This window comes from Sturnira hondurensis, unplaced genomic scaffold, assembly GCF_014824575.4.
Source record: "Sturnira hondurensis isolate 20B ecotype Veracruz unplaced genomic scaffold, ASM1482457v3 Scaffold0017436, whole genome shotgun sequence".
NCBI classification, from domain to species: domain Eukaryota; kingdom Metazoa; phylum Chordata; class Mammalia; order Chiroptera; family Phyllostomidae; genus Sturnira; species Sturnira hondurensis.
The window spans coordinates 538,447-682,625 of record NW_028090067.1 but is presented as its reverse complement, the minus strand read 5'-3'; the positions used below and the strand labels follow the sequence as shown (position 1 = coordinate 682,625).

At 36.9% G+C, this 144,179-nt stretch overlaps 6 protein-coding genes across 9 annotated transcripts in view; 3 read left to right on the top strand and 3 right to left on the bottom strand.

The window, feature by feature from the left end:
- Positions 1–2,908, bottom strand: part of CD69 (CD69 molecule) — an 8,132-nt gene extending 5,224 nt beyond the window's left edge. The window contains exons 1-2 of one of the 2 annotated variants that reach the window (XM_037068406.1): positions 2,759–2,845; positions 2,422–2,565 (exon numbers count right to left, since the gene is read on the bottom strand). Coding sequence is in view for 1 of the 2 variants with exons in the window: in XM_037068405.1 (XP_036924300.1) it covers positions 2,759–2,816 (58 nt within the window). In the remaining variant the exon portion in view is untranslated. Of the gene's footprint in view, positions 1–2,421; positions 2,566–2,758 lie in introns of both variants that reach the window. The other variant, XM_037068405.1, reaches the window with a different exon arrangement.
- Positions 2,909–24,753: 21,845 nt separating this feature from the next.
- Positions 24,754–43,547, top strand: KLRF1 (killer cell lectin like receptor F1). Its single transcript, XM_037068383.1, has 6 exons — positions 24,754–24,925; positions 34,297–34,395; positions 35,240–35,392; positions 39,305–39,444; positions 39,828–39,940; positions 42,967–43,547. Exons 1-6 carry the CDS (start codon positions 24,844–24,846, stop codon positions 43,073–43,075), a joined length of 696 nt encoding a protein of 231 aa, XP_036924278.1. The 5' UTR covers positions 24,754–24,843; the 3' UTR covers positions 43,076–43,547.
- Positions 43,548–50,292: 6,745 nt separating this feature from the next.
- On the bottom strand, positions 50,293–81,362 carry CLEC2B (C-type lectin domain family 2 member B). The gene is made up of 6 exons (XM_037068384.1): positions 81,152–81,362; positions 71,672–71,755; positions 71,475–71,558; positions 54,532–54,710; positions 51,421–51,524; positions 50,293–50,432 (listed from the first exon to the last, which is right to left on the bottom strand). Exons 1-6 carry the CDS (start codon positions 81,228–81,230, stop codon positions 50,324–50,326), a joined length of 639 nt encoding a protein of 212 aa, XP_036924279.1. The 5' UTR covers positions 81,231–81,362; the 3' UTR covers positions 50,293–50,323.
- Positions 81,363–88,306: 6,944 nt separating this feature from the next.
- LOC119002420 (killer cell lectin-like receptor subfamily F member 2) lies at positions 88,307–103,286 on the top strand. The gene is made up of 4 exons (XM_037068343.1): positions 88,307–88,379; positions 92,263–92,361; positions 95,422–95,539; positions 103,169–103,286. Exons 1-4 carry the CDS (start codon positions 88,310–88,312, stop codon positions 103,284–103,286), a joined length of 405 nt encoding a protein of 134 aa, XP_036924238.1. The 5' UTR covers positions 88,307–88,309.
- A 3,568-nt stretch (positions 103,287–106,854) lies between these two features.
- Positions 106,855–115,579, bottom strand: CLEC2A (C-type lectin domain family 2 member A). 2 transcript variants are annotated; one of them, XM_037068455.1, is made up of 6 exons: positions 115,491–115,579; positions 112,719–112,862; positions 112,227–112,304; positions 110,029–110,222; positions 108,588–108,691; positions 106,855–107,146 (listed from the first exon to the last, which is right to left on the bottom strand). In XM_037068455.1, exons 1-6 carry the CDS (start codon positions 115,492–115,494, stop codon positions 107,038–107,040), a joined length of 633 nt encoding a protein of 210 aa, XP_036924350.1. In that variant the 5' UTR covers positions 115,495–115,579; the 3' UTR covers positions 106,855–107,037. The 2 variants fall into 2 exon arrangements, with proteins under 2 accessions (XP_036924350.1, XP_036924351.1); XM_037068456.1 differs by having other exon boundaries at positions 110,143–110,222.
- A 27,643-nt stretch (positions 115,580–143,222) lies between these two features.
- The window catches only part of CLEC12A (C-type lectin domain family 12 member A), an 18,001-nt gene continuing 17,044 nt past the window's right edge, over positions 143,223–144,179 (top strand). The window contains exon 1 of one of the 2 annotated variants that reach the window (XM_037068389.1): positions 143,223–143,544. In XM_037068389.1, coding sequence (XP_036924284.1) covers positions 143,454–143,544 — 91 coding nt within the window. In that variant the 5' untranslated portion in view covers positions 143,223–143,453. The remainder of the gene's footprint in view (positions 143,545–144,179) is intronic. The other variant, XM_037068387.1, reaches the window with a different exon arrangement.

Sequence of the window (144,179 nt, the reverse complement as noted above, 5' to 3'; positions counted from 1 at the left end):
AAAGCACTCTAAAGACAAAATATTTGGCAGGAGTTAATTTTTTCTTTTGCCTTTTGTATAATGCTGGAACAAAGTAAAAATCTGATTTCACCAATAAAAATACTGTTGAAAGCTTTAGAGTGTAAATATAATGTGAGCGATGATTCTTAGTTACACAAACACACACACACAAACTCAGAGGAACATCTGTTCTAAAATATAAATAAATAATTGAGAAAAGAGAAAAGGGAATTTTGTGACTCAAAGTTTGAATTTGATTTTTGCTAGAAAGAGCTATCAGGTTTATTTATTTTTTTAGATTTGGCTTCACAAGTAACATATAGTTCCCTTCTATGTCCTGAGAAAATAAAACATAAAATTGTTACTTGAATAATATTAAAATCTATGATAAGAAGCCTCAAAATGTGAAAATACCTTGTTTTTTAACAAGAAGACTTTTACAATGAAGAGCACATATCTTGAAATGCATGCATTTTTGCCTTAAAATATTTATCTAAAGTTAAACTGGGCAACGAGATGTTCCTTTCTCTGACATCATGTACTACATGAATGTGTCCACATCAGCTTCTATGTTGGGGGTTGTTTTTTTCCACCACAGATCTGGATTCAGATTTTTCAAGAGATTCTTTTGGTTCTCCCCTACCTAATTCTGTTGCTTTCAGCTTCTCAAAGTAATTCTTTTTTGACCAGCATCCAGTTGTTACCAGAAGAAGCCCAGGGCAGGCAGGGTAGCAAGTTCAGAGCTCTCTGTCTAGTTTCACTTCTGATCACGCTGCCTGGACTCAGGATGGCAACAGCCCTTGTTCCTGAGCCAGTACCAACGCACCCAAACAGCTCAGGGGCTGCAAAGTCCACCTCTGTCTGTTGGCTTATCCAGCAGGTTGGCTTGTCCAGTGGGTAAACTGTACAGATGACTTTCGGGTTGTACTTTCTGTTCATTTGTGAGGATTATTGTTACTCAGTTTGATTTATCACCTAGATGACAAAACACCCCCAATACCTCCACTCTGACTATAGGCTCTTCTCCTTAATGGAGAAACTGAAAACAAACCCACCATTACATACTGAGCCACAAAAAGCGGGCGCCAGATGGGTTGGTTGTTCACACTCATAGAGCAACTCTAAGGACAGCAAAAAAAACTAAACATTCGATAGAAAATTGGGAGGATCTCAGAAAAAGTTAAGAGTTTCTGAATCAGGACCTTTTTGAACTATGACCTCTGAGTAGTTTGATTATTACACTAGTTTTTCTTTTTGGCACCTCAACTGGGCTATTGGTTATGTGGGGCCATTATGGTTATATGGTTACCAAAAAATCTGGATAGCTTGCACTTGTTATCCATGCTACATTTTGTGTTCTTAAGTGAAAGATGGTTTGTGGGAGATAATCAAAGCTTTTCTAACACAACCCAGTTTAGTAGATACATTCTCAGAAAACAATCTCTTCCTCTGGATTGTTTGAGCCCTGCTGTTCATAACACATTCCTCTGTTACTGCTTGCAAATAAACTCTACTTCTTACGTGCTAGGTTTTGGGGTACCTCAATGATTCAATAAAGAAGAGAGATAAATGAAAAAAATTGAGAAAGTCTAATAGAAACAAGTTATAAGAAAACAATGGAAAATTTTAGTAATAATAAATAGAGTGGATCTGTGGACAGAATAGACAAGTAGAAGAGGGGGAATAGTATGTAGTTATGACGATCATATTTTGATGAAAAGAAAAAGAAAGAAAAATGTCTGATTCATGCAGAATTTGAAATCAATAATTAGTAAAATTGAAGGATTGAGTGTATGGAAAGAGTCCCATAAAGAATATAGAAGCAGCTCTGGCTAGTGTGGTTCAGTGGATTGAGCACCACCCTGTGAACCAAAGGGTGGCGGGTTTGATTCCCAGACAAGGCACAGGCCTGGGTTGCAGGCCAGGTCCCCAGTTAGGGGCATGTGAGAGGCAATAACACACTGATGTTTCTCTCCCTCTCTTCTCCGCTGTCTAAAAATAAATAAATAAAATCTTAAAAAAGAATATAGAAGCAGAAGATGGCATTTTCAAGAATTCTTTCATGATGTTCTCTTCACATATTACTGTTGGACACCTTGAAGTTCAGATGCTTACATGGTTACTCTTTTGGAGATTAGAAACCCTCACTTTTGACAACTGGAAAATGCTGTCATAAGAACACAAAATGAAGCACACGGGAAGCACAGAAAGATGTAATGTGAAGGGAATCAAGAATGTAATTGTTTATGTGGGAAATAGTTTTGTAAAGAAAGTCAGCGATTCCTGGAATATGGTCAGATGCGTATGGAAAAATGATGGCGAGTGCTCCTGGCTAGTACAGAGGTTTCTCTAGTTGCCTCTAAAAACTGAGATAATATAAACTGAAATAGAGACACAGACCCTTGAAGATCTGCAATTCACCTTTGTGTCTCCTCTTGTCTCAGGAATCCTATCTTCTCATAGATAAAGACATATTTACTTCTTCCCATTTTCTCCTTCATCCTGACTGAAATAGTATGCAACCAAGTTCTTCAAAAAACAAAGCCACATTTTCTTCCTTAAGTACTGTTACAGGGTGGGGAAAAAGTAGGATTAGAGTTGTCTGTATGAAAAATAATACAATAATCAATAAATAATAATACATGAGTATACTTTGTGTTTCATGTACTCACAATTATAAACCTACTTTTGCGCCACCCAGTGTATATCATCTACATATATAGTTATTACCAGTACATAAAAATAAGATCTGACTTACTTTGTTGTCCTCTCTCCAAGATGTTGTGCTCTGTTAGGGAAGAATCTTCAGAAATCATCTTTACTCTGGTCTGCTTCTCTGGTTAATCTCAGCTCAAGCCAATCTACAGTGAGTCTTCGCTGGAGCTCTAGTTCAGTCTGAGTCTCTGAGCTGTCTTTTATAGTTGCATTTATAGTCACTTCTGTTGGCTCCACCCCCTTCCTCTTGCCTTCTAATCACTCTCCAGTTCACTTTAATTTATGCTCCAGTGGCCCAGACAGTGTATAATGTGTTGTTGTGAGCTATGGGTTTTCCCTGCTGTCTGAAGTGTGCTTTCTCACAACTGTAGGTGTGACATCAAGAGGCACTTGGGGTTTTCCCAGAATTTGTGACATCCTCTTAAATTTGTAGAAAATAAAAATAGTTTAGGAGACAGCATATCTAAGTAAAGAATTCAAAGTTAGAGATTCCTATCTCTGAGATGAAAATTATTTGGAGAGTAATATTTCTCTGGAATCCCATTCATTCATTTCTTTAACTAACATTTACTGAACACTCACTATGAACTTGACACTATTTAAAGCTAGATAATTTATAATTGAATAAGAATTTTGAACTCTCTATCCTCATGGATCTTTCTTCAGCATGGACAAATTTCCTTAGGAGGTTATAAATTGGTTTTCAGAAGCCTATCATTCACTTCTTTCTGAAAGACTAGTTTATCCTAAAGGTATCATTTAGTAAGCAGTTGCTTTAATGCAGGAAATAGAAACCTGTGGTCTGGAACTTCCTTTCTGTGCTCTAAAATTATTTATCTTGAACCATCTGTTTCATTTACCTTCTTTTAATTTTTTGGTTACATTTTACTGTCATTTAAACCACTCTTGTTTTTCCTTAGTAGTATATTGTCCTCCTATTTTCCCCTATTTGCTAGATAATTTTTTCTTATATCCTGAGTGTTAAGAGATTTGGAGTATAATTACTACAAACATGTGTTGCCATAGTATGAATATCATACATAAAACTCATTAAGATCAACATAAAATAAATGCAGAATGTCTACATATGGTGATTTAAGGAGGGGCTCAAAATACACAGTGGTTAACAATGGTGCCATAATTTTATCATTAATATCACTTCTGTAGAGTAGAGACATTCTGTTTTTACAATAAAGCCTTTGTGAAAATGTCATGCTTAGGTGGTTTGGAAATTATCGTCTACTATAGGTGAGTTAGGACATCATATTTATCTGTTTCTCTAAGATGTGAAGAGGTACACGTTGGCCCTAAATGCTCTCCTTGCTTCCATTCTATTTTTTTTTGCCAACTTCCTAGTATGTTTTCCAGATAGCAGTTGAACAGTTTGTTTTGTAAATAAATGATATCGTTTTGGTGAGATGATCAACTCTTTCCCTGCTTCCACCTTCAATGACTTCTTATCAAGCGTATGCGAAAATGAATCAGCTTTTTATTGTTTCGAGGGTCCACGTTATGAACTTGGCTACCTGTCCTCCTATTGTTCCTACCAGCCACTGTTCTCTCTGACAGTAATCTCTTTACTCTTCCACAAAACTGTCAAGACCACTTCTACTCTGTGGTCTTTGCCTTTTCTCTGGATGATTCTGCCTCTATTTACTTGAATGCCTTGCACTTTCTTTAATTCAGTTGACTCACTGTTCAATTTTCATCAGCCCAGAGAGGTCTCCTTTCACTGGCCTTTTGCATGTAAAATAAAATGTTACACTTTAAGCTTCCATAAAATCTACTCTTTCTCTGTATTATTTGAGGATATCTGATATTAAGCTATTATGTGGCCTGACTAGGGATTGAACCCACCACCTTGGCGTATCAGGACAATGCTCTAATCAACTGAACTACTTGGGCAGGGCCAAACAGCTTAGACTTTTTAAATGTATATTTGTCCTTCTAGAGCCGGGAGATCTGGCTTAATGTTCACATCTGACACTAACTATACATACTATATTGTGATGAATGTATACAAAAATATTACTGTTAGAAATCTGCAACATTATTTGATCTCTTCCCAGACTGAAGTATAAAGAAAGAGAAAGAAAATATCCTTATACACACGGCTAATCCTTGCCATGCGTCTTTTCCACATGAAAAGCAGAGCTTTTCGACAGTTGATTAGGCTAACAAAAATCGGGTCCAGTTATACCATTTACTAATGTAACTTTCTCCCCAATGATTCTTGCATAAGTATAGAAATACAATTTTCTGAGCTGGACACCAACTATTATGTCTTTGAATTTTGAATATTCCAAAACAGTTAGATACATTAACATTATGAAAATAGTGTATGCTGTACAGATAGATAAATCATTTCCCACAATTTTCCCTCAACTCCCTCTAGGTCAACTATGTTGACTCTCATTCTGTTCTTTGAAAAAGCTAAATTTATTTTTACTTTACAGGGTAAGTTCTTGCTTTTCAGATTTTAAGTTCTCTGTTCTCAGATTTTTCATGGAAAGCTCTTCTCATTCATATTTACACCACATGTACCTTCTCACCAGATGTTCCCTGAACACCTGTATAAATTACTTCCCATCAGTCACAATTTATTACCTCATTTTCTTATTTTGGTTTACAGAACATTTCTGATGATGATATATTCTCTAAACTAAGAGAATGAGGTAATAAATTGTGACTTATAGGAAGTGATACATATAGTTTTCAATATTATTTATTTCCCTAACTGGAGTGTATGGTCTTTGTGAGCAGGAATACCTCTGGCTTATTCAACTGCCAATAGGGCCCAAAACACAGAAGTTCAATAAGCCTGTTGGGTAGATATATGAAAAAACATGTGTGAATAGTGACCTAAGCATTTTTAACTGTGCACCTTTGGCTTTATCTGTGAAATGAAAATACTAACATCCCACTTATAATTTTTGTGAACAAATACCGCAAATTAGAAAAATAGTTTTCTACTATAATACATTAGCCATTTGCTGATATATAAATGAGTAACGGTTTGATACAAGTCATGAAAAAGGAAAGTTTCTTATTTGATGTAAGGCACCAAGAATTAAAACTGAGAATTTACAGTATGATTGCTGACACAGCGCTCTCGTCTGTGCAGCTCACACACCGACAGAGGAAGCTGCACGTCCCACAGCCGCCTCTGACCACTTTCATGATGCGAAGAAACTTGCGTATGTGCTCAGGGTTTCTTGATTCTTTAGCCCCAGTCAGGCAGATACATTTTTACATATATTTATATATATTTATACTTATAAACTCACACATGTATATGCTACATATATTACATATGTACTTGGGCACAGAAAAATGATAGAGATCCTATTGGGAGGAAATAAATATCATTAAACATGACCACTTTGAGCCCTGGCTCTGTTGGTTGGAGCATCCTCCCATAGATTGAAGGCTCGCAGGTTCTATTCCTAGTCAAAGCACATACCGGGTTGCAGATTCAATACCCTGTTGGGACATGTATCAGAAGGCAACTGATTGATGTTTGTCTCTCGTGGGGATGTTTCTCTCTCTCTCCTCTCCCTCTCTCTGTCTCTCTCTCTCCCTCTTCTTTCTCTAAAAGTAGTGAAAATTGTTCTGTGTACAGATAAAAAATAAGTAAACACTGTGGGGGCGACTTTGCCCCCAAGTCCCCCTGTATAGCATAGATAAAAGTAACACTCCCAAGACATGATCTCTTTGGGGAGGAGAGGTGGCCAGTTTCTCAGAGGAAAAAGGCCAAGAGCCCTTTTCTCAAAGGTTTTTATTGGGTTGTAATACACAGGAATACAGGGCAGCAAGGATCAAACAGTAGATAACATTCCAAAGAAATCTGAGGGCTTAGTTTGAGTCAGTGTCTGTCAGAAAAGGGGGTTGCAGAAACTTTGGGAGACATACTCATTTCCTGCTCGGACCCTTATCATATGAATAAAAGTACTCTTAGCAAAGCAGGTTTCACAGGACTTTTAGGAAATCTTTCTTATGTCTGATTACCCTGGATCCCGCTCTAGCCGGCAGAGGACTGCACTGCTTCCCCCATCACAGGTTTTCAGGCTTAAATGGATTAGAGCCAGGAAGCGCTTCTCCCAGAGGACCTGGCTACTCGGGCTATGGTCAGAATAGCTGGGGGACGAGGGTCCATCACTCCCTCTTTGTTGCAGCTCCCTGAGTCCTTCCATAATGGTCTCCCAAGTGCTTGTATCTGGCTTAGGTTGCCCCTCTCTGTGAGGAGTCTTATCCTCCGTCATGGACATCGACCATGCTTTGGGGACAGAGGAGTAAGCAGAGGCAGTGTTTGCTACCAGAGACAAGCTTTGTCTCCTCGTGGCTCGCATTCTGGAGGTCGCTCACTCATCCTTAGCCATGGGGGGCAGTTACAACTCCTGAAACCAGGCAGAGCAGTCCACAACAAAACATTATCACACTGATTACAATCTGTTGCCTGTGTTCGGAAACAATTTCTCTGTCTTTGGGAGCAAAGTCCCTAGTTGAAATCAGCACTTGCATAGGTGGGAATAGGTAGCCCCTGCAAACATAAAATCCAGCCGAAGTACCCAGCACAGGTCATCAGTAGGCCTCCTGAGAACCCCTTGGCCCTCATGCTGTTTGAGTCCTCTATGAGTCTACACTTCAATATAAAGTGAATAAGTTATTCATTAATTACCCCTTCCCTCCTACAGTCATTTTTTAAGTGTAAGAACTCTCCCTTAGCTTTGAGGAAGCAATCAGCTTCGATTCCTGTAAAGAAGTGAACACTGACTAGGGGCTGCCCAGCACAGCCCTTGTTGTCACCTGCTACCCTGAAGTGATTATAGAAGCACGTCATTGCACTTGCACAAGTGTCTTCCTGTGCACAACCATTTATATGCTCATATCATTAATTAGTATTTGTTAAATGAAAGAATGGTATCTAAGCATGAGAAATTATAACAAATAGGACAAAGCGAAGTTTAGGAGGTTAGGATGTAATGTGGGAGAAATTTTGAGGTTAGCAGGTTTTTCAATTGTCCCTATTCATCTAAATAGGGAAGCAAACTTCCTGTGTGGTCAGCCCTGAGGGATTCGATTCTCAAAGGCAAGAGAACATATAGTGAACACTGAAGAAAAAACTAGTACAAATAAGCTCTGTTTTTCTCAATCTCTTTATAAAACATATGACAATAATATATCACTTTCAACATTTTTTTCAGAGATATTCTATGTCTTATTTCACAGATACATAAAAAATTAAGGACATCCACAGGGCAGAGATTATCATTGACGCTTTCTAATTCAGTTGAGGAAGCTGATGCTTAGAGAAATTAGTTCTTGGACAAAGTTAGAGGAAGCCACTCAGGGCACCAGAACCCAAGGTAGCTCTTTAAGTTTGACCTTATATGAAGAATCCGGGGGAAGGTCCCAGGAAGGAAATGAAGTAATGTGAGCTAGACCCAAAGTGACGCTGAGAAGACAGGATGCACAGACCGTATCAGGCAGCAGCAGCTCAGCAGGGTGCTTTCAGCAGCACCTGTTCACAGGGACCGCAGCTTCCGACCTAACACGGTTTCCGGACACAACCTGTTCAGCAAAATTTTTTTCAATTTCCTTTCTTTTTCAGTGACTGAATTCGGTTTCCGAATGCCTTTTAATCTTCTTGGGAACCAAAACTTTAATTTATACCACTTTATCTCCTATTCATTTAAGACAAATTATGAAAATTGGTAAAATTTAGTTTCAAATCAAAATGTGTGTGTGCTTTCAGATGTTTACCATAAAGGGCCAACCAAGGTAACCGTGAGTAAGTGGGGGAATTTCCAGCTCTAAACACTTTCCTTCTCTCATGTGTAGATACCTTCTCTCCTCTATCAATTAATCTTTGAACTTTCTAATTTTCCTTTTGTGTGAAAAATCTCCTAAAAACAGAAAGTAGTTGGTTTGGAAAATATGAGCTAGTCTATTTCTCCTTCCTGATTGAGGTGGGGAGGATGAAATATATCATTCATGTATACAGAAACATGGAATCGAAAAAATCCGACAACATTTAACAGTAAAAGACACACAATAACATGGAATTTTATGCTGCAGAAAGAAAGAAGGAGCTCCTACCTTTTGCAACAACATGGATGGAACTGGAAAGCATTATGCTGAGTGAAATAAGCCAGGTGTTGAAGGACAAATACCATATGATCTCACCTCTAACAGGAAGCTAAACAACAAAGCAAACAAGCAAGCAAAATATAACCAAAGACACTGAAATAGAGAACAGGCTGACAGTGACCGGAGGGGAGAGGGGAGGGAATTTCAGGGGAAATAAGGGAGGGATTTAGAGGAACCTATATAAAGGATACATGGACAACAACTGAGAAGGGTGGAAATGGGAGGGAGGGGGGAGGATGGGGGGTGGGACGGGATGGGAGTAATAGACAGAAAACTGTACTTGAAAAATAATTAAATAAAAAAATTGGAAAAAAACCCACAAAAGACTAATTCAGAAAGACAAAAAAATAACTACATAAAAGATGAGATACAATGTTTATACCATAGAACTTTATGTAAATTAATCCCAGGCTTATTACCTGTAGAAAATATTTTGGAGGAACATTCGCAAACACTGTGGTATGGAAATGGAAAATGTAACATACAGAGATTTTAGGTAGGCCAGTCAGTGCCAGTCAATGATTTAAAGTGTATACATTTGTATTAATCTTGGCAGGTGTACAGCGAATTTGAAGAGAGTGGTTTATTCCACCTCCTGTGCATCTCTAAGTCTCTACTTACTTTAAAAAGCCTTGAAGAAGATATTCAGGGATTGTTATTACTCTTCCCAATCAGTTTAATGTTTAAATATATTAAACTACTTATGATGGATCAGATTGTCTTTTACTGAAGCAAGATACTAGGAACCCATGAAAAATAATTCTTCAGAGAGCAGGAGAAGCTGAAACCGGTGTGACAAATTATGGTTGTGTATTGTGAGTAATTTTAAGCAAGCATACTTGACAATTTAAATAAAATGAGCACATTCTAACTAAACCAAACATGTTCCAGGCAAACACCTCTTCCAAAACTGAAACAAAAATAAGTTTCAAAAGTCTTGAGTAGTTCTATACGTGTGAAATAAATGGAATCAAATACATTCTCTTGAGAAAGAAGGAAAACGTGGAAATCAAGACCAGCAAACACTCCACCCCCAGGTCACTTTATGTTCCAATCTATCAAACATTTCAGGAAGAAACAAGAAAGTATAAATTCTTCCAGAGAATATAAAAAAGTCAGGTCAGGAAAACACTGCAGTGAGACCCTACCCAGCCAATTTCACTCATGAACATAGAGGAACAACTAAAAATAAGTTTAGAAAACTGTACTCAGCAATATGTAAAAAATAATAAAACATAATATTGGGTTTGCTCTAAGAATACAATGGTGCTTTTTCTTTACTAAAAAACCCCCCAATCATTCCAATTAAAAAATGGACAGAGGACCTAAACTCACACTTCTCCACGACAAGTAACAATAAATATTGGAGAGGTTGTGGAGGAAAAGGAACCCTCATTCACCACTGGTGGGAATGTAAACTGGTACAGCCACTATGGAAAACATATGGGAAAAAACTTACATTGTTTCTTAATGTTCACCCTGTTACTTCTGAGACATTGAAATTCCTCTTCAGGATGTTTCCATACCTTTTCACTTTTCACCTTTAATGCCTTTGCATTTTTCCTTGTATTTCTATCTATAAACAGGGCAACTGTATAAGAAACTAAAAAATGTGTCAGTTGACTAAAACGATAAAGACTCATTGTCTTCTCAAACAAGAAATTTAGAGGTAAGGTTTCTGTATCAATTGTGATTGTTTGGATGTACATTGCAGACCATTTGACTCATGATGGTTTAAACATTACTAACTAGTGGTAGATTCAAAAGTGGTAATTTCAGTAGTTCAAGGTTGCAAGAACTGTCTGTCTTTCTGTTTTGCTATTTCCGATTATTAGTTGGAATAAAAATAAAAAATTTAATGAGTTAATACACGTAAAATGAAGCAGTGCATGGCTGAAAGTTGGTACTAAACAAATGTTAGCTGTCATACCTCACTGGTGTTTCATAATCCAATTGCTGGCAAAAAGTGGGACTACCATAATGATCAAGACCAATTAGGATTTATCTGCTGAGTCGAAGGGTGGTATCTCCTGCCTCCTAAACACCATGGCCACAGGGAAGAGAGTGAATGCCTGAATACACTCTAATTTCTATTAGGAAGGATGAAGGCAGGAATTGCCTCCTGGGTAGGAAATCATAACAACCCGAAACAGTTATCAGACAAGATTTGCTAGAAAGAAATCTTTGTTACTGATCTTTATATTCAAGTGCTGGGACTTTATGTCCCAAGCTAACATTTATCTTAGTCTCCTAACAGGAAATTTTAAAACCACATGAGTAACATGAAAAAAAAGTTTAAAGTGCTACCTTTCAAACACATAGGCATTTTTTATGATATAGAATTTAGAAAGTGGGTGGGAGTAGCAAGATCAGATAAAAAGGAAATGAAATACAGCTAGTCCCCATCAGTAGTAAAGTCTTGAAGTGGAATGACTATAACGTACTGTGTAAGAAAAGCTGTGGAGCCTTGGATTGGAAATCATCTGGTTCGCAGGCCCGCGCTCAATCCACTGAGCTACACCAGCCAGGGCTGGAAATCATAAATAGATGCAATTTAAAGACTGACTGCTATCATGAATTTAGAGACGTTGCTGTATATATTGAGTTTCACTCCTTCATTTATTCATTTGTTCATTTAACAAATGTTTAATAAATCTGTGGAACACAGATTAGATAACTATATAAACAGGACTGGACAAAACGACTATGTTACCTGTGCTTTTAAAGAGTGTGCGACCTAGCAAGTATTCCACACAACTATTAATTTAATCTTTCTTCTTCTTTTAGTCATTCTAGTCAAAATTTTAATATTTCATTGATTTAAAAAAACTCTTTTGTTATCACTGACTTTCTATATTGCTTTTCTATCCTTTATTTTCTCTCACATTTTATTTCCTTTCCTCTTCTTATTTAGCTTAATTTGCTCTCAGAGTCTAGTTTGTTAGAAGGTTAGCATATTGATTTAGATATCTATTGTTCTTAATCTGGTGTTTATGGCAATATGTCCTCCCTAAATACTGCTTTTACTGCACCTCAAATTTTTTTCTATGTTGTGTGTTAATTTTCATACATCTCAAAGTATTTTTTAACTCACATGATTTTTTTATGCCTATTGTCATTTAGGTGTGTATTGTTTAATTTCTATATCTTTGAGAATTTACCAAATTTCTTTTTGTCATTGTTTCTAATTTTATCCCAGTCTGATCAAGGAGCAGACTTTATGTAATACTAGTTATTTTGAATTGATTAAGACTTGTTTAACTTGACCTAATATATGGCCAATATGGAAAATGTTTCATATTCACTTGAAAAGAATTGCTATGTTGTTCAGTGTTCTATGGGTATCTGCTAAGTGTAGTTGGCTTGCTGTGTTTTGCAAGTTTTCTGTTGCTTGTTGTTCTGTTGTTATGTTTAGTTTTATTGATTATTAAAAGTAGGATACTGAAGTCTTCAACTATTATTGACAAATTGATTTTTTCTTCCTTTAATTCTGCCAGTCTTTGCTTCATGTATTTTGAGCTATATATTTTAGATGCATTTATGTTTAAAATTGTTGTGTCTTTTTGATGGGTTGATCTCACATCATTGTAAAGTGTCCGTTTTTGTCTTTAATAATGTTTTAAGTCTATTTTATCTAATATTAGTGTAGCATTGCATCTCTCTTTTGGTTACTATTTATATTGCATGCCTTTTTAAGTTTTTATATTTTAATCTAAAAAATGTCTCTTATATACACACTTACTTGCATATAACTGAGTATCTCATATTCATAATTGGTTTATATTCTGTCTATTCTTTCAATCTCTGCCTTTTGATTGGAGTGTTTAATCCATTTACATTGAATGTTATAAACTGGTTTATTAGGATTTAGGTCTTTCATTTTTTGGGTTTTCCATATGTCTATGTCTTATCATTCCTCCATAATTTTATTATTGCCTTCCTTAGTGTTAAAAACTTTCCAGTGTACAATTTAATTATCTTGTTTTACTTTACTATCTATATATCTATATTTAATCTATATCTATATCTATGTCTATATCTATATCATCTACCTATATGTGTACATATACTATATATATATACAACTATATGTATATATGTATATATCACATATAGTTATAGATATAAATGTATAATATATATATATAGTTATTTTCTTAGTGATTGTTCAGGGAAATATAATTAAGGTCTTGATTTATAACAATCCAATTCAGATGAATATAAACTTACTTTTAGTAGTATCCATAGACTCTACTCTTACATAGACCTGTTGTTTCTCCCATCCTTTGTGCTGTTGTTATTATACTTATTATACTTGTATACATTAAATATCTACAAAAATTTATGAATTACACATCTATACAAATTTGTAATTGCTTTATATAATTATGTTTTAAATATATGATAGAATAAAAATAGAATTATAAACAAAAATAAAATTATACTGTCTGTTATATATACCCATATAGTTTGCTTTTCTCTTTATTTTTTAATGTGTATTCAAGTTACTGTATAGTAGCCTTTTGTTTTGTTCTATAGAACTCTCTTTAGCATTCTCGTAAGATAGGTCTTGTAGCAACTAATTGTCTTAGCTTTTATTTATCAGGGAATGTCTTAGTTTTTCTTTTATTTTTTGAAAGATAGTTTTTATGGATATAGAATTCTTGGTTGACAGTCTTTTCAGCACTTTAGATTTTGAATATATTATTCTACTGTCTTCTGGTCTACATACTTTCTAATGAGAAATCAGCTGTTAGTTTTATTGAGTATTACTTGTCTGTTAAGAGTCAGTTTTCTCTGCCTGCATTCAAGACTGTCTTTAAGTCATTGGGTTTTTTTTTTTAGTTTGAGTAAAATTTATGTAGTAGCAGATTTCTTTGAATTTATTCATTGAGTTTATTGGATGTATAGATTAATGTTTTCATCAAGTTTGGGAATTTGTGGCCATTACTTCTTCAAATATTTTTTCTACTTTATTCCCTCTCTCTGCTCTGAGAACCCTACTATGCATTGATTGATGTGATGGTTAGTGTTCCATAGCTTTTTGAGGCTTTGTTTATTTTTCTTATTCTTTTTTTTGTTCCCAGACTTGATCATCTGAATTCATTTATATTCAAGTTCATTGATTTTGTTTTCAGACAACTCGGAGCTGTTATTGAACCCTTCTAGTAATTTTTCTTCTATTTATTGTACTTTTCAGCTCCAAAATTTATATATTTTTTATGATTACTGCATCTTTGTTGACATTTTCTACCTGATAATACATCATTCTGATACATTATTTTCTTTCTTTAAACATGTTGCTTTAGTCTTTCAGAAAAATAAAATAGCCAAATGAAAATCTTTGCCTTAATCTCTGCTTGTGCAGAGTCTTAAAATCAGTCAGAAGGGAGAATTGAGGGCCTTCTCAGGTCTTTCATGGGCACATGTGTGGGGGCCCGCCAGGCCATAATGGGACCAAGGACAGAGTTCTCCACTGTGAAAATGGTGGATGAACTTGGTTTCTGGTCCCTGGAGCCGGCGGGTACCTTGACACTTTCCTAACCTTTTAGTTCCCAGCCTTGAAGGACACAACAAGGCTCTGGCGCAGGTGTCATGTTCCCAGATGGTTATGAGAACTTCTTGCCCTTTTGATAGCTTAAGGGAGTGCACGAACTTTGAAAACCAACATTGTTTCTAGTTCCCTGCCGTCTTGCTTTAGGCATTAACAGTTTGTATTTAAGACAGCTGTTGCTTGAATAAAGACGCCATATGCCAGCAGAGCTATGGTCCTCTCCATTTTTTTAGTCCCTCGCCTCACCTCGTGACGACGCCTGCTGCAGCGGGCTGCGGCACACATGCACACCCCTCCCCATGTGCATAGGGCCCCCTATATTCCTTGCAATAGATTAGACCTTTTTAAAGCCCCTAGATGAACATATTATCACCTGTTTCCCTTTTAAGATTTTTTATCAGTTATTTCTTTATCCCAGCTTTTATTGCCACTACAGGCAGCTAAAATATTAGGCAATTGATGTTAATTGTTTTTGAAAAATGCCCTAGGGGAAAAGGCTGTTTGTACTGAGCAAGCTCTGTATGACTGTTTTGGCTCTAATGAAGATATGCCCTACAGGTGGGAATTTCCAGGTAAATGCCAGATAGTTCAAATAATGACTACTCTGAGATTCATCTTTTGAGGACTTCTAAATTCTTCCTGCCTCCTCCAGTTCCTGTTATGCTGCTGATTTCCACAGCTACTGTAGTTGCAAGAGAGTTGGCTTTCAAGGTTACTGTGAAGGTGAAAAGAAGGGGAAAAAATAAAGCAACTCAAAATTCCACAACTGTTACTGCTCTTACTGAGACTACTGTTTTGTTGAATAAACCCTTGCAGATTTTAGCAAATCTTTAGCAGGTTATGTTTCAGCATGCTAAGAAAGTTGTTTTTGACCTTTTGTCAGTATTCTTATTCATTTTATAAATAAATAGCAATTCATAGGTCATAATGCCACCATTCCTGTTGATGTATAGCCAGACAAAAATGTTAGTATAATGACATATGTTTATTATTTTAATAGGAAAATTAAAAGGAGTTAAATAATTATATTGGGGATTTTACTTTGGTGTGAGAATAGCCTTGTATAAAAAGCAACATATAATATAAGAAGTAAAAATGAACAGAATTTTTTTAGATGAATAAAGCAGAAGAGCTTTTTAGATAATGACAAACAGTATGAGTCTCAGAGATGAGAGTGGCAAGGTGAATTTTAGAAACTGCAGGAAATTTAGTAAGCTGAAATAAAGTGAGACTAGAGAGTGAAGCAGTAGATAAAGAGCAATTACAAAGTGTTGGGGGGCTCTGCGCACTGAGTTCCCCATCCCAGATGAGAATAAATCTACTAAGACATGTTCTGCTTGGGGAAGAAAGATGATCAATCTCTCAGAAAAGGGTCCTGAACACCTCCTTCCCTGAGTCTTTATTGAGTTGAGCTCACAGAGATACATAGTATGCATGCAAAGCTCATCAGACAATGTCCAAAAAGCTATAGTCATGAGAAACTAACATCATTTACAGACAATAGCTGAAGACACACAGGGATTGTCTCTCATCAGAGTTGGCTTTAGCTCAAGTGTCTGTTTCATAGCAACAGGGCAGAGCAAGCCCCAAAGGAAACAATGTATATTCTTTCTCCATCCAGATTCACCCCTGGGAGCCATCTGTTCCAGTATGAGGCTGCTGCCGCCTCCGGCATTGTTTTCAGGCTGAGTGAGGTGGGGAGAGCACAGCAGCCCAGCAATTAGGAGACTTTTACAGAAAGAATGAGGACTCAGGCTATGACAAAGCTGAGAGGTGAGGTTCCTTCTGCCCCTCCTCTGTAGACTCCTAAGTCCATCCATGATGGCCCTCAGTGACTGTGCCTGTCTTAGGTTGCCCCTTCTTGAGGAGTCTGACCTGTCATTGGATAACCAGTCATCTGCATGGGCTAAGCAGGGGGAAATGAGGGAGGCAAGGGCTGTGCTCCTGCCAGGAGGAAATGTTCTGTATCCTTAGTGGCTCATGGCCCCAAGACCTTTTCACTCAGCTCTAGCAGTGGGACTTGTGTTCATTAATGAGGCTACTGTCCCTGAAACCAGGCAGGATGGCTCCCAGTGACAAAGTACCAAGTAAATGCTGTTAAATAGTTTAGAATAATTCTAAGTACAGTGAAAAATATCCAAAGCATTAAAAATTGTGGATAATTTGGATTGGATATTCATTTTAAGAAATATCACTCAAGCTGACTAATACAAGATGGGCTGGGGTGAACTGTTAGCATACACAGTTGATTGTATTCAAGATTAGCGTGGTGGAAGTACAGATAAAGAAAAGTTGTTCAATTAGATACATGATTAGTAAACACAACTTATGGTTGATTGGATGAGGGAATTCAAGGAGGTGAGATTCTCCTTGAATCAGAGTGAGTCAGAAATGACTCACTTAAGAGTGAGTCAGAAATGGTCTTCATGCTTTGAGTCAGACAACTGTGGGCAGTCCTCCTTAAATAAAATAGAGAGTAAAGATAAGATTTAGGAGAAAATCAAGATGATGAAGTCAGTTTCTGAAAACTGTGAGGAGATTTAAGTATTTTTAATAAACATTTGGATAAATGGTTTTAGTCCATAGCAAATGAGTCTGATTATATATATTTATCTTTTGATTTAAAATGTGATTTTTCCATCTGCTGTGAAGGCAGTAGTGTGTTACACTGGACTGAAGCATTCATTCCTTCAGCTGACAGAATTGACATCTCAAGGTTTACAGCTGAATTATCTACAGAATGGCTTTCAGCCAAACGTACCACCTTCTCAAAGTCAGTCTCTCCGGACGAATTAGGTCAAATTATTATGTGATGTGAGGCTGTAAAAACCTAACTTCTTGACTTATATCAGGACAAACTTAAAGGACAACTGATGTCCAGAGCTTTCTACGGTTTCAGCTAAAGCTTTTGTCGGGATAGAATCACAGTTCCAAGTTTTCCTCTGCCCACACAGAACCTTCTCTGCCTTTCTCATCCATAGAGGCAGGTTTTGAGATACCTTCCTTATCAAACTCCTGTATGGAAACCTCTGTGTCAGAGCCTGTTCCCTGAAGAACCTGACCTGCAACAGAGCCTAGAAAAATACTGGGACATATCTTAGCCAAAAGTGAATTTTTATCCCCCATCTACATATTTTCTGGATAATCCATGTAATCTTTACCCCTGAGGAGCAATACTACAAAGGAATGAGCAAATAGAAATTTCTCTGCAGCTTGTATCTTGACAATAGCTGCTTCTCCACCTCTTTTTTGCATTTGACATTTTTGGAGGTTGATTATAATGAATGTTTAACACTCCAGTAAGGACATGAGATTTATATTTTGCACAAAACCTATTACATTTTTAGAAACCATCAAATGATTCATACAAAAGAAAAGCAAATGTGGTTCTTCTTATGATCCATATTCCATTTCATCAGCAGCTTCATGTGTCCATATTTAAAGTTGTTAAATGGTAGAGTCTGGCTGACAATCTCTCAAGACCATAGTATGTGAACAGATTATTTTTTTCCAAAGAAATAGGATGACAGATGTTGGGAAGACACATTTTATAATTATGACTATCATGGCTGACGCTGTGGTTCACTGATTACATAACTGGCTTGAATGGTGGGTGTACTGAGTTGAATGTGATGAAGTGATAAAATCTATGGATATCTAGTATCCAGAAGTATAACAGAGCATATTCAGTATTAAACTGATGAATAAAATAAGAAATGCCTTTATCCAGAGTTTCAACATGCAAAATACTACTGTCCCATTCTTTTCAATGAATGTCAGAAAGGTAAGACCCATGAAGGTGAAAAAATGAATGGCATGACCCCTACCCTGGATAACTACAGTCTAAGTCTTGATATAAGCATCATAAATAAGTCATTTTACCTACAAAAAATGTAATTATAAAATTAAGTACATAATTATACTTGATAATAAAAAGGAAAAATTTCATAATAAGCCTTAACTGTATGATAAACCAGTTGTAGAAAATATATTTCACAATATTACTTTTTTATACTGAAACAAATTTTCAAGGTGACCAGGTTCTAGGAAAACACCTTTCACTTTTTGTTAAAGTCTCAGAAATCATTTGTAACCAAATAAGCATGTAACTCCTATCCATCTGTTTCCTTTACACGTTTCCCTTGATTTGACCACAAAAGCTATGTAATTTATAGGAAGTCAATTTAACATCTTTACTTAGAAACAGGAAGTAAATTTCAAGGGTATTTTTAGGAGTACTGAAAGTTTACTATTTAAGGTTTAAGAAGAGTCACTTAATTAGGTCATGGTTTGTGACTCTGATTAGTATAAAAAAAAACCCTAATAAAAAAGAAGAAAGTTTTATCCTTTGCCACAGTGCAGATGGACCTGGAGAACATTATGCTAAGTGAAATAAGCCGCACAGAGAAAGACAAATATCATGTGATTTCACTTATATGTGGAATCTAATGAATAAACTGAACTGACGAGCAGAGACAGACTTATGCATAGAGAGCAGGCTGACAGGTATTGGGTGGGGGCAGGGTTAGTGGGTCGAGAGATGGAGCAGAAAAGAGGAGGGACTCATGGACACGGACAACAGTGCAGTGACTGCAGGGAGACAGTCGGGGGGTGGCTGATGTAAGGAGGGTTAAATGGTAATGGAAAAAATACAATAATGGGCACATCTTATGTAAAGAAAAAAGAACCAAAGATGAGATATGGGGGATTTTCAAAAAACAAAGTCAAAATTTAAAAAACAAAATACAAGTCAAACTAGCAAATGACTGGATTAATTTATTTTTTAAATATTTTTTATTGATTATACCATTACAGTTGTTCTATTCCCCCCATTCATTCCCCTCCACCTGCAAACTCCCTCCCCCACCATTCTCCCCCCCTTAGTTTTTACCACGTGTTTCAAGTTCTTTAGATTCTATATTTTCCCTACTATTCTTGCCCTCCCCCCATCTATTTTCTACCTATCGTCTATGCTATTTTCTGTACCTTCTCCCCACTTCTCCTCCTCCCACTCTCCTGTTGCTAACCCTCCATGTGTTCTTCATTTCTATGGTTCCACTCCTGATCTAGCTGTCCTCTTGGTTTGCTTTTGTTTTAGGTGTGGTTGTTAATAACTGTAAGTTTGCTGTCCTTTCACTGTTATATTTTTCATCTTCTTTTTCTTATATAAGTCCCTTTAGCATTTTATATAATAAGGGCTTGGTGATGATGAACTCCTTGAACTTGACCTTATCTGAGAAGCACTTTATCTGCCCTTCCATTCTAAATGAAAGCTTTGCTGGATAAAGCAATCTTGGCTGTAGGTCTTTGGATTTCATGACTTGAAATGACTGGATTAATGTAAAAGAAGATAAAATTAGAATTACAATGAGCATAAATGTAGAACCCAGTGCACCTTAAAATCTAGTGAAGCAAAACAAGTATTTTTCTTAAAAGGTCTGTGTCTATCTGAGCAACAGGTGGGCTGTAATTGCAAAATTCTTTCCATAACAGCAGCATCACCTTTGCATCATAATGATAGTGTCTCATCTCAGCCACCTGACTTGACTAACATAACAGGGCCATCCCTCTGCCTTTAAATCTTCTTTTCTGCCTACACCACACCAGCACCTTAATAAATTTATCTAGCAGGGGGATAACACAAAACCATGTTGAAATGTCTCATTATAAAAGTATACACAGCTCTAAATATGTATTTCCTTCCCTCCATAACTCTCTGTCATCCTTCCCCACCCCTCTCCCTCAATTTGGTTTTGCGTGAAACTGTCTCTCCTTCTGAGTCACTGGACATACCTCTGTCTCCTTGGCAGAATTCTTCTTTTTTTTTTTTGTTTTCTTCTACATACTCTCTGAGCTTCTTAGATGATCTCATCCAGTCCCATGGGATTAATGCTACCTATATTCTTATAACTTATATTTTTTCCCTGACTTCTTTCCTACATTCCATACCTGATTATCAACTCCTTACCCAAATTGTCTACTCCAATGTCAAACAGGCATCTTAACCTCAAAATATTTAAAACTAATCTAACATCAACTCTTGCCTCCCATTGTAACAGGGTTTTGTGATCTTTCTGCTTCTGTTCTTAAAGAAATTGCAAAGCAACACCACCCCCTTCTTTTTAACCTTGGCCTTGCTTTATTGTTCTTCAAGCCACTTCCTTACCAACTGAACTGTTACATACTTTTGTTTGTCCATTTTTCTCTATTTGAATGTAAGCAGTATGAAAGCAACAGTTTTGTTAAATTCACTACTATATCTCCTGTGCCCAGACCATTGGCAGACAGATAATAATTTTTGGTTGATATAATGAATAAATCAATGTGTACATAGGATAGTGAGTGACACAGTGAGGCAATCCGGGTGGGTAGTACTAGAAAAGGTGGTCAGAGAAGAATTCTATGCGTAATTCAGATTTCTTCTTGGCTTTGCATTTGTAGTTACAATTGTGCCCATGAAAGAGTAAGACACTGCAGAAGTGATGTGCAAATATGAATTTCAACAAATATGACATGGATGCTTTATAAGTTTGGGTACCATGTATCTTTCTCAACTGTATTCTGCTTTGAAAGGTACCATGAGACTGTAGCTCTCGAAAAACTTCATTACCAATAGACTCTTAGATACCCAGGTTTAGTTTGCTGAAAAATCTGTTTGTTGTTTGTTTGTTTTCTGGGGAGATGATATTAGTATTATGTTTGTAGGGAATCTAGTCTAAACAATGTAAGTTTTCTTATATAGTTTATATTGCATTGATTCTTTTCCTTGGGTCAGTTAGTCACCAAAAGTTTACCATAATTTAAGTTTATAGCCTCAAGACTTTTCGCATCTTTGCTATAGGAGAATGATTAAGACCCAAGGAGCAGTGGAACACAGAAGATATCATGATGAACTTGCTGGTTCTTACGTGGGTTTTGGGAAGATCCACCTTAGACTTCACACCTGGTGGAACTATTTAAGAACTCAAAATTGAGCTGAGACTCATTGTTTTTTAGTTTGGGAAAGTCATTAATATTATTATTGCTTTTATTTAATATCTGATAGTTGAAGGCATTGTAATATTCTTTCTTTAGTGGGAAGGAAATATTGGTTTTTCTGCGATATTCTTCTGGATAAATCTTAAAATCATTGTTTTGAATATTGTCAAGGTCATTATTGACCTATTGCTATCTTTTATATTCTATATTCAGGACTCCATTTTCTTCTTAATGGACTTATAAGAAGAATTTGACACATTTGATATTTTCCTTTCCTTTATAAACATTCCTCTTTTGGCTGCTAAAGAAATATTGCTAACAATACCATTAATATTAAAACTATCATCTTCACTACCTCTAGAGTGCTTCCACAGACTCCACTATTATTAATCTCCTCCTGCAAAATGTACATAACAATGTTCTTTGGCTCATATTAATGCTCTTGGGTGTTTCCTTTAAATTAGCCATATTTGTAACTATAATATGTAGCATCCTATGTGATCTGATTTGACAGTGGAGGATTTATGTAGAATGTTATTTTTATGAGCCTGTATTGAAATTTCATACTTACTGGTGAAATTTCATATATATATATTCATTGCAAGAATTATGTTTTCATCCACTAGGATAGTCTAATTTTTATTTTGTTTAAAACAAAGAGATCAAAATTTTAAATTCCAAGATACTGAATAGATTAGAACTAGATATAAATTAGTTTTATTTTTTCACTGTTCCTTTTATCTCAATTCAAAGCAATATAAACTGTGCAGATATTATTTGTGCTGGCTCACATTACACTTTATTTTCTCAGTGGGATATAAATAGGAAGTTGGAATCATTTAGGAGGATGATTTATCAGAAAAAAAACCCCACATTTTTATTTGTTGCATTTTTTTTACAATGCAATTTTTTTCATTTATTTATATTGTTTTTCAAGTATTGTTTTCTGCCTTTTATTCCCATCCCAGCCCACCCCACACTCAACTCCCTCCCATTTCCACCCCCCTTATTTTTTGTCCATGTTTCCTTTATACTTGTTCTTGTAAACCCTTCCCCCTTTCCCCTGAAATTCCCTCCCCTCTCCCCTCTGGTCACTGTCAACCTGTTTTCTGTTTCAGTGTCTTTAGTTATACTTTGCTTGCTTGTTTGTTTTGTTGTTTAGGTTCCTGTTAAAGGTGAGATCATGTGGTATTTATCTTTCACTGCCTGGCTTATTTCACTCAGCATAATGCTTTCCAGTTCCATCCATGCTGTTGCAAAGGGTAGGAGCCCCTTCTTCCTTTCTGCTGCATAGAATTTCATTGTATAAATGTGCCATAGTTTTTTGATCCATTCATTTACTGATGGGCACCTGGGTTGCTTCCAGCACTTGGCTATTGTAAATTGTGCTGCTATGAAAATAGGGCTGCATAGGTTCTTTTGAATCAGTTTCAGGATTCTTAGGGTATAGTCCCAGCACAGGGATCACTGGATCAAAAGGTAGGTCCATTTTTAGTTTTTTGAGGGAATTTCATATGTTTTCCACAGTGCTCAGCCTTCTTTTTCTATATTCCAGCAGGAACTCAGATGAGCAAAACCTTCAGTTCCACTTGTGAACTGGTGCTCCCTAGTGGTTGTGTGAGGCCTTAAGGGAAGAAAGAGCCAGCTTCCACGTCACTGTGAGATGGACAACCCTGTGGAGAATGAACTTCAAAACTCTCACGCTGCTCTCCCTGCAAACATCTCCATTCCCCCAAATGAGTACGTTTACCAGGTTCTACCTTCTTATTCAATCCTTAGCCAAACACTAATGAAGCCTCCTGGCTAGTCTTTGGGTTTCCATTCTAGATTTGCTACAATTGGTAGAGATTTGGGATCTAGTTGTCTAAATTTTAAACAACTTTATCTTAATGAAATAAGTTAGTTTTTCTAGAACTGTGTTACTCTGTTTAGTTTGGGCCAAAATGAATGCTTTACATTGATAGAAAAATTGTAAGCTAGATTTGGTGATGATTATGAATATTTATATGTTGGCTAAAATTCATACAATCATATACATGTAATAAATGCACATGGTTTGTAAATTAAACCTCACAAAAGGTAAGTGAAAAAAATCAAAATTTCTGCCCTGCTTCATAAATATTGGGCGTTCTTTTCAAATATTAGAAAAGATCATTGGAAAACACGTTTTTTTTACTAAATTCTCCCCAATATTTTAAATACAGGGGTGGGCAAAAGTAGGTTTACAGTTGTTCATATGGAAAATGATACAATAATTAATGAATAATAATATAAGAATAAACTCTGTATTTCACATCATTGAAGCTGTAGTCCTGCTTTTGTCAACGGCTGTATATTTTGAATGTCTTTAGGATGCCAAAAGTTGCCAGTTAATTTCTGTTCAAGTTATGTAGTTATGTCATTCTTATAATTTGCAATATTGTTTTAGGATCAGAAAATAATTTAACCATTAGGTAATTGCAAGCTAGTATGTTGGATAAATATCTGTGGATGCAAATGCTAAGCCTGACAAGCTCAGGGGAGGTCTGTGTAATGGCCTTGCAGACTCGGAGGCCTAACGTAGCCACATAGGATGGTGCGAAGTGAGAGCCTTTCTAACTAAAAGCAGGTCATAGCGGGCAGTAATGTCCTGCGCTGGAATCTTCCCTGACAAAAGTTAACCTTTACGTCAGTTGTGCCTACTTTCTTTTTTGTAGCTATGATAACATGCATTTGGAGTGTCAAATTTCCTTTTTCTGGGTCCCTCAAAGCATAGGCATTACACCAAAGAGACACTGCAAACCCCCTCATTGTTACTGTTAATTGTTGAGTGTTAACTATCATGTATCACCTGTGTGAAAGAAGTATGTGTTTATCATTTTATTTTGTATTCAATCTCTGCTTTGCTTTCTCCTGGCTCCCTAATCTATCAATGATAGATTTTATGTAACCCAATTATGCCTCCTCTTTTGATTTTTATATGTAAAATAAGGTGAGAAATGGCCATTTTCCAGAGTGATTTCTCAGTCCGTTGAGGTTTTGCTTCTCAGCAATTGTCAGTTTGGCTCAAAAAACCTCATAAAAATTCTCACTGGTTTGGATGTTTCTCATATTGACATATTAATGTATTAGATAGAGAGCATAATCTAGAATACTCACATACATATTTTCCATTCCCCTGACTTTACAGATTATCAGAAGAATTTTTTAAAAGAACAGCTATAATATTAAATTTAACTTGAGAAATTGTGGTATCTAGGTCATGAGAAAAATAAAACAAGACATTTCCTCTGAGGTTTTCACTAGAGATGAAACTGTGAACCCTTGTATGTACCCTGCACGGACAATGTGAGCACAAGTCAGTAGTTTGAGGACAATCCCCTGATTGGCATCAGGGTTATTATTTTCTTAAAACATATCATATTAAAAAACAAAACATACAGACACACACACTTATCACACTGAAGATGCAAGATGAAAGATACATGACACTGAACATGCATTTGAAAAGAAGGATTTCCACCCCGTCATCTGAACTTACATATAAAGGTACGAAATTCAGTTTTTTCCAGGTGGTGTGGATTAATATGGGTGTGAATATAACATAGGTTAATATTAACATCAATATTAATGTGGATAGGGGTTTCTAATATCTGTTCTTGAATTGTTTTATTTTTATTTTTTTGATGTTTTTCTGTGTTTGTCTCCATCTTGTCTCTTATCTGCCTCTCCGGTTTATCAATGTGGAACTAACATTTGGTTTTAAAATAATATTTGTCTCATATAATTTCTTTTACTTTTTAATTTTTATTGTTGTTCAAGTACAGCTGTCTCAATTTTCCACCACCACTCTCCTCCTCCTCACCGATATCCACCTCCCACCCTCCATTTTATACCTCTTTGACTTTTTCTGTGTGTCCTTTATACATGTTCCTTGATGATCCTTCCCCTGCCTTCCTTCATTATCCCTCCTCACCTTCCCTTTAGTTACTGTCAGTTTGTTCTTAATTTCAATGTCTCTGATAATATTTTGCTTGTTTGTCTTATTATGTTCCAGTTAAAGGTGAGATCGTATGGTATTTTTCCCTCACGGCCTGGCTTATTTCACTTAGCATAGTGCTCTCCAGTTCCATTCTTGCTGTGGCAAAGAGTAGGAGCTCCTTCTTTCTTTCCGCTGCATAGTATTTCATCATGTAAATGTACCAGAGTTTTTGATCCATTCATTTACTACTGGGCATTTAGGTTGCTTCCAGCACTTGGCTGTTGTAAATTGTGCTGCTATAAACAGTGGGGTGCATAGGTTCTTTTGAGTTGCTGTTTCAGGATTCTTGATACAATCCCAGCAGTGGAATTGCCAGGTCAAAAGGTAGCTCCAGTTTTTAGTTTTCGGAGGAAACTCCATACTGTTTTCCACAGCGGCTGCACCAGTCTGCATTCCCACCAACACTGCACTAGGGTTCCCTTTTTTCCACAACCTTGCCAGCACTTGTTGTTTGTTGATTTGTTTATGATGGTCATTCTCACCCGTGTGAAGTGGTATGTTATTGTGGTTTTAATTTTTATCTCTTTGGTGGCTGCTGATGCTGAGCATCCTTTCATATGGGAGGGTATGTCTCTGGGCCCTCTGTATGTCCTCCTTGGAGAAGTGTCTGTTCAGGTCCTTTGCCCATCGTTAAATTGAATTCTTTGTCTTTCTGTGGTGGAGTCACATGCGTTCTTTATATATTTTGGAGATTAAACTCTTGTCTGAGGTATCATCGGCAAGTATATTTTACCATAAGGTTGGTTCCCTTCCCATTTTGCCCATGTTTTCTTGAGCTATGCAGAAGCTTTTTATTTTGGCGAGGTCCCATTTGTTTATTCTTTTCTTTATGTCCCTTGACTACGGGACATAACTGAAAATATTGCTGCATGGCATAGCTGAGATTTTCTTGCTTATGTTCTCCTCTAGGACTTCTATGGTGTCATGACTTGAATTTAAGTCTTTTATCCATGTTGAATTCATTTTTGTGTGTGGTATAAGTTGGTGGTTGAATTTCACTTTTTTGCATGTATCTGTCCAGCTCTTCCAATACCATTTGTTGAAGACCCTATTTTTACTCCATGTTATGCTTCTGCTACGTTTGTTGAATATTAATTGACTGTTGAGACACAGATTTATTTCTGGGCTCTCTATTCTTAGGAGACTCTCAGAAAATATGTGCATTAAATTAAAATAAATAATTAAAATTTAATATTTGCTGTCGGTCATTCATCTCCTTATTATGCATAAAATATGGCATTTTAATACCAAATTTTAATTTAGCCTGCCAAGACTTTGAAATATGTTTTCCATCAGGTGAATAACTTTGTTTTTCAGAAATAGAGATATTGGCCTGAAAGGTCACAGAATGTAGTGGCTCCTCTGTGCAAACCTTTTCACATTCATTTTGTAGATGTCACTGGGAAACCAAATGTGTTTTATTAAAAAAAACTACAAATAATAAATTGCAACTTTTAGTTAATTAAGTAGTATAAGCTAATATTTATATATTACTAATGTACCCTTTGTTAATATTTAATAAATCTTGGTAAAATTTAGTAAAGCTTGGGTAAAACATTACATTCGAATCTAATTGACATTTTACTCCTTTTTATTATACGTAGGGTTTTACCTAACTTTGTAATTGTATATTTGTATACCTTTTTCCATATCATGGCATTAATGATAATAAAAAGTTATATTTTGTCATATATATAAACTTTCAGAATAATTATATGTAGTATTACTAATAATATAATAATTTAAAACAGATTAAAATGTACTGGAGAGTTTTCTAATCCTTAGTATATACTCCATTGTACTTGCGCAGTCAAATTATCTTTTAAAATTACTTAAATCCTGATTGGTGTGGCTCAGCTGGTTGGACATCATCCTGTAGACCAAACGGTCGCCAGTTTGGGTCCTGGTCAGGGCACATGCCTTGTTTGAGGTCCAGGTCCCTGCTTGGGGACATGAGAGAGGCAACCGATTGATGTTTCTCTTGCACATCGATGTTTATCTGTCTCTCTTTTTCCCTCCCTTTCCCTACCCCCAAATAATCTTTAAATAATTTTTTTAAAAATGAAATTACTTGAAATATTTCTACTAACTTAATGACCAGTTGGGTTCTTTATTTTGTATTCCATTTAGTTATGGATCACTTAAAATTATCTGGTTTATCTTATTTTATATTTATGTATAGGTAAACACAGTTTGAAATGACAATTATATGATACATGTCAAACAGTATAATATAATTATTTTTTAATTATGTAAAAACATGTATTTTCAAAGTCAAATCTGTTGGCAAGGTAGCTGCAGAGATTTCCAGCTCCCATCCTGTCCCTTCCATCTTATTCCACGTGTCTACTCAGCCAGCCCCCCTGCTGTGGGACATTTATGATGTTTGCATCTTTTATTATATTTCTACTATAAAGCTTTACACATATATTTTTCATATTTTTCCAATATATCACTGGAGCAGATTTCTCGAAGGAATATTATTGGGTGACTATGTAAATAGCTATAGAATTTTGCTAGTTTTTTCCTAAATATCCCTCCAAAGCATTGTACCATTTCACATTTCCATCTTTTAAATCTCTTAATTGCTTAATATCTTGGTTAGCTCACTTATTTATTCTTCCAATTAATTTTATAATAAATTTTGCAGACATTCAGCCCAAATATCTAAACCAAAACAGAAGTGTAGTTCAGTGTACTAAATTCCTTCCTACTTCATCAATTACCTTAGGGGAAATTTATCTCTTTGACACAGCTTCCAGTTCAAACATGATTGAACTTCTATTTCTTCAAGTCCACATTTATGCTATTCAGTTACATATGTGTTTGTCTAGTTCTCCTCATATTGGTTTGGGGCAATTTATTTTTATTTATTTATTTATTAATTGGTTTGGGAAAAACTTTTTATTTCTAACTTTCTTCTTGTTTGTTTTTGCTTCATTAGCTAGCCAAAGTAATGCTTTTTCTTTATTTATATTTTTAAATAATATTGTATATAAAAGGTAATTGATTTCAGTATGTTAATTGTATGACTGCAGTCCCTAATTATTTTATTCTCTGTGGCATTCTTTTAGTTTTGTGGAACCCATACTCATATTGTCTTTAAATAGTTGTACCTCTTTTTGTATTGTTTTCACCTTCATTTGAGCTCTGTTGTGTGACTGCATTGAATAAAACCTTCCAAATACGAAAGAGTAATGGAGATTTGGGATTTTCCCCAAACTTTATTGAGATACAGTTGATATATAACATCGTATAAATTTAAGGTGTATTGTGTGCTGATTTTGTACATTTATATATTGCAAAATGATTACCCAGCAGGGTTAGTAAATACTTCCATCAACTCACATAATTACAATGTTTTTGGAGCAAGAGCATTTAAGATCTATTCTCTTAACAAATTTAGAGTATATAATACAGCATTGTTAACTATAATCAGTATCTGTACTGTTGAACCCCAGAACTTATTCACCTTATAACTGGAAGTTTATACACTTGGACATCTGCCCATCACCCCTACCTGCGGTGCTTGGAAATTATTGTTCTACTCTCTGCTTCTATAATTTTAGCCTTTTTATGCTACACGTATAAGTGACATATACAGCATTTGTGTTTGTCTGTCTGTTTTTTTACTTAGTGTACTGCCCTCAAGTTCCATCCACATCGACCCAACAGCGTATACATGTGACTCATTCTCTTCATCCTTTCATTTGTAGACAGATGCATGGAATGTTTCCATGTCTTGCCTCTTGTGAATAATGCTGCACTGGCCACAAAAGTGCAAACCTCTCTCTGAGCTACTGCTTTCAATTGTTTTGGTTATACCCAGAAGCGGGATTTATGAATCATATGGTAGCTCTATTTTAAACTTTTTGAGGAACCTCCGTACTGTTTCCTGTAGTGGTGGCATCATTTCACATTCTCACCAACACTTGCAATCTTTTGTCATTTTGGTAAGAGCTGCCCCAACAACTGCGAGAAGGTTAAGTCATTGTTGTTTTGCTTGATTATTAGTGGTGTCGAACATCTTTTCAGGTGCTTGGCCATTTGTGTGTCTTCTTTGGAAAACTGCCTATTTATTCCTGACTCATATTACATCCTTAGTAAATGAAACAGGTGAAACGATTTGGGAATACTACATTTAAAGCAAATGGGGAAAGTGGAAACAGGGGAGGGAGGTTGGGAGGGTTGGGGTGGTAGGGAGGAGTGGGAGGAAAAGGCAGAAAACTGTACTCGAAAAGCAATTAACAATGTTTTAAAAAACCCTTCCTTACAGGCTAAGGCAATATGTAAATAAATATTTTTTCTTAATATCCTTTTATGAAATATAAAATAGATAAAAGCAGTTATATCAAATTTCATTTTTATTTTAACTTTTTAACACTTAGCTCTGAGAGTGGGACATTTATTTTATAGTATGTGATGGAGCAGCAGATTAACTTACTTTATAACTGTTCATTAAAATATTTTTTGATCCCTAATTTGCATAGTCCTCTTTATCACACATGAATTGTGATAATGTCACATATAAAATGTTACAGTTTACTCTTTTCTTTTGAATTATCTGTACGTTTTATATGTACAAGTCCCAAATGAATTAAAGTGTTGTATCTTTACCACATATTTCACATTCTGACTAGCCAAATCCTCATTGTGTTGTGTATCATAATGAAACCTTTTCAGAGGTCAGGAAGCTTTCATAGGTAAACATGGAATCATATAATCACCACTAAACATCCATTCAAGTCAGTCTAAATACTGTACCTCAAATTAAGGGGGAACCAAGATGGTGGTGGAATAGGTAGATGTTACACTCACTCTCCCAGGAACAAATGAGAATATCAACTAAAATGTAGAGTAAAAACTGGAATAACCAACCGAAGACTAGCTAAAGAGAAGTCTTATAACCAAGGACTTACAGAAGCCATATTGAGACTGGTAGGAAGGGCAGAGACACAAAAAGGGCTTTGAGACACAGGCAGGAGCTGAAATTCCAGATGGCTATTTCAGCTGCAAAGGTTTCCCCTGAGACGTGTCGAGTGTCATCCCTAAGCTGCCATCCCAAGCCCGGAACACCAGAGGCAGGAAGGGCCTCTCACATAACACCTGGCTGTGAAAATCAGTACTGATTCTGTCAATCAGTACTGATTCTGTCTGCCATGAAGAGAAGGGAACCTGGTAGTGAAACTGGCACCTTCTTAAAGAGTCGACACACAATATATCATTCATGGTCACTCACCCGGGGCTCCAGCAGGGTGAGGGTGGGTCAGACTAAAGTCACATAAGGGGGGACTGGGGTTTGTGGCTCTGGGGAGAAAGCTGAAGTCTCAGCCACCAAAATCCCTGTGCTGAGTCACTCTGCCACACAGCAGACACCATATATCTTGGGTGGAACGCTCGCCTACATATAGCATCAGCCTGGGAGAGACAATAGTCCCACCCTCTGAAATCCTTCTCTCTCTGCCTATGAAGCTTGTGTCCTGTTGAGGAATTACCTGCCTGGGCCTGGGTGTAAAGGTCTAGGCAGACTTAGGGGATGTCAGTGACTGAGTTGTGTGGGGTTTTGGTGGGGGCCATTCCTCCCACTTTTTGTAAACCTGACTAGCACCTCCTCCATCACAGGAGATCCACTAGGGGAATCCGCTAGCTCCATGTGCCTTGCTCCAGAGGCCCCACCTTCCTGACCCCTGGTGGCTCCACTCTGCTATGGTCCAAGCAGAACACAGGAAAATTGAGCTGGCAGAACACAGGTAGCTGGCCTGGGAAAGGGACCATTTTCCCCACCTTCAGTTCAAGCCTGACTGGCAACTGCCCTTATAGGACACTCCTAGCCTCATCTTTCCCAGGTCATCCCCCTGCTGAGTTTGGGCTCCTTGCAGAATCTGGACCAGACTGAATTGTGTAACTCTGGATGAGGGCCATTTCCCCCTTGCACTCCTAACTAGTTCAGAGCCTTCCCTTCACATGCCCAAATCTTGGTCTGTTTGGGCCTGATAAACTCTTCTAGCCTCACCCTGATGGTTCCCTGAGTCCTGATCCCACAACAGATGTGTGCACATACCCAGTGGGTAAAAACTAGACTTGGTATTATATTCTGGGACATTTCCTGAGTGGCCTCAGATCCAGCACTGCCATCAACTGGAACCTCTATCAGGCTGATGAATGCAACTCAGCCCTAAATGACGACTCACTGAGAACTTACTTCATGCAATTTGAATACTGCCAGAGGCTTATTGGTGACTGAGCCTAATAGTAGCCACAGATGATGGCAGGTGGAGGCAGATCTTTGAGTGCCTTAGACTTTTGCTGACCTGTCCCTAGTCCTGGGTTAGTAAAAACCAGCCTTGGTATGCAGCTTGGTCTCTTCCTCACATGCACACAGGACCAGCAGAGGTCACCACTAACTGTGTATTGTTTTGTAACTAAACTGTTGCCCAGGGCCAGTCACAGGCAGCATCAGATATTGCGATAGACAGGAGTACCTCCCAAGAAGCTTCAGAACCAACACACCAACACACTTCAGACAACATCTGAGCTAATCCAATAAGCTTTAAAAGAGAAATAGCCAAAGAGAGATATGTGCAAATAAATGAAATTAGACTACCACCTTATACCATACACAAGAAAAACCTCAAAATGGATTAAAGACTTAAATGTTAGACTTGAAACTATAAAAATACTGGAAGAAAACATAGGCATAAAATCTCAAACATTTCTTGTAGCAACATTTTTTCCTGATATATATCCTTGGGCAAAGAAAACAAAGAGAAAATAAACAAATGGGACCACAACAAACTAATAAGTTTTTGTACAGCAAAGGAAACCATCAACAAAATAAAAACAACCTACTAAATGGAAGAACATATTTGCCATTAATATATCTGATAAGGAATTCACATCCAAAATTTATAAAGAACTAATTAAACTCAACACCAAAAAAACAAACTATGCAATTAAAAAAATGAGTAAAGGATCTAAATAGGCACTTTAATCCTTTGAAAGGACCAAAGAGGATGCATAAATGGCCAATACTCATATGAAAAGATGATTAACGTCACTAGTAATCAGAGAAATGCATATTAAAACTACAATGATGTATCACTTCACACTTGTCAGAATGGCCATCATCAATAAGTCAACAAATAAGTGTTGGCAAAGATGTGGAGAAAAGGAATACCAGTGCAAATGCAGACTAGTATAGCTGCTCTGGAAAACAGGATGGCGGTTTCTCAAAATACTGAAAATGAGAATGCTTTATAACCCAGCAATTCCACTTCTGGGAATATATTTAAAGATACCCAAAACACTTATTTGAAAGAATATATGCACTCTCGTGTTCGCTGCAGCATTATCTACAATAGTCAGGATTTGGAAAAAACCCAAGTGCTCATGAGTATATGAGTGGGTTAAACAGCTGTGCAACATTTACACGACGAATACTATTTGGCCACAAAAAAAAGAGAGAAAATTTAAAGTATGTGACAACATTGATGGACCTGGAGAGTATTAGGCTAAGTGAAATAAGCCAGTTGGAGAAAGACAAATACCGTATGATTTTACTTACATGAACAAAATCTAATGAATAAAATAAACACAAACAAAGTAGACACAGACTCATAAATACAGAAAAAAGACTGATAGCTGTCAGAGGGGTGGGGGCATGGGAGGCTGGGAGAAGGGATTAAGCAAAAAAAGAAACCCCCACAGACATAGATAACACTACAGTGATTGGAAAAAAGGGATGTGGGGAGCGGAAGAAGCGGGTGAAAGGGCATAAATGGTGATGGAGGGAGACTTGACTTTGGATGGTGAACACACAACACATAAATGCTGTAGTATAGAGCTGTACACCCCAAACCTATATAATTTTATTAACCATGTCACCCCAACAGCTTTAATAATAATAAAAGTTGTAAAGAAGAATTAATACACAGATGCATGTATACTGTTTACCCATTTTCACCAATGTAAGCATCTTGCAGCATTATAGTACATCATAGAAAAGATATGTTGATGGAGTTAAGATACAGAATATTTCCCCCCTTCACTTTGCATTTTTATAGCCATATCCAGTTCCCTCTCAGCCTTACTCTCTCCTTAATTTCTGCAACCACCGATCTGTTTTCTATTCCTATAATATTGTCATTTCAAGGAAAACACTGTGGTGACTTTGGGGGGAGGGCAGGGTGGGTGGAAGTGGAGGGAGGTATAAGGGGAAAAATGGTGATGGGAAAAGTAATTATATAAAGAGATATTTAAAAATAATGTTGTATTAATGAAATTACATAGTATGCTGTTAACTTTGGAGACTGGCCTTTTTTGTTCTTCTTTCAGCATAATGCTATTAGGTTCATCTACATTGTTTCATGTATCAATAGTTAATTTTTCATATTGCTGAGTAATGTTTCATGGTATGTATGTAAAGCTTTCTTAAGCATTCATTGAAGGGCATCTGGATTATTTTCAGTTTATGGTTATTACAAATAAAACTGCTATGAACATCAAAGAATAAAGCAAGTGATTAATTAGAAAGTTTTCATTTGTGTGAATACATATGTGTGTCTGTAAGTACACATGCACACACACCTGGAAGGAATTATTACATATCCATATTAAAATTCTTTTTTCAATGGTAAATTATGGCAAATATTGGCATTTTAAAGATTTAATACAATGTGTCACAACTTCTAACCCCCCAGAATATTATCATTTTTAAATAAATATTTTTCCATTTATTTAGTTTTTATGCTTTTGATTGACTAACATCCTTTGAACTTCAAAATCAATATTATGAAATATATAAAATTATATTATTATAATTGCTATCACTTATTGGAAATGTACTTTTCTAAGCTAACTCATGTGATTGATTTCTCAGATTATTCCATGATGTTGCACTGGTATAAAATCTTATTGGGAATATCTGGAACAGTAAATGGTATTCTGGTTTTGACTTTTATCTCCCTGGCATTGTTGGGTAAGTTAAAATTTCTTTAATAAATAAATATATGAAAATGTGTACTTTTTATGTCTTTAACCATATTATGTCTCATTTCATATTCATTCTTTCTCATATTAACTAAGATTTAATAAGGTGCTACTATGTATAAAGCCATAGGTTATGTACTTCATAGTAATGTATTTAATATGTTCTCAAATAAGAGACATATTTGTTCTTAAGTAGCATACAATCTGATGGGAAGAAAGTGTATGTGTGTGTGTGTGTGTGTGTGTATGTTTGAGGTGAATATTTGGTAAGCTTGTTTTTTAATTTGTCAGCATTTTGGAAATAGATAAATATCTATAATTTTTCTTATGTATTTATGTAAGATTTTATTTAGTTTAGTCTTGCTTTTTTCCCACAAATATTTACTGAGAAATTACTATACTACAAACACTATTACAAATTCCCAAAGTTGAAGAAAAGAATAATCATGTCAAGGAGGCTCATATTCTACTGGAAAAAATAGATTTTATATTAATAATTACAGCAGAGTGGGCTAAACATAATATCATAACTTTTGGCAAAATGTTAAGCAAGCATTAAAAGAGCATGTGAGTGCCCCAGAGCAAGAACTTCATTTTATTTCTCAATTTTTAGAACAATGATTAGCACTGAATAGATCTTTAACACATATATGCTATATAAGTGAATTAATTGTATAATATTGAAATAATTTTTATGAGACATGAAAATAAAAACCACTTTCCAGTTATCCCTTCAGTGATTTCTCGTTCCAACCATCAGAATCATTCTAAAGAACTGGTCTCATTGCACAGAGAAGATATTTAACCAACCTTAAAATAATCCTGTTTTCAAGTTTCTCAAGGAGTGTTGCTAAGTTGTCAAAAAGGAAATAACTCAAATAACACCCAGGAAGATGTTGGAAAACTGACAATGAACGACGACGCAAGAGGAAATGTAAGCAGTGCAGACGTGGGCCGCTGTGTTTCAAGAGCTGCGGACTGTGGAGGTATCTTTCAAGTCTTTCACCTGCTCTTGTCTTAATCTTCTGGGCCTTCCAAGTGCGAAATAGCTTACTAAGCACATAAATTAAATAAACAAATAATATTTGATGTAAGTCTTCTTTTCACTCAAAACCTGATTTATATATACATATATTTTGGCAGCGGGAGGAGAGCTGTAAAACAGAATGTAAGAATTAGGTTCTTCCCTCCAAAGTATAAAAGCATGTTGAGACGTATAAGTATGAAAACGGAGAACAGGCTGACAGTGACCAGAGGGGAGAGGAAAGGGGATTACAGGGGAAAAGGGTGAAAGGTTTGCAGGAACAAGGATAAAGGACACATGGACAATAACAAGGGGGAGGGTGGAAACAGGGGAGGGAGGTTGGGAGGGTTGGGGTGGTAGGGAGGAGTGGGAGGAAAAGCAGAAAACTGTACTTGAAAAGCAATTAAAAATGTTTTAAAAAACCCTTCCGTACAGGCTAAGGCAATATGTAAATAAATATTTTTTCTTAATATCCTTTTATGAAATATAAAATAGATAAAAGCAGTTATATCAAATTTCATTTTTATTTTAACTTTTTAACACTTAGCTCTGAGAGTGGGACATTTATTTTATAGTATGTGATGGAGCAGCAGATTAACTTACTTTATAACTGTTCATTAAAATATTTTTTGATCCCTAATTTGCATAGTCCTCTTTATCACACATGAATTGTGATAATGTCACATATAAAATGTTACAGTTTACTCTTTTCTTTTGAATTATCTGTACGTTTTATATGTACAAGTCCCAAATGAATTAAAGTGTTGTATCTTTACCACATATTTCACATTCTGACTAGCCAAATCCTCATTGTGTTGTGTATCATAATGAAACCTTTTCAGAGGTCAGGAAGCTTTCATAGGTAAACATGGAATCATATAATTACCACTAAACATCCATTCAAGTCAGTCTAAATATTGTACTTCAAACTATAAGGTAGTAATTTCTTATTACTTTTTTCTCCTTGTTTAATTGAGTTAATATTCACAAACATAAAGTAAGCCACTCAAAATTAAACAATTCATTGGTGTTAGGACATTCAAATGTGCAACCAACACATTTGTCTAGTTCCAAAACATTTTCATCAGCCAAAAAGGAAATCTCACACCCAATAAGCAACTAATCCCCATTTCGTTGCCCTTTGTCCTCTGGAAATAACTAATCTCCTTTCTGTTGCTATGGATTGACCTATTATAGATTTTCATATCATGGAATCATATGATATTTGACCTTCTGTGTCTAGTTTTTTACTTATTATGATATTTTGATGTTCATCCATGTTATAGCATGTATCAGCATGTTATTCCTTGTTATCATTGCAAAAAATCTTCCAATATATTTATATACTACAACTTGTTTCAGGTGGCAATACTAACCAAAGTGAGCTACAGATCCAAAGAAATCCTGTTCAAAATTCTAATCCTTATCAAAATCCTTATAAAAAATCTTATCAATTTTTAAAAATAAATAAATGAGGTGATCTTAAAATTCATATGGAATTGCAAGGGATCTTGAATAGCAAAATCAGTCTTCAAAAATAATTAATTTGGAAGATTCAAATTTTCCAATGTCAAAACTTACTACAAGTCTGCTGCAATCAAAAGTGTGGTACTGGCTTTAACATAGACATGTAGATCAATGAAATGGAATCAAGGGTCCAGAATACACCTCTGGCCAAATGACTTTTGACTAGGGTGCCAACCATTCAATGTGGGAAGAACAATCTTTTAAGGAAATTGGGCCAGGTCACCTGGACAGCCACATACAAAGATTGAACTTGGACACCTAGCTCATACAATATAGAAAAATAAATCTGAAATAGATCAAAGACCTAAATGTAAGAGCTAAACTATAATTTTTTTATAAGAGAAAATAGATATAAATCTTGGGAACCTTTGGTTAAACAATAATTTCAAATATGACAGCAAAAGAACCAGTGACAGAACAAAAAATAGATAAAATCAATATCATCAAAAGTAAAGATCTTACTTCATCAGAAAATATCATCAAGAAATTAAAGACAGCGCGCCAAATGGGAAAAATACTTTCAAATTATATATTTAATAGGTATGTAGTATCCAAAAAACTCTTATGTATATTTACAAATATAAAAAAACTATTATAACTTCAAAACAAAAGCAACTAAATAAAAAAAGGGTAAAAAATTAAAAAAAGACACTTCTTCAGAGAAACTAAACAGAAGGACAATAAGCATGTGAGGAGTTGTTTAACATGATTAATTATTAAGAACACAAGACCTGGCTGGTGTAGCTCAGTGGATTGAGCACGGGCCTGCGAACCAGATGATCATGGTTCGATTCCCAGTCAGGACATATGCCTGGGTTGCAGGCCAGTTCCCGGCAGGGGCCAGTTCCCATCAGGGGATGCACGAGAAGCAACCATATATTGATGTTTCTCTTCCTCTCTCCTTCCCTTCCTCTCTAAAGATAAATAAATAAAAAATATTTAAAAAAATTAAAAAATTAAAAAATTAAAAAAAAAGAAAACAAGAAATCAAAACCACAATGAGAAACTACTTCACACCTTCTAGAGTAGCTATAATCAAACAAATGTAACAAGTATTGGTGACGTGGAGAAATTGCTTATACGTTGCTGGTAGGCATATAAATGGTAAATGATGCAGCACTGTGATAGATAATTGGCCAGTTCCTAAGAAAGTTAAACAGAATTATCATATAACCTAACAGCTCAAATCTTAGGTATATACCCAAAAGAAAATGTATGTTCACACAAAATTTTATGCATGAATGTTTATAGCAAGAGTATTCATAACAATCAAGCGCAGTCTAAAATGTCCATCAGTTGATAAATGGATAACAAAAGATGCTACCTCCATGTGGTGGAATACTATACAGCCATAAAAGGGGCGAAGTACTGATGCATGCTTCACTTGAACGGACCTTGAAAGTTTTATGCTGAGAAAAAAGCTAGTCATGAAAAGCTACATATTATCCATGTCTATGAATGTCCATTATAGTCAAATCTATAAAAACAGAGAATAGATTAGTGATTGCCAAGTCTGAGAATTGGAGAAGTGGGTAGTTAATTGCTACTTAATGTTTATGGGGTTTTATTTTCAGGTAATGAAAATATTTTGGAGCGATTTAGAAGTCATGTTTGAACAACGCTGTGGATGTACTAAAACACATGGCATTCACATTTTTAAGGAGTAAATGTTGAACTTTATTTTACATGAATTTTACCTCAATTAAAAGAGGGGATTATAATGGCTACATGTTTGCATAGTTATATTGGCCTGTAGTTATATTTTTATATATACTTCTCTTTCCCTCATTATTATGCCAAAAGTCTCAGAGATCTTCAATTTGAGACTTCAATTTAATTTTAATTCAAGGAAATAATAAGTCTTGATGAAGTTGAAATTGCAAAGCAGTTGAAAAACTTAATCTCAATGTTATTTAATAACAAAAAGAAGATAATAAAAGAAATTACACACACACAAATGATAGAGATTCTAAAACTTTACATGGATAAATTCTAAGCAAATGGTATAGATGATATTCTATTTAATTTCTCAAACAGTATATATAATGTAATATATATCTTAATCGGTTCATGTTATTTAGGGACAAAGGATTCAAAAACAATAATTAGGTCATGGCATGAAAAAAATTTCTTTATGTCTCAGTTTTGCTTTATCTTACTATGTTAATTTTCTTAGGTCCCAAGAATTATTATACGTATTTTTAACACTGTGAGTCTGAACACTTTGTGATGAGTAATTTTACTATAGCTACACTCTTATTTATATAACACATAAATATTTTCACTGTCAGTTTTCAGAGATACACATGTGATTTAATTTCTCTTTGTTTTCCACATTTCTCAGTAGGATCATGCCCATCAGAATGGCTCAAATATCAAGAAAAGTGTTATTGGTTCTCCAATGAGCTAAAAAGTTGGCGTGACAGTTATGGGTACTGCTTGGGAAGAAACTCTCATCTACTCATCATTCAAGACCAACTTGAAATGGTAAGTGGTTTAGTGTCATGGTTACGGCATTAGCCTCTTTATAGTTCAAAATGGCCTTCCTGAACTTGGTCCCCACTCTTCTACTAAATCGTTACTTGTCTCCATAACTGAGCTTTGGAGGCCTTCTTAAGTTTGGTGCTCAAAGCCAGTGCCTCCCTTTGCCCCACGCTAGTCCTGATCTGAATATTTATATTCAGTTTTGAAGTAGAATGTGTATATGTATCTAATGCAATGTGCATAAATAATATATAAATTAATTAATACTAAAATTTCTATCTGGAGTGCTAGCAGTCCAATATTCCAATAAATTCTAAAATCGTATTTAGTATGTATGAATTAATAAAATATGTTGTTCACTTAGTTACTCATGACTTACTTTTTAGGCTTTTATACAGAAAAACCTAAAACAATCAAACTACGTGTGGATTGGGCTGAACTTTACCGCTCAGAAGAGGACCTGGAACTGGGTGGATGGTTCTCCTGTAGCTTCAGAGATGTGAGTCTTTACTCTAAGGCAATCGGATTCATTGTCTGTTGTACAACTTACCTTCAAAAACATGTCTAAGTTCACCAAAGTCAACTCTGAAATAGTTCTTGGTACTAAAGAATTTGAATGGACAAAAGATATATTGGTTTGGTTTTCAAAGCAAAAGGATTCAAAAACAATAATGGTTGCACTATTGTTGTTTAAAAACTATTCATAACTTATATGGAAAGGTGGAGTGAGCAAATGTACTCCTGTGTTTTCAAAATTCTCAGTCTTTACTTTAGCCATCTTTAATAATTAAAAAAAAGATTTGTATACATATTTTATATTATATACTTGATTATCATAACACTGAAAGACAAATGAGAAATATAAGAGCAAACAAAATAATACAGAAATGTTTTCAACAATTCTATGAGATTATTGAGGATTAAAAAAATTGTATCAATATTTTTGTGTTCATATTTTATAATAAAATTTTAATTAAAAGTACAAGGAATAAAAGCTATAAATTCAAATGTTATCCTGATGTTGGTAGACAGAATTGTTGTCCCAAAGTTGTCCATATCCTAATCCCCAAATCCTATGAATGTATTACCTTGCATGCAAAAAAGACTTCAAAGGTATGATTAATCTAATAATCTTGAGATAGGAACATTACTCTAGGTTGTCCAGGTAGGTGAACACAAGTCCTTGCATGAGGGAGGAAAGAGCGACAGAGTCAAAGAAGGGGAAGTAAAGATAAACACGGGGGTCCAAGTGATAAAACTGTGGCCCAAGGATTACGTGCAGCCTCTCCACGCTGCAAAAGGCAGTGAACAAATTTTCCCCCTAGTGCCTGTGGAAGGCAGCTCTGTAGACATTGGATTTTACTTCCATCTAGAACTTCAAGATAACAAATTTTTGTTGTTTTAAGCCACGAAGTCTGTGGTAATTTGTTATAGCAGTGATAAGAAACTGATACACTATAAAACCAAGTAACCAATGAATAAAACTGTTGTGTTACTTTTCATTCACTCTTACTTTGTCATGAAATATTACTTATTTTCTATTTCACTACACTAAATGAATCCATCTAAGCAATTCCACTAAAGACATGATTGGAATGGAAACCAAAATTATGAGTGGGTGCCATCTGAGGGTAGAGTCGTATTGCTGAACATTACCTGTTAGATCACTTACAAAGGTGCTAGCCTAGGTGTTTTCCCAGGCCAAACCCTGTCAGGTTTAGTTTTAACTTTAGAACATGCCTTGGGATTTCTGTTCAAAACATGTTCAACACAGAAGTCAAACATGAACATGGGCAGGGTGCATTTCCAATGTGAGACTCCAGTACCTATTGGCCCTTGATTCACATGGAAGTTTTGGTGACCTTGTACATCTCTCCCAATTGTATTTCTTAAAGTTTTTCCTCAGTTTAAATGAATTCCTAACAGAATAAAGTCACTAACATTACAGCATTTTATAGATAACTTTATTATTGTATTTATCCTTCTTCTTTGTGGATAGATACAACAAATGTGTAATTTATTTAGAGTTTACATGAATCAGTTTGTGTACTGAATTCTTTATAAACATCAATTAATTTAGCCTAATAATAGTATCATGAGATAAATATTATTAAAACCATTGTATAATTTGATATGAGAAGCCAATAAATGTTAAGTAAGCTGTCCATGTGACTTAGGATTTTTTTTAAATCTAAGGGGCCACATGGAACAATGCAAAGAATATTAAAATGGGAATGTAGGCTGTCATTTATTCTTAGCTGTCATTTGCAAACAAACTCTGTGAGAACTTTCTGCTAATCAGGAACAGTAATGATAAGTTACAGAGATAACGATAAAGTTCAGTGAGTGAAGGTATTTGAAAATACCTTGAAATTTTCCCATTTTTTAATTGTTGTTGGAATACAGTTGTCTCCATTCTCCTGCCACCACATTCCCCCACCTCACACACTCCTGTCTCCCACCCTCACTCCTTCTCCCCTTTGGCTTTGTCCATGGGTCTTGTGTGCACGTTCCTTCCCCTTCTTTGCCCCATTATTGCCCTCTCCCCTTCCCTCTAGTTACTGTCAGAGTTTGTTCTTTATTTCCATATCTTTGGTTGTATTTTGTTTGCTCATTCATTTTGTAGGTTCCACCTAATTAGTTGAGATCATATGGTATTTGTTTTTCATCTTGTGGCTTATTTCTTATTATTTTTTGTAGTTTTACCCATTAAGTGAACAGCTTCAAAATTTGTACATATAAGTAAAATGATCCTGAGACTCTTAATTAATTTTTAATTGTGTGACTAATACATAATTCCAAAATCCTTTACATCTTCAAAAAGGTTAGACCTGAAACTTTAAAACTCTGATCTGCATCTCCAATGTTATCATATCCTCCCATTTCCCCAGAGTAATAATATTATTTCTTTGGTACAAATTTTAATTTTTTAACCTTTGTTAGTGGTTAGTGTGTCTGTTGTTTTATTTTATTTTTTTCCTGGCTTATTTCACTTAGCATAATGCTCTCCAGTTCCACCCATGTATCATCAGAGGTAGGAGCTCCTTCTTTCTTTCTGCTGTGTAGTATTCCATTGAGTAGATGTACAACTGGTTTTTTTTTTGATCCACTTATTTACTGATGGGCACTTAGGCTGTGTCCAGTACTAGGCTATTGTCAATTATGCTGCTATGAACATTAGGGTGCATACGTTTTTTTGAATTGGTGATTCAAAAAAATCACCAGTTATACCTTCAGGATTCTTAAGGTATAATCCCAGCAGTGGAATTGCTGGGTCAAAAGGCATTTCCTTTTTAGTTTTCTGAGGAAATTCCATACTGTTTTCCACAGTGGCTGCACCAGTCTGCATTCCCACCAACAGTGCACTAGGATTCTCTTTTCTCTACAACTGCGCCAGCACTTACTGTTTGTTAATTTGTTTACGGTGGCCATTCTGACTGGTGTGAAGGGAGTGCATTAGCTGCAAATACAAATGGATTTCTCCAGCAACAATGATTAACAATGTATTCACCCTTCCTCCTGCAGAGTCCTCATACAAGGAACAGCCATGGAGAACAGCTGCGCTGCCATCAAGGGAAGCAAAATTTACTCTGAAACCTGCAGCAGTGTTTTCAAGTGGATTTGTCAGTGTTAGAATTTTAAAATATTAACAGTGGAGTAATCAATGATCAATTTTTTCTTGCCTATTAGGTTCTAATATTAATCTCGATGAGTAAGAATTTAAAACTGCAATTAAACACCAAAGTCTTTTCTCCATTTCCCTTCATCACCTACATTGACCTAGCCTCAGAATAACCCCTGTTAACATTCTAAAATATACCTTTTCAACCTTTAATATTTAGTGTAAGCTTATGCATTTATGTTAAGGATTTTTATTCATTTTTTTCATTTATAACAAATGTTATTAAATGATGTCTGCTTTTTTTGTATTTTGCTTCTTTATTATTAACATACCCTGTGAAATTTTATGTAGATCTGAGTTGCATTATATTGTGGAATTATAGATTCTTTACTCCTTAAGTGATAAGCAGCAACTTTGTTTTAACAAGTTTGTTGATATAATCTATTCTTCAGTAAATATTCTAAATCTTGTCTTAGATAATAGCATTTTTATTTTTATGATTTGAACCTTAAAATTGGAAGTCTTGGGTAAAAATGTTAAATATGTTGCATACTTTAGATTTTATAAAAAAATTATATACACTTAGAATGTATTACAAACCTTTAAGATCATGGGTACAGAAAAAAAAAGAACTTAAACCTTTTAATGAACTTCTTGAGATTTAGTTGCCCAACTGATGCATTTTGTTATGAAATTTCAAGTATCGTTGAGTAATGTTATTAAACTTCCTATAAAGAATATTCTTCTTAATCACAATATCATGATCAAAATCAACATTAACATTGCCAGAGTACTACCAACTAATTCTCAGGTTACCTGCAGGGTTTGCCAATTGTCAAAGTAATGTTCTTTAGAGTAAAGCACCCAGTTCTATTTAATCTCCTTCTACCTAGAAGAGTTCCCTAGCCTTCCTCGAAACTTAAGATGTTGACATTTGAATACAACAAGCTGATTATTCTGTAAAATTTCCTTCAATTTGAATAAGTAAAATAAAAGTTGAATAACATTTACAAGAATCTGCCTGATTACAATGCCTGACATAATAGGTGCTCAATAAATATTAATTGATTTTGATACTTGCCATAAATAAAAGTTGCATGATATTTCTGAGAATCTGTGTGATTATCTCTCATGGTTGAACTCAATTCATATCTCCTCGACAGGAATAGCAGAGAAGTGATATAGTGAATCTGCTTCTGTAGGTGCCATAGTTAACTAGTTATTGATAAAAGAATAAGAGAAAAGGGAATCAGATATTGATCTTAATAAACTGAGGACTGTGAGCCTGTTTCTTTACAGGGAAGCCATAGCTTCACACCCCCTTGCTGGAGAGATGGGCGTTGCAGCATCTCTCCAGCAAGGGGATTAGCACTCCTCCTTTCCCCACTCTAGTACCAGATTGCTGGAAGGTGCAGGGAGAAGTGCTGGACCAAAGAGGTCTGTCGGTCTAGCTAGGGGGTAGATCCATCAAAAAGCCTGCAGAAGCTTGGAACATTCATTGGTTATTTTGAGAAAGCACCTGGTCTATCTGAAACTCAAGCTAATACATGAGGGGAGACCCCAAAATGCCAGAATGTACTTATTAAAAATTGTGTCTTTGTTCTTATATGTTTAAATTTCAATCACTTTCAAAGTTCTCTCTATTTGATGCAACGCACCCATTGAGACACTGTTTTCACTGCTCAAAAGTTTTTGAACTCATCGATTTTGATGCCTTAGTACTTCTGCCATTTTTTGTTACATTTTTTCTACTTCAGCAAAATGTTTTCCTTTGAGGACTTTTTTTTTTTTTTAGTGGAGCAACAACAACAACAAAAAGTCTCCCAGGGAGAGATTTGGTGGATTGGAAGAATAGGGCCCGGGGTCATGGCATTTTTGGTCAAACACTGACAAACAGCATGGTATGGGAAGGCAGACTGATAAATCATGAAATTAGCAAACTCATTGAAAGAGTCTACGTAAAAATTCACTGAAGCCGAACGCAGACTCTCACCGCAGTGCCAGCTGATGCACTGATATAGATGGGTTCCTAGGACACTCAACTAGATGGGGAGCCCTGTACTACAAGGGGCCCGCCCTCCAGCAGATAATTCAAGTTCTTCTTTTGGATTCCCCCATAATTCCAGGGGAATAAGGAAACACACACACTCTCTCTCCCTCTTTCTCTCTCCCACACAGTAATTCCTTTGTCCCCTGCATCCCCCTGCCCTCTCACAGACTGCCACATAACCATGTGGGTCTGGCAGCTCCTAGGGCTTGTGGCGGTCTGCATGCGCTCCAAAAGGTTAAGCTTTAACTTGAAGCAGAATCTCTGCACCTTGGCTTTCGTTTTGGCCTTGCAGAGGACGCAGTTAGACTTTTTCCATGGTAAGATGGAAAGAGATGGGACGTTGGATACCCGTGGGGCGACTTCTATTTCCACCCAAATAAACCTTGCCACAGTCTCCTGTGTGTGGGTCCTTGGAATGCTTTGCTTATAATTTCCTGTAGATCCTGATTCCCACTGACAAAAACAAAACAAAACAAAACTGGTCTCAATGCATCCTTTCAGATGCTCTTCACCTTATTTACATCATCAGTGTGCTGTTTAACACACTTCACTGTAAAGTCACTCTTTCCCTTTATAATTGCTTAGTATTTGTGGGGAGTGACTAAGGGAGCCTTAACATTCTCATCAGCTTGACTAAATTTTAGACCAGTTTCATTCTGCCTTGCACCCTCGGCTTCCTTTTTTCTTTTAAGAGCTTTTACCTTAGAAACTTGTAATTGGAAGTTCTTTCTCTGTCCCTTTGAGATGTGAAAAAAATTTTAAGCCATCGGAAGGTTTTGTAGACCAGAAATCTCTTTCTCAAGGGGCTGAAAGTTGTCCCCTTGAAGTGTAATCATCAAAAAAGACAGAACCCTGCCCTGGCAGGCATAGCTCAGTGGATTAAACGCGGGCTGTGAATCAAAGGGTCACAGGTTCAATTCCCGGTCAGGGCACATGTCTGGGTTGCAGGCTGGGTCCCCAGTGGGGGCCACGTGGGAGGCAACCACACACTGATGTCTCTCTCTCTCTCTCTTTCTCTCTCCCTTCCCCTCTCTAAAAATAAATAAATAAAAATATTTTTTTAAAAAAAGACAGAACCCTTATTTCTCTCTTCTGGAGGGGTAGGGGCCTAACTTAAGTGGGTATCTAACTCCAAGTTGTAAAACTGCCTTGTATTACGAAGATCTTAGAAAGTTCAATTTTCCTTCAAGTAAAACCAAGCAACAAACACAGAGGTGTATGTTCTCCTCCCTCACCCAGCTCTTAAAAATTCTTGCTGCCCTTTGTATCAGCAAATTCTAGTTCAGACTGAGTTCTGGCCAATCTGCTCTATTTCAATAGCTTTGAATAAGGCCACTATTCCCTTTGTAAGACTGGTCCATGCAATTTTTGCTTTGACAGGAGCTACTTCTAAATTTTGTAAATATTCCATTCATCATTAAAATTTCAATTTGTTCATTTTTGTAGTACCTTCGTGGAGTTCCATTTTCACACTTTGTTCAATGGATCATAATCTCCTATTTTTATGATAAAATTGTTCCAAATCTAATCATGAGAGTTATCCTTCAAAGTGACATCTGTATACCTACCTGATCACCATAATCCTTTGCCAGCTTGTAGTTTGGTTTTTTTAAATGGTAATAGCCTTTGACGAATACCAGTAATCATTGTTACCAATGTTGGAACTGGCCTTTATGTTCTAGCCCAGCTATTTTCAACTGGTGTACTGTAAGAATTATTAAAACATGCCATACCTGACTATTTAGTCTGGAGTATTGACCTCTTTTTTTTTCACCAGCTTTGCATGTAATCAGCTGTTCCCCCTGTCTGGGGCTGAAACAATGGTATGTTTATGCCTAACACCTCCATGGTGATAGGAATAAAAGGAGTCCACATCAAGACCTGGGACTCATGGGTGTGCACAGCTTCTCTCCTGTGGTCTGTTTGTGTTACAACACCTTCGAAAAAAGTGGACCTAGGTCTCTTTTATTCCTTGACACCTCATCTCATCTGTCCTTTCTGAAGGGGCCACCCTCCAAGCCTCCTGGGTCAGGGACACTGACCTCTTTTCCCTTAGACTTTCAAATAAAAAATGACAGCAGCCAACACAAGAATAATTCTCTGGTGTAAATGAATCAAAAATTATATCTATTATTGTCAGATAAGCAAAAAATATATTTTTGTTTGTTGCAGAATTTTAGTAGTTTATGTATGCCATGAGATGACAAAGTTTGAAAATCACCGTTTAGCCTGATTCACGCAATTAATTAAATAATTAGCCAGAGAAATATAAAAATAAAACTTTCTTTTTCCAAGTAATTTGGTTTTTTTTGTATTTTTCAAAATACTGTATTTTATTTTCTGTCTCCTTGTGTAGTGTTTAAGCTCCACGTAGGCAAGCCTTGTGTCCTTTTTGGATATCTGTTATGTCTTTATTATTTAAAGCAATGACTGGCACATAATAGATGCTCAATAACTATTAGTGGAATGGGTTTTGATAGGTACCATGAATAATAGTGTCATGATACTTTATGATAATATAAAGTAGGGGGTCTGATGTTGTCACTAGATTNGATGACAAAGTTTGAAAATCACCGTTTAGCCTGATTCACGCAATTAATTAAATAATTAGCCAGAGAAATATAAAAATAAAACTTTCTTTTTCCAAGTAATTTGGGTTTTTTTGTATTTTTCAAAATACTGTATTTTATTTTCTGTCTCCTTGTGTAGTGTTTAAGCTCCACGTAGGCAAGCGTTGTGTCCTTTTTGGATATCTGTTATGTCTTTATTATTTAAAGCAATGACTGGCACATAATAGATGCTCAATAACTATTAGTGGAATGGGTTTTGATAGGTGCCATGAATAATAGTGTCATGATACTTTATGATAATATAAAGTAGGGGGTCTGATGTTGTCACTAGATTCAGCTAACCCTTTATTAAATACGTTATTGATAAACTTGTATCTGGAGTGAGTAGAATTAAGCAGAAGGAAAACATCCACTAAGTGGCTCTAGATAAAGCACCAATGGGTTAAAAAAGAAAAAAGCCTTTGAGTCCGGTGAGTATGTTGGGCTTTTTTAAAAAAAGGCAAAGAAAGTTAGTGCTACTGGAAGCCGGAACCATGTGAGCTGGGTGTGAGACACGGGTGGGAAATGGGAGTCAACCAGGCCGAGCATTTCCACTTTCATCTGAACAGTGATTGGAAGCGAGTTAGCAGAGTCGCTTGGTCAGTTCTGAGTTTCAAAACCATTACTCTGGCTACAGTATGGAAAAGGAAATGTGAGGAAGCTCATACTTAAGAGTCTTCATTATTAGACAAGAGATGATGTACTAGTATGAGAACTTTGAAGATCAAAAGAAGGAATTGAAATATAAATATTAATATTTATTGATTGACTGAATGGTAAAGAAGAAGTCAATGTTAAGGAAAATACCAGCTTTCTGGTTTTGTGCAACGACTCAGATAGTGGTTCCATTTGGTGCACTGAGGAGGGCCTTATTGGGTGAGGGGGTTATAAATGAAATTTTAGACATTCAGGTTAAGATATAATTTAGACATGGAAGTGGAGTGTGAAGTTAGATATCAAATCTGGAACTCAGAGAGAGTTTCATGGTTAACATGGAAGTTTGGGGCCCTTCCGAGTAGATATTGAGCCTGACTATATAAATTCGATTCCCTAGGAGGGAGTGCACATGGAAAAGAAAAGAAGCCCTAAAACAATGGAGAGGCTACTATGTATGGCAGAGACAAAGAAAAGGGTCCTGAAATCAGAGAGAACAGAGAATTCAGGGAGCAAGGAGGAATCTCAGGGGAATATGGTATCACAGAAATTTTGGAAGACAGCATTTGAAGAAGGAAATAAAAGGTAAATATTCAATTCTTCTTGAGAGGACACCAGAGATATACAATGAGCATAGCTCTTGTGCACTTCTGTGGTGTGATGGGGAAAATGGGCTTGGGCTGGACTGATATGCCTGGGGGATATATTTTCCTTAATTTAAAGAAGAACCTTGGAACAAGAAAGGGACATCTAGCTCAGACATGTATCTAAGAAAGGTGGAACACAGAAATAAAATAAGCAGATCCTGAGAATACAATGTCTTAGTTTGGTAGCAATGATGTACATAACAAAGTATCACAAATCAAGTAATTAAAAATAGAAATTTATTGTTCACATTTCTGGAAACTGGAGACCCAGATGAAGTTGTCTGCTGGTCCATGTTCTTTCAGATGGCTCCAGGGGACAATTCTTCCTTGTCTTTTCTACCCAACAAAAGAGAAATAGAAAATAACTAACTTAAAATTTATGTGATCGAAAACTAGATAAAACACCCGTAGTGTTGAAATGTTAGAAAAACATTTTCCTTAAAATGTGCAACAAGTCAAGAATAGTCACTGCCCATATTTTCCTGGTGGTCTTACCTTTTTAAATTTGACAATAGGTAATAGTTATAAGACAAAGAAAAGTAAAACTTAGCAGATACTGTATTTTGCAGAATTTAATATAATCTGAAGATTATTAGAAATTACAAGAAATTTCAGCATGGATGTTGAACAGAATAATAACAAAAAGCAGTTATATTTCTATATAGAAACAACTATTTTAAAAGATAATAAGGTTACATAATGCCAATAGCAAAAATCAGGGGTGCACAGAGTGAATATTTTTCAGTCACTATTTGTAAAAATTGCAAGTTATATAAGAAGACAAAAATCAATACATGATACATATTATAAATTAATAAAAAAATGATCTTATAAATACAACACTCTCAATGTTGACCTATAGAATCTGTGAAATCATGAGATTCTTCTAAAATTGATATAGAAAAACAAAGATCCAAGCCATCTGTAAAGTAAATAAAAACTAGGTTGAAGAAATTTATTTTAACAAAAATGAAGTTATACAGAGGAAAAGAAAAATAGTTACAGATATCAAAACTATATTACCCAGGCCCTGGCTTGTGTGGCTCAGTGGATTGAGTGCTGGCCTGTGGACCACAAGGTCGCCAGTTCAATTCCCAGTCAGAGCACATGCCTGGGTTGTTGGCCAGGTCCCCAGGTGGGGGCATGTAAGAGGCAACCAATGTCTCTCTCGCACATTGATGTTTATTCTCCTCCCTTTCTCTCTCCTTTCCCTTCTTTCTAAAAATAAATAAATAAAATCTAAACATAGAAATAAAACTATATTACCCATGTTTATAAGTCCATCATTAGAAATATTTACCTAGTGTTTTTTTTTTCTGCAAATGAATTTTCTTCCTGTGTAGCATCTAGCTGTTGCTACACCATCATCACCGAGGTAAGCACATGTTTCATTTCCACTCACTTTAAATCTACAATAGAGAGAATAGACTAAACACTAGGTAGCAGGGAGTTCTGTGATCTCTACCTTGCTCAATAACACCTTTTAAAAATATCTGAGTCCAAAAAAAGTGTACCATGACAAAGTACTTTCTTGCTAGAGTTAAGATATTTGTACGAAACTGGACCATAAAAGTCTGTCTTCAAGAATTTATATTTGTTAAAATGATATTAAGTTAGTTGTATTTGTTAAAATATTAAAATGACATGTAATCAGTGGAACTAGCAGTTCATATGCACCAAAGGTTTTAAACCTGGGGCAATTTTGCCTTCACAAGGGACCCTTGGTGAGAACTGGAGACATTTTTGGTCATCACAGATGAAGGGAGTAAAGGCCAGAGATACGTTAACACCTGACAATGCACAAAAAAATGCCCTCTCCCGACGAAGGAGGGCATTTAAGAAAGGACGATTTGGACTGCTGGGTCAGTGATAAACCTAATACAAGCTAAGGGGTAAAGTGGCCGGCACTCCTCATCTGGGGTGGTGGCCATGCGGAGATCACGTGCACATGAGCTCAGGTCTTTAGGTCTAGTTTTTCTTTTTATAAAATAGAAAATACAAAGGCCAGGGTAAATTGTGTCTCAGTGCAAACAGAATCTCGTTATAATAAACATTAAACTTTTCATGAACTGTAAACAGGTAGCGTAAAGCTTGAAAAATAGATAGAGAATTGGAAAAGATAAGTTAGAATAAGAGGAATGTTAAATTTTTTTGGACTGTGCTTCTGAATAGTAGGTCTTTATTTTCCAAATAACCAAGTAGGAGATCTTTCCCTTACATCTGGACCCCCAGATTCTCTGACTCATTCAACTAACTCAATACTTGATACAACCTCCCCATTTCATCTCTGCAACATTCTCTCAAATCTTGGGCTCTAGAGAAATGTAGCTAATGCACAAGTTCTTTTGGTTGCACTGCATAAATTTAAATAACTCCAGAAAGAAAAAAAAAACTTACAATTGGTTAAATATTGCTCCATTTACCCATTTTCCCATTTGATTTTCTTTCATCTTCAACCCAATCCAGTGATCAGAAGTGTGTTTGTGTTGTCTTAAAAAATCCTTCAAAACAACATAGATTTCATAATTTTACTTCTAAGTTTTTACTAGCATTCAGGTCCTAGCTACACAAGAAAATAGCTATGGCATTTTGAAAAAAAAGTTTTACTCTCTAACCCTGCTTTCTTTTTTTGTGAAACAAAGATATGAGATACCTTTTCTTTAAGATACATTCTGATTCCAGATAGATAACTATTCGGTATGAAAATAATTTCTTCCAGGATCTTTAAATAATAAACATATGGAAAGTCAGAGTTTGTCAATTTTTATTCATTAGCCATTTACTATAATGGTTTTCCTCTTCCAAGTAAGTACTAGTATATTAAGTTCAATGCTGTATTATTTCATTTCAACTTCTCTTCCAAAATTATTGCAGATACACGCACATCCATGCACGCTCACAAGCATACATATGTGCACCCCAAATAACTAGTTCTTTCAAAATCTAATTACCAAATTGTTTCTTTTGCAAACATTTCAATTTTTAAAGCCATCATTCAGGGAAAATATAATTTTCCTGATATTTCTCCTTTTCTTTTTCTTATTCATTCAATGTTAAACTTTCTTGCTACCTTAGGGCTCATTTTATCATAGAATTATATTGTATGTAAAAAGTCACTGAGTCTGCTCTGCTGCTAAATACAGTACCTGGAAAACCATAGGTTTTACATTATATCACTCCATGTTTCAATTTTATGGTAAATATAAGGGAATCATGATATCACAACACTTATGGTTCATTTCTATCTAATAACAGTGACATTTAGTAACCTTTGGCATTTTAATCTTCTGCAGTATTTTATGAATTTATTGTTTAATAAATGAACAACACTAAACTGTGGGATTACAAAAGGAAGAGATTAATACAACATTCTCCCTGGATTTCAAATTATGTGAACATAGAGTTAGAAAATATCCTATTGCTAAGGAGAACGTGGTGAATGTAATAAAAACAAATTAAAATTTGAATTTCCAGGAAGAAGTGTCTGGTCTTTATGGGAGACTTTCACATAGGATGTGCTCCACCAAAAAGGCAGACCTGGGAGCCTAGGTACCACGCATGACCAAGACGGGGTGGGGGAGGGGGAAAAGGACATTCATGGTCTAGACTTAGCGAAGGACTTCTTTAAATGCAGAAAAAATATGTAAGAAAAAATAAATGTATTGGAAACTGACTGGTCACTGGATACTAGGGAAAATTGGATGATGTTTAGTAGCTGGGGTCTTGGTGACAGGCCACTAGGAGGCATATTTTCTAGAGCCAGTCCTATGATAAATATTAATCTTTATTTGTTCGACACAGGGGTGTCCATGTAGCCTTTTGTTAAAGAGGCAAGATAATTTTAAGTAGGTCAAAATGCACACAATAAATATTTCATGAAACAAGTTTTATCTCATTTAACTAAGAGTGACATTTTGTAATTTAAATACATACATATTATTTTTAACTGTTTAAGATAAACAGTCTTTTAAAATGGATTTCTCTTATCACTCCTTCACAGACAGGTACACCTCTCTCTGACTGTCACTTACATTTATGCCCAGTACATAACAGGCTTCTATGATCTTCGAAATACATTAGGATGTTGTATGATGTCTTTTTTTATCCAAACAACATCATCATTCTATACATTTAATGATTTCTCTTAAACTCAAAGCTAAATTTTTTGTGTACTGCTGTTCCTTGTGTTCTGTGATATTCCCTACTTTTTCAGTTATTGCCAACATGATTCTTTTAAGTGAAGAGTTTAAAAAGTTTGTCTTGCTAATTTTTGATCTCTCATACATTTATTAACACTTGGTATTTTTCCATCTTGCTGCTAATCTAGCCTCTTACCTCCCAAGAAGAACTATAAAAGGCAGCTTAAAGATTTCTCAGAATGCTCATCGCAAAAGTCTTGCAAAATTCGTGAGTGAAGCTATTGATTCTGGCAAAGAAGTTCTTCCCATGTAAAGGAGCCCGAGGATTTGATTTTTCTGGTTGTCTTATCGTATCTAGATTTTAGCATTTGATTCAGGCTTCCATACTTTTTCTTGCTTCCAAAATAATTTAGTTTCCTTGCACTGGTCTATGAATTGTCCCAGCCTGGTTCACTTCCATTTGAATTTGAACCAGTCTTTAGGTTGATTACATTAACTTTGTTCACCGCAGAAATAACACACAGATCTAACAATGTTGACTGCTGTTCTATATGCTTCACATTTTAAACACTTCTTCATTGTACATTACTCATAGAAAGATTTAAATCAAGTTACATTATTTCTTATATTGACCCTTTTAAAGAGGTTAACCAAAACAAAACAAAACAAAACAAAAACCCTTCAACACATGCTTACTGCAGAAATGATTGGGGAAATAACACATTTCACAAGTGCAGAGCTACAGAGTTTCATAATCTGTCATTAAAGTTCTTGGACATTCTCTTCACTCCTAAATTTTTTGTCATGTAAATTAACATTTCTTCAAGAGAGATCCATTAAGCTTTTATTGGTATCTGCCATGATGCCACAGCAAAAGATACCATTTCAAGAAAAACATAGTATCTGCTCACTGGAAGCTTATACTCCTGTCTAGGGCAGAACTTTTGGTTACACACCCATTGCGTGACTAGTGGTGAGCAATGCGCTGCAGGCTGCAACAAGACCTCGGAGACAGACAGCAAGGCAAGGCCGAGACTCTGGAGGAAGAGGGAATAAAGAATCCTGTCCGTCCTGAGGCAATTTTGTCATTGTGGACTATTGGCTTTTAACGTTTCCAAATATTTCAAGCTCTTCTATTTATACTTTTCAAAAGATAAAGATCACTACTAGGTTTATGACTTGATATGAGTCTTACCCTATCCACACAAAAATATCACCAGGTATGTTCCATGGCATATTTTGAACATCTTCAGTATTCTGTGTAGATAGGTAGGTATGTGTAAAAATCTTAAAAATCATAATAAAATTTTAATATTTCCAGAGTCCCTATGTAATAATATTCATAATGAATGTGTATTAGGTTACTAACCATCATATGTGTAGTGTCGATCACAGCTAGATCAGCATGTTCAGCAATACAGTGATTTCTACTTGAAGTCCAGTTCTTTTCATCATCAGAGAAATAATAGCAGTAATCTTGAAAACCAATCCATCCATCTGGGCAACAACACTGACAACAACAACACTGAATAGACTGATGTACTTTATCTGGAAATGAGACAAATACATATTTCAAAAACCAGATGAAATAATATGCTTCTGTATTTGTGATTGTTAGGGAAAGACAGGATTGTGACGTAAAGGATTACGATTATGATTAGAATTGTGTAGCGATCACTTAACAAGTGCTTAAAAAATTTCATGTTATGTTTAATGACAGCAGCTTAGGATTTGACAGACCCTCAAATTCATTGTAACTGCAATGCACTGGCATTCAGAGTAAACAGTGGAACTTGTGCTTCTTTCATTGTGTTCCGCTGCCCTTGCCATTTCTGGGTAAATGAAACATAACAAAATCCTAGCATTTTCTGCAAGTAATGAAATCACAAACTTACACTAGACTGCTAATAATCTAGGAAAGGTGTTAAACTCTAAGGAAACAATGCAAATTTTAAAAAGAGAATATATTGCCTAAGAAGATACGTTGGATTGCCTGTTGTCAAGTAGGTGTCACCCTCACCGCATGGTCCTGGGGAAACCAATGCAGATCTGCGTGAGATTTGGGAGGCGGAAGTGAAGCAGAGGCCATTGTTCTGCTTCCNTAATGAAATCACAAACTTACACTAGACTGCTAATAATCTAGGAAAGGTGTTAAACTCTAAGGAAACAATGCAAATTTAAAAAAGAGAATATATTGCCTAAGAAGATACGTTGGATTGCCTGTTGTCAAGTAGGTGTCACCCTCACCGCATGGTCCTGGGGAAACCAATGCAGATCTGCGTGATTTTGGGAGGTGGAAGTGAAGCAGAGGCCATTGTTCTGCTTCCAGAAACCTTGGGCATAGGAAGTTTACAGGCCCTCTCCCTTTTGTCGTCTTGGCAGCTAGATGTCTTAGCTTCTTTGATTTTTCTCTAATCTCTGGGTTCTCCAAACACATTAGTAAATGCGTCATGTGCCAAAAGTGTTAGTTACTATTGCTTGTCTAGGGACATAGCCTTTCAGACCATCACTCCCCAGCTCCTCCCACAAACATGTCCCTAATCCCTATACCAAAGTCTTAGTCTTCAAACATTTGCAGTGTCAACTTTTCTGAACACACACACAGGCTGAATCAATCTTTGGTACCAAATGTGGTTCTGCAGAAACAATCATAAGGACGAGATATCATCATACTGGTTTTCCCATGTCATTTGCTTTAGAGGCATTAGTCCAGCTGCCAGCTGTAAGTGGCCTGCTGGTGATTAAAGGTCAACAGATGTAAAACAATTGGTTAAATTATCATCTATAGTCACTTGATGCCAAGTACCTATAACACCTTTGTCTTAACCACGGATAAAATAATGAGCAAAAAGTATAAAACTAATGATATCAGAACAGCATGATTAACAAAGCTAAGCCGGTTGATAAACATAGAGAGCCACATGAAACAAATACAGAATGTGCATTCTTTAAAATGCACATGAAACATTTACCAAAATGAAAGGCAATAGCATGGTAGTAACCAAATTAAAAAAAATGAAGACACTTACAGTATGCCACCTGAATACAGTAAAACTGAGCCACATATTAATATCAAAAATCAAAATTAAAAATCACCAAAGTTTGTAAATTAGTTAAAGCAAGGCTAAATAGCTCATGAATCAAAGAGGAAACATGGAAAGTAAAAAATATTTTGAAGTACGAGAAAGTTACATATATTTTGGTATGTATTGTACATATTATATTAAAACTTGTGAGATAAAATTAAACTTGTAGAAAACAGAACATTACCTTAAAAGTTAGAGGAACATTTATTATTTTAAATGAATGTTTTAAAAAAGAAGAAAGACTTTTTAACTTCCAGTCAAGATGGCAGTGTAGGCAGACATGGCTTGCCTCTTGGCACAACCACATCAAAATTACAACTAAAGTATAGAACAACTATCACTCAAAACTGTCAGAAAAAAATTGAGTGGAAGCCTGGCAACTACGTGATTAAAGGGACATCTATCCAGACTGGTGGGAGGGGCACAGATGTGCAAGGGGTTGGTCCCACATCCACGTGTGGTGGATAAAAATTCGGGTGGGGAAGAAGAAAGATGGTGGCTAGGTAAGAGGGATCGGATTCCACTTCCCTTTATACATGAGAGAAAAACCCGGCCGATCTATGAAGAAACAGAGCAGACAGCCACCAGTACCACGTCATATATGAAAATAAGAGATCAAAAATTGTAGCAGATATTGAAAAACCAGACAGTAAGGGGAGTGCTTTCAGGACAATAAGGGCCCAGGGATCAGTGCTGAGACCAGGGAGGCTGCAGCCCCAGGCCTGGGGCCTGCTGGGGCCAGCCACAAGGCTCTTGGGAGAGAGCTGGGTCGGTGCTCCCTCCCTGGCCAAACAGGGTTTAAGCAGCACTGGTAGAGACCTGGTTGCTTGAAGTTGTAGAGAGGAGAGTAACGACTAAGTGGCAAACATATGGGTGCTCTGAGCACCCACTCATAGCTCTGGAAAGAGTGTGCAACCCAGTCCGTGCCACCAGAGGCAGCCTGGCCAGGTGCGTGCACCTGCAACCCCAGGAGAGAGAGTTTTGTGGAATGCCTCTGTTCCACACCCATGGACCCAGAGAGAACGCACCTCTGCAAAAGGCCCAGAGCTCACACCCGTAAACTTGGAGAGAGCGTGCATGCCTCAGGAGACTCGGAGCCCACACCCGTGAATCTGGAGTGAGCATGGGCACCTCAGGAGGCCTGGAGCCCACCCCCAGGGCCCTGCAGAGGGGCACCAGGCTAGCTCTGGGGAGAGTGTGTAACCAGCCCTGGGGAGAGTGCACGAAGCTGACTGAGTGCTGAACAGGAAGGGAGAAGAGCATACCAGTTGCCTCTTAGCCTGCTGGGACAGAAAAACTGGTTTGGCCAGTTTGAAACCAGCAAGAGGTTTTTTTGTTTTTGTTTTTGTTTGTTTGTTTGATTTTTTTAAAATAATTTTTTATTTCTTAATTTTTATTATTTTTATCTCTCAATTCCTACTGCTTCTGTTTTCTTCTTTCTTGTTTTATTACCTCTTCCTTCCTTTCCAATTTTATCTCTTCTTTCTTCCTTAGTCTGCTTTTTATTTTTTTAAATACCCACAGGTGAGAAAAAAACCCTGGAACTGTGAAAAGACCAGAGTGGAACTCAAAGAGGGGGCATCCCAACAGCTGAGACAGAGAGACAAATTTCACTTTGTTATTACAGAGAACCTGAAAGTTATTATATATTTGTATTATTATTTTCATTATTATTTTTCAATATATTTGTATTATTATTTTTCATTTAAATGAAACATTACATGTTTTATTTGAATAATATTTTTGTATTCTTCTTCTTTCTGTTTAGTCTTCTTTGCTTAGCTGGTTATATTGTATCATTTGACAGGTTTTCCCTGTACTCTCATTCATAGTGTAATTTACTGTCCTTCACTTCACCGTGTTCCATTAGCACACTACTGAAGGTCCTATATTCCCTATTCTTGTTAACTAGATCTCATAGATTCTGTCATATGATTGTTGTTCTAATATTATTGTAAACAATAGCTGTTCCATACTATTGTAAATACTCCACAACACCCCTCCCAGATCTTAGCCCACTTCACGGTTTCCTGAACTCTATTACTGTAGTGGTTAGCTCTATTGTCTCAGACACTACATCTATTTACTATCCTTTATTCTCACCTCAGAATCTGACCTCCCACAACCTCACTGCTTTCTACATCCAACTCACAATCCTTCCCTTCCCAAGAGTTTTATCTTCTTTTCATCCTTTCTAAAAGGTGGCTAGTTGGGCAGAAGATCACGGTTAACACTGTATGTAGCCAAAGGATCTCCTATCTCTTCTCTAGTGGCTGCTACTGTAAATAGCACAGAATACTCTCTTGCTGTCTTAAACCATTTTGCCTTACCCCTCCAAATGATCACAAAAAAGAGTAGGTGGAAGTGGTGAACACCAGGATACCCGAAGAAGACTGCACCACTGAATCTCACAGATATTCTACCATGGAAGTTCACACCATAAACCCAGGCAGTCAGAACAGATCAATTTAAAAAGCTGAGGCTAACAAGAAGAGTCTCATAAACAATGGGGAGACAAAGAAACAATCCCCAAATGAAAGGAAAGGAGGAAGCCTCAGAAAGAATGCTAGATGAAACAGAGGCAACTGATCTATCAGATATAGAATTCAAAGCAATGGTTATCAGGAAGCTCCATGAGCTCACAGTGGATTATCAGAAACTACAGGGAAACTACAATGAACTCGTTGCAAACTATATCAACATGAAAAAGGAAATAGAAACTATCAACAAGGGTTAAGAGGAAATGAAGAATACACTATCTAAATTGAAGAACACAGTAGAAGGAATCAAAAACAGGATAGATGAAGCAGAAGATTGGATTAGTGAGGTGGAGGACAAAGCAGAAAAAAACACCCAGAAAGAGCAAGAAAAGGAAAAGAGGCTCAGAAAGAATGAAGAGGAATTAAGAGAAATACAAGACAATACGAAATGCGATAATGTCCAAATAATAGGGATACCACAAGGAGAAGAAGAAGAGCAAGGGATAGAAAACCTACTTGAAAAAGTAATGATGGAAAACTTCCCTAATTTGATGAGAGAAAAAGTCACACAAATCCAGGAAACAGAGAGAGTCCCAATCAAGAGGAACCCAAAGAGGCCCACTTCAAGACATATCATCATTAAAATGGCAACATTTCAAGACAAAGAGAGAATCCTAAAGGTAGCAAGGGAGAAAAAGGAAAAAACATACAATGAAGCCCCAATAAGGTTAGCAACTGACTTCTCAATGGAAATGCTCCAATCAAGAAGACAATGGCAGGAAATATTCCAAGTAATGAGAACCAGAGGCCTGCAATCAAGGTTACTTTACCCAGAAAGGTTCTCAATCAAGATAGAAGGCCAAATAGGGAGCTTCCCAGACAAAAGAAGTCTAAAAGAATACACCTGCACCAAACCAGCTCTTCAAGACATGCTAAAGGGACTGCTTTAAGGAAAGGAAGGAAAAGAGAGAGACAGAGAGGAACTCTGGTACAAAAATGGCAATGAGTAAGTACCTATCAATAATAACCTTAAATATAAATGGATTAAATGCTCCAATCAAAAGACATGGAATCGCTGAATGGATAAGATAGCATGACCCACACATATGCTGCCTACAAGAGACCCACCTTAAGACAAAAGACCTACACTGACTGAAAGTAAAGGACTGAAAACAAATTTTCCAAGAAAATTGACAGAAAAAGAAAGCTGGGGTAGCAATACTCATATCAGGCAAAATAGACTTCAAAAAAAGGGCCATAAAGAGAGACCCAGAAGGTCATTTTATAATACTCAAGGGAAGAATCCACCAAGAAGACATTAACATCGTAAATATATATGCACCCAACATAGGAGCACCCAAAAACATAAAGAAAATCTTAGAGGGCTCCAAGAAAGATATTGACAACAACATAATTACAGTAGGAGATTTTACCACCACGTGGTCAAAAATGGACAGATCTTCCAAACAAAACATCAACAAAAATACTGTGGCATTGAACAATGCCCTAGATAAAATGGACTTAATTGATATATATAGAGCCCTTTATCCCAAAGAAGCTAAATACACATTCTTCTCAAATGCACATCGAGCATTTTCAAAGACAGACCATATGATAGGACACAAAACAAGCCTCAACAAATTCAAGAAAATGGAAAACATACCAAGCATTTTCTCTGACCACAAAGGATTGAAACTAGAAACCAACCCCAAGGGAAAAAACCCAAACATTCAAAGTCATGGAGATTGAATAGCGTGCTATTAAACAATGAATGGGTCAAGAATGAAATTAGAGAAGAAATCAAAAAGTTTCTGGAAACAAATGAAAATGAACTCACAACAACTCAAAATTTATAGGACACAATGAAGTCAGTCTTGAGAGGGAAGTTCACAGCAACACAGGCCTACCTAAAAAAAGTTAGAAACATTTCAAACAAACAACCTAACCCTATGCCTACAAGAACTCGAGGAACAACAACAAAGACAGCTCAGAGCAAGAAGAAGGAAGGAAATAACCAATATCAGAGCAGAATTAAATGACATAGAGATGAAAAACACAATTCGGAGGATCAATGAATCCAGGAGCTGGTTCTTTGAAAAGATAAACAAAATTGACAAGCCTTTAAGCAGGCTCATCAAGAAAAGAAGAGAGAAGACCCAAATAAACACAATCAGAAATGAAAGAGGAGAGCCCTGGCTGGTGTAGCTCAGGGGATTGAGCATGGGCCTGCAAGCCACTCGATCACGGTTCGGTTCCCAGTCAGGGCACATGCCTGGGTTGCAGGCCAGTTCCCAACAGAGGACTCTTGAGAGGCAGCCATGCATTGGTGTTTCTCTCCTTCTCTCCTTGCCTTCCTCTCTGAAGATGAATAAATAAAATCTTAAAAAAATAAATACAAAAAAGAAATGAAAGAGGAGAGATTACAACTGACACCACAGAAATACAAAGGATTATAAGAAATTACTATGAAGAACTCTATGCCAGGAAATTTGAAAACCTAGGTGAAATGGAAAAATTTCTAGAAAAATAAAATCTTCTAAAACTGAATGAAGAAGAAGCAGAAAGCCCGAACAGACCAATAACAGCAAAAGAAATTGAAGCAGTAATAAAAAAACTCTTGACACACCGAAGCCCTGGACTAGATGGTTTCACAGGAGAATTGTACAAAATATTTAAGGAAGAGGTAACCCCTATTCTGCACAGGCTATTCCAAAAAATCCAAAATCATGGAAGACTCCCAAACTGTTTTTATGAAGCCAGCATCATCCTAATCCCAAACTCAGATAAAGACACGGCAGAGAAAGAAAACTTCAGGCCAATATCGCTGATGAACATAGACGCTAAGATCCTCAACAAAATATATTGGCAAATTAGATTCAGAAATATATTAAAAAGATCATACACCATGACCAAGCGGTATTCATCCCAGGGATGCAAGGATGGTTCAACATTTGCAAATCAGTAAATGTAATACACCACATAAACAAAAGCAAAGACAAAAAAACACATGATCATATCAATAGATGTAGAAAAAGCTTTTGATAAGTACAGCACCCATTTATGATAAAAACACTCAGCAAACTGGGAATAGAGGGAGCATTCCTCAACATAATAAAGGCCATATAGGAGAGACCTATAGGCAACGTCATACTCAATAGGCAAAACCTAAAACTTTTCCACTAAGATCAGGAACAAGACAAGATTTTCTACTTTCACCATTTCTATTCAATATAGTATTGGAAGTTTTAGCCACAACAATCAGACAAGAAAAGAAAATAAAAGGCATCCAAATCAGAAAGAAGGAAACAAAACTGTCATTATTTGCAGATGACATCATAATGCACATAGAAAATTCTTTAGACTCCACCCCAAAACCACTCGACTTAATAAACGAATTCAACAAAACAGCAGGATACAAAGTCAGTATCTAGAAGTCAAAGGCATTTTTGTATACCAACAATAAAACAGCAGAAGCAGAAATCAAGAAAAAAATCCCATTTGATATAGCAAAAAGGAAAATAAAATACTTAGAAATGAACCTAACCAAGGACATAAAAGACCTGTACCCAGAAAACTACACAACACTGAAGAAAGAAATCAAGGAAGACAAAAACAAATGGAAACATATACCGTGTTCATGGATTGGAAGAATTAACATCATCAAAACGTCCATACTATCCAAGGAAATTTATAGATTCAATGCAATACCTATTAAAGTACCAATGGCATATTTCACAGACATAGAACACACACTTCAAAAATGTATATGGAACCATAAATGACCCCAAATATCAGCTGCAATTTTGAAAAAAAAAGAACAAAGTAGGAAGGATCACAATACCTGATACCAAACTGTATTACAAGGCCACTGTAATCAAAACAGCCTGGTACTGGCATAAAAATAGGCACATAGACCAATGGAATAGAACAGAGAGCCCAGAAATAAACCCAAGTCTCCATGGTCAATTAAAATTCAACAAAGGGGCAGCAACATAAAATGGAATAAAAATAGTCTCTTTAACAAATAGTGTTGGGAGAACTGGACAGCTATGTGCAAAAAAATGACACTCGACCACCAACTTACACCATACACAAAAATAAATCCAAGATGGATAAAAGACTTAAATAAAAACTATAACACCATTAAAGTCTTAGAGGAGAACATAGGCAGGAAAATCTCAGACATTTCACACAGCAACATTTTTACTGATATGTCCCCTAGAGCAAGGAACATAAAGGAAAGAATAAACAAATGGGATCTCATCAAAATAAAAGGCTTCTGCATGGCTAAATAAATCAGTATTAAAATAAAAAGAACCAACCATATGGGAAAACACATTTGCTAATGATACTTCAGACAAGGGTTTAATCTCCAAAATATATAAAGAACTTACATGACTCTACCCTAAGAAGACAAGCAACCTAATTAAAAAATGGGCAAGGGACTTGAAGAGACACTTCTCCGAGGAGGACATATAGAGGATCCAGAGACACATGAAAAGATGCTCAATATCACTAGCTATCAGAGAGATAGATGCAAATTAAAACCACAATGAGATACCACTTCACACTAGTCAGAGTGGCCATCATAAACAATGAAACAAACAACAAGTGTTGGAGAGGTTGTGAAGAAAAGGCAACCCTAGTGCACTGTTGGTGGAATTGCGGACTCGTATGGTACAACCACGATGGAAAACAGTATGGAATTTTCTAAGAAAACTAAAAATGGATCTGCCTTTCGACCCAGCAATTTCACTGCTAGATTATATCCTAAGAACCCTAAAACACCAATCCAAAAGAACCTATGCACCCCAATGTTCATAGCAGCACAATTTACAATAGCCAAGTGCTGGAAGCAGCCTAGATGCCTATCAGTAAATGAATGGATCAAAGGACTCTGGTACATTTACACAATGGAATTCTATGCAGCAGAAAGAAAGAAGGAGCTCCTACCCTTTTTGACAGCATGGATGAAACTGGAAAGCATTATGCTAAGCGAAATAAGCCAGACTGTGAAAGACAGATACCATATGATCTCACCATTAACAGTAACCTAAATAACAAAACAAACAAATAAGCAAAATATAACCAAAGACACTGAAATAGAGAACAGGCTGACAGTGTCAGGGGGGAGAGGGGAGGGAATTTCAGGGGAAAAGAAGAAAGGTTTACAGGAACAAGTGTAAAAGACACATGGACAAAAACTGGGGGTGGGAGGTGGAGATGGGAGGGAGTGGGGGAGGGCTGGGTTGGTGGGCTGGAATGGGAGTAAAAAACAGAAAACTGTACTTGAACAACAATTAAAATAAAAAAAATAAAAAAATTGAGTGGGATATCTCAGGAACAAGGAGTCCCAACCCCACACCAGGCACTTCACACAGGATTCCAGTGCCATGAAGATAAGTCCCCACAACTGGCTACAAAAACCAGTGGGGATTGAGTTGGTGGAAGAAATTGCTGGAACCCCAAATAGTTTCTCTTAAAGACCACAGACAAAGATTCGCCTACTCAGACTCACTCCCTCTGAGCTCCATCACCAGGATAGCAGCTTGAAGAGCATCAGTGGCATACAGGGAGGAACAGAAATGTTTGGCATAAAGGTGAGCAGAGGCCATTGTCCCTTTTCTAACTCCTCCCCTCCACAGAGCCACAGAGCCAGCAAGCGGTGCCATATATGAGATTACATCAGACCAGCTAACACTGGCCTGCTTTGGAGATTCCCAGAGACTCTGCCCCACCCAATTTATGGGTCTACCCAAGCAGCTTTTTTATATGAATGGCTGGTCTTGGCTCATGCTTCACAATGTCCTAAATCTTCTCAAATAAGCAATATCCAGGCTTAGCGAGCCCCAGATCTGGCACAAGAAGCAACCAGCCTAGATTCACAGCTTGGCTTCATCTGGGAATCTCTAAGCCCAGCACAGGTAGCAGCCATTTCAGATTGCTTTATAGCTCAGGCAGGGTGGCCCAGGGTAAAACACAGGTGGGGGTGGAATTTTTAGCCTATACCACCCAGGACACTCCAGGGCTAGTGCTCCTAGTGGACAGCTGCAGACCACACCAGAATCCCACCACCCTGCTCCTGGACAGCTGATCCTCCATAGAGGGCAGAAGTTGGTGGTAAGTGGTCACTGCCAAACCTTACATTTGACTTGCCTGGATAGATCTCTCCCACTGATGTGCCAACAGTAGTCAAGGCTCAACTACAAGAGGAGGGTATATTCAGCCCAAACAAAGGATGCACCTAGAGTACCCAGCTTGGGTGATAGGAGAGCTTGTACCACTGAACCTTAAAGGACATCTACTACATTAGGCCACACTATCAAGACACAGACTCAAAGCAGCTCTACCTAGTACATAGAAATAAACACAGGGAGGCTGCCAAAAGGAAAGGACAAAGAAACATGGCTCAAATAAAAGAACAGATAAAAACTTCAGAAAAAGAGCTAAACGAAATGGAGATAAACAATATATCATATGCAGAGGTCAAAACACTGGTTATAAGGATACTCAAGGAACTTAGTGAGTACTTCAGCAGCATGAAAGAGATCCTGTCAGAAACGAAGGATTCACTAATTGAAATAAGTAAAAATTTCCAGGGAAACAACAGTAGAGTGGATAAAGCTGAGAATCAGATCAATGGTTTGGAACATAAGGAAGAAAAATAAATGAACCAATCAAATTGACAAGAAAAAAGAATCCAAAAAAATGAGGATAGTATAAGCAGCCCTGGAACAACTTCAAGAGACTCGACATTCATATCATAGGAGTACCAGAAAGAGAAGAGAAAGAACAAGAAATTGGAAATCTATTTGAAAAAATAATGAAAGAAAACTTTCCTAATTTGGTGAAAGAAAATAGACATACAAGTCCAGGAAGCACACAGGGTCCCAAACAATACGGATGCAAAGAGGCTCACCTCAAGACACATCATAATTAAAATGCCAAAGGTTAATGATAAAGAGAAAATCTTAAAAGCAGCAAGAGAAAAGCAGTTAGTAACCTACAGGGGAGTTCCCATGAGACTGTCAGCTTTTTTCTCAAAAGAAACTTTGCAGGCTAGATGGGATTAGCAAGAAATATTCAAGGTCATGAAAAGTCACAACCCACGATGTGAACAGTGGTGGGGTGATTGTATGAGGGAGAGGGCAGTGCTGGGTGAAGAGGGACAAAGGGGGATAAGTCAGGACAATTGTTATAGCACCATCAATAAAATGTAATTTAAAAATAAATAAACAAATTTGAAAAATAAGAAAGAAGAAAGTCTTTTTAAAAAGATAATTATTTATCTCAAATAGTTAGTAAGAGTGGTGAATTAAAAGCAAAATAGAAAAATGCAATTAAAAAATAACAGCAGAAATTGCCCTGGTTGGTGTAGCTAAGTGAATTGAGTGCTGGTCTGTCAATCAAAGTTTCACCGGTTCTGTTCCCAGTCAGAGCACATGCCTGGGTTGTAGGCCAGGTTCCTAGTGGGGGCATGACAGAGGCAAAAACACATTGAGGTTTCTCTCCCTTTCTTTCTTCCTCCCTTCCCCTCTCTAAAATTAAATAAATAAAATCTTTTAAAAAATAAGAGCAGAAATCAATTGAAGAAAAAATTAACAGATGTAGAAAAAGTTAAAACCATAACTTGGCTTTTTCAGTAATTAAAATGGTATAGAACAGTAGAAAAAATGATTTAAAATTTAAATTTCAAAGAGGGATTAGCAATACCATAGATTTTTTAAAAAGAGGAATTTCTGAAAAACACAACTTATCACAACAGAAAAGAAATAATAGTAAATGTGAATAATACTTTTTTTTCCTGAAGATACCAAATCTTTAATTTAAAAATTATATCAAAGAAACCATTCAGGCCAGATGGCTTCAGTTGGGAATGCTTTTAATCTTCTAAGAAAGAAGTAACTACAATATTGCACAACCTCTTTCAGAAAATACAATAGAATAGGAGGAATTACCTTCCAACTCAAATTTTGAGGCCAAGGTAATCTCAATATCAGTACCTTATTATTATAAGAAAGGGAAATTATAGTTCAGTGTTTTGAAACATATGTGCATGTATTTTAAAATATTAGCCAGTTTAATTCAAGAGTGTTTTTTTATTTAAGAGTGTTAAAAAGTTAATACTTTATAGTTAAATTGAGTATATTTCAGACATGAAAAGTTAATTTAACATTAAAAAAATCTGTGATGTATCTCTCATGAACATAAATGCAAACATTCTCAACAAAATATTAGCAAATCAAATCCAACAATGTATAAAAAGAATTATACACCATGAAAAAATGGGATTTATTTCAGGTCTGTAAGAGTAGTTCAACATTTGGAAATCAATTAAAGGTGTCTATTATATCAATAGGTTAAAAAATAAAAATCATAGTATCATATCAATATAAGAATTTGCTTAAATCCGACATTGATGACAAAAACTTTCATTAAAAAAACTACACCTAATATCGTGTTTAATAGTGAAAAACTGGATGCTTTCTCAGTATGTATCAAGTTCTAGGCAAGGATATCCTTTCTTACAACTCCTTTTAAATATCATACTGGAATATCTACCTAATGCAATAAGAAAAAAGAAGAAAAAGGCATACAAATTATGAAGGAAGAAATAATCTTTGCATTACTTTGCATTACTGTTTTGTAGAAAGTCTGAAAGAATTGGATTAAAAACATGGAAACTTATAAGTGATCATAGCAAACCTGAAGGGTATAGGTAGATATACAAAAGTCAATTATTTTCTTACATACCAGTAATGAACAAGTGGTATTTGAAGTTAAAAACACAGTATCATTTATATTAGAACCCCCCAATGGTATTATGTAAAAATCTAATAAAATATAAACAGAATACATATGAGAAAAAGTACAAAACTCTAATGAAATATTAAAAACTAAATAAATGGAGAGATAATCCATGTTCAAGGATAGTAAACTTTAATATTTTCTCTCTGTTAGTTCCTGCTCAACTTGATCTATAGATCCAATGAAATCCCAATCAAAATCTCAGCAAGTCATTTTGTAGATAGCAACAAACTGATTCTAAAATTTATATGAAGAGACAACAAAGATAGAAGAGTAAACCCAATATGGAAGGAAAAAATCAAAATTGGAAGACAGACACTATTCAACTTCAAGACTTACCTTAAAACTTCTGGTCAAGATGGAGGTGTAGGTAGATACACTGTGCCCTCTTGCACAACCAAAATTAAGGACAACATAAATTTAGAAACAACAACAACAAAAAACAACAACGAGAATTGACAGAAAAGTGAACTGTATGGAAGCCCCGACAACCATTCATCCAGACCGGTATGAGGGGTAGAGTTGGTGACCAGAGGAGACAGGTCAAGGTGGGAAAAAGCAGTGGCTGGTGGACCTGGCATGCAGGCAGTGGCTGGCAGACCCTGGGTGTGGGGAGGCAATGAGCAGACCCTATGAGGCGCGCAAGGCAACTAGCTGATCAGACATACATTTGCGCGCAGATAAACCAGGTGAAAATGGGCAGTGAGACAGACCATGCAACCCAGGGTTCCAGTGCCTGGAAATAAAGCACCAATTGAAACCACTTGTGGGGGTTGAGCTGCCAGGAGAGACTCCTAGCCTCCTAGGAGAGTTCTTGGAGAGACCCACAGGGTCCTAGAATGTACACAAGCCCATCTACCTAGGAATCAGCACCAGAAGGCTCCAATTTGCTTGTGGAAAATGGCAGAAGGGACTGAAATCTGAGAGAGAGCAGAACAAATATCATTGCTCCCTCTCTGACTCCGCCCCCAGGTACAGCGTCACAACCCAGCCACTGCATTGCCCTGCCCTGGTGAACACCTAAGGCTCTGCCCCTCATATGTAATAGGCAGGACAAGACCCTCCCCCCCCCCAAAAAAAAAAGCTCAAATGGAAGAACAGATCAAAGTCCCAGAGCTAATACTTTTAAGTGACCAAGAGATAGCCAACCTATCAGATGCACAGTTGAAAGCACTGGTGATCAGTATGCTCACAGAATTGGTTGATTTTAGTCTCAATTTAGATGAAAAAATAAAGGCCCACTAAGTGAAATGAAAGAAAATGCACAGGGAACCAATAGTGATGGGAAGAAAACTGGGACTCAAATCAATGGAGTAGACCAGAGGAAGAAAGAAACAACCAAACAGAAAAGAATGAAGAAACAAGAATTCAAAAAAATGAGAGCCTTAGGAACCTCTAGGACATCTTCAAATGTTCCGACATCTGAATTACAGGGGTACCAGAAGGGGAAGAGGAAGAGCAACAAGTGGAAAACTTATTTGAACAAATAATAAAGAAAAACTTCCCCAATCTGGCAAAGGAAATAGACTTCCAGGAAATCCAGGAAGCTCAGAGAGTCCCAAAGAAGGTGGACCCAAGGAGGAACACACCAAGGCACATCATAATTACATTATCCAAGATTAAAATAAAGGAGAGAATCCTAGAAGCAGCAAGGGATAAGGGGACAGTCACCTACAAAGGAGTACCCATCGGACTGTCAGCAGATTTCTCCAAAGAGACCTTACAGGCAAGAAGGGGCTGGAAAGAAGTATTCCAAGTCATGAAATCCGAAGACCTACAGCCAAGATTTCTCTACCCAGCAAAGCTTTCATTTAGAATGGAAGGACAGATAAAGTGCTACTCAGATAAGGTAAGTTCAAGAAGTTCATCATCACCCAGCCCTTATTATATGAAATGTTAAAGAGGCGGAAATGGGAGGGAGGTGGGGAGCAGTGGGCAGGGGGACAGGACTGGGAATATAAGACAGAAAACTGTACTTGAACAAGAATTAAATAAAAAAAAAGAAAAAGAAGATAAAAAACATGTACAGTAGAAAGACAGCAAACTCACAGTTATTAACAACCACACCTAAAACAAAAGCAAACTAAGCAAACAACTAGAATAGGAACAGAACCACAGAAATGGAGATCACATGGAGGGTTAGCAACAGGGAAGTGGGAGGAAGAGAGAGGGGGAAAAGGTACAGAGAATAAGTAGCATAGATGGCAGGTAGAAAATAGACAGGGGGAGGGCAAGAATAGTATGGAAATGTAGAAGCTGAAGAACTTATGACATATGGACATGAACTAAAGGGGGGAATGTGGGTGGGAGAGGGTGTGCAGGGTGGAGGGGAATGAAGGGGAGGAAATGGGAAAACTGTAATAGCATAATTAATAAAATATATTTAGAAAAAGGAGCCATAAAAATGATTTACTTTAAAGGTATAATAATCATGAGGTGGTATTGGTTAAACAATAGACAAGATGACCAGCAGAACAAAATAGAGAACCCAGAAATAAGCAGTAATAAATACAGTCAACTGATCCTTGATAAAAAACAAACCAAACCAAACCAACCAAACAAACGAAAAACTAAGCCAATACAATGAAACAAAAGGTAGTTTTCTCAACAAATGGTACTGGGTATCTACATGCAAGAAGATAAATCTAGACACAGACTTGGCAGCCTTCATAAAAATTAACTAAAAATAGTCCAAACACCTAAGTTTAAAACACAAAACTATACAAGTCCTGAGAGCTAACTCAGTAAAAATATGGGAAAGTATGTGAATATGCCCATCACAAAATACTGTGGCTAAATAAAAAATAAATATAAAAAGAAGCTTAATATAGTATGGGTCATCAAGAAAATTCTGATTAAGATCATGAAAAGGTACCAATATATACATTCCATGTCAGAATAACAACAACAGAGAAAGCTAATAATAAAGTGTTGACAAGTATGTTCAGAAGCTCACACTCTCATACACTTTTGGTTGGATTATCTATTATCTATTCATTATCTACTAAATCTGACTTAGGTACACCCTATGGCTTAATAATTGTTTTATAACTACATTAGAAATGATACCCACTATTCACTAAAAGACTAAAAGTATGAAAACATTTAAAGCAATATAATTTTCAACAGTCAAAATGTGACATAATCCAAATGTCCATTAAAAGTAAAATTAGTAATAATATATAGCATGAAATACTCTATGGCAAGAATTTGCAATCTGCAACCTGAGGCTACATTCAGACCTAAAATTCTTTTTATATTTTAAAATGATAAAAACAATAAAAATAATTAGCCAAAATAATAAAATGAAGAATATTTTGTAATATCTGAAATTTATATAACATTGCAATTTCCATGATCAATTTTGTTTCAACACAGCCATGATCGATTATTTATGAATCTTCTGCAGCTGCCCTTGCACTGCTACAGAGAAGCTGCAATAGAGATTGTACTGCTAAGAAAGCCTAAGTTATTTACTATGTTTTTTTACAAAAAGTTTTTGTATAAAAAAATTTCCAACCCTCTTCTACAATAATGAGTCAATGAAATTTTCCTACATGATATGACATGAAAGAATAACACACTATAATGTGGAACATTTTTTAAAAATGAGATGCAAAGGATGCATGAAAATTGCATGATATTATGTTAAAATTTTTAAGTGGGAATAACTAACTTGTGAAACAGAAGTCAAAATAGTGATTATCATTATCATGGTAAACAAATGTGTCTTAATTTTTGCATCACCCAGTGCCTTACATAGGTCACGCACTTCATAATAATTCATTCATTCATGCCCATTAAATATATCATGACTAATGGGAAGGGAGTGGGAATAGTAAGAAAAGATCATGGATGAGACAGAAATAAAAATAATCATGCAATAGAAAACTCTGAACAGAGAAAAATTGAAGAAATAAAATATATAATTTACTCACTTGCAGTATATACACAAATAATAATTAATACTAAAAGTATTAATACTAAAAGTCCAATAACCAGTGTCTTATACTTGTCCCAACCTGAAAAACAAAAGACAAATACGTGTAGATTAAGAAACAGTCTGGTTGGTTGGATGGAGCGCTGTTTTGTGCACTGAAAGGTCATGAGTTCAGTTTCTGGTCTGGACACTTACTTAGGTTGCAGATTCGGTCTCTTATTGTGGTGCCTGTGGGAGGCAACTGATTGATGTTTTTCTCATGTCGATGTTTCTCTCTCTCTGAAATCAATATATACATATATATGTATACATATATTTTAAAAAGAAGCTAATAACTGAAATTTGCATTCTTAACTGCATCGAACAAACCTCTTTAGGCAGTTTTACTCTGATATTTCACGAGGATATGACACAAAACAAACCTTTCCTGTTTGTCGTAGGAAAAAAAATCTGATATTTTTTGATTGAAATTTCTCAGGACATCCTTATACCCGATCCAAGTGTTACCATGAACTTGACTGTCAGTCTGAGAATTAAATATGCACCCCCAAAGATGCTGGAATTTCCTCAGGCCTGGGGCCACCCTCCCCCCGCCCCCCCCTTCACTATCGTCATTCAGGGAGGCAGTTTTCAACCTTTTTCATTTGATGGCACACACAAACTAATTACTAAAATTCTGTGGCACACCAAAATATATATTATACTTTCTGCCGATCTGATTTAAAAAAGGCATAATTTTGATTCATTCACACTGGAGAGCTTGTGTTGTGCTGCCTGTTGTCTTTTTTCAAAAATTTGACAATCTAAGGAAAAAGAAGTCAGTGCCACTAATGAAATAGTTGGGTGTTGCATGTTTGTGCCACTGTACACGCTTGAAAAACCGCTGCTCGGTGGTGACATATCAGCACATCTTGATATTCTTTGAATGTTTCTAAGAAAATATACTTTCTAACTAATGAAAAGTCTATGTTAAATGATTGATGGCATAGCATATTTGAAAGATCATAGAATAATCAATCAAAAGATTTCGGATTAAGATCTTTGCCAGAAACAAACAATGGGAACTTGCATAAGTCATTCTTTTTTTTCTGCTCCTGTACTTCCTCATCTGCAAAGTCATAGAACAGAATTCACCTCTGACCAGCAACTGGCTTTCTTTTATTAGTGCCCATTTTGGAAAATGTGGTACTTAAGTTTTTTGAAATGAAATATTTTTATTTTATAATATTATAAAGTATTTGTTTTTATTGCAAAATTGTATAAAATTTTTTAAAATATAGAAGTTACTTTAAGTTAGGCTATACATTTATGAGAGTGTTTATCATTCCTATCTTTTTCCCCTAATAAATAACTATTCTTTTGTTGAATACTTTATTCCATAGTGTATGTATTAAAGAAATGATATTTAAAATGCATCCAAATTTACACTACTTAGAAATAACCAGAATTCCATTTGTATTAATATCCTTCCATCTTATGTGTTTCTGTAATTCTATTTTCATACACATAGCCTTTCACCCCCCCAAAACCATAATTTTAAATGAGTACAATTATCTTGTACCCATTGTTGCATAACCCAATGTTTTCAGTTGACAATATGTTCTTCCCATGGATGGCACACCATGAAAAATGGCCCTTAGTGAGTCATGCCTCCCTCTGTCCACCATCCCTTGCACACAGGATATTGCTACTCTTCCATCAAGAGGTTCACTGTATTTCCTGACACCTGAATTTGAATTGGTCTTGTGCCTTGCTTTGACCAATAAAATGTGGGAGAAGTGGCAGTCTGGGACTTTAAAGCCCAGACCTGAAGAGATATTGCAATTGCAATTTCTGCTTTCACTCATCTGGAGCTCAGCCACATCTAAAGAAGTGGAGAGAGAGAGTAATAGAGAGAGAGAGAAAGAGGCAGAGAGAAAGACAGAGAGACAGAGACAGAGACAGAGGAAATATGGAGGATAAATAGCTGAATCCAACCACCATTAAGGCTTAAACTGTGAGTGGTGATATTTGGATGCCCAGTCCCTGCCCAAATATACCAGCTGACACAATGTGGAAGAGATCAGCCATTCCCACTGATTCTTGTCTACATTCCTAACCCATAAAAGTGCCAGCAATGTCATGATTGTTGTTTTAAGCCATTAAAACTTTAGAGTGGCTGTTCATTAAGAGCAACAGATTAGTTACCTATTATATAAAAATGTAACTTTACATCACAATTAAAAAATTAATATCAGATATTTTATTTTTTCATTTTTTTATTAAATCATGTTTTATTGTTATTCTATTACAGTTGTCACGATTTTTCACCCTTTGCCCTCCTCTACCCATCCCACCACCCTGCTTCCACAGTGAATCCCTACACTGTTGTCCATATTCGGGTGCCATTCACACATGTTCTTTGTCTAGTCCCTTCTGCTTCTTTGCACCAATATTCCCCTCCCCAACCCCATGGCTGATTAATACTCTTTCATATGGCTATACCATTAACATAAACATTTGTTCTCTTCTAGTGGATTTTTAAGCTGTTTTATTTCTTTTTTAAAACCAGAACTAGAATAAATGTAGTTTAAATGTTTTTGCACACTTATCCAATTATCTTATTAGACAATTTAAAAAAACAAGCAAATTGATATATATCAGTTAAATATTTTTCTAAATGTGTGATACTAACCTAAACTATCAGGAGTAATACACGGAAATACTAGTACTGATTAGAATTCACAGTAAAGTAATTTCTAAAAAATATTGTTAGGAAGGAAAGGAAATGAAGAAAAGAATATCAACATTGTTTTGGAATTACCCAGCTTTTATTATTTCACCTATCTGAGAAATGTAATTATGGAGTTGTGTCTAATTTTGTGTAATTCTTCCAAATTTTTGAAAAGTCTTGTCCTTAGCTATGCATTTCTTCTGCTTATCTGGAATTTCAAAGCTACACAATAAGCATAATGTGTAGTAACTGCAGTGCCTCACCTTTGACACAGCACTGTGTTTATTTATTCTTTCATCCTTTACCAAATGTTTATTAATCACCTACTATGTGTTAGTTTCCATTAATATAATAGTAAACAGAAAGACACAATGCATAATCTCCTGGAACATACATTTGGACAAGACTGAGAAACTGATAAAAATGAATATAAAATTATAAATTGCAACAACAGCAAGAAAGGCAATAAACAAAGTACTCTGACTTAAGAAGAGGGAAGAGCCCAAAAACGGTAAGCAGGAGGCTCACTCTGTGGAAATTACATTAAAACCAAGACCTGAAATGTGAGTGGTAGCCATCTACACCAAATTCTGCAGGACATTTAGTCCTGCCTAAAATGTTCACGGAGACACTTTAGTCTATGCCTAAAGGTCCTCGGTAGTTGGCCTTGTCCAAAATGTCCACAAACATATTTGGTCTTCACCAAATCCACAAACGGTCCCTTATGTTGGTCTAAAATATCCACACTTAAGCAAATATGCCTGCGTTCAAATAGCCCATAACCTTTATTTCTATTTTGGGTTTATAGGATTAATACATTATTAAAAATGCTATCATGTTTTCTTGGTCTGATAATTGTGTTGCAGCTGTCCTGTCAAAATAACCCTTTGTGTCCCAGGAGCCTCAGATGGGTGGGCCTGAGTTCCAGTCTTTCAGGTGAGCAGGAGTTCTATTAACTATGGACCAAATGTTTCCATGGATAAACTGAACATTAACCATACCAAATAAACAAGAAAGAGCTTTTTAAGCAGAGAGAACAGCAAATGCAGTTGCCTTGAATCAGGAAAGAAAATAAAAGAATGTAGCGAAGTACAACGATGACTAGGTAAGCGATAGCACGGGAGATACATGATGTAAGCTTTGAAGGTGATGGAAAAGTACTTGATCTTGTAAGTATAGTGGGAAGCCACTGAATTTTTTTAGTGGTTCTTTGCTATTAGCAGATTCATGTTTTAAAAAGTTCTCAATGAGCACATCTATCTTTGCAGTCTTTTTGGGGGCTGTCCTATGGCTCAGGTGACAATTCAAGTTCAAGTTTTTAATCTCCTTTCAAATATTACCTTATTAATTTCTTTCTTTATCAATTTTCTTCAAATATTAGGTATCCATAAAACAAATACTTGTTTTTCATATCCTACACCATCAGTCAGCTTCATATGTCATCATGACACTGTCTGTCCGTGAATTGGTGTAATGGACAAAGGATTTCATTGTTATCAATATCGCAGGTTCAAAATCTTGATTAAATATTTACTACGCACAATTTTATTTTCTTACCCCATTTTAGCATATATCTCTTCATCCATTAAATAATAGTATTTCTTTTTAAAATTATATATATATATATATATATATATATGCTGTTTTCAGAAGGTCTGACTTTTAAGAGAAATCATATAAAAGAAAACTTTTCTTATTATTTTTTCTTATGTTACCTGTCCCATCTTTTCATATTTTAATGATTATATATGAGGAGGGACAAAAGATTATTTAGAGCTGTACTAAGTAGAAATTTTAAATATATTTCTATTCACTATTTTAAGTAGGGTAGTCAGCCTCTTTTGTAATATTTTCCGCCTGGGCACTAAAATCTAGTTTTCTACACTCAGTACAAATAGCTTTCATTTTATAAGGCCTTTCTTGCTATTCTTATTTAAAAAAAACAACAACAGAAAATGTTGGCCTCCTACTATAAATTTAGTATTAACAGATGGTTACTAGACTTAATGTGGTGACTACATGGTAAGATAAATAGGAGACAATGTCAAATCACTACATGGCACACTTGAAACTAATATTGTATGGTATGTCAACTGTACTTTAATGTTTAAAAAGATGAATTTCAAAGAAGTTGCTGGGCCCTTAGAATGTGTGCAACAAAGGAATGCAAAAAACAAATGGTGTCTGAGGGCAGCTCGACAAATAACCCATTTAGTTAACAACTAATAACAGAGAAAAAATGGAATAATCATGGCTAAGAGAGTGACTGAAATACAGTCTGAAGGCCATTTAGGAAAGGGGAGGCTATGCACATCTTGTGCATTAGTTCTCAGAGATTCTATTAAGTTGTTAACCTGATGCAAAATACAGCCCAAGACTGACTCATAACATCCTGGAACACCAAGTGCTGTATAGTAACATAAGTATTTAATTTCCATGTGCATTTGAAAAGAATATGTATTTTAGCTTCTTTGGGATGAAAAAATATATATAGCTGATATGTATTAGCAATATTTTCACCAATATGTCCTGTAGAGCAAGGGAAATGAAGGAAAGAATAAACACATGGAACCTCATAAAAACAAAAAGCTTCTTTCTGCACAGCTAAAAAAATATCAGCAAAATGAAAGGGAACCAACCATATGGGAAGATATATTAGCCAGTGATACCTCAGACAAGCATTTGAGCTCCAAAATATATAAAGAACTCACACAACTCCACACCAGGAGGACAAACAATCCAATTTTAAAAAGTGGGCAAATGATCTGAACAGACACTTCTCCAAGGAGGACATATAGAGGACCCAGAGACACATGAAAGGAGGCCTAGCATCACTAGGCATCAGAAAGATACAAATTAAAACCACAATGAGTGCCCTTTTTCTTTTCTCTGGAGCAAAATTTAGCTTGCTACCTGAGTCTGTGTCTCCAGAAGTATAGCTCCTTTTGATAAGATAAGTGTTCTTTGATCTTTGTTACAAAATGAAGCTCTTCTTTGGCAAACGCAATGTAACTAAAACAGTACCACATTAATTTCTATAATAATCAAAAAAGCAAAGGATTCTAATTATGTTCCCTATGGAGAAGTTTTATTGGTTTAATTAATTTTTCTCAGTTTCTGAATCTAATCTTCTCCAAAAACAGTTAACAGAAAAGAGCCAATGAATTTAAAGTCAAACAACATACCCTATTATCTAGCTCATAGCTCTAGAAAATAAATATGATAAGATGCCAATAAGTAGAATTAAGAACATATTAAAAAATAAAGTCCAAAATAAATCAATAGATGAATCACATCACACACTAAGTTACTACTATTACTATGGTGTTTATAATTTCAAATTATATATCTATACATTTTATATTTAGTGTTATACATAATAGATATGATTTGTATTGATTTAATGTAATTTTAAATCTACATATTCATGACAGTGAAGTTGCTTGCATCTACTTGTTTGTATCAAAGACAAAAAAATTTACATTAGAAACAAAAGGCTTTTGATATGAGAATGAAGCTAGCTGTTTCAGCATGTAATCCTCTCATTTATTGTCATGATATGCACCGCAGCCATCAAGAAGACACTCAGACTATACATACTAAGTGTTTGTGAGAATTATTTGAAAGTTTGGTTTGGGTGAGCCAACTCTTTGAGAAAGTTTTCATTTATATTTATTAGAAGTTATAATAATCCTAACCCTCCCCCACCCCATGGCTAAGGCTGAGTGAGCGACCTTCGGACCATAAGCCACTAAGGAGACAGAGCTTATCTCCCTGAAAGTGGTGCTGCATCTGCTCCTTTTACTTCACCCTGCCTGGCCCCCAATTCTTGATCGGTTAGCCAATGACGGGTAAGATTCCTCAGAGGGGAACGACCTAAGACAGGCATGATCATGGGGAGGCCCCAGGGAAGGACTTGGGGGACAAAGCAAAAGGGGATGATGGACCCTCACCCCTCAGCTTTGACATAGCCTGAGTCCTCATTCTGTCTGCAAGAAGTGTCCTAATCTCTTGGCTGCCTTACTTCTCCTGCCTGACTTAAGTCTGAAACAATGACAGAGGCTGGTGCAGCCCTGTGCTGGAAAGGGCGAGTTCCCCAGGTGATCAGGCCTAAGAAAGAATATATAAAATCCTGTGAAATTTGCTCCGCTAAGAATATTTTTGATTAAATGATAAGGGACTGAGCAGGAAATGAGTTTGTTTGATCCGTACTGCCTGACAATGATTAATGAACTTTACCTGTATTCCTGTGCTAAGTGAACCCAATACAAGCCTGTCCGGGCCAGGGTTGGTGTGCTCTGCCTTTGAGAGAGTAGCTGTTGCTGTCCCTTTTCCTCTGCAGGACTCAGTAGTCCATGTGAATTTGTCTCATATCTCATTCATAAGGCCTCGGACACTGCAGGCCAGTGCACACGTCAACAAATATAAGAAGATCAAAAACTATTAACAGTAAAATGGCAATAACAACTGACAACCATCAACAACTGACCCTAAAAAAACAAAAACAAAAGCTAAGCAAACTAGAACAGAAATAGAATAATAGAAATGGAGATCACATGCAGAGTTATCAGTGGGGACATGGAGTAGGAGAATAGGGAGAAAACATTTAGGGAATAAGAAGCATAATTGGTAGACACAAAATAGGGGGAGGTTAAGAATAGTATAGGAAATGTAGAAACCAAAGAACTTATATGTATGACCCATGGACATGAACTAAGGGAAGATGCTGGTGGGTGTGGGGGTACAGAAAGGAGGGAGATACAGGGGAGAAAAAAGGGACAACTATAATAGCATAATCAACAAAACATACTTTAAAAAATTAAAAAAATGTAATATTCTTTAAAAAGAAAAAAGAAGAAAAATACCTCCAGAAAGCAAACTTGAACACATGGAAATATGTGATATAAATGACAGATAATTCAAGATTGCCGTCCTGAAAATACACAATGAGATGTAAGAGAATACAGAGAGGCAATTTAATGCACTCAGAAATCAAATTTATAAACAAAATGAGCACTCTACCAAGGAGATTGAAACTTTAAAAAAGAACCAGATAGAAATTTTGGAGATGAAGCATTCAGTAAAAGAGATCAGAAATGCACGGGCAAGCACAAGAAATAGAGGCAACCGCGTAGAGAAAATAATTGGTGATATAAAAGATAGAAATCTAGAAATGATGCAGAGGAAAGAAGAGACTTAGTAAGCATAAAAAATGAAAGAGCTCTGTGAGAACTACTTGACTGCCTCAGAGAAAAACAATATAAGAATAATAAGCATATCAGAAGAAGAGAAGAAGAAGGGAAGGGAGACCCTATTCAAACAAATAGTTGATGAGAACTTATCAAACCTATGGAAAGAGGTTGATCCTCAAATCCAAGATGAAAACAGAACACTAGTTACCTCAATTCAAAGAGGCCTTCTCCAAGGCACACCGTTTTTTTAACATTAATTAATTAATTTTTTAATTTAATTATTTTTCAAGTACAGTTTTCTGTCTATTACTCCCATCCCATCCCACCCTCCGTGCTCCCCCCCTTCCCTCCCATTTCCACCCTTCTCAGTTGTTGTCCATGTATCCTTTATATATGTTCCTCTAAATCTCTCCCCTATTTTCCCTGAAATTCCCTCCCCTCTTCCCTCTGGTCACTGTCAGCCTGTAATCAAAACAGCCTGGTACTGGCATAAAAACAGGCACAGAGACCAATGGAACAGAATAGAGAACCCAGAAATAAACCCAACTCTCTATAGTGAATTAATATTTGACAAAGGGAGCAGTAACATAAAATGGGGTAAAGATAGCCTCTTCAACAAATGGTGTTGGGAGAACTGGACAGCTACCTGCAAAAAAATGAAACTTGAGCACTAACTTGCACCATATACCAAAATAAATTCAAGGTGGATAAAAGACTTAAATATAAGCCGTGACAAGGCACACTGTTTTAAAACTGTCAAAAATTGATGACAAAGAAAGAATTCTCAATGTTGATTGGTATGTGAGGTCAAACTTAACACAGATTTTATGTGTGGCTAGAAAGCATTCTTAAAATTTTGGTTCAGATATTTTCATGTTACCATAAAATATTTAATCACATTGTTTTCAATTCTCTTTGATTTAACCTTAGAAAGAATTGTTCAATTGTAAAAGAGGACTAAAGTATGTATGTGTTCTAATATGAACTGCAACAATAATTTCTGACTTGAATGTACTGGTAGGTTCAAATAAAATAAAGTGGCAAGTGTTTAAGACTTACTACAGCCCCTAAGTCATGGGTTGGTGTATTTAAATCATTTTAGTTTCATTCCCTGCCTTCTTTATAATAGTTTGACTATAAATAACCTTGTTGAAATAATTTTAAAAGATTTTCCTGTTAGATTTAGAATTGGGATCTTGTATATTCTGAGGTCGTAATTTAATACACACAATAATACCACCTTGTTTTCTAAGATTTTTGGTACATTATCTTTACTCACCCTTTTAAAGGTTGCCAGAGACATCCTCAAAAATAACAGTGTATTGGAAATTATTTAGATAAGGGAAAGGGAGAGAGACACTCTTTCTGCTATAAACTACCTCTGACATCTAGTTTATTTTTATTTCACTGTCCATAAACAATCTTTTAAGAAATTACAAATATTGGGCATTTTTTCATATCTTGAGTGTGTTCTTGGCACTGAATGACTATGTCAATTATGTCAATTATATTTAACATCTCCTCCAGTAATGCCGGTATTACTTAGCCAGTAATGCTAAGTAAAAGTGAAACTAAATCTTGAGAAGTTTTAAGTTGTGGTTTAATCCCTCTACAGTATTAATTAAGATAAGATAAAGTGAATCTGAATTAAAAGCACAAAATACTCAATTACAAATCTTAATTTTGAAGTACTAATTTTCTTTTATGGAGTTGTTATCTAAACATAAGATTTCTTCCCCGTTGAATGATAAAACTACAAAGCAGCCTTACCTTGCTTTTCTTCACCCGTCTCTTGGCTGTTAGCATTTTTTGGCACCGGAAAGTCATCTAAGGCGATGCTTTGTGTCATAGCTTCCAAAACCTCTCTTTAAAGTTTTCACTTTAAAGCAAGGATGTTAGAGTTGTTTTTACAACACGGTTTCAGACTCTAGTCACACTACTTCTGTGAAGGAAAATAAGTTTTTAAATGCTCTTTCTCAAAATGAAAGCAATCACATGACTATAACTGAGTCATTGTTCTGGTGTGGAGAAAACAGGAAATTTACTTTAAAAGAATGTAGTCGTCCTCTTCTTTCTTAGTTAAGAAAAACTCATAGATGCAAACAGTATGATGAGAACAATAGGGACAGGTAGGTAGAGAGAAGTAGGAGAGGGTAAAAGAGGGTTAAATGGGGATGGATGGAGACTTGACTAGGTGTGGTGGGACACATAATACAGTGTGATGATAATGCATTACAGAGCTGTGTACATGAAACCTATACATTTTATGAATGAATGTCACCCCAATAAGTTCAATTTAAAAATAATCTTTTGAAAATAAAAAAGAAACACGAAGGAAATAAAAGAGAAATCAAAGGGTCCTTCCATAGAGGATTGGAAGAAGAAGGTCTGACACCTGCGTACTATGGAAAAGTACTGAGCCATAAAATGAAATACTGCCATTGGCAACAGCGTGGACGGCCCTTGAGAATATTATGCTAAAGAAAATAAGTCAGCAAGAAATCTAAGAACCATATGATTTCAATCATATGTGGGATTTAAAACTGAAACTCATTGACACAGACAGCAGTATGATGGTTACCAGAGGGAATGGGTTAGGGGGTTAGTAAAGGGTAAAGGGAGCCAAATGTATAGTAACAAAATGATTTTTCTTTGGGTGGTGGGTGTCCAGAGCAATATGCAGATCATGTATCATAGAAATGCACACCTGAAATCCATGCAACCCTACTGACCAGTGTCACCCTGATACATTAAATTTAAAAAAAAACTAAAAAAGGAATAATAAGAAAATCATATATTCCTTCTTTTGCTCTTTAGGAAGCATTCCATTGTTGCTCCAAGTTTAAGAAGTTTCACTGACAGAAAATCAACACCTGCAGAAAACATCCTGCATAACCATGTTCAGCTTCTAAAACTTAGTTTTTGCTACTTTTCAACATATTTTTCTCCAGTATGGACAGTCCTAACATTTCCATAGGTAGTTGGCTGATCATTAATAAGAAAGGGAAGCAAAGGGAACTGGACATTGAACTTCATGAACTGGGGACATGAGCCTGCTAGCTTTACCAGGTGGCTATAGCATCACACCCCAGGGAATCATAGCATTGATTGGCCAAGAGGATTTAACACTCCTCTCTTCCCCCTCTTCAGTACCAGATTGTTGGCCTGTGTGAAGGTAGGTGCTTCAGCATAGATGCCTGTCAGTCTAATTACGGGTTGTGGACCTATATCAAAACCCTTAGAAAAGTTGGGAATTTCACTGAAATTTCACTGAAAAAGCACCTGGTCCGTTCCAAACCCAAGCTAGAGAAACAAAGAAGCTCTCTCTGTTTCTCTCACCCACCAGATAGTGCACTTGCCCCCTACGTCGGCAGGTTCTCTCTCACCCCGGAACTCATAACTATGTGTCTCAAACAGCTTTGGGGGCCCAGAGCAGACTGTGTGAGCTTCAGAAAGATTAAGCTTTAATGCGAGGCAAAAACTCTGGATGCTGGCTTTTGTGTTGGCTTTGCTGAGGGCATGGTTGAACTTTTTCCTTGAGGAGATGGACAGAAAGAGGACACAAGGACAGCCTTCACTCAGATGAACCTTTTTGCCACACCACAATCTCCCATGTGTGTATCCTTGGAATGCTTTCCTTGCAATCCCATGGCAGAAATTGATTTCCACCAGCAACATTTGGTGGGCCAACAGGAGTGAGAGAAGCTGTGGCTTGTGATAAGAAAACCTGCTTTTCTCCAGGTGATATTCTCTCTGTTCCAGCCTGCACAGCTCAGACTGTGTCTTAGGAATGCCCTGCCCTGCATGCAAAATGGGACTCACTCAGTGCTGTGAGTCCCTGCAGGGTAATGGGCGGATGGGTGTCAGGAGACCCCAGAATGTGGGGAGTGGACACACACCCACTGCTGCCCTGGATTATATTCCTGGTGGACCAAAACCCAAGCATGCCCAGCTGTTCCATCCCCATTCTCTGTAGCAACCCCAACCTTGCTTGTAGAATGGGTGACCTCCCTCAGCCCATGCTGAGCCCAGTCAAGCTGTGAGCACCACAGGCACACAGCTCAGCTCCACCTTTGCCTTTCAATGCCATCTCCCCGCTCCTCAGACTGCGCAGGCTCCACACCTCCTCAGCATTCCGACCCTGCCATCTCCTCAGCTCTGGAGTCCACTGCCCAGAACAAGACTTGGGAATTCCTCTCTTTTCTTGGGAATTCCTTGTTTTTTGACAGTGTCAGTCACTGGTACTCTGGTCCCACAGGCGTAGGCCAAAGCTCCGTGGGTGTCAGCCTCTATGCAACCTGGGTCTGCGCACCATGGAGGGAGAGGCAGCAAAGAAAGTTAGCTGAGACTCACGGTCCAGCAACTAGCATCCATGTGTTGCTAAGGCAGCTGGAGCCACCACTGTGTTCTGCTCATTGGTCACCACAGTCATGTAGTATCAAACCTGGTAAAGCTCAGCTTCTCCTGCAAATGTAGCTGCTTGTCTGTGTCTCTGGGGCACCAAATTCTTAGTCCTCACTTAATGTTTCTACAGATGTACAATAAGTAAAAAGCCTTGGATGCAATTACTCACAGAAAATGACTACCTCACCTTACCAGGCTTCCTACAGGACAGAAGCTGCCTACAATCAAAAGCTGGCTAGAACTTGCCCAACTGCTTAAGGTCAGTTAGGAGAGGAGATTTCTACCCAAGGCAGTGGAAGTACTAGGCACCCCTTACAGGTACTAGGGTAGGAACCTCCAAAAATGTCAGAGGCCATCAGAATCACTCATGTGGAGTTAAATAAACCCAATTAAACAATGCTGGCTCACAACTGAGGCGATACCTAGACTATTGTATTGCCACTTGGGGGAAGGTGCCTATCCCCAGTGTGGGAGGGGCAAGGCAGAGCTACGGGAGGAACCCAACAGCTGGCACAGGCGGGAGGGATCAGGCTGTGGAACAGCCATGGCCAGCAAAGAGGCCACAGCCCACCCCTAGCTTTTGTCTGACCGAGGCTAGGGAGCATGGAGAATTCTCATGTCTCCCTCAAAAAACCAATATCTCCCTCGTTTATGAGAATAAAAGTCCCTTCCCCCATGAGAATGAATGTTTTCTTACACTATTTTATGAGGATGAAAGTTTTCTTTCCCCAATGATAGTAAGCAATACAATTTCCATCTACAATGCCTCAAGAGACCCCCTTCTAGGGTGCTCTCCACCTGAAAGGGCTTATGTGCAATTGGCTTTGTGAAACCAAAGCCTGCTTTAAAATGCAAATAACTAGTCTCTAAAAACTCTTATCTGAGTCATCTTTTTATTTATTTAAAAAAATTTTAAATGTATTTAACTGTTGTTCAAGTACAGTTTTCTGTATTTTACTCCCATCCCAGCCCACCCTAGAGTCTCCCCACCTCCCACCCATTTCCACCCCCCTTAATTTTTGTCCATGTGTCTTTTATACTTGTTCCTGTAAACCTTTCCCCTTTTCCCCTGAAAGTCCCTCCCTTCTTCCCTCTAGTCATTGAGTCATCTTTTTAAAGTGCAAATTCCTGGAAGATAAATTTTATCAAGAGTGAAAAAACCTTAGCCATCTGAGAAAATCAGTTTAACTTAGTTCACCTTTAACTTTCTAAATCAGTGAACTTTGTGCTATAATACCTATCTCATGAAAATTTGTCTCTCAAAAGTATAAATGTGTTTACCAAATAGAGGAGTATATACTTCTAAAAATTATGAAATGTGTTTGCCAATCTAAAGAATGCCAATTGCCTATTTTTATCAGTCTAATACAGAGTTAGAGTTTGGTCTTTTTCACTCTGTTGAAGGGTCAAATTTTCTCCTTTTGCTTTATATATTTTTTCCTAGCCGATCTCTCCAGATTTTGCAGTTTTTAATGAGTGAGTCATGACAATAAATTTCTTGACATAAATCCAATTAGATTAGTTTCCAATTGTGGTTTTTATAATCAAGACTTTGACTGAAATGTCATGTGTTTACACATGACTTTCAATAACCAGGTGGATAAAATGATATGGACTCTTGATGTCACCAAAAAACCTTGAGGAATTGAGATTTTAACCATTAAGTAAGTATATGATGATGTCTAAATGTAGTGTTAATTTGCATATTTCTAACAATCTGTTGAACATTTTCTCATGTGCTTATGGCAATTAATATATGTATTTTTTGAACTCTATTTAAATATTTTACCAATTTCGTAGGATTATTTGTCTTCTTGAGTTATAAGATATATAGAGATACATAGTTAGATCTCTATATGTATAAGGTGAATTGTAAGATAATGTACAAATAATTTGAAAACAATCCTTTTGTCAGATATATGTATTATAAATACTTTCCATTATTTGCAGTGTGTCTTTTCATAAAATTTCATAAAACAAGAACCTATCATAAAATTTCATAAAACAAGAGCTAATCTCTTTAGGCTTGCCCAGGTATATGTCAGTTCCCTTGATTTTTGCCATATTTTACTGAGAACTAGATCATTTGACATATCTCAGAATATGATATAGTTTAGACTCTATTATGCAGAATAGATTCATTACATTGATGACATTATGCTCATTGCACCTGGTGAAGAATAAGCAGTAAACATTCTACAACTTTAATGTATTTGTTTACCAGCAAGAACCAGATCTTTGGTGACCAATTTGACCTAATGGACCCTGAGATTTGACATGAACAGCAACATTCTATCATAAAATCAAAGGGGGCATATGGTAGGCTAAGCCTGAGCAGTTCCAAAAAGGCACAGTAAACTGCACGAGCAGATGGTTCAGACTCCCAAGGTGTATTTCTTTCTCAATTTTCTCTCTTCACCTCAACCATGTATATGGCCCTGAAGCAGGAGATGGAAGTGTTGGAAAGGATTCCTTATGATCACACAGTGGAGAAAAAAAAGAGAAAAGTTTTATCACTGGATATGTGTAAAAAACCAGTTTGTTTGAAAATGGCGAATGTGACTCAGCCCTGCATCAGAAGTCAACAGGAGCGAAGTGGTAGGCCGGGTCCAGACACCTCAGACAGGCTTTCCCGTGGGAACTAGGCCCAGAAAATGCATCCAGACTGTTTTGGCTTACTCTTTCTAAAACTCCCTCACCCTGGTCTGAACCAGTAGATTTGTATTGCCCATCTTCAAGGTAATTTCCAAAGCCTGTGTGAGTTTTCCCAAGGATGGAGTGTAATCAGCTCGCCGCCTTTCCCTGTTGCATTTGTTATTTTCGTTGCCTTGATTGTACCTAAAATGTAGACAACAACATTCTGTGTAATAGATAATAAGACCCAAGAGAAACAATAAAAGCCTCTCCAGGCAAGGGTTGGGGCGCTCTCCCCTTGAGAGAGTGGCCAAGGTGCTCTCCCCTTGGGAGCAGCAGCCGTAGGACTCTCGTCTTAAGAGTACCTGTGCCATCCCTTTGTTTCTCCATAGGACTTCTGTAGTCTCTGTGCATTTGTTCTTCAGCCACAACATGCAGACTCTGCAGGTCGGAGTTTGTAACAGATACAAAATGCAAGACAGCTAGAAGTAGATGCTACATTATAGTCTCATGCAGGGGGTGGCCTTGAAAGACAGAAGTGGAGTTAAATCTTTGCATGAAACAGAAATTTGGGTGATATATCTGGCTGTCCATCTGGAAGGAAAGATGAGCACCCAGAGATATAAATCTAAAATGACTCACAGTCAGAGATTAGCAGGTTCAGTGGCTGGCCCAGAACTCCAAAAGGACAAAATTAGAAAACTAGTGACAGAAAAATTGGGGGGAGAGGTGTGTGTATAGGGATTTGTGACAAAGTTAATTCCCACATAAACACCCACAATTGTTAACCAGAGTTGAGGAGGGGGCTTTCAATAACCAGGTGGATAAAATGATATGTGCCGTGTGCATCAGGAAACCTCTTTCTCCAGACACGTTGATGTTTGGTTAATGAACCCACACAGAGCCCATTCGTGCAGCTAAAATGAATCCTATGCATGGGATCAATGACGTTGTCTTCTACTACCTCAGGCCACTCTGGAACTAAGGAGTGCTCAATCTGCCAAACGCCATGGGCAAGTCTGGGTCCCAGATGAGATACTGATTCTTGGCAGGACAGCAGGATGGCTAGGTGACAGGATTACATTGGCGGTATCAGATTGAAGAAGGCATACTAGGCTTTGATAAGGTAGACTCTTAATCAAATAATGAGTTGGACTTCCTGCCCACAGTTCTTCTTCAGCACCATCAGGCACAGGCACAAGGACCCACAGTGCGCTGGACCACCTCTCCTGTATTCAACTTATCGTGGTCTCTGCACTGACGTCCTGAGCCACCTCACACCCCCATAGCCATACCTCTCTCAGGGACAATCATTTAAATTACTGATATGACAACTGGCTTAATCCAGGTCTGATGTTACCTTTCCTTGTGCCTTCATTATATGTTCCACGCCACTGGCCTGTGACTGACTTACTGAAAAGTGACATTTTCTTATGTGTGTAACACTGAAGGGTGATAAAGATAATATCCTTTAAAATCTGTATTCTTACCTAGCCAAGCACTGGTTTTACTTGTTTGTTTGGTATTTATGTATTTTTTCTTTTGTTTCACTAGAATGTAAAAGATAGAAAATACATTTTTCCTCTTCACTCTTATGTCCCTGGTACATCGCACACAAGTGGCAGGTACATGGTAAGTACCTAATACATATTTGTTGAAACGGATAAAACAAAAGAACCACTTTCATCTTGCAGCATAGAGATTTTTAGCCAGAAATTAACATGTCCACCCATTTTCATTCAGCAATACATCCTGTGCAGTTTTTGGACTATTTTCGGACTTCCTTTTAGCCTTTGGTACATGGTACTAGGAGAAATATCCAAGGCTGACACTCTTCTCCACTCTCTTGTGCTATTTTCCGGGCAGTGTCCCAAGCGAGCGTTTGAGGAGATGGAGGCTGAAGATGGCTACGTGGTGCTGATGGGCCAAACTCATGTCACATCCCAGCAGAGACCTAAAGGTAGGAATGTGGTCGTCCCTCAACCAGGCTCCGGTTGAAAACTGCATTATGCTCTCAGGAAGAAACAATGATCTTTGAATAATTTTGAAGCGTTAAATTTAACTTTATTTTGGGATTTTAAAAAATGGTCATAAGGTAAGTTTATTTAGACCCATGGAATCATCAACAATCAGCCAAAAAAAAAAAAAAGGCAGTACTTTTGCAGCTATGGGGTCAGGGAAATGCTAATAAGATAGTGTGTAATCTCCTCGATGTGGTGTAATAAGAATATAAAGGTAATTTTCAAGTAAAGAGTCAAAGTGAGCATTCTTACAAAAAATTACTCCTCCTACAAAACACAAGATTCTTAAAAGCAACTCCGTGGCTGTGGTATCTGTTGAAGACGCCTGTGCTACTCAGAAGCAAAGATCTAGTGATGATGGAGGGAGCAGCAGTGGTCCCAGTGTTTTACAGCTTACAGAGGCATTTTTGGACCTGCAGATTGTATTTCATTAACCTTCGGAAAGGAGCCATGGGATGGTGGAATAGTCCATTGGGGATGAGAAAGGGGAAAATAAAAGAGAACATCAGTCTTTGCTGTTCAGGACTGCCGCATCTGGTCAAGGTTGTTTTGTTTCCAAGCTGTTACAGGTTTCCCAGGCAAGTTTGATATACAACATATGTTTTCTAAATCCAGTAGGTTTACAACACATTTTTTAGATCTGTTAATATAGTCAGGATCAAAACTGGGATGACGTGGGCCGGAAGTTTTAGACTTGCTGGGAAAAACCATAGCCCTGCCTTATGCGTTCTTGCTGTGCATCTTCATGTAGTATCCCAGTTTCCACCTGTCAAATTAAACAATGTTTCCGTAAACATGATGCTGTTGTCATCATCTGTGGACTCAAGGTCTTTTTCATAGTCTCAATAATAGGCAACGAACACTTCCTTTTCACTAGTAACTTATTTAGTGAAAACTAGGACCATTGGACTTGAATTGGACTCTAAACCTCACAGATGTAGGGGTTAAACTAAATTATTAACTTTTTAAAAAGTTCATAAACCACCATGTAATAGATGGGTGAGTAAAGATATAAAATTTGAAGTCAGGTATATAAAGTAGAGGTTAACAGTCCTTTAAACTATTAGTGAAAGAAGAATAGGGTGAGGAACATGAATTAGGCCTGCAATTAAGCAGAAATTACATTTCTGTAAACATGCTTTTGCCTGCCACAGATTCGTTTCTAAGCGTCTTTGTAATTGATGAGTAAAGGTAACCCGACCAGTTATTGGACACGCATTGTAAGACAGTTACACCTGTTGTTTAAGATGGCTGTAAAACCTACCATGGGAGGAATAGACTAAAAGTGTTAACCACACAAGAGTAGAAGTGAAGCAAAATTAGAAAAGCATAAGAACTAAAGTAAAAATTAACGTCTAGATCAGGGAAAATGTCAGAGAAAATTAGCAAGTCTGAGATCAGAGTTGAGGATAGAGAAAAGGGAAATAACACCTACAGCCTTGAGTAAATCAAACAAATACTGGTAGTTCCTGGACGCACAAAAGTGCTGGCTTGTGGGAGAGTTTACAAAAATACTTTTAGCATTAATGGGACATGCAAAAGGAGATGTTCATAGGAGGTCAGAGAGAGGAAGTTGAAAAGAGAGCTGAGATTTTAGAGATGAATTTGGAGATCCGATCTGTGTAAAACATGTAAAATCATGAGGCGAGATTAGCAACTTGAACATTATTAAGAGAGCAAACTACGGACTGCTACTCTCAGAGTACCTGGTATTTTTCTCACTAGCACTTACCACAATTATGTATTTCCTCAATATAATAAAATATAATTATGAAAAAAGGTAGATATAATTTATCTTGTTATTAAATCCAGAAAGAAAATTTTCCATCATAAAACAGATACAAAACAAGTAGTGTTCTGGCAGCAGTGATGATAATAAGTTTCACGGAGGAATTTTGTAGTGTTGCACCATGGACGCCAATGGCATGGAGTCTGGCAGTTCTAGAATGGGCCAGTGCAGGAACGCAAGGTCTCACCCATTGTAGCTTAGGTAAAAGAATATTAATTGCTAATTTATAGCTATAATATGATTTGGCAATGAGTTAAAACTTTTTCTTCTTGGTGCGTATAGGATCAGTTAACTTCATATAAATATGCTTGGAATAGGTATTCCCTCATAACCTGCAGAAGTACATTTTGAAGATTTTTAGCTAAATAGAGGTCTTTTCACTTTTGAGTGAAGAAATAGTCACAGGCAAGAAAAAAAAATAGAAACACACTTTGAATTTATTTTGTCATAAAGATAATTGGGTAAATTTCAAAACTTTTACAACATGCAACACATCCTATAACTATGTGTCATAAAGACATGCACCAAGTCCATACAAATCAATGAAAATCAATTGAAATAAAACATCCAGATTTGAGAAGGAGCACTCTTTCATTATGACTGAGAACAGTACTTTTCAACCCTTTTCATCTCATAGCACACATAAAATAATTACTAAAATTCTACAGAACACCAAAAATACAGTTTTTCCTCATCTGACAAAAAATAGGTATAATTTTGATTCATTCACAGCGAATGGTTACTGTTGTGTTGGCCATTGTCATTTTTGTATTTGACAATCTAAGGGAAAAGGGGCAGTGCCCCTGACTAAGTAGTCAGGTATTGCATGCTCTAAAAATTCTTGCAGCACTCCACTTGAAAATTGCTGACTTAGGACTATTTGTGAGATGTACAACCACAGTGATGAAATTAAGTGCTTGTTTATTTACAAACCAATACAAACTAGGGAATAATGATCTGAGCATCAAGTTACTTGACTTTCTCTTTGGGTACTAGCAAAACAAATTGGCTTGAATGTTTCTAGATTCAAATAATATTCCTATGATTACATTAAATATATTCCTATGTCTCTGATGCTTCTCCCATTTATTCCTCATTAAAGAGGCCATTCCTGCCAACTCTGATCCAAAGTAGTACTATGGCAAAAGTTTGGTATCAACAGCATTAATCAGAGATCTTTGCTGCTTAAGCTGGCACTGATTCTTGTCCAAATAATCAAAGCCAGGGGTACACAACATATCATATCTAAAGGTGAGATAGTATGTGAATATTTCCAGTACCATGACTGGTACATAACAGAACTTCAATAAATGTTCCTTTCCTTCTTTTATTTGTTTACAGTGGGTCATTAAAATAAATAACACAGATAACACATATACACTTGACATTGAGCAATCCAAAAGTGAGATTAAGAAAAACAATTCCATTTATAATATCATTATACAGTATTATCATGTGTTATATATAATTTCTATTATATATGCAATATATAAAATATATTATACATGCACATTTATATATTATGAATTACTATGTATCATTATGTGTGTAATATATAAAATATAAATCTTATATATTAAATTATATAATGTTATATAATATAAATGTTATATATTTACATTATATTTATATATTAGTATGTAACACATATAATACTATGCATTATAAATTATATATCTATATAGCATATATCTAATTTAATTTAATTTATTTTTAGAGAGGGGGGAAGGAAGAGAGAAAGAGAGGGAGAGAAACACAAGTGTGTGGTTGCCTTTTGTGCACCCCCTGCTGGGGACCTGGTCTGCAACCCAGGTATGTGCCCTGACTGGTAATTGAACCTTTGACCCTTTGGTTTACAGGCCAGCTCTCTGTCCACTGAGCCACACCACCCAAGAACTAATATATATTTAATTTAATAACTAATTTTAAGTAATTGAAAACATCACTAAATAACAAAGCAAGGTAGGAAAATGTTCCTAAAGTGAATAATCACAAGAGTTCTAAAATTCATGAAAAAAATCTCAACTTTTCAGATTTTGCCTTATATCCATTTTATTACTGCATTTTGCTGGTAGTTGGATGCATTGGGATCCTCATTTTTGTGGTGACAGTGATTGGCCTGAACTTTTCAAGTGAGTATGAAACTTTAATTTGTTTTTCCATCTTCCAAAGATAAATTAATTTTTAATCCCCCTAATTTAAAATTGGGCCCACACTGTAGTCCAAAGTTGGTAAATTAAACTTTCCATTCACATGTCATGTTATACAATTATTTTCAATTTAAGAAAAATTAAGGAACACTCAAATATAAAACATGCATTTATTCTGCATGCTTTAAAAAACTTCTAGTTAAAGATTGACTTATTATATTACTAAAAAATCAGTGATGTATTTTTATAGGCTATTATGTACTCATGGACATCACTTTGAAAAATAACAATTTAAATGTATGAATGTGCTAGTTTAAAAAAATGACCTGTTTGAAAACCATTTTAGGTGGACTCCTGCACCTGTTTTTCCCCCCTGAAGTTGTATTTAATGTGTGTAACCTGTGTTCATTCTTCTGAAATAACCAGACCACTGTATGGTTCTGTAGTCTTCTGTGTTTCTCTTGAAACCGTGATTCTTGAAAATGTAGGGCTAAAATGGGGATTGTAATATATAATGTCGACATGGAACATAAACTCTAAATGGGATATCTAAATGTAGATGAGCCCTAAAGCAAGTTCTCTTTGGGAGACTAAGAAGTAAAGTGTCTATTTTATATTGGGCCATTATATTTGTTTTTATGTTTTTTTCTGATACAACAACAGAAAATGTCAGATTTTTCTAAGACCAAATAAATGTTCTTCTTTAGGTAATTTTTCTCTACTTTTAACAGCATGTTGGCTGAGAAGTTGTCAACCAATCATATCCTTTAATATATTCACCCCTTGTATTGAAATCAATTACTGATAATATGAAATTGCCCACTTCTTTAACATTCAATATTAGATGACTATTCATTTTCATGAGTTTATCTAAGTAAGCATCATTTAACCAGTAATTCTAGGATATGGACTATATTGTAATATTAAAAATTTTTAAGAAGATCCAAAATTCAGTGGCAAATGTTTTCATTTGGGTGCCAAGTATGATATTTACAGGCCACCGCCACTCTACTGTGACTCAGTAAAATGTAAATAGTAAAGTGACATCGTTGGTGCCATCCTCATCCTTTCAGAGAAAGAAACTTTTTACAAGAAATGAGTAAAACTTGAAAAATTGATGAAATATAAGTAGGGACAATATTTTTCCTCGTGGTTTTTAATTCTAATAAATTAGTGACAATTTTAATATTTGTGTTTCTAGTAAATTTGTGCTTGTACTTTGACCAGTTTGAAAATACTTTTCATGGCTTTCAGTTCAAAACAAATTATTGATCATAAATGTTTACATCTGCTCTTTCCTAAAATTCTATATCAGAACAGTAAAAGATAACAACATGAAATAAACAGAAGCACAGGGGTGGAAAAGAGAAAAATTTATAACAATGAAAAGCAGATGAGATAATGCTATTGAATTAATCAGTGCACACAACCACACTTCAAAGAACATCCCCAAAGGGCAATGATGGGGATGACAGGTCTTCCTCATGGCCAAACCCAGGCAGGACCCCCTTTTCAGAGGTGGGTAGGGTAGGAAGAAAGGTGGAAAGCAATGCAGATAACTAAAAGACTTTCTAAAGAATGTTCTTTTTGATTGCTCTCTTGACAACCTCTTGCTCTACTCATGCAATGGTAGTTGGTACCATATCACGACAAAAAAGGAAACAAAACAAAAAAGTCCAACAAAATCCTTTTAAAACAATCAGCTATAAAACTAAAGCTGGGGCTTCTCTTTTATGAAGTCATGGTAGGTATCGGCCCCTTTGTTTTGGTTCTGGAGAGGACCAGGGTATACGCAACGTTGGTTTATTGCATAGTTTGGATATTTCCTGTGCCCATTCTATGTAAAAATCCATAAAATCTATCCAAATATCTCAGAGTATAGAGAAAAATGTCAGAAAATATTAGTAAGTATAAATAATTTGAGACTGTCTGAGATAAAATTCCAACATATTATCCCAGGAAGGATGGCAGCACTGACAAATTTCCAGAAGAGAAGACGGGAAAAGCACATGGAAAATAATAAAATAAATGTTTAAAAATTTTCCGGAGAAAAAACAAACAAACAAAAAACAGAGGCTTTCAATTTATAACAAAAAGCCCACCAAATGTAAAATAAAATGCAAAAATAAATATAATAAATTGATGATAAATAGATAAGATAAATGGATAGACAGACAGGTAAATCCTCATTATATTTCAGGACACAAATCAGTAAAGATACAATCTTAAATGTTTCATAGAGAATTAGTTTTTTTCCCCAAGCAAAAGGAAACAAATTGGCATCCGATTTTTAAACACATATAAAATGGCACCACTGCAGTAGTTCTGAACATGATTTAACTTAAGTTTAATATAATTTTTTATGCACTCTTTTGGAACAAATAAAGGAAGAGGGGTGCTGATATTAGAGTAAAGCTAGCCCAAGAATGTATTGAAATGTACATTGCAGGTTATCAGCTCTTCTGTGTTCCAGGAAAGTAATTAATTCAGCCTGCGTGAAAACCATCTATGAATACTGCAACCAAGAAGCTGAAGACACGTGGTATGATACAAAGGGTGTGTGCAGAACAAAAAAATAACATAAAAAATAACATATAAAGGAGCAGTAGGTATGAGGTTTAAGAATGCATACAATATTTAGAATTGTGATTAGCTCTCAAAGGAATAAAAATATTAGAAAAAGTGGCCANTGTGTTCCAGGAAAGTAATTAATTCAGCCTGCGTGAAAACCATCTATGAATACTGCAACCAAGAAGCTGAAGACACGTGGTATGATACAAAGGGTGTGTGCAGAACAAAAAAATAACATAAAAAATAACATATAAAGGAGCAGTAGGTATGAGGTTTAAGAATGCATACAATATTTAGAATTGTGATTAGCTCTCAAAAGAATAAAAATATTAGAAAAAGTGGCTAATTCCGGGGAAGGAAAGGAGTAGAAGCCTGGTAGAAGAGAAATGTATTCAGTTTTTTTATTCTCATATATGTACCTAAGTTCCTCTCCATGTTACTCATTATATTTTTTCTTTGCACTGAATACAGATAAAAAAATGGATTTCTCAAAGAATGTAAATAGCAACAGTCTAGCAGGTAATGTTTTTGTTCCATATGTGCTGAATCAAAGAAACTCAACCAACTGGTTACACAGATTAAATGTCAGGTTTTTAATACTTTAAAATGGGTATATGATAATCACATCATAGTTAATATTTAATGTAGTTTAAACTAGCTTCAGTGGTTCATTTTATTTGTCAACTTGGCCCAAACATTATGGTATCCAGATATTTAGTCAAACACTAACCTAAATGTTGCTGTGAAAGTACTTTTTAGATGAGATTAACAATTAAACCAGTAGATTTAAGGAGAGCAGATTATCTTCCATAATATGAGTGGGCCTCGTTCAATCCACTGAAAAGTTTAAGAGAAGAAAAACTGAGGTTCTACAAGGAAAGAGGGAATTCGGCCTCCACACTCCAGGCTCCAGCTGCAACATCGGCTCTTCCCTGGGTCTCTAGCCTGCCAACCTGCTCTTCATGAGAGCCAGTTCCTTGGAATAAGTCTCTCTTTCTCTCTCTCTCTCTGTGTTTGTTCTATTTCCCTGACTAATACACCAAGTAATATAATATGGAGTCACATTATATTATAAAGCAATATAATAATGCTTTAGTTGACCAGATAGCTTGTGGAGACAAACAACTAGGTTGGAATTTTAGATCTGATATTTATCTGTTGTATGACTTTGAGAAAATTATTCAATATGTGACTCAATTTCTCCTCTGTAAATTGGGGGTGATAATAACATTTATTTTAGAAAGGTTTATTTTGTTATATTCTTAGATTTTTATTATGAAAACTAGAAGTAAAACTAGGTACCTTTCAAACAGCTTCAAAAATTGTTAGTACATAGTCAGTATTATTCCATCTATATCTCTTCCATTGACACACTCCCAAACTTGATTGTATTAAAGCAATTACCAGATATCATGCCATTTAATATTTAAATATTTCAGTACATGATTCTTACAGTTAAAGGCTCCTTGTGCTTAATTCAATCACAACATTATTATAACTCCTATGTTAGTTTTCTCTTGATGTGCAACAGATTACCACACATTTACCAGTTTAAACCCCAAATTATTTAATACTCAATCTCCATGGGTTGAGAGCATGAGCATGGATTAACTAGGTCTCCTGTTCAGGGTCTCATGGTGTTTGCTAGTTCAGGTGTTTGCTAGACTACACATATTTCTGGGGCTGAGGTTCCTCCTGCAAACGTGTTGTTGGTACAATTCAGTTACTTGTGGTTGTAGGACTGACATCATTGCTTTATTGCTGACTTTCACCCAGGGCTGCTCTAAGCTCCTGCATTTTCTTGCCATCTATACTCTTGCATGGACTCTCAAGACATAGAAGGATAATTCTTCAGAGCGAATAGGACTTCTCTTTCTTTTCAAGGAAGGCCCAATCTCCTTTATAAGGTCTTATACCTGACTAAGTCATGTATAAGTCATCTTTGACTTATACATGAGTCATCTTTCCAAGTAAGAAAAACAAAAGGCCTGCAACCAAGACTACTCTATCTAGCTAGACTATCATTTAAAATAGAAGGTGAAATAAGAAGCATCTCATTAAAAAAAGGCTAAAAGAACACATTTCCACCAAAGCAGCATTCCAAGAGATGGTAAAGGCACTGCTTTAAGAAGATAAGGAAAGAGAGGGAATGAGAAAGAAATGCAAGCACAAAGGGAAAATGTCAATGAATAAGTGCCAATCAATTATAACCTTAAATGTAAATGGATTAAATGCTCTAATCAAAAGACATAGGGTGACTGATGGATAAGAACATGACCCACGTATATGATGTCTACTAGAGATCCACCTCAGAACAAAAGATATGCATAGACTGAAAGTTAAGGGATGAAAAAAAAATATTGCAAGCAAATGGACCTAAAAAAAAGCTTGAATAACAATACTTATATCAGGCAAAATATATTTCAAAACAAAGACCATAAAAAGGGGCAAAGGAGGACACTATATAATACTTAAGAGAACAATTCATCAAGAAGCGATAACCCTTGTAAATATATATATGCTTAACATATGAACACCAAAATATATAAGGAAAATCTCAGAGGACTTCAAGAAAGATGCTGACAGCCACACACTCATAGTAGGGGATCTTAACAGACCATTGTTAACAGTGGATAGATCATCCAAGCAAAGAATTAACAAGGATATTGTGTCATTGAACAACATTCTAGATCAAATTGAGTTAGTTAATGTATACAGAATCTTTCACTACAAAGATGCAAAATACACATTTTTTGCAAATGCACATGAAACATTTTCAAAGATAGACCACATATAGGTCACAAAACAAGCCTCAGCTAGCTCAAAAAATATTAAATTATATCAAGCATCTTTTTGGATCACTCAGGCTGTAAACTAGAGACCAACTTCAAGGAAAAAACTCGAAACATTCAAATTCATGGAGACTGAATAACATGCTATTAAATAACAAATGGGTTAACAATGAGATCAAGGGAGAAAACAAAAAGTTTCATTAAACAAATGAAAATTAACACACCGCAGCCCCAAACCTGTGGGACATAGCAAAGACAGTCTAGAGAGGGAAGCTCATAGCCATACAGACTTACCTCAGAAAGAAAATTTTCCAATAAACAACTTAAGTCTATATACACATGAACTGGAGGAACAATAACAACAAAAGCCCAGAGTAAGTAGAAAGAAGGAAATAATCAAGATCAGAGCAGATTTAAATGACGTAGAGACTAAAATGGCAATTCTAAAGATTATTAAGTCCTGGAGCTGGTTCTTTGAGAAAAATAAGTAAAATTGACAAGCCTTTAATCAGACTCACTGAAGAGAGGAGAGAGAGAGAGAGAGACAGAGACAGAGAGAGACAGAGAGACAGAGAGAGAAAACGAGAATAAATAAAATAAGAAAAGAAAGAGGAGAAATAACAACAAATACCATAGAAATAGAAAGGATTGTAACAACTATATGCCAAGGATGAACAACTATATGCCAAGAAATTTGACAACCTGAGAGAAATGGACAAATATCTAGAAAATATAATCTTCCAAAACTGAATTAAGATGAAGCCAAAGCCTGAATAGACTGATAAAATTATGAAACTGAAGCAGTAATCAAAAAACTCCTGGCACACAAAGAGCTCTGGACCAAATGGCTTCACAAGTGAATTCTACCAGTTAGGGAAGAGCTAAATCCCACCCTTCTCAAACAATTCCAAAAAATTCAAGAAGAGGTTCTCCCAAACTCTTTTTAAAAAGCCATTATTAACCCAATTCCAAAACCATATGAAGACACAACCAAGAAAGAAAACTACAGGCCAATGTAGCTAATGAACATAGAAGCTAAAATCCTCGACACAATACTGCCAACCCAGATCCAGCAATACTTTGAAAAGATTATATTCCTTGGTGAATTGAGAGTCATCCTAGGGATGAAAGGAAGGTCAAATTTTGCAAATCAATAAATGTAATATACCACATAAACAAAATGAATGACAAAAATCACATGATTATATCCATAGATGCTGAAAAGCATTTGATAAAGTACAACTCCCACTTCATGATAAAAATGCTCAGCAAAATGGAATAGAAGAAGCATACCTCAAATAATAAAGGCCGTATACAAGAAACCTAAGCTGACATCATACTCAATGGGCAAATATTAAAAGCTTTCTCCCTAAGATCAGGTGCAAGACAAGAAGGTCCACTTTCCCCCCTTTATTCAAAATAGTATTAGAAGTTCTATCCACAGTGATCAGAGAAGAAGAAGAACTGAAATGCATCCAAATTGGAAAGGAGGAAGTAAAACTGTCATTACTTGCAGATGACATAATAGTGTATATAGCAAACTATATAGGCTCCATCAAAAAACTACTCAGCCTAATAAGTGAACTTGTCTGAACAGCAGGATATAAAGTCAGTATACTGAAATGAATGCATTTTTGCATATCAAAAATGAAATATCAAAAACAGAAACTAGGGAAAAATCCCATTTACTATAGCAAAAAGAAAGATTAAGTAACAAGGCATAAACTTAAGCAAGGAGGTAAAGATCTGTACTTAGAAACTACAGAACACTGGAGAAAGAAAGTAAGGAGAACCAAACAAATGGAAGCACATACCATGCTCATGGATTGAAATAGTCAACATATTTTAAATGTCCATACAACCCAAAGCAACCTATAGATTTAAAGCAATGCCTATTAAAATACCAGTTACACATTTAACAGATTATGAACAAATATTTCAAATATTATATGGAACCACAAATGACCACAAATAGCTGCAGCAATACTGAGAAAGAAGAACATACTAGGAGGGATCATAATATGTGATATCAATTTATACTACAAGGCCACAGTAATCAAAACAGTCTGGTGCCAACATAAGAACAGACACATAAATTAATGTAACAGAATAGAAAGCCAAGGAATCAACTCATGTTTTTATGTTTGATTAATGTTTGAGTAGGGAGAAGAAACATAAAATCGAGTAAAATTAGCCTCTTCAAAAAATGGTGCTGTGAGATCTGAAATGGTACATGCAAAAAAAAAAAGAAAAAGAAAAAGAAAGAAACTTGACCACCAACTTACACCATACACCAAAATAAATTTAAAATGGAAAAAAGATTTAAACATAAGCCATGACACCACAAAACTTCTAGAGGAAAACATAGGCAGTAAAATTTCAGATACCTCGTGCAGCAATATTTTCACCTATACATCCTCTAGGGCCAGGGAAATGAAGGAAAGAATAAACAAATGGGATTATATCAAATTAACAGCCTCTACACATGTAAAGAGAACATCTTCAAAATGAAAAGGAAGCCAACCATATGGGAAAACATATTTGCCAACAATACCTCAGACAAGAATTTGATCCCTAAAATATATAAAGAACATATACGACTCAGTATCAGGAAGACAAACAATCCAATTAAAAAATGGGCAAAGGACCTGAACAAGCACTTTTCCAAGGAGGACATACAGAGGGCCCAGAGACATATGAAAGGATGCTCAGCATCACTAACCATGAGAGAGATGCAAATTGAAACCACAATGAGACACCACTTCACACTGGTCAGAAGAGCCAAACAACAAATAACAAAGAACAGAATAAATCAACAAGCAACAAGTGCTGGTGAGGATGTGTGGAAAGAAAACACTAGTGAATTGCTGATGGGAATGCAGACTGGTGCAGCCTCTGTGGGAAAAGGTATGGAATTTCCTCAAAAAATCAAATATGTAACTGCCTTTTGACCCAGCCATTCCACTGCTGGGATTATACCCCAAGAACCCCGAAACACCAATTCAAAAGAACCTATGCACACCTGTGTGCAAAGCAACATTATTTACAATAACAAGTGCTGGGAACAGCCTGTTTACAAACAGCCCATTAGTAAATGAGTGGATCAAAAAACTGTGGTACATTTACAGAATGGAATACTAGGTAGGCAGCAGAAAGAAGGAATGCCTGCCCTTTTTGACAGCATGGACGGAACTAGAGAGCATTATGCTAAGTGAAATAAGCCAGGCAGTGAAAGACAAATACTATATGATCTCACCTATAACAGGTACCAAATGAACAAAAGAAACAAATTAGGAAAAATAGAGCTGGAGGCATGGAAACAAGGAACAAAGTGACAGGGACCAGAGGGGAGGAGAGAGAAGGATAAAGGAAGAAAGAGCAGGAAGGGTTTAAAGAACTGGTATAAATGACCCATGGACACGGGCAACAGGGTGGGGATTGAATGTGGGAGCAAGGGTTGGGCAGAGCAGGAAAGAGGAATGAGAGAAAATTGGGACACCTCTAATAGAACAATAAAAACGTTTAATAAAAAAGGATTAAATGAATTACTATAAATTATACTTATTGAAGAAGCATTCAATAAATGCTAACTTATTTTTTAAAAAGAAGGTTTCAATTTAAAATTTTGCCCTTAAAAATTCTCTCAAGTTTGTTGATATGAGAATGAAGCTTCTCTTACAATGTTCTTGTGTGAACAACAGAAAGTAATGAGTGGAAGAGTGCTTTAAAATTCTTAAGTGTCGTGGGTACATTTACTTGTATTCCTCTGTGCTCCCATTTTCTTTTCACCTTGCACTATTAGAGTAGCTGAGACTCAGCAAAAAGCACTGGAAACCTCTCAAGTTAGAGCAAAAGCCATGGACTGATAGTTCATTTCAATCTGGATATTTATACTTCTATTATCCATCATCTTTCATGAATATAAAACTAAAGCATGAAATACTATTCAGTTTTTGGACCTATTTTGATGATAGTCTTTGAAAAACTTGGTAAGAAATGTGTAGGCTCCCTTCTTTTTATTTTTTAATTTGGAAACCAAGATATTGTTAGGGCAACACATCTCTTTTTTTAAATTTAATTTTATTTATCATGCTATTACAGTTGTCCCAATTTTTCCTCCTTTGCATCCTTATAAGCAGTGTGTTGAACTCTGCATCCAGTAGATTACTTAATCTCAATTTTGCTAAGTTCTTTTTCTGGAGTTTTGTTCTGTTCTTTTATTGGAGCTATGTTTCTTTGTCTCATCACATTGGCAGTCTCCGTGTGTTTGTTTCTATATATTAGGTAGAGATGCTAGACTCCCTGTCTTGGCAGTGTGGCCTAATGTAGTAGGTGTCCTATTGGGTCCAGTGGCACAGCCTCCCCTAGCACCTAAGGTGGGTACTAGAGGTGTTCCCTTTGTGTGAGCTGAGTACACCCTGTCTTATAGTTAAGCCTTGATTACTGTTAGCAGGTCAATGGGAGGGATTTAACCAGGCCAGTCAGCTGCAATGATTGGCTGTGACCACTTACCACCAACCTCTGCCCTAGGAGGAGGATGAGCTGTATAGGGGCAGGTTGGAAGTGCTCCAACATGTTCTGTAATTGTCCACTGGGTGTACAGTCTCTGGGGTTTCCCAAGTGGTGCAGGCAAGGTCCGCCCCCACCTGTGTTTTTCCCAGGACCACCCAGCCTAAGCCATAAAGCAATCTGAGATGGCTGCTACTTGTGCTGGGCTTGGAGATTCCCAGGAAAAGCCAAGCTTTGAAGGTAGGCTGGCTGCTGCTAGTTCAGGGCCTTGGGCCACTTAGCGAGAGGTACAGGTGCTAGAAGCTCACTGAGGCTGGCTGTTGCTTGTTTCAGAGGATTTAGGTGTTGTGAAGCATGAGCCCACATCATTCATTTACAAGGAAAAGCAGCTTGGGTGGGTCCTTAAGTTGGGTGGATTGGAATTTCTGGGGATCTCCAAGGTGGGTCAAACAGTGTTCGATAGTTTGATGGAATATCAGATATGGCACCAGCTTGCTGGCTCTGTGGCTCTGGGTGGGGAGGGTTTAGAAAAGGGACAATGACCTCTGCTTGCCTTGATGACCCACACTTCAGTTTTTCCCTGTATGCCACTGGTGACTTTCAAGCTGCTGCCCTGGTGCTGGAGCTCATAGGAAGTGAGTTTGAGAAGTCCCTGTGTGGGTTCTTTAAGAGGAACTTCTTGGGACTCCAGAAGTTTCTTACACCAACCTAATCCTCACTGTTTTTTGCAGCCAGAAGTTGTGGGGATTTATCTTCATGGCACTGGAACCCTGGGCTGGTGGGCCTGGTGTGGGGTGGGACTCCTTGCTTTTGAGATATCCCTCCCAAATTTTTATCCACCACACTTCGATGTTTAGAGAATTTAAGATAAATTCAATTTAAGATAAATTCTCTAAAGTCTGCCCTTTATCTCCTAGCTTTTCAGTTATTGGACCAACTGATAGAATGAGCTGTGCTGTCACAACAAGAAACCAAGTGATTTCTGAAGACTGTGACTCCAAATTTTACGGCATTTGCCAGAGAGACGCTGTCTGAACAATAAAAGAAAATCTGTGCATTTAAATAAAAAAGTGGAAGAAATGGGTATGTATGGATGGATGTTATAAATGGTTGTCCATTTTTTAGAGAAATGCAAATTTATGTTTTTTATTTGAATATAAAAATTTTAAATATTTTGTACAGGAATAAGACTCAAATGAAAAATATAATTTTTTAAACATCAACACATAATTTCCTATAGTTTCAATGTCTAAAAAATAAATTTAATCTTCTCCTAATCCGATCTGTTCCCCATGTGTGTTCTATTCCTTGAGTCCTAACTCTTTCTGAGCATTGGGAGAAGTAATAAATCAGGCACACACATACAGATATGCCATCTCTTCTTCACCATGAGCCTTTACCCCAAGTTGATTATTTTCAAATTTTTTTTATCAAAAACAAATCAAATTTCAAATGGTAATGTGTTTAGATGCTGTAAGTATAAGATGTCTATTTCAAGTAATGTATAATCTTGTTTTTTTATGTGCTTTCACAATTTATTCTCCTTTAATAAGATTTGTTTTAAATATTATATTGAAAACCTTCCTGCTTCCTTAGTTTTCTAACTGAAATTTTATAAAAGTAAAGTTTCTTATTTTTCCTTCCACTTATTCAAAACACATTCATATTTTAAAATAAATGCAGCAGTTTGCTAAATGTAAGCAGGGTAGTTATTTAATTTCAAGAAGTTGCATGTAGTTCATTCTAAATCATCAGGAATTTATACCGTAGTAACTGTGAAGCAAAGTTTTAAAAGAGGGTTGAGTTATTCTACATTTCTAAGCAATTAACATGAATTAGCTTGTAATAACAAACCAACAATTAAAATAAAACCTATGTTATGAATCAAAATCTAATGCATTGACCTGTAATATACAATGGTGTCTAAAAATGATCATTTTCAAGTTTTCTCAGTTACAACGTGATGCACAGATGAGAATGCCCGCACTCGATTACATGCTGACATTCGCCAGGATTACTAAGTCATTTGCAGTCACCAAAAAAATGCCAGGTAAAAGCAATGATGGATGGGGCTCATAAAATTCTCTTTTTATCATTTACCACACCTTTCACCTGCAGTTAAGGGAGTAAGCCTTCATTAAAGATATAAAAGAAGTACTTGTTTGTGTGTGTTGGCCCTGTAAAGAAGGTACACCCTTTCTCTCCAAATTCTCCAACCCTGATTAATGTCTCTTCACTTATGCTCAGATTCCTTCTTGTATTCACGATCACAGTTATTTAGGAAGGAAAGTAAACTCAAGCTAACGTAACAAATACAGTTTTGATATAATTTTTCAAATGCTGTGCAGAATTTGAATTGTATGACACACTCAGGCATGTATCATAAGCCCATCCTTCCTTGTCTTTATGTGTAAAATGAAATGTTTACAAAAACCTGTTGTTTTGCCACTTTTGATGTTATTCTAGTTTATACTCTACAGTCTAAGCTTTGTAATTTTAATGTATAATTCTAATGATGTATTAGCGATTGTTATTTGTAGAGTTAGAAGTCAAAGGCATATTCACGCATATAGAGCACTTATATTTCTCTAACTTTTAAGCCCTAGGTTTTGGCTGACCTATCAATATAGATCCATTTCAAATTAGTTTTTTACAACCATTATTGCAGGCACAGAGTATCTAGTTATTTATTGTTATTTTGTTTGGTCCTGCTTCACAGAAACTTTTTGACTTGTGCTCAGAATGGGCAATTATGTGTCTTGAATTGATGAGACTCTGCCTGTAATCATTCATTCATTTAGTCAACAATTTTTAGCTCCTTTTGCCACTAAACTGGTTCTGAGCTGATGTGGCCCTGCCTTGGCAACATCTGGGACCTCAGGGCACTCGACTCAGGCAGAAAAGAATTAAAAGACTAATTTGAGTTGGAAGAAAAGCAATTTTTATTTAAATAGAACTTAGGTTCCTGGGACAGGGTCAAAGGTTGAGCCTGGGACTGGGAACCCCCAGAGTGGGTTCCAGTGAACACATGAGATGGGGTCAGTTCTTGGGATTTTGTGTGTTTGCAAGGGTGAGTTGTTTCTGAACTTGGTGGCAACAAATTCTGACTCTCTTCTAATTGGGAGGGTCTTGTTCCTAAAATGGGCTCTGGAAGGGTTGTGCCATTCACCCACCCCCATTCCTCTCCTACTTGTGGTACGAGTTTTCATTATAATGGTGCCATTTTCTTTTATTTTTATTTTCTTAAATTGGGTAATGTTGGTTAATGAAATTTTATAGGTTTCAGGTGTACAGTTCTGCAGTACATCATCTATGTATTGCATTGTGTGTTCACCACCCCAAGTCAAGTCTCCATCACCATGTCTCTCTGCTTTACCTTCTTGCTGGTCAATGGTTCCTTCCTCTTGGATCCATCTGTCCGTAGCCAGTCCTTGTTGTGGTTGACTTCTGTGACCACCAAAGGAGTTTTTCCTGCCCTAACTGTTGCCTTTTGATCACGCCTGGAGGAGGGGGCTCTGATGAGAGCACCTAAGGGCTTATGTGCCTATGCTGTTCCACCAACTTCCTCATTCTACTTGTTAGTTTTCCCAAATTCTTTTCATCTTGCCTCACTTTCAAGAAGTAAAAAACAACTTTAGTCTTTCACTTTATCTTCCAAATCGCCATAGTCATTTTGTAAGGAGAGGGGCATCTGCCGGAAATGGCGGAGGGGTTAGGAAGTGCCGAGGACAGCACGAGTGTACGTGAGCGTATGTTGCCCTGGCAAGCAGAGCAAAGTATATATGACTACTTCCATTACCTGGGGAATTCTAGGGGCAGTCTTTAAAAGCAGAGTGTGTGGAAATACCGCACAATTTGAAGTCCTCTCCCCTGACGACCCAGTCATCCAACAGAAGCTCAGGTGTCCAGGCTGGCAGGAGAAGGAGATCATGCGGTCCAGGGACATTCTCAGCACCCCTTCACCAGCACTACAGAGCCTTCCTGGAGTGCAGTGGGCACCGGAGGGGAAGAGGCCCAGGTCAGTGGGCTCTGGGTGCTGGGCAGCTGGGCAGCAAGCCCCGCTGTGCCCGGTAGCCTCTGGCGTGCTGCCCACACGTGCTCCTCCAGCACAGACCCAGTGAGCAGCGGGGCTGCCATGTTGCTCCCCCTGCTTCAGCCTGGATGGGGCCTTGGACCCACCGCAAGACATGAGGGAAGGTGCTTAGCCAGTTGGTGCTTTGTGCCCTAGCAGGCTCTGGAAGCCATGTGGCTGGCTAGGCGGCTGGCACGGGGCCTGCAAGACAGTGCAACTTCATATTTGCTGCATTGGTCAGCAGCTGTCCCAGCAGAGTCTGGAAGCTGCCTGGCTAGGAACGCAGCTGCACTGGTGAGATGACACAAAAGAGACAGGAAGCAAGGGCTGGACCAATGGCCAGAGAAGGAGCAGCGCACACAGGCTCCAAGGGACACCTGGAGCAGACCACGACCAGAAGCACGTTTCAGCCGCCTGTATTTTCCCAAGAATGGCACTTTAAAAGGGAAAGGTGATTCTAGGTGCGGCCTAGGACCGGTCTGGCCTGGCAGCGGGTGGCAGTGTTATTTTTCCCTTGGATATATATATATATTTTTTACAAAGGAATAGGTTTTGGGGCAGAAACCTGCCTTTATTTCAAATTGTATGGTAATTAAATAAAAGTTTCCTTTTCCTTTCTATTGAACTTTGTTTCCAAAGTTTTGCCTGTATGGTGGAGAATGGTGGGACTTCCCCTGGCTGGGTTCAGTAACAGTTTCCCAGTGTTCTCCTCTATTAAAATTGAGGTTTGCTGCAAATCCACTTCATGTCATCAAATCCCCTGGAACTATTGACTCCATCAGCATTCAGAAAAGCAAAATATCCATTCCCACTAATTTCAAACCTAAAAAAGGAATAACCAAAATTAGTTTGGAAACCATTTCAACTGTCATCAAAAATAAAATTAAAATTAGAGTGATTTGAAATCTTTCATACAGAACACTAAGCTTGATACTCACCCATCACCATATGCCACATGAAAATATCTGGTACCTAAAGGGACTGTAAGACTGAATGTAGCTATTTATTATTAGTGTAATGTGTAACCTTATTCAGAACAATAGGAAGAAAGATTGATTTGGGGGGGGGCATTGATAAATCAGTGATATAATTATATCTCCACGTCTATACACATTTACCTATATCTACTTTTATCTATTTATCTATCGATGTATCTACCTATCTACCTATCTAGAGTTGTTAAATCCATAGATCTCTGGAATTTTTTTAAAAAACCCACTTTTCTCAAACTCATAGATACAGAGCATAGACTGATGGTTGACAAGCGGCAAGGGCCAGAAGTGTGGGTAAAAAGGTTAAAGGGTTAAAAATAGGAACTGCTAGTTACACAACAGTCACAGAGCTGTACATTCTAGCCCAGGGAGCATGGTTGATACTATTGTAATCACTGTGCATGGGGCCCCGTGGGTACTGGAAACACGGCGGGCCCACTCAGTAAAGCGCACGGTTGTCTATCCACTACGCTGTTCATCTAAAACTAATGTGGAATAACATTAAAAGTAAACTGACATTGAGAGCATAAATAAATAAATAAACAAATAATAAAAGCAGTTCCCTGGTCTATTTTTAGGCAGTGTTCCTTTTTGAAAGTAATAAGATTAATATTTATTTGGTGCTTTTGCAGCATATTCAGATAAAAACTAAAAAGACTCCTTATGATATTGTTTTTGTTAATTTGTGGTGTTGATGACTGAAACTTCCCTCTTTTCCAATAAACATAATTTTTTCCATGGTACATATTTCAATATTTACTTAATGTTTATCTAGCACTTAATGACATATTAAGGCAGGACTACATGTGTGCAAGGGGGAAGGAGTGCAGTTCTTGTGGGTGAATGGTATGTAAGTGAGGAAAACGCACTCACTCAAGAGACTCTTAACTAAATAAATAATATTGACTTTGATGGACATTTGGAAAGTTAAAGACAACTGTATGTTCTCTATTTAAGTAAGAGAGATCTTTTATAAATTCAGGTGGTTAGAAAAGGTATAAGAAATGTTTGTGCTTTGGCTTGAAATTGGTAAAATAGTTGAATTTGAATTAGCAATATGAGCACTGATTAGCAAAATTTTGACAATGAAAAAATAAAATAGGAAGCAAATAAAAATAAAATGGAAAATTTCACTGTGTTATTTAGCAAGATAGGAGGAAGATGGGTTGTCCTAAAGTACTTTTTAGTGTAAAAAGGCACATGTCACTGTACAAAATGGTTTAATTTTTTTCACAACCAGAATAAATCTTCCCTACCACATTTGAAACTCACCAGGAATTGAATGTTTTGCCATTTGTCCATTTCCAAGGCTCTCCTTGTTTTCTGCTTAGCCCAATCCAGTGCATAAACGTTCCTGTGTGCTTTTTCAAAAATTCCTTTAAAAAATCACAACATGTTCTATTTAATAGTCTATAGCACATTGGTAAGCAGGCTTCTCATCCCGGTCAGACTTTAGGATTTATATATTAATTTGCATGCCCCAATGCTTCTATGGCAACAAACAGCACAAGTGCTCAGCTTAGTTTTACCTGGAGGATTTTTTTCTTTGCTCTTTTATTTCTTATACTCCCTGAGCTGCCCTGATTTGAATCGTTTTTAAAGGTAGTTACAGTGTCTCCACTGGGAAATTGATGAGAACATTGGACATCTTATCCTTCTAGTTGTAACATATAAACTCAATATGTTTTAGTCACAGAGTTAAGGACAAAGACAATAAATGAACATGATATATCCATCTGGTTGGCAAAATCAGGAGCTAAGTCCTTTTTATAGGAACTAGTACAGCATGTTTTTTAAAGGTGACAGAAAACTAATGCTCATATTTTGTTTTGTGTGCAGCTTCGCTCTTAAAATCATGGAAGTGGGGTTTGTTGGCTGGAGGACTTGATTGAACGTGTAAGTGTTGAAATAGCAAAACTCAGTGATAAACTACTTTGACTAGATATCAGAATAAGAATGCCATCATTTTTGTGTTTTCTCATAGAATCGGAAATGAAGCTAACTAACTTCTGAATATGCAACAGAAGATACTGAGTGATGAGTATAGTCTCTCCTCTGTGGAATCCTTACTGCTGGACCACAGACCTGTTGGTCAGCTTCTCTTTACAAACAAACAAACTTTCTCAGTTATCTTGACGCTTAAACCCCAAGTCCCTCTTTCTTTGCCGGCTCTCACTTCTTATTCCATTCATTTTCTCATTTTCTTGAAATATGGATCTTCTATATGGATTTTGTTTGCATTCTCATTTCTAAATTCCAAGAGCCATACCTTTTGTATGTTTCAGTTTTTCCCAGAATATCCTTAAGAGAATACAACTATGAAAGTATTTAAAAATCTATTTAATAATTTAAGAATATTGAACAAAGACTTTCAGCTATATGAACAATATGCATTGTGATTAAGTACATACCATCACAAGCTAACTTCCTTGTGTTCAAATGCTTGTTCAACAAGCTATGGCTGTGTGACAATGACTAGGTTACCTAACATCTCTGTGCTTCGTTTTCCTCACCTTTAAAAGAAGGATATTTTAATACTTGCTTCATAGGCATTAGTTGAAGATTACACGAATTTTTATAGTTTTAGGGCTTAAAACATAGTCTGACTTACATTATTGAATACTAACTTTTGCCATTTTTATTCTCTTTTTGTATAAGATTAAGCTCCAAAATGATTGAAAACTTTCCTTTTTCTTACCAGAACATTTCTTACCAGATCTTGATGTGTGTCAATCTGAGCAAGTTCTGATCTTTGTGACCTGCAAAATGTTTTACTGGCTGTCCAGTTTCTGGTATCATCAGAAAAATAGAAACACTTATATCTTACTTCAATCCATTTTCCTGGACATTTTATAGTCTGGGGATTTATTACAGTTTTGGAGTTTCTTGAAGGCAATACCATGATTACTGAAAAAAAAAAGAAATGATCAAATTTTAAAAAAGTTAAAATGTGTTTCTACTCATTCTGGTGAATCAGTTTTACTTTTGACTCTCATGGTTTGAGTCCTGTAAACTTAACTTCATTCATGTGATGGTGAATGAATTCAATTCCTCTGTGTGCAAGGAAGACATTTAGTGGCCAAGTAGTCTATACTTTAGCCTCATTTCCTGGCTTCTATTTTGAGAAATGAAACCACTAGCCACTCATGGTCTCTATTGGCATCCTACCAAAAAGAATGCATAAAAGTTAGCAATCGAGGAAGAGACCTAGAGGCCTGAATATAATTTAAGCCTCAAGGATTAAGGTAAGAAATGAAGGCTTCATTTTACCTTAAAGAAATGAGACGGTCATAGACAAAGGAGGATATAAAAGCTATAGAAGTGAAACTCACCCTAAGTTATAACAAGTCATTGAAATATGAGTTAGTGAAACATTTGTACTACTTCAACAATATTCGGTGCCAAAGGAACTGGAATAATAATGAATATATGTACACTGTTTTGAGAATTTATTCTTTCAGGTTTTTAGTTAGGTGTTGAGTAATGAGAATGAGACAAAGTGTCTGCCCTCCAAATGTTTGAATAAGTTAATGTGACGAAGAAAGATGAAAGTAGCCCTGAGTGTTGTGGTTCAGCGTGTTGAGTATCATCCTGAAAACAAAAGGTCACTGGTTCAATTCCTGGTCAGGGCACATGCCTGGTTTGTGGGCCAGGCCCCTGGATAGGGGCGTGTGAGAGGCAATCAGTGGATGTTTCTCTCTCACACTGATGTTTCTCTCTTTTTACCTCCCTGCCCCCTCTCTAAAAATAAATAAATAAAAGCTTCAAAAAAGAGCCAAGTAAATGTTCAAATGTAGGGCTAACTAACTCCCAAACCTTCTTGCCTCACTCTGCAATGTTTGTTTGTTTGATTTTGTAATACTCAGAAGTGGATCCAGGCTACTACCCATGGGTTATAAAGCATATTGTTTCAACACTTTTAAAAATTAAATTCATCAATACATATAAAGACTTCTTATAGAGACCCTTCTCTACAAATGTTTACATTGCAAATGTTTAAATATTGATAACATTGAGCTCCTAGGATTCTACAGTGACAGGGGAAACTGTGAGCAAAAAGTATATCCAATACTCTTGCAAATGACAAAGGAAACAAGTATCAAGAGTAGAAAGTGTTCATTTCAGTGCTAAATTAAGCAAAGCATGCACAAGGGCTGTCAAGTATTGAAGACTATCAGGGCCTAGCTCAGGAATTAAATTCAAGCTTTGGATTCCTTCCACAAAACAAAATCCAGAACACCCAGAAGAAGATAAACATCTTCTTTTTTACAAATCTACTCCAACAGAGAAAATCTTGCAGAATATCACTTATGTTATTATTTTTTCGTCAAAAGAGGATAGAAATAAACAAATATTTCATATAACCACTATTAGTAATATTACTTACTCTTGCTCCAAAAAATGCGAGTAAAGACATACTGTAATTATAGAGGAAATGTTGCATGGTGGTGAAAATATCAGGAATTACAGAAGAATCACAATTTTGGTTCTGGAAGTTATTTGTGAGAGGCAACTTTTTTACTCTGGCCTCTGTTTCTCTGTCTGTAAATGGATTTCATAATTATACCTATTCCACAGTCTTGTAAGAATTAAAAATAAATATTAAATGTAGTGTTTTTGACATGAGGCTCTTTAACTCACACAAAGTTCTCCCAATTAAAAATAGTTATTGATGTTGCTATCTTATTATCATCTGAGAATTTATGATTATTTTACTCCAAGACCAACAACTCCTATAAAGTTGAGAAGATGACTATAAAACCTGCTGAACTGAGAGGAACCCAAGGAAAAATCTGTGCAAACCTATTTACTGCTCCATAACTGAGTCACTCCACATAGAGCTTGAGATATAAATGTTTAGGCTTGCTAACCATAACTAACCATAGAGAGTTTATGAATTAATCCACTCACCTATCATTATAAAGGCCACTGGAATAATAATACAAATGATGATTGTAAAAGTCATCCAGTTGCTTTTTGACTTGTGAGCTGCAAAATAAAACATTTATGATAAAATTGCCAGAGAAACTCTGACTGGATATTTATTGTGTATTTATTCTTCCATAATAGTCACTCAAGAAACTCTGATTAAAAACATCCATCTCTTAAAGTAATAAAAGATACAATGGCCTTACAAAGTGCAAAGAAGGTAAGTGGCAACGATTGGTATAGCTGTTCAGAAGGGTGGTGGGGGGTGGGGAGATCCCTTAGATATGATGCAGGGCTGGAGGAAAGGCAAAGTCATTTCACAAGGTGAAAACAGTATGAGTGGGGATTATTATCAAGAAAGTATAAGGGTCATCAAAAGGTCTATGATTGGCCCTGGCCAGTGTGGCTCAGTTGGTTGGAGCATCATCCTGTAACCTAAACATTGTAGGTTCCACTCCCAGTCAGGGCACATACCTGGGTCCTGGGTCCGGTCCTGGGTCCAGGCATGTCCGATCTCTGGTCCAAGTGCATCCAATCTCTGTTCCAGGAGCATAGGGGAAGCAACCAATTGATGTTTCTCCCTCACATCAGTGTTTATCTCTCTCCCTTCCTTACTCTCTACAAACAATAAAAAAAATGTCCTCGGGTGAGGATAAAAAGTTTTGTTTGAAAAAGGACTGTGATGAGACAAATGGCTATAACAGATACATCAATTTATAAAAACAAAAGATAGGGGAAAAGGGAAAGTCATAAGATCACATGGCAGAAGAATGTAAGTGTAGGGTAAATTGTTTTCTTCATACTGTAAGCAATAAGGAGAAGTTTAATGCGTTTGAGCAAGAGGATGTCAATAAAAGCAGTATTTTGTGGTGAGAAGAATGAATTAGAAAGGAGATGGAATTTGGTACTCATGGAAATATTAGGAGATTAGGAAAAAGCAGTAATAATTTTACTACTGGTTAAGATAATCTTTTCTGGTACAGTATTAGCAGATGTAGAAATAATCTAGGAAGAGTGTGTGTATATAATATGTACACACACAAACATATTTAAATATCAGAAGAAAAAGATTTGAAGAAAAAATAAAAAAGAGCAGAGCAGACCTAGTGAGTAAAAGCTGAGAAAATTTACTAGGCTTTGTAAGAGGCAAATCTTTACTTTTACCCATCTTTCTTAGATTTTCAGCTGGCCTGAACAAAAAGAAAAAAACAGATCGACAAGAGTAAAACAGTTCATAAACTGGTGTGGGACACGTTACAAGAGAAACCTAAAGGAAGAGAAATTCAAAGCAGTAGCTTAGAACTCTGGCTTTTGTAGCATTTTCAACAAAAATAAATGCATAAATCTGTAGAGAAATGACAGGACAAAGAAAAAGCAGTTTCAGGCTTCCAAAGGTGGCAACTCCAGGAATGCAAATTTCCAGGAGGGAACTAAATAAAGTATACTGTCTCTGGGCTGATAAAAGTCTGTCTCTAATAAAGGGAGAATTTATATTCTGTCTTGAGGCAGAAAAAGGGGGGGGGGAAGGGTAGGGTGAGTTTCTCCTGAACTTACTGCTTGCTAATAACCGTCAGCTCAGAATAATTTCTATGTCAAAAGCATACAGTGGGGTGACATATTTTGGTTTCCTTCCATTTTATGATCACACTAAAAGGGAAAAGGATTCTTATAGAAGAAATATATCTGCAATATTGTCAGACAATTTGATTATATAAAAGATGTAACAACAGAAGCAACTTTTACTTCCTTGACTTTTCTTGCCTCACTCCTTACAACCTTTAATGTTATGCTATGTTAAATAGTACCGGTGAGCAATTGCCCATTGTTTGCTGTTAATCTTTAAAAAATCCTCATAAAACTTCATTACTAAACAACATAAAATGCTGTGTAAATTTAACATAAGACATTACCAGTTTAAGGAAGTATTCTTTTATTCCTAGTTTCCCAAGAGGGTTTATCTTAGACACTGAATGTTACCAAATTCTTTATATGTATTTATTGAATAATCATGTGGTTTTACTTTTTAAGCCAATTAATGAGGTAGCACTAGATGGTGGGGCACCATTGGGTATGTGAGACATTTTGGACAAAGGAGAAAGGAACAGGGTATTAGATATCAGAAATGAGAATAGACGTTTACAGATAGTTGAGAAAGAGCAGAAAGCACAAGGCAGGAAAATCCTTCCTGGGAAACTCAGAAACAATGGGACACGAGTGGGGAACTAGCTAATTTGCCTGAAGCCCTCTTGTTTATTACAATGAATTAAAATTAGGCTAAAGAACACCCTAAATTCTCTTCCCTGAAGTAGTTTTCTGTGCCTGAATCTCTTCAGCAAGAAGGTAAGGAGGGTCAAAGGCTCTTTCTGAGTCTTTTGCCTCTTAATAAACAGCTTAAAATTAATATCCCCCAAAGCAGCTTCAGCACGGCAGAATCGTTTTCCTTTCAACAACATGGTGATTAGGCATTTATATATCTCAGGAAGTGATCACCTGATTTTTACGTATTTCTAATGTTTTCTCAAAGGGTGAGGGGTTGGGTGTCAAAAGGGAGGGAGATTAAGAAGTACAAACCTCCAGTTATAAAATAATAAAGTATAGCACAGGGAATAACATCAATAACATCATAGTAACTATGTATGCTGACAGATGGTTATTAGACTTATTGCGGTGATCACTTCGTAAGGCATATAAATGTTGAATCAGTATTGTATACCTGAAAGTAACATAATATGGTATGTTGTATGTCAACTATAATTTTTAAAAATGTTTAAATGATGGTTAAAAAGGGAAAATTTTGATGACAGACTCACATGCAGGCAGAAATGTCACATTGACAAGATGACGACCACCTGCAAGCCAAGGAGAGTGGCTGGACCTGACCCTTCCTTTCCTAACAGCCCTCACAAGGAGCCAGTCTTACCAACCCCTCGGTTCCAGACATCTGGCTTCCAGAACTGTGACGCAACAAACAATTGATGTTTAAGCTCCCCGGTTTGTCATGTTTTCTGGTGGCAGTTCCAGTAAACTAAAACGCCAAAGCATTTACAAACTAAGACTAAAGAAAATAGTCTTAGAAAATTTTTCAAAGGTATACAATGCCATGTATCTAATGAGAACAACGAAATAAAAGAAGTAAATATTATAGATAATGAAGTGGTGATGTCAGAGCAGGCAGTCAGATATTCACCACAGAGAAGGGAGCAGACAAGGCCTGATTATGTTGAGAAACAGCAGTTTACCACTCACCCATCGCTCCGGACTACATCCTACTTCGTCAACTTGGCAGGAAAGACAACTGTACAGCCACGCAGCGGGGAATGCAAGTGGCTGCTCTGGATTATCTGGGAGAGAGAGAAAAAGTTACCTGAGATACCTCCCGCTGAGCGCACGCACAGTAGAAGCCCAGAATGATGACTCACAACTATGAAGCAAGAGCAGTAGGAGCCAAAACGACACCTTGAAAAGGAAGTGGGCACTAACCTGGGAAAGTCTGGGAAACAGATTGGAGAGAGGGAGGGCACCAGCACAGGCCCAGGACAAGCCAAGAAGGAGATCAGATAGTTTGAAGTAGGGGTACCAGAAGGGGAAAAGAAACAGCCACGAATGGAAAACTTATTTGAACAAATAATAAAGGAGAACTTCCCCAGTCTGGCAAAGGAAATAGACTTCCAGGAAATCCAGGAAGCTCACAGAGTCCCAAAGAAGTTGGTCCCAAGAAGGAACACACCAAGGCACATCATCATTACATTAGCCAAGATGAAAATGAAGGAGAGAATCCTAGAAGCAGCAAGAGATAAGGGGACAGTTACCTACAAAGGAGTTCCCACAAGACTGTCAGAGGATTTCTCAAAAGAGACCTTACAAGCAAGAAGGAGCTGGAAAGAAGTATTCCAAGTCATGAAATCCAAAGACCTACATCCAAGACTGCTCTACCCAGCAAAGCTTTCATTTAGAATGGAAGGACAGATAAAGTGCTTCTCAGATAAGATCAAATTCAAGGAGTTCATCATCACCAAGCCCTTATAAATGAAATGCTAAAGGGACTTATCTAAGAAAAAGAAGATAAAAATATGAACAGTGAAAGGACAGCAAACTCACCGTTATTAACAACCACACCTAAAACAAAAGCCAACTAAGAGGATAGCTAGATCAGGAGCAGAACCATAGAAATGAAGAATACATGGAGGGTTAGCAACAGGGGAGTGGGAGGAGGAGAAGTAGGGAAAAGGTACAGAGAATAAGTAGCATAGACAGTAGGTAGAAAATAGATAGGGGGGAGGGCAAGAATAGTATGGGAAATATAGAATCTAAAGAACTTGAGACACATGGTCATAAACTAAAGGGGGGAATGGTGGTGGAGGGGGTGTGCAGGGTGGAGGGGAATGAAGGGGGGGATAGAACAACTGTAATGATATAATCAATAAAATATATTTAAAAAAAAGAAAAAAAAACAGAAAGAAAACCCAAGGAAAGATACGCAGTCTTGGCAAGGACCCTGTAGCCAGCCCGCGCTCTGCCTCTCTGAGAGGGTAGTATCTCTTGCCACTTTCCACTCGGATCTTGCCACTATCGCTAAATTCCTCTTTGTCCGTGTCTCTAAACTACTTTTTCCTGTGACACCACAGCATCACCACAGCCTCCGGCAACAGCTAATGCTTGTACTCTCCATCTTGCTCCCAAAATTCTGCAAGAGAGGGCATGTGCTCGATTATTTAGATGTATCTTTATTCGTGTCCGCCAGATGTTAGCTATTTCTACCCCTCCTTGGGCTGGGCAGGCTGAGACGGAGAAAACATTCTTTGTTACAGAACGGAGCAAAACTGTGGCCAGCAGCTTCTTTCTTTTCTATAAAAGTACATTAAAAACATTTATATTGGGATAGAATACACACACCATAAAATTTACACCAAAAGTCTTCATAGGCACAAGCTCTTGCCCTCCCTTTGCGGATACAATACTCCACATTTCTCCTAAATCTTTTATTACATTACAGAAATGCTTCCCCCCACCTCACTTACTTTAGCAGTTTCCCTCTGTATGTAAATAAGTCAGCATTCTTAATATGCCCTGTGGTTTTTTAAATTTCTTCTCCCTTATTCTCACTCACCCAGTGAAACTTACTGTCATGTCTGCTGTGCTGTCATGTAGCTCTGGGACGATTGTGGCAAATGTGATAAACCACAGAGAGTATGAACAAATCCATACTTGCTTTGGTAAGAGATAATACTAGACAGACTTGTTTAGGGAAAGAGAAGAAAAACTGACTCATCCATAAAAGGAGTATCATGAAATTAGCAAAATATTTTTATCCTGAGACAAGAAAAAACATGTTACATTGCATATCGAGTGCTAACATGTGGAGTGTAGAATTCATGCTACTGTAGCCCTCCAAACTGTTTCTTGGGATTCTCTCATTTCTCATTTCTACAGAAAGTGTATACACAAATCCTAAGTAATAATTATACACACACATACTCGTTTTGTACAGGTTCAGATGAATTTATTGTGTGACTTTCAGAAAGTTGCCTAAACTCTCTGTTGCTCAGTTTTTTCTGTAATATTGAGAGCAAAACTGTCCTTCCCTTGTAGGAATGTTAATGATCTAATAAGATACTACATGGAAAATGCTTAGAATGATGATGCCTGGCATTTGTGTCACGTGTATCTCCATCTGTTTGCCTGTTTGTCCATCTACCCACATAATCAGGGACACTTTAAAACCCATTTACGAATTACAGCATATATTCAAGCTAAAATAGAACTACACATCCCTCACAGATCATTTTGTGTATGAAGCTGCATTATGTTTTAAACATTTTATATTTTCAATTCAGAAATTAGTTAGGTCACTGACCTGCATTCCTGATGAGAGCCAGCATTTCTCTCTGCATATGAATATAGATAAATATGCTCACATCTGAGAACCAAAAATCTGGGCAGACTTTGTGCTTGCTGTGTGTGCAGAGTCATCCATCCATTTATTTCTGTATAATTGTAAATGGGGAATCATGAACATCCCCTAAGTTTTGCTCAATCACGGCAGAGGCCTGGATACCTTCAGTGTGGTTGGTCCATGCCATGAGGGCTGTGGGGAAGAGCCACTTTCAGAGTCGGATGACCTGATTCTAATCTTGGGCCTATAACCTGCTAGTGTTTTTGACTTCTGGAAAGTTACATGAATTCTCTTTATTGAATATTGTTCGTTGCTCTTGTAAAAATGCGTAACTATCCTATTTGGAAGGCTCTTAAATGAGATGACATAGAATGTACACTGGAAACAGAAAGAGCTTTGTAGGTCTTCAGTAAACTTTAGAAACTTTTCTTTCCAACAGGCTCCCTGATAATCTCTCATACGCATCTATTAAAGCACCTTGCATTTTGCATTGCAATTACTGTTTTTTGTTGTTGTTTGTTTTTTCCCAAGCCTGACAGAGGCAATTGAACACTAACATTGTATTCCTAGGACCTGGTGACTCGTCGGAATGCTGTGAATTGCTTGGTTACACTTTAAAAATATGGATTGTCTGGTCCACTTCGGTTTCTGAAATAACATCAAATCAGACTCCCCATTCTAACTTCACAGAAGAATGGTCATGGCATGACCAGAGACAAAGATGTTTAGGATATTTTCTATATTCCAGATTCTCAATAAACATTGATTTAATACATATATCAAAACTTCTTTATAAATACATTATTTTTTCTTCAGTAACCCATACATGTAATTTTGCTTATACTCCAATCTGTTGAATTTAAATATGGTTAGCCTACCTGTGGTTTTTCTTGGCTGACTTTGTAGGTATTTTGCTCTGCACTTTGTTATTGGTTAGTGGTAATTTGATGTAATGCTATCTGGGTTGGCCTCGTACTGGAACAGAAGACTACCAACCTTTTATCATAAAATACATCAACAAGAAAATCATATTTTATTAACTGGTAGGGTATATAAAAACTGGCAATTTGTCTTGCTTTATTTTTTGGAAAATTTTGTTTCAAAAAATTGTCCTTGAAATAAGATGTGTTTAAAATAAAAAAACAATAAAAAATAGAATGAAGACTGAAGTCATGATATTCTTCTTCGTTTTTCTAGTGATTAATAAAGTAACAATACACTTATGTTAGTTTTCATGTATTGACTGTCAAAATTACTTATTGATAACTGAAGATCAGTGGAAACACCAATCCTTCTATTTATTGAATTCCATACAATTCATATATATATACATATTTTCCAAATGGTCACCTCTCTATATTTTTTTAGATTTATTTAATTATTGTTCAAGTACAGTTTTCTGTCTTATACTCTCAACGCAGCCCACCCCCCAGTGCTCCCCACCTTCCTCCCATTTCCCTCCCCCTTAGTTTTTGTCCATGTGTCCTTTATATTTGTTCCCGTGAATCCTTTCCCTTTTCCCCTGAATTTCTCTCCCTTCTCCCCTCTGGTCCCTGTCAGCCTGCTCTGTATTTCAGTGTCTTTGGTCATATTTTTCTTGCTTGTTTGTTTTGTTGTTTAGGTTCCTGTTAAAGGTGAAATCATATGGTATTTGTCTTTCACCACCTGGCTTATTTCACTCAGCATAATGCTTTCTCATTCTCAAAAAATGAGTAGTATTCTCATTTTTTATTTATATCACATATTATCTACCAATCTGATGATAAGCTTCTATTTTCTGTGTTTGACTATTATGAATCTGCTTTGCACATTTCATAACAAGTCTTTCCATGGCTGTATGTTTTATTTCTCTTGGATAAATTCTCAGAAATGGGATTTCTGCATCATAAGGCAAGTGTCTATTCATATTGTCAAACTGGTTTCCAAAATGGGCATATAATTTCCAGTGCCCATCAGCAATGTGCATAAAGTTTCAGATGCTCCACAACTCTACAGCACTTTGTTAGACTCTTTTTTAGCTATTTTAATAGAAGTGTGTTGATCTCTCATATGGTTTTAGTTTACATTTCTCTAATGACTAATTGTGTTATGCATGTTTTATGTTCTTATTTGTCATTTAGATATCTCCTTTGACAAAATGTTTAATACTTTTCCCATTTTTAACTGGGTTATTAGTCTCTTATTTAGTTGTATCAGGTTATGTATTTTAGATACAAATACCTTATCCTAGATATGTTTTACAAATATTGATTGTCTTTCAGCCTGTGGCTTAACTTCTAATTTTTCTCATAGCTTATGTAGAATGATAAAAATATTTTATCTTAATAAAGCCAAATTTGCCAGTTTGATCATAATGCAAAGTGAAAAAAGCCCTAATTAATCTCTGAATATATTTCTCCCAAGGCCTCCTTTTCAAATCTTAAATGAGTTACATACCCACTCAAGGCTGAGTAGACCATTAATGCTCACTTCATGTTTTATCTCCTTTAGGCAGACTTAATTGAATTTTGGATAAGTAGAAGTATCTTTCCCTCCATCTCTTTACCCTCCAATCTTTTCCACCAAGGCATGCTGATTTATTATCAGTTATGATCAAGAGCACCATTACACCCATAGGCTTGGATGCACCAACTGATGTGGTCTAGTATAAGTTGTAAAAACATATATGCACACATTCATTTCTTGTTGTTGTTTTTTAAACCATCTATAGAGTGTCTAACATGTGCTGGATGTTGTTCTGGGTGCCTGAGAGATATTCATTGACAAAACAGAAGTCCTTGTCCTCACTCTAGAAAGATTCAAACCTAAGGTTAGTTTCTTGGTTTGTCAGTTATTTAAATGAAGATAAAATCATTTAAAGTTTTATTGGTGAACTTTAAACATATGTTTGATAGGAGGGACAATGTATATGAATTTATAATACAAAAAAAGGTAAATTTTCTTTAATTACTTTATTTCTTCTATGGAGAAACTCTTTATCTATGACAAGGGCCTTTAATGCTGCATATGTATTGTTTTGCATCACCACAATTGGCACTACTTATGCCATTCTTAAAAATGAAGGCACACTCTCCTCTTCCTTCAATGGTGAACCTGGAACAAAACAAAGAGATTTTTTACTGAATCTCATGAAAAAATAACTAACTACAGCCTAAAATACATAGTGTAAACTTTGGTGACCATGTTTCTAAGTGAGCAAAGTGGAGAGAATAGAGAGAAATGAGCTGCTTCTCTCCTCTTATCAGTCTTCGAACTCTAACTCGGACTGCAGTGGTGGGAAGGAAAGAGCACTAGGGAACTTTACTGCCTCCACACCCAAGACAGTCCTGGAACTCTGTGCTATTTTAAACATTGTGTATCATTTTGTTGATTATATTCTTCTCTTTACACTTTCAAATAAAAAGTAATAAATTAATTTTGCTGTTCAAAGGTTGTATAGAGGGAGAGTATAACTGATACTTCACTGACCACACATCACACACTAAAAATACTGGTCTATGTTAAGGCTGAAACAGGCGTCCACTCGTCCACTCTTTGCAACCATCACCGCAGTAAAATACTTATTTTGTACTTGAGTGCCTATGATACACATAAATAATTATAAATGAAATATCTAGAAAGAATTCCTACACTCATATTCCAAGTCATATATAAACATAGGAAATTGAATATTCAAAATGAAGAAAAAAATAGAATGGTGAATCATGAATTTCTGGTTGTAAGGTAATTAAAATGTTCTCAGCACTTCTTTTTGGGGAAAATTTGTAGCACTTGGTATAATTTTTTTCACTTCAAAATTGTACGCTTCCTGTTTTCAAATTGTATGTGTGTTTCTGTGCCTATGCATTCTTTAGTGCCAACTGAGATTTCACCAGCTCTTATTGACTGAATTATGACCGCCCAAAACTTATGTTATAGACCTGAGCCCCAGTAGCTCAAAATGTAACTCTATTAGAAGATTGAGTGTTTGCAAAGGTGATTAAGTTAAATAATGTCAATCCAATATGACTGGTGTCCTTGTAAAAAAAATACAACACAAATAGGCATATCTAAAAGGAAGACCATGTGAAGACACAAAGAGAAAAGATAGCCATTTACAAGCCAAGGAGAGAAGGCATTAAAAGAAATCCCAAATGACACCTTGGTCTGGGACTTCTAATCTCCAGAACTGTTGTTTAAGATACCTAGTCTGTGGTATTCCAGTAGCCTAAGCAAACTAACATACCAGCTTCAAGCCACTGAAAGCTCTTTGACCTCTCTCAATTTTTAAGTGAACTACATCTAATATATAATATGTTAAGCTGTCAACATTTTCTCTCAAGAAAATACCATAAGTGTTAGGTTTTGTAGTCAGAAAGTTGTACTTTTTCTTACATTTTCAAAGTTGAAAATTTAATTACCAACTATATTTTTACCTTCAAATCATCATGTATTTTCACTCCAAATTCATCATAACACAATGGTGACAGAAGGTTCTCTAAATGTATGCTGTATTTTTAACCTAGGAAATATCATAAGACACCTTGCTGCTCTTTTTTGTTATCTGTACCTCATACAATACCTAGCACAGATTGCCCCAGAACTAGGACAGTGCCCCTTCGTAGTAGGTGTTCCATAAAGGGTAGCTAGCAGCCCCCCTGCAGGGAATTTATAATATCCTTCTTGTTTCTTACCTCCTCCCTGAAGTCAGGGAATGTTTTAAGTCTCAAGAACAAAAATTCAGTCTACAGATACAATCAGTTCCTCAAGCTAAGAAACATAGAGAAGTTCTCAAATTTTAAATAAATATCTAGAGGAACAATCATTTTCTATTTCTCACTTATTCTTTTCCGTTTCAGGCCATCAATGGGTGGAGTAAGTGTAGGCTTGAATATATTTCCTAAGACTCCCCTGTCAATGAGAGTCTAAAGCAACAAAAACAAACAGCAAAGTACAAATGAAAAAGAGGCAAGGATCAAACTACATAGACTTTCATGTAGTCTAGGATGAAAGGAATGCCCATGGCTCACACATGGTATAGTCCAACTTACCATATGGAAGTTAATATTGGTATCTGATGCCAAACCCTCACTAAAGACTATATATTTGTCTGAAGGTTCTCTCTGACATCTATTTGTTGAGGGCCTTTTTGGGACAAGGTATGGAGGGAGCTGTGGAAGTAGCTGATTATAGAGTCAGAACCTTGACCATGCTTAACATGTTTAATAACAAATAAATGTTTTAAGGCTTACCTGTCGCTTAATGCATCTCCATTCGCCCACATCCAGCGATTACTTACGTTGTGCCTTTTCAATCCAATCCAATATGAAGAGGTCCCCAGATAGTAACTCAAAAAGTCCTTTTACAAAATACAGAGTGCTGTAATGGATGTCTCCTCATTTTCTCACTCGCACTATTTCCAATGCTATGGTCTTTCTTTGAGCACATTATTCTCTTGTTACAGTTATTGCACGTCTTGTAACAACACTGTGCTTTTATATTTGCCACCGACTAAGTCCACCAGAGCAAAGAAAATGACTTTTTAAAACTTAAGTCAGATCATGTCATACTTCTGTTCATACTTCTGCAATATCTCCCTACTTTACTTGGAGTAAAATCCAGTCTTTATAATTGTCTACAAAATCTTAATGATCCATATCCCTCACTCACTCCCTATTTTAGGCACACGGACAGGCTGCCTCTTTTCTGTTCCGTGAACACAGATACTTAATGTCTGGGTTCTCTTTCCTCTTCTTGAAACATTTATCCCCTGGACTCCCTTGACTAACTCCCTCACAGGCTTCACATGCTTGCTCAAGTGTCATCATCTCGATTAGAAAAGGCTCTGTTTCTGGCAGAGCCAGATCATGTTCTACCCATGCAGAACATTCACCATACCACTTAAAGCATAAATACATATTTCTGCATAAAAGTTACTAACTTCTAATATACTGTATAATTGACTGATTTACTGTGATTATTTTTTTATTCCTTGTCTTTCCCTCGGGATGTAAGTTCCATACATGCAAAGATCTTTGCTTTGCTGAATGACGTATCATGCCATTGAAGTATACCTGATATACAGTAGCTCAATAAATTAAATGAAACTTATATTGCAAAGAAAAAAATCTAACCACTTCATTCTGGGAGCTGAATATGAGCAGAGATCCATGATAGGCCATGCAGTTTGCTTGGCCATTTCTCCAAGTTGTTTCTTGTTCAGATTCATGGAAGCATCTATTATAGATTCGGTACCAGCCTTTTGGACATACAATTGCATCCGAAGCGCAGCTGTTTTCTTTCGAGTTCTTTGCATTTTTAACTAAAATTAACACAGCGATAGAGAAAAAAAATGAATGAAGTGTAAGAGAAAAAACAGAGTTTAACCTTCAGGGGAAAAAAGATTATCATATATATTTCAGACGGAAAAAAATGTATTTGTCCATATTCAATTCAAATGGTTTAACTTTAAACATCACTCGAAAAAATTAAAGATTAAAGCCCTGGCTGGCATAGCTCAGTGGATTGAGCACGGGCCTGCGAACCACACAATCGCGGTTTGATCCCCAGTCAGGGCACATGCCTGGGTTGCAGGCCAGTTCCCAGTATGGGGACACATGAGAGGCAACCACACACTGATGTTTCTCTCCTTCACTCTCCTTCCCTTCCCCTCTAAAGATAAATAAATAAATAAATCTTTAAAAAATACACAAAACATTAAAATATGCTTAAAAAATTAAAGATTAAGAATAAAGCATTAAATATTCTAATTAAAAGCTTCATATCTTTGTATAATTTAAGATAGAAATAATAAACAAATAAACAAGTTTCCAAAAACACAAAGTTTTCTAGCCACTCTGCATCCCAGTTTCTTCACACTACTGTCATTTTCTCTATTCATCTACTTCTTTCCTTGTAACGTAGTATGGCATCTGGGACATGTCTCACTGTAAAGAAACCAACATTCTACATCCATAACTTCAGGGGCTGACTTTCTTCTGCTGACTTAACTGAGACTAGACTGTGTTTCTAGAACTGCATTTCCCCAGAAGTTGAAGGGGTTTTCTTTTTGTCTTTAAACACAAAACAATGGAACAAAAAATGTTGAAATTTTACCAGCTTTTACTCTTTACTTTTTACTCTCCTACTACATAAATGAAGTGACTTGCTAAGGTACAACCCTGAGAAAAACAAGGTTTACCAAAGGAATACCTCCTACCCACAGCTGAAATAAATTACTGGTTCATAGTTAAGCCTATGAATGGGAAGGCCTTCAGATGGACAATATATCAGCAGTTTGGGACTGGTATAAAAACCATGTGAAACAATCAGGCCAGCAAAATAAATGAAAATTATCAAGTTCAAAGTGATTAAAAATGTCAAGTTTAAATAAATAGCTAGCACAAAAATCAAGTATTTGGCTTGAACTTGAGTTACCAGAAACCCAAGTTCTCTCATTCATTCGTCAACTACTAGATGAGCTTTTACTACGTGCCAGATACTTTTGAAACTCTAGGAATACAAGAGTGTACATAACATACAAAAATCTTTGCTCTATGAGGACTTATGTGTCCAGGAAATTATTAGTTGGTCACAAAATACGTCAGAGTAAAGAGGATTGGGATTGTTTGTGGAGAGAGTTGCAGTTTTAATGCTGTAGTCAGGGTAGGGTGCAATGAAAAGGTGAAATGTACTAAAGTCTTCAAGTCAGTGAGCTAGTGAGGCATTAGCATGCCTGGGGAAGCTGTCTGAAAGCAAAGAGAAGAGCTAAGGACCAAGGTGAATGTGTCTGGCTTATTCACAAAATAGTGAGGGTGCCTATACGACCGAAGATGGGGCAAGTGCCAGAAGATGGCATCACGAAGGTAATTGGGTGACTGGATCCAATACAGCCTTGTAGGCTATTTGCAGGCTTTGGGCAATATTCCAAGTAAATTTAAAAAATGGCAGCATTTGGAACTGATCTAATTTGTTTAAAAATTTTTTTAAGAAATATATTCTAGAACTCTACTGTCCAGCATGGTAACCACTAGCCACATATAGCTGTTGAGCACTTGAAATATAGCTAGTTCAAATCTAGATGTCCTATGAGTATAAAGTATATGCTAAATGTCAAAAACTTAGTACCAAAAATGAATGTAAAAATCTCAATAATAATTTTATATTTGTTATATGGTGAAATACTATATTGATTATACTGGGTTAATTAAAAATACAATAAAAACAATTTTCATTAGTTTCTTTTTACTTTTTAAATGTGGTTTCTAAAATATAAATGACATTTATGGCTAATATTATCTTTTCACTGGAAAATGTTGCTCTAAAAGGTCAAGAGTGGAGAAGGGAGAGAAATGTTTAGTAAAGAGAGGATGTTGACTAGGAACAGAGTGGTAATAGAGGTGGTGAAAAGTACTCGGATTTTGGTTATATTTGGAACGACTAGGCAGAATTTGCTGATTTGGCTTTCATGGGGATGGAAAGCTATATTTGGCTATATTTGGCTTTCATAGGGATGAAAAGAATCAAAAGATGACTATGAGGTTGGGAACCTAAAAATTGGAAACATAAAGCTGCTATATCCTAAGATGAGACGAATCACTGATAAAAGAGGTTATGGAAAAAAGGTATATGAGGATTTCAGCTTGGACGATTGGGTTTGAGATATTTGACAATCGAGTAGAAATTTGGAATTCATGGATGAGACCCAGATTGGAGATGTGTATTTGGAGGTCATCAGTGTTTATGTGGCATTTAAAGTTGTAAGTCTTGTTCAGAGGGCCAAGGATGCAAGGGTAGATAAAGAGGGAACTCTCTCAGGGATCGGCCCCTGGAGCACACCAACATTAAGAGGTCGGGGAGAAAAGAAAGAACAAGCAAAAAAAGAAAAAACTTGAAAGAAGGACAAGTTAGATAGGAAGCAAGCCATGAGAGAATGGTGTTTTGGAAGCCAAACGGACAAATTATTTCCAGGAAGAGAGAGGGTTGATTGATACAAATAGGTCAAGTAAGATGAAGACTGAGAGAGGATCACTGCATTTCGCAACATGGAAGTTACTAATGAACTTGAAAGACAAATTGGGTGAAAAAAGAGGAAGTGACAGCTTGATCAGAGTAAACATAAACAATGGAAAGATAAAATTAGGAAAAAAACAATAAAGAAAAATTTTCAAGGTAGTTGCTGTAGAGTAGAAAATAAATATATTGGTAAAAAAGGAGCTCTAATTACTTTTAGGTAGGACATATACTACCATATTGTATGGTTGATGAGATGTTTTCATTAAAGACACACACATACACACACACACACACACACACACACAAACTGATGCTGTAGGACAAAGAAAAGAGAATTACTAAAGTGACATTCCTGTCCAGGTGAAAGACTATAGGATTTAGTGTAGAACATGAACACTTCATCAATAGTATGAGGCATCTAAACAGACAGAGGCGAAGGTAAGTAAGTTGTGTGATAATGAAAGCATTTAAAAGTTTTCTACTAAATGCTATAATTTCTAAGGAAAAATTGGAAGCAAAGGTATAGATTTGAGAGTGAAGATGAGGAGAGAGGCAGTAAAGGTTTGTAAGGAAAAGAAAAAGTGTGAAATAGTTATCTATGAGAGTGAGTGTTAATACACTAGGGAAATATAATGCAATTGTTAGTCCCCACCCCACGTCTTTTTAACCCTATCATAATTATTGCGACTACACCTGGTGTGATTCTTTGACACTCATGTTCTTTCTCTCATCTACAGTGCTCTGAAAAATGCCTACTTGACATTAAGTTTCAACAAAAACACTTTTCTCTTCCTAAAGCATTACCTGACTACCAAAAGTAAACTTATAATCTCCTCTTTTGCTTCAATTTGGACATATTTCTATTTGCACTTATTTGATTATGTTACTCCTGTTTGCTGATATACTTGCTTCTTAGATATAGACGAATAACCTGGGGGCCAGAAATCCCATTTTTTTGTTTTGGCATCATCAGCACCTAGTATAATCCTTGGCTGATGTTCAATAGGTATTTATTGAAAGAATAATCATTCTAGAAGGTATAAGGCAAGTGACAAAATTGGAAGAGACATTGACGCTCTGGATGGGAGAATATTTTCTCTTCCAATGTTCAGTGCAAGGGATGGAAAGTCTAGTTGGTGTAAGACAGAATCAGTAATAATATCACTAATACTTGTAGCAGAAATTGTTTACTCACATTTTCTAGGAAATCCTAACATTGCCCACAGAAGGAAGGCAATGCCTCCACACAGCATACTTGATACGACTAGCGTTTTCTTTGATACTATACCTAGGGAAAAGACACGTCATTGTTTACCCTCTATGGAAAAGCACACAAACCAAAAACCCGAGTAGTGTTTATATTTTCCTCTGTCTTTTCCATGCTCTGTTCACAACCCAGTAATTAATACATTAGGAAAGTAAGAAAGGGTATGAAGGGCTACATTTTCAGTAGCAGCAGCCTTAAATTCCATCGATTCCACTTTTGGGGGCTACTCCTGAGAACTAAGTTACTCAGGCTTCTGCTCTGCTTTCAGAACCGAAACCAATGTCGCTCTGGGATTTTGAAATGAAAGACTGCCTTATCCAAACAGGGGAGGGGGAGTAGTGGAGGTGTATTTAAGGGTTATCTTATGAATGATTTATATTTTAAAATAATGTTGAGGGTGCAAACTGGGATCAAGAAAGGATGCTAGGATGATAATACGAGGCTTAGTTCCTGTCTTCACGGTCAAGCTCTGTTTCTCCTTTACCTGGCCTCTTGGCCTCCTGCTCCACAGCCTCTGTCCCATCGGGGTTTTTGGTCCCTGTTTTCTCCATCTCCTTTGCGCTCACAGAGAAGTTCATCTATGGTCACAGCCACTGAGATAATCCTGGGGCTGAATTGCAAATTGCTAATTGTATTCCCTACGCACTGCAGGGAACAGAGACAGCAGTTTTCCAGGAGGCAGTGTTCGTAAGACTGAAGTGGAAATGGCGCATGAATCTAGCATCCGCCACTCAGGACTGCGACCGGACTTGGGCCAGAACCCCCTGCGGACAGCACATGTCAACTGCCATTTCCTCTGACATGTTTAACAGGCTGGGGCGGTAACGGCTACCAAACAAGCAACAGTTGTCCAGCGGTTTTATGGCTTTGTGGCCTGAGATTGGCTGGAACACCTTGAGGACTCAGAACTCAACCTCCGATTGGCTCCTGCTATCCTCTCACCTGCAAACTACTCAAAGCAGAGAACAGAGAGGCCCACACTCTCCTTGTTGCTGTCTTTATGTAGTCTCCTTAAAATCGCACGTGGAGACAATTTGACAACATATGGGCGTCGGCTTGTGTGCTGTGCAGACCCTCCAGCAGCACACAAAGGCCCTGCCTGTCCCCCTACTTTTTCAAAAGTAACTTTTTCTGTCGTTGACTTTTGAGTTCTAATTTTCCCTGTGGACTGCTTACTGACATTTGGGGGGATTGACCTCATTGTTCTTGCGTGTTTCCACAGTACTTGAATGAAGAGGGTTCATTTCATATACAGGGAGTTCTCACTTCGGAAACTAAAGCAGGATGATAAAAATGACTGTACAAGTTAAAACCACGCCATGTTATTTTAATAATCAAAGGGGAAAACTATGATTGTTCCTTAGTCTTTAAAAATTTTTGTTGAAACGTTGAAAACTCCCTTAGTCTCCCTCAAAAATGTATAGGGAATAGAAAATCAACACAACTAATATTTTTTAGAACACTGTAATTTAAAACATTAGAACTATTGAGAATTCAAATATTTAATTTTATTTTGTAAAAGAAAAATCTTATCAAGTGTACTCTGACTAAGTTGACTTCTTGATATCTAATTTACAGTACTGGGCAAGCGTCTTCACTCTGCTCGCTCGAAGTTTCCTACTTCTAAGTTTGAAATGGCCTGCAACACTGGATGTTTGCTTTTGAAATGTTATGAAATATCTTTGAGAATTCCTTTGATGTAAATATTTATTGTGGGTTGTAACTTTTCTGGGATATCCCATGCTTTTTTCAATGCAGACACTTCCTTTATTTTTTGTCAGGATTTCACTAAATTCCTCTGGCTGCAAATATATTCTCTCCAAACGTGGAAGTGTTAATGTCCTCCTGATGAGCTATTTCCTTTATAAGTCTATTTACCTTCTATTTGATTTTCACTTTTAGCATTATCACTTTTTGTTTCCGTGCTGCATTTTAATTATTGTAGAGGAATTCCTCCTTTCTGTTATCTATTTTTGTAAAGAGTTACATGAATCTATCACTGCAAGACAAAGTGGTAACACACTACACTTGACTGTCTATGTGTTAACTGACAACAGGTGCACATTAATCATTCACTGACAGACTTACAAAGAAGTGACATTGTGGATCATTTATCACCATGTATATCTGAATATATAGTCTATCTGGAAAAAGTCCAATCATTGTTAATATGACAAGAATGGTTTGCACAATATTGATGTAACCAGGCAGCCAAGGAGAGTCGATTAGAATGTGCATGCATTGCATGATCAATGACTACTCACTAGTAGTGAGTCACTAGTACTGATTAGTACTGACTAGCACTAGTCAGCAGGGGTGACAGACATCACTGAGTGAACATGTATACTGTGTGGCCGTCACATTCCAAATCACTGAGCCAGTAGAGCAATGAATCTGCATTGAATTTTGTGTTAAACTTGAACATTTCTCTGCAGAAACTATTTGAATGATTAGAAAGGCCACAGCTCTGGGCAAATGGTGATTGGCAGCTTCATCATGACAATGTGCCCACTCATGCACCACATCTTGTGCAGAGTCTTTTGGTGAATAATCAAAGTACCTAGGTGACTCAGCCCATCTACAGCCCAGATTTGGTGCCCTGTGACTTCTGGGTCTTCCCCAAACTAAAATTATCTTTGAAACGGAAGAGATTTCAGACTGCTGATGAGATTCATGAAAATAAGATGGGGCAGCTGGTGGCAATTAGGAGAACTGTGAGGTCCTAAGGTACCTGCTTTGGAGGGGACTGAAGTATCATTGTCTTATGTACAATGTTTCTCGTATCCTGTATTTTCTTAAATAAATGTCTTTATTATTCATACTATGTGGCTGTATACTTTCTGGACATGCCTCATATATATGTATATATATACACTGATTTGTAGTCTAAATGTAAAAAAATTATAAATAAAAACTAACAGTGACATTTTAAAGTTATAATATATAATTAATTATAATAAGTGTACTATAAAATATTGTAAATATACATAAGCATACTGTAAACTGAAGTGTAAATGTACATGTAAAAATGTAGTTGAAGAGTACTGTTACTTAATTTAATCATGGTAAATAAAATTTGCTTATTACCAGAATCATAAAAAACAATTCACAATCCCCCCACACATATACATATTCTCTTGCTAATGTGCCTAAAAAATTTATAAACATATAAACATACATTCAATATATATGTCTTATGTATACACATATTATGTACTAAGTATTTGTATACCTCAAAATTCATGGTTGAAACTCTTCCTTCCGATGTGATGGTTTTAGAAAATGAGGACTTTGAGTGGCAATGACGTTTAATGAAGTGATGAAGGTAGAGCCTCCATAATAGGTGTGTGCATTGACTCTATGTTTATCTTTTTCTACTCAATCTGGTAATTGGGACAAATGAAGACATTATTATGATGCATGCACTATGCTGATTATTCAGATATCTGAGTGGGTTTGTTTTCAGAAACACCCATTCAACCTCACTAGTAGGATCATCTACAATAAAAAAAAAAAAGCAGGACTTAAATACAGATAAATGTTCAAGTATGATGCCAGACTATTGCTGGAGTGTTTTCTTTCATTTGCTTTAATAAGAATTAATGTGTGGATCAGAGTAGACTAGGGGACATTTGAAGTCAGTCAGACAGATAATTCTGTAGAAAAAAAGACTTGCCTGCCATAGATTTTCTTCCAGATTTATTGAGATACAAGTGACAAGTAAAAATTATATATATTTGAAGAATGCCACCTGGAGTTTTGATATATATGGAATACTCACTGTACCAATTAATAATATATCCATCACCTTACATAGTTACCATTCTATCTAATTTTGTATTTTTGTGGTAATAACACTTAAGATTTACCCTTTAGCAAATTTTAAGTATACAGTATGGTTTTGTCAACACATTACTGTACATTAGATCTCCAGAACTTATCTCCAATAACTGAAACTTTGTACCCTTTGATATCTCCCCATTTCCTCCTCCCCCTAGACCCTGCAAAGCTCCATTCTGCTTTCTGCTTCTATAGATTACATACATAAATGAGATCACGCAGTACCTGTTTTTGTGTAAATGGATACACAATCTGAAAAGCAGCAACTATGAATGCAAGAATGCAAAGTAGTAGGAGAGGAATAGAAGTTTAGAGTCTGTGTGTAATTCAAATTAAATAGATATCCATTATTGAATCAAATCAATCATTATATTAATTCATAGAAGGGAGAATATACAACACACACACCCCAACCCAAGACAGGACTTTATTTAAATATGGAAAAGAAGAATGTATTGGGCTATGTAACCAATAGTGTTCGATGTGGTATTACTGCCAAAAGCTCTAAAAAATATGTGTGCATGTCAGTGGTTATTTACTAATTGCAAGACAAAAAGAAAGAGGTAGTACCAATTCTCCTCATATACACTATAACAAAGGCATAAAGAGAAATCCATCCTGCTCAGTTTCAGCTGAGGTACCAAAGGTTAATACTTCATAAGTATTATTTGCAGGCAGGTGCTCTATCACCCATGCAGGAGTAGCTGAGATAGTGTACAATCAAGTTGACTTACATGAAATCATGATTCTCCTTATGAGTACAACGATATTTAAGTACAAAAGTACAAAAGGGAAATGTATTTGGAAAGAGTTTCATTATGCTGTGTATTACTTCAACGACACACAGTGAGGGAGGGAAACCATTTCACACTCACCTCCAAACAAGTGAGAGGAGCTCCAAAGGGTCCACTCGATGGACAACAAATGTGTTCCCCAGAGTCTGAGTGGAGTCGTGACCATTATCCAACCCCACCTACAGAAGTCTGAAGACTGCTTGTGGAGTAATCTGAAGCTGACAGAGAATAGTGATGAAGGACGGCAAGGGAGTTAACCTACGTCCACCAATCACAAAGTGAAACCCGACGTGCCTCTCACTTTGGGAAATTGGGTTGAGGTGACTATAAAGTGTATCCAGTACAGATTTAATGTAGTCTTTATCAAACACCGCCAGTGTTTTTTGCAGAAATATAAAAATCCACTCTAAAACTCATATGGAAATCTGAGATCCCAAATAGCCCAGACAATTTTGAATAAGGCTAACAAAGTTGGATGGTTTACATTTCTTTACTTGAAAAGTTGTTACAGAGCTACAGTAATCAAAACAGTGTAGTCCTGGCATCGAGACAGACATATAGACTGATAGAATAAGATAGATAGCCCAGAAATCAGTCCTCAAATATATGCTCAAATGTTTTCAACTACAGGGCCAAGATCATTCACCAGGCAAAGGCCACTCTTTTCAGATAATGGTGTTGGGGAAACTATACGCCAAAAAGTCAAGTTGAACTCTTACCCTACGCTGTATACAAAAGTTAATTTAAAATAGATCAAAGATGTAAAGTAAGAGCTAAAACTATGAACACTTAGGGGAAAAGATTCAGGAAGCTGGATTTTGGGATGATTTCTCCAGTATGCAAACAGAATCACAGGCAACAAAAGTAAAAATAATGGTTAAGTAAAAATAACAATAATAAAAATTACGTCAAAATGTTTTTAAAATCCTGTGGATCAAATAACATGTCAACAGAGTGAAAAGGCAATGTACAGAATGGGAGAGAATATTTGAAAGTCATATCTGATATGGGGTTAGAATTCAGAATATATAAAGAACCCCTACATGTCAACAGCAAAAAAAAATATTAATAAACAACCCAATTTTTTAAAAAAGTGAAAGGGCTTGAACAGACATTTCTCCAAAGAAGACATATAAGTAACCAAAACTGCATGAAAATATGCTCAATGCCAGTAATCATTAGGGAAACACAAGTCAAAACCACAATGAGGTAAAATTTCATTAGCATAAGCATTAGGATGGCTGCTTTCAAAATACAGAAAATAAGAAGTGTTATGAGGATATGAATAAAATACAAACCTTGTGCACTGTTGGTGGGAATGTAAATAGTACAGCTGCATGGAAAATAGTATTGTGTTTCCTCAAACAATTAAACATGGAATTATTATATGAACTACCAAATCTACTTGTAAGAATATACCCTCAAAGAATTAAAAGCAAGTTTTGAAGAAACATTTGTGAACCTACGTTCATAACAACTCTGTTCACAATAGCTAAGCAATGGAAGCAACCCAACCATATCCATTGGTTGATGAATAAATAAATAAAATGTGGCATATATTCCACAATAATATTCCATATAGTGGAATATTATTCAGATTCAAAAAAGAGGAAAATTTTGACACATATTACAACATAGGTGAACCTTGAGGACATTATGCTACGTGAAATAAGCCAGTCACAAAAGGACAAATGCTGTATGACCTCACTTTCATGAGGTACCAGGACTAGTCGTATAAGAAAGACAGAAAGTCGAATGGTTGTTAGCAGGGTTTGGAGGTGGGGGGACTATTTAATGTGTATAGAATTTTGGTTTTAAAACATGAAAAGAGTTCTGGAGATTGGATGTACAATAATGTGAAAGTATATAACACCACTAAATTGCTCCTCTAAAAATGACTAAGGTGGTAGAGTTTGTTATGTATACTTTACTACAAGTTTAAAAAAGGAAATGTAACCTAGAGGACTCTGGGCAATGAAACCGTAATACAGTAAGTGTTGATACAACCCTCAAAACTGAGGACTCAGCTCAAGAGAAGTATTGCTGACAGGAGCTAAGTAGCAGTCAGATAAGGTGATTTCTGAAAAACCCACACAATGACTCAGTAAGGAAGCCATCAACAGTACGCATCTGCACTTCTCTTTGTACAGCTTTCTCTTCCTCCAGTGGGATCAGAAACAGCAGCTACTAAGTAGGGGCTCTGATGTAAGGAGAAAAGAGGAAGCAAGCAGAACATCCTGTCCTCTGAATGCCTCCAGGTCTGAAATAATTCTGGCCAGAGGAGGGAAGAGGTTTTAAATTGAAATGTCAGTTTGTACAGAAGAGCTTGCAGTTTTGATATTATGCTAGACATAAAATTTCTGAACTGATACTGTTCTTGTTACTCTAAGGGACCACAAAAATGAAGGCAGTAACCCCAAACTATCTAGATGTGTGAAAATGTCTCAGAGTGAGTTTAATGCGACAAAAAATTGAGTTAATTTCTGTGTGCAAATGCAGAGCTACAGTCCTTTCAAAACATTTGATCATTCATTTCCATTCTCCTATCCTTTGATGCCTGTCTACCCATTCTTCCCTTCTAATGTAGCTGAGTGTTGTGGGTTAATGGTCCTTCCTTGACCATAAACTTGGCGATGTCCGTTCCTCTTAGGTGAGTGGGAAGGGAGTCAGAACCTTAAGAAATATGCCGAACATACAAATTACTTTTAAAATAATTACAATATGTTCTGGAATCTCACGGTTGTGTTGAAGTTTTCCCCTATTTATTTCACTAACTGTTTCACAAGGAAACGCTTCCTCTGATCTCTCAGAATGTACTGCTCCTTTTAAACCTTCAATTCACTACACAGACCTAGTCTTTTTCTGCTCAGGTTTTCCAGGATTGGATCTTGAGATGAGCTATTGCAGAAACAGTTTTGAATGTTTTGGACCCAAAGTAAAAATGAAAAAATTATTGTTGGTATTATATTATTGATAGCTACATTTTGTGAAATTTGGAATCCGACTGCCTTGAGGCACAATAACCAAGAAAAAGGAAGATAGCCACCATAGCCTGTAGTGTCCAGGACGCATCTATCTGATGGGGATTGAGTTGGTTGCCTGGCAACATTCTCTTCATTCATCTCACCCCCACCACTGCTGCATGGAGGATGTGAGGTGCTGTTCTCCACTGTGTGTCCAGTGGATTTAGAAACAAGCAAAGGTAGAGCTGGTCAGTACTGGAGCAAACATTCTGTTGTGTAAGTACATAGGCCTCGGTTTTTCACTATTTCTTTCCATTTATTGTGGCAGCCTGGGTTTAGAAGGTCGTGCCATGCAGTTTCCTTTACTGGCTGACTTCAGAAATATTAGTAGCTATATCCCTATTTTATTTAGTAAGCTTTCTGTGACTTGTAAAGGCCAGAGCCTGACATAAATAAATGAATGAATAAACAAATAAAGATATAACCAACCACAGTGAATTTCTGATGTCCTTCAGTCCTTTGAAAAACATTAACTGGACCTTAGTACTTGATAAATTCTATGAAAAGCATGGAATTGGTTAATGGATAGATTCCCTGATATGTATATGGAAAGTATACTTTTGAGTCATTGGTCAGAATAAACCTTTCTTCCCACTAAGAGAATTTTTGCTGCCTGTACAAATTTGTCTTCATTTTCCTTAGCCAGTTCACTCATGTACGCATAGGGTGGCGAGATTTAGCACATTAAAATACAGAATTTCCAGTTGAATTCAAATTTCAGATCAACTGAAAACACTGCAAATATAATAAATACAAACTTTGCATGAGAAATACACTAAAATTAAACCACCTTTTCCTGAAATTTAAACCTAACTGGATATTTTTTTGTTTTATGTGACAGCTCTGCTTAGGTTGTAATACATTCTTTTATCTTTTTTTAAGTTGTTAGGTGTTCCGTGGCTTGGTGTTTTTTTTTTTTTTCAATTTTCTGTTTACACCTCTGTGTGAACCCCAAATTAGTGATTTAGACCAGGGGCTGGGCCCAGGACAGGAACAACCAGCAAAGGAAACATAGATCGTTGGCCCTGCAAGAGTGCAAAGGTCTTGGAAAAGGGAAGGACCAAAGGACAGCATGAGATGCTTGGAAGCAGGCCCTGAGGAGTCCAGAGAAAGCAGTTTATTGGGAAGGTGAAAAACACCAAAGGGATGAGAATTGGGACAGGGTGCAGCATCAAGCAAGTAACCACTGAGAGTAGCTAGAGAGCAATTTAGCAGAGGTCTTCTAGAAACCCGTATAAATGCTATCATGGTGTTTTTCTGTCTTTTCCCCAGGAGTGTGAAGTTTCTATTGCATTTCTAGCTGACATGTCCTTCACCTGTGGCCTGAGAGGGTGAGTTTGCTGCTTTGCTCCCAGTGGCTTCAGGCTTTTGTTCCACAGGGGAGAAATTTCCAGACCGGGCACTCTGTCGTTCGTGCAAAGACTGATCTTCCCCTCCCCCAGGCCTGCAACAGAAGGGGAACTTTCTAAAGTCTCCTAACTCGTTCTCAAACTTTCACATACGGTGAGGTCTGTAAAGTCCCTTCAAGTAGATGAGATTTGCTGCTGAATTTGCAGCTCTGAAAGTTCGTGCTCTCAAGCAAATCCACACTCTGCCTTTAGCAACTGGTTAAAAACTCTGGCTGAATTTTTTATAAGTTTATACCAGTTGTTATTTATCATCCCAGGTAAACAAATTTTCATGCCCTGTCTCTCCTTCAAGGTGCCTTTCTTTCCTTAGTTTTCAGTTTAGTTAACTGCCCTGTGACCTCAGATTTCTGAGTGTAAGAGAAGTTTTAAGTTTTCAAATGACCTAACAGTTAGTTGTCATAAAAACAGAAATGATGCTTTTTCAGTTTTCTATACGCTGAGTGAACTTGAGTCTTCCCTTCTTGGCGCTGTGTGCTCCAGAGATGCAGACATGTGGCCCTTATGTCACAGGTGGGCACAGGTAACCAGGTTCTCGGTGATTGGGACAAAGATTTGAACCGAATACCCAGAGTTTATAGCAGAGAACGTGGGAGCAGACCAACTCCAAGCAGAGACTGGCCTCATGGGCTGGAGGAACTCTATTCTTATAGGGTGGATCCTTCCTGGCTAGTTTTGTCAGGCTTTTACTGTGACAAGTAGTTGTAAAGCTACTGCACATGGGGTCTCCCATGGTTTTCCCAGATTGGTCACCAGGGAAGGGGGTCCCACAATGTTACCTAGTTGATCCCCCTTCTCCTGGGGTCCCCCTGTACTAGGTTCGCCTTTCCCTTCATCAGAGAATTATAGCTCTCCATGTTAGTGATAGGTGAAAAGGAATTATTTATTCAAGTTATACAGACTTAAGAGTAATGACTTAATGTCTTCATCAAAATCCCAAAGTCCCTTAAAACACCCACAAACATACACAGTCCTTCTTTCCCCCTTTGCCCAGTCCAAGGTACCATATCTCAGGAAAAGAAATAGAAGGCCGAGTGTTGATTGTCTGCCAAAGCCGCGTGGTGGTTATCTGGTAAAGTTGCATGATGATTCTTCTCATGGCTGGGGGGGGACCCCCCCAACTCTGGCCAAAGCCACGTGGTTATCTCTGCTAAAGCTACATGGTGATTCTCTGTCACACAGCTACGAGAGTCCCCATTCTGGCCAAAAGCTTGTGGTTCTCTCCTCAATGGCTGCCGAGTCTGTGTTTAAATCCCCATGCCAATCTTCCTCTGCAGCCCCATTTCCGGCCCCTCCTACAATTGGCTACACCCGGCAGGCCTCCCATATCCTCCCAGCTTTACTGGGCTGCCATAGTGAGTCTGGGCAGGTGTGGCCCTCTGGCATGGAGCCAATCGTCTCCAAGCTCTCACGCAAGCGCTGTAATAGGGGCTGGGGAGTTGACTCCCAGTTACATCTTGAGTGGAAGTCACTCTCTTCTCCCTGGCTCAAAGCATGGCCACGGCTATTTAATATATCTACGAAACCAGTTAAAGGTTATAGGTATGTTAAAAGACCATTCTAGAGGTTATCTTCAAAACTGTTGCTATTCAAAACAACTCAATGACCCTGTTCCATGTACCCCATCCCCCCCAGCTCAGACTAGTGGGGGTGAGGACATCTCATATTTTTTAAATATTTCCTGGACACTGTGAGTTCTGGACCCCATCGCAAATTCTAATTTTGGGGGTCCCCTGGCTGCACCCTCCTACACTTACACACTGAAGCAGGGCTCAGCTGTAGGGGAATAAATGTCAGCCACATTTTGGAGTCAAGACTAAAATAAGAGAAAAGAACTAATTCATCAAAATAGATTTGTAGCAGGGGTTAGCTCCTGTGAGTTTACAAAGTAACTGGTTACAGCCAAGTGCCTAAAACAGTCAGCATGGATAATGTGCTTCACTGAGGTCTCAGCTGATAGGTTCTGACGCTTATTACAGTTATAGATGTAAGAAGTGAAGCTGGAGGTTTTTGTGGTGAAAATGCTGAGGCAGCAGAATAAGGGAGAGGCAAGATTTTCCCATGCTATAATGCCATCACCAAAATGCTTAGAATGTAACCCTTAATCCTTCCAGCAGAGAAGCAGCTCATTCCCTCAGCCGTGCATCTAAAACACCCACGTACAACATTAGAATTCCTCCCTGGCATTGGACATTCAGACCTGCCAGATGGCTGGGCATCACCCCAGAGTGGGAGAGGTGAGAGGACAGCTAGACAGCTGCTGTTGCTTCTGCATTTATGATATTGTCCCCTACCAAATGGTGTCCTAGAAAAACTGATGTGAATGTATTGTTTGACCACTAGCTCTTATACGCTCAGTAGGCTTTGTAAAATGAGCAATAGGGAGATCTCAAGTTTTAGCCATTGACCTGTGACATACATGGCATGAAACCTCCTACAAAGGTATTATTATAAAAGCTGGACTAAATTCTAAAACAACGAAGGAGATGGAACTTGAGGGACTCCAATTGGTCACGATTTACTGTATATATTTTACCTGCCTGCAAGAAAAAAAAATAACTTCTTTGTAGAAAGATAAGTTTTGTATAAAATATCTGTCATTTAATAAAAAATTATGAGGAAGCCTTAAAAATGAAACAGAACAAAAGGCAAAACACTGGTTGATAAGCCGAATGTTTCAGACACAGATAATATCAGATAGGAGATTTAAAATAAAAGTGATTCATGTGTTCAAATAATGAGAGAAAAGTATAGAGAATTTCGACAACATGGAAATAATTCAAGAGTCAAATAAAAGTTCTAGAACTGAGATAAATAATAATTGAAGTTAAAATAATTTCATTAAGGATTAAGTGACAGCAAGATGGAATCCAAGAGATAAATAATGTTTAAGAAGACAGGGGTAGCCATTGGCATCAAATACTTCTACGAGAGAATAGCTAAGCAAATATTGTTACTTCTGTATCTGTGGTACTGTTTTGAAGTAAATATTCCAGAAAAACAACTTACCTATAAGTTAAAAAGACAAGAAATATTTAATGGATATAGTGAAAATATAGTCTTTGTTGAATTTGGTTAGACTCATTTTGTTCAATGAAAGAGAAGAATTAAGATTGGACTGGATTGATGATGAGACCCTACCTAGCTAGAGGGAGACTGGGTATGTGTATGTGTGGGCATGTGCGCGCATGTGTGTGTGTGATATTTGAAAAACAGGAGACAATTGAGTTTTAAAAAATAATTGGGCCTGGGCTGGTGCGGCTCAGTGGATTGGATGCCAGACTGCAAACCAAATGGTCACTGGTTCTATTCCCAGTCAGATCACGTGCCTGGGTTCTGTACCAGTGATACAGGGTGCAGCCAAAGTGGGGGGGCAGAAAAGATTTGGAATAGTGTCCAGAACTCAAAGTGTTTAGGAATATTGGAGAGAGGTGTAAGGTGTCCTCACCCCTTCCCCCCCCCACAGGTGTGAGTTGGGGGAAGGGACACATAGACCAGGAACATGCAGGGCTGTTTTGTAAAGCCACAGCCCTGCAGCTAATCCATGGCCTGGTCATTTAACATATCTATAGCCTTTGGCGGGTCACTTGGATATGTTAAATGGCTGTGGCCATGCTTGGAGCTAAGGGAATGAAGTCACTTCCCCCCAAGATGTGATTGGGGGGCAGATCCCCTGAGTTACAGCGCCTGTGTGGGGGCTTGGAGGAGATTGGCTCTAGGACATGGGACCATACCTGCCCAGACTAACAATGGCAGCCCAGTAAACTTATAATAATACAGAAATACTGGCAGGTGTAACTCATCGTGGGAGGAGTCGGAAATAGGGGTACAGAGGAAGATGGGCACCGGGGGATTTAAACCCAGACACGGCAGCCATTAGGGGGAGAGACACGAGGTTTCAGCAGAGTTAGGACCCCCCCTGTAGCCATTAGAGAGAGAGCCACACGGGTTTCAGTAGGGTGCAGACCCCCTCTTGGCCAGGTGAAAGGGAAAATCACGCAGCTTTGCCAGAATGGAGATCCCTGCGGCCAGGTGAAGAAGAAAGACGCGCACTTTTGGTGGAGTGCGGCTTTGGTGGAAGAGGCCCACTCGGTTTTGGCGTGCGCCCTTTGGCTGAGTGGCCTGGAAACCAGGAGAGACTTTGACTGGAACTTGGTACAAAGAACTCTTGCCAGTGAAAGGTGCCGCATGACTTTGGATTAATTGGAGATCCTGCCTGGACAGGCAGGTGACACAGCTCACAGTGCCAGCAACCTGAAAACAACAGACATGTGCTCTTTTCCTGATTTACGGTACCCGGAGTTGGGACAGTGGGAGAAGGGAGCGCTGTGTGTGTGTGTGTGTGTGTGTGTGTGTGTAGGTGTATACCCTTAAAGACTTTAATATTTTAAGGAAGGCATTAGGCTTGAATAGCATTAAGTAAACATTTTGTTTCCTTTTCACAAATCTCTGGCATTGAGAGATGTCTTTCCAATTGGCGGCGGACAGAAGAGCCCAATAGATATTAGTATACCATCCTTGGGAGGGGCCTCTGTTTTCTGAAGCAGTTTTTGGCATCCCTCTGTGGGCCAAGTATTGCCCCCCCCTCGGACCCTTGTTCGGTAACACCAGGGGGAAAATCTATTAGCAGTTTAATTTAGTTGACACTGCATGTTTAGATACGTTTAGGAAAAGTGACTTTTTCATATAATATTGATGCTTGTAATCCAGAAGCATGTTTTCCTATTTTTCATTTTTAATTTTGTTCAACAGTTTTAAAGTTTTCTTCATTTTGGTTGTATATATTCTTAATTATTTTGAATCTGTATTTTTCTTCTTTTGTAGCTCTTGTGAAAAAGATATTTTTAATTTCACTATTACTGTCTATTCTAATATATAACAAAAAGTTAATTTTTTATTAAATCCTTTAAAAAGCTGATTACATTCTCTTTAGTAAAAGAGAATGGTATTTATGGTATTTATGTGTGGAAACACCAATATGAATTTTAAGGTCAGAGTTACTAATGAAAATTAGAAAGAAATTACTGTACTCAAACACAATCATCCCACAACCCGCAGCTCCACCTTGCGTACTTAATCATGAAATGAATGAACCTCTGCCCCCTTGAGAACGTTGCATGATACTTACCCAACATCTGCCTGCGTAACCCTGGATGGAGCCTCACTTCCTTCCTCCTTTTGGCAGCTTAGCTGACAACTGGCTCAAAATGACAGCCAGGCTGCAGAAAGACAGCAAGGTTGATCTCAGGGTTCCTGGCTTGCACAGCTATTTCTAGGACCTTTGGCATACCAACCTGGGTATGCACACTCCCTAGCAAGGTTCCAGAGCCCCGGGTCCCTTAGTATATTTCTTGACGTTAAGAAACTAGGTATTCTCTATCTCCTTTCGGCTAGCCTGTGCCTTTGTAACAAGGTGCTAAGGTGGAACTTACACTCCTCCTTTCTCTAGGAGTGCTCTGTGTGTGTGTGTGTGTGCAGCTTCCTGGCTATGGCAAACCCCGTGTATCCGAATCTTTGCCATCACATGGGCAGAACGTGGTGCCAGGCCATTTCTGTAGAGTAGTGAGAGTTTGAGGATTGTGTCCCTTCTGTTACTTCTCTGCTTGAGAGTTTGTATCCAATAAATTCTGTTGTATCTGCATCATGTTGCGCTAGTGATTCATACCTCTTGCACAACACTGATAAAATGCCCAGACACAGTTTTGAAAGCTACTCTGCAGTTGGTAGACACAGAGAAATGAGAAAAGGGAAGAGGTGAGGAAGGGTTTTTCTCCTGTACCAGCTCTCTGTTCTTGTCTGAACCCACCACAGGGCAGCCGCTCATTTGAATGCTTATGAGTGGTTGAGTGGATTTTGGAAACAGAAGTTTAGGCTCATAATTTCCAGCTTCAGTTTATAAACCGAATTCAAAATCACAACTGCTGCTTAATATCCACCTGCTAGGCTACCTTCATCTTTTACAGTTTGTCAAGCTTCCTTTTCATAACCATCGATGTCTGAAGAAGTTACTTACGCAAATCTAAAATTCCAGGACTCCAGAACGATAGAACATACGCAGAAGTTTGACCAAGCTGGTATAAAAGGTAAGCTTTTGAGCTATGGGTGTTCTGTGAGCTGGTACAAGGGGAGCGTAGAAGGTGATGGAGGGGTAAGGGTAGTAGTCCTGCGCCGTAGATAGTAATGAATTGACAATGACCCCTCAACTTGGAATTTTAATTAAGCTTCTCATTTTTATCAAAGTCACCAGAAGTGTTCATAGCGAATTATTATAAAGGGGTTTCTAAAGGCATTGATCAACATCTTGAACATTCAATCTTTCAAAATGTAAAAAAATTTCTATCTTTTAATATAACACTCAAGATAATAAATAGGGTATTATTTCTTATGTGGCTAGATTGTGAAATGTTTGTTTTCCCCATGAAAGGAAGCCAAGACAAGTAATAGTTATTTGTATTCCTTTTTATAAAAAAATGCTTGTGTGTGTGTGTATCTATGGCAGAGAGAGAGTCAGAGGTATCTGATTTTATTTGATATTCTACCAAGTCAAGCATATATTGTGCTAATACTTCTCCTTATCTGGTGATCTTTTCCCAAGTTAATAAAATATAGAGGAGCTTAAGTTAAATAAAGGACACATTAAAGGATTAAAGAAGAAAAGAGACAAAGAAATATTTGAAGATAAAACATTCAAAACTACGCTATACCTGGAAGCTTTGTA

Excerpts from the sequence above, each read along its gene's own strand:
- KLRF1 (XM_037068383.1), top strand. The coding sequence starts at position 24,844 with ATGCAAGATGAAAGATACATGACACTGAACATGCATTTGAAAAGAAGG. Across the intron at positions 34,396-35,239 it reads TATCTCCCTGGCATTGTTGG|TTTCTCAAGGAGTGTTGCTA; the intron begins GTAAGTTAAAAT and ends CCTGTTTTCAAG. Across the intron at positions 39,941-42,966 it reads TCTCCTGTAGCTTCAGAGAT|AGTCCTCATACAAGGAACAG; the intron begins GTGAGTCTTTAC and ends TTCCTCCTGCAG.
- CLEC2B (XM_037068384.1), bottom strand. The coding sequence starts at position 81,230 with ATGACACAAAGCATCGCCTTAGATGACTTTCCGGTGCCAAAAAATGCT. Across the intron at positions 54,711-71,474 it reads TATTTGTGTATATACTGCAA|ATAAAGTACATCAGTCTATT; the intron begins GTGAGTAAATTA and ends TCTCATTTCCAG. Across the intron at positions 50,433-51,420 it reads GGAGCAATATTTAACCAATT|ATTTAAAGTGAGTGGAAATG; the intron begins GTAAGTTTTTTT and ends TCTCTATTGTAG.
- LOC119002420 (XM_037068343.1), top strand. The coding sequence starts at position 88,310 with ATGGAGGCTGAAGATGGCTACGTGGTGCTGATGGGCCAAACTCATGTC. Across the intron at positions 92,362-95,421 it reads GATTGGCCTGAACTTTTCAA|ATAAAAAAATGGATTTCTCA; the intron begins GTGAGTATGAAA and ends CACTGAATACAG. Across the intron at positions 95,540-103,168 it reads TTACACAGATTAAATGTCAG|CTTTTCAGTTATTGGACCAA; the intron begins GTTTTTAATACT and ends TTTATCTCCTAG.
- CLEC2A (XM_037068455.1), bottom strand. Across the intron at positions 112,305-112,718 it reads GGACCGGACCCAGGACCCAG|CTCACAAGTCAAAAAGCAAC; the intron begins GTATGTGCCCTG and ends TTTATTTTGCAG. Across the intron at positions 108,692-110,028 it reads TTGACACACATCAAGATCTG|GAATTTTTGAAAAAGCACAC; the intron begins GTAAGAAATGTT and ends GATTTTTTAAAG.